Here is a 144,179-nt window from a genome sequence, read left to right as displayed (position 1 = left end):
CTTCAAGATCTGATTAATGTGTATCGATCTCTGTACTAAACACTCAGGGTTGGACTGGCCTTGAAATCTGAAACGTACTATATGGTCTTTTATATTCTTGTTTCGTTTATGAGCGAACAAGGGCTTCTCCAATTTGAGATTTCCAGTACTGTTACTGTTCAAAATGTGCCAAGAAGAGTTGATCACTTGTTTGACTTTAGCATCCAAAGTTGAATGCCTTGTTATACAAACCAGTTGTTTCAGATCTTTCTCAGGTTTGGATCTTAGCAAGTGATCTCTATCATAATAACGGGCTCTTTTATAGGATTCCCTGACAAGCCTGTGAGGGTAACCCCTTTCGAGGAATTTCCGTTTCATTTCTATTGCTTGTCTATCGAAATCTTTTAGGTTAGTGCAATTTCTTCTGACCCGTAAGAACTGGGAGAAAGGGATACTTTGTCTTTGACTGCGGGGTGGAAGCTTTGGAAATGTAATAATGTGTTCCTAGCTGTAGGCTTAACATATAGGTCCACTTTCAGCTTACCATCATCAGCGAATATCATAATGTCCAAAAATTCAATCTTACTGGCACTGATATGAGAGGTGAACTTCAGGTTCAAATCACCAGCGTTCAACCAGGCCAGAAACTCCATTAGAGTCTCCCTCCCATCGGTCCAGACAAAAAATATATCATCAATATATCTGGACCAATGGGAGACAGACTCATAAAAGGGAGCAATATCGTTATAGATAAACTTGGCCTCAAATGCGGCCATGTAGATATTCGCGACCGAGGGAGCCACAGAGGCTCCCATACTTACCTCCTTGATCTGGCGGTTAAGGCGTGATCCGAACTCGAAGATATTTTCTGTCAAAACAATTTTTAAACAGGCCAACAGAAAAGTCTTAGGACACGATATCTTATAGCGATCAATGAACCAGTCTACAGTTTGCATAGCTTCTATCAGGGGGATGTTGCTATAAAGGGATTCAACATCGAGGGTCACAAGAAGATCTCGTGCTGGATTGAATAAAATATTTTCAACCTTCCCAATCATAGCTCCCGTATCTTTTACATATGAAGGTATGTTTCAAATATGCGGGCATAAATATGAATCAACATATTTAGATAGGGGTTCAGTCGGCGTGCCTATGGTTGAAACAATCGGCCTGTATGGAGGATTAAGTGGGTCCTTATTCATTTTCGGGAGACCGTATATGCAGGCAGTTTTCCCTGTATTAAAATTTAGATAATCAAATTCCTTTCTAGAGATGTGCCCCTCATTAAATGCTTGGGTGGTCAAATGATTAATTTCTTTATTTATTCTATTTAGAGGATTGGAAGTTATGCCAACATAGAACATAGGATCGTCCAGCATTCTCAACATGTTTCGTTCATAGGCATCAGAGTCAATGACAACGATTCCACCCCCTTTGTCGCTGCTCTTAACTATTATAGATTTATTAGATGCTAAAGATTTCAAGGCATCATGTTCATGTTTGTTGATGTTGTATATAGGTTTGGGGATGTACTGAATCGACTGTTCTAATTTCTTCAAAACCACCAATTCGAAAGTTGCCACTTCTGGGCCAAGTTGATCAAGATTGGGGCTGAATGTCCATGGTAAGCGCAGACAAGTAGATTCATGAATAATACTATCCGAGCCTTCAGTTTGAAAAAACTTTTTAAGATGGATCTTACGGAAGAAAGAGATTACATCACTATATAATTCAAAAGTGTTGGCACCACAGTGAGGAACGAAGGACAGACCTTTAGAAAGGAGACTAATACTGGGTTCATTTAATTCGGTTTTTGATAAGTAAAACATGGGAATCACAGTCCTGCCTTCCAATATTGGCATTTCCTGGTTTCCCTCACAAATTGAGGGTCTTCCTGCTGTTAGTGATGTTGAAGCTCCTGTTGGTAATGGTGTTGGGGCTTGTAGCCTCCTCTGTTCTGTGGTTGGAATCTTACTCTGGGGCGACCACGATTCGCCCCACGGTTGCCTAAAAAAGGCTGAGGTTGATTACGCTTTGTCTGAGCTGAATTGTAATTACCTTCAGACTCATAGAAGGCATCATCACTATCACCTCCTGATTCTGAGGTCTCAGAAAAGGTGTTTACTCTCTGTTGGTGATTTTTATTAGTATCCGTATAGTGGTTCTGCTTATAGAAGTCTGCTCTAAGATAAGGGTAGGCTACTTCTATAGAGTAGAACCGCTTGTCCTTATTAAGTTTGTCATTTTTACGTTTTTCTAAATAGTTGGCAAATGATTCAAGTTCTTTATTGGCCTCTTCTAATTTTTTCATAGCCTCATCTATATTGCCTGCTTGTTTAATTAGTTCTTCTAAAGCCTCAATCTCAGTTTTAATATCTACTGTCAATTCTTTGGCGGTTTCAACTATCAGGATCATAAGATCTCGTGAGCAGCGGCTCGCGATCATGCTCCACTTCTCTAGGAACGCATGATGATGGACGAAGAGACCTGGGATATTGCGGACACGGAGTCCCATGGGGATAATGCCTGATCTAAGGTAGGCCAACATAAACTCCCCATAGGCTTCCATTCTCTGCAATTTCTTCTTGAGTTCAATTAGTTTTTTAAGGTCATTTTGTCCCCTAGTGGTGTCATTGGAGGCATTACCAAATGAACTTGAAGTACCTACCAAAAGTTCGAACTCTTCGTCTGTGAAACCGAAGGTTTTGAGTTGGGCCATATTCTGCTAGGCAAGACAGAGAAGGGAAGAGGGAGAAACAATAAATACACAAGGGGAAAAGAATGAAAAGGAAGGACCAAGGATTAGTAACTCACAGATAATAATAATTCAATGAGCACAGAAATCACTTTAGTTGAAAGAAGCCCATATAATATTCGAAGAGAACAACCCTACACAGACAGGCTGTGGGTAAAATACTTGTAATAAACAAGGGTTCCCTGTAAGCAATACGATAGTAACCCCTAGGTCAGGGAAAAAGGACTGTGTAGGTATCAACCCAGGCGGTAATAGACAAAACTTGCCCGCGTAAATCGTGATAGGACACAACAAACCAACCCACTTCCGTAGCAAAAGACAGTTTCTTTTATTAAGACAAAATTCGTTAAAAAACCACAATGACAGAAATATTTTTTTAAAAAGAAAGCATGTGAAAACATGCAATACATGTGAGCAATAAAATAAAATACAAAACAAGAAATAATCTACAACAATCACAATTTCATAAAAACATAATGTTAATTTCTGATTCAAACATAGATAAGTATGTAGTCGACGCGCGTTTCGGCGACCAGCGCCTTCAAGACAAACAAAACTCTCAGGTTCCTAGATAAAAAAACATAATTACTAATCCACACAATACAATCAATTAAAAATTAAACAATTGTCTTCATAGTGTCAATTAATACATTGATCTAAGCAAACATCATAATATGACATCTCATTAACTGTCAAAGCAACCTAAACGGAAGTGGGAAGGAGGTTTAGGGAGGCCCTAGATGATAAGCAAGTAACCACGGATATGGCAGAAGTATGATTCATGTAGACTTCGGTGCTCATTTAAAAGAAGAATATATCACAAAGTATGACTGTCAAAATGAAACATTGATATTAGGATAACAGTTAAAATGAGACAAAAGAGGATGTAAGCAGGTTTGTTGTAGATGGAAAGGAATATAAAGAGAGTACACTAGTCACTCTTCATTTGTCTCTTAATATGTATTCTCTGTGGACTATTTGTGCCAGTGTGTATCTGGAACAAATTCATCTTTATAATCGTAATTGCTCCTCTGCGGACTGAAGTAGCTACTGTGTACAGTATAATGATTTAATGGCTTGTCCATAATTTCCAATAATAACATACAAGTACAGATATACTCACATGCAAACGTGTATGTACACACAATGTATATTGTAGGCACGACTTCTCGTGATAGAGGGAAGGCTCTAAAAAATGAAAATTAAAAAAAAGTCGCTATTAGGTTAAAATGACATAAAATGATAACATAGGGGACGATGATTAATTCCCTGCGGAAAATGAGCCATTGCTAAAGTTTTCTAACTTATTTCTAGAGCTAATCCATTTAGCAGACGTATTTGATAAAAATTGCAATCACGTTGAGTGATAACGCAGGAGACGGTGATTAATTCACTGCGAAAGAAGAACAGATGGTAAAGTTTCCTTACTTATTTCCAAAACTAATTCGTTTGACAGACATTTAATAAGACCTACAAAGTACTGATTTTTTTACAGGAGTATGCGAGATCACATTGCTGCGCAAAAGCATATTTAAACAAACAGCAATAACAAACTTACACGGCGTTTTCAATTAATGCGTGTTAATAGTTCCGCATCAGTAGTTCGGAAATGCGAACAAGATATTCTTTCTGGGCTTTGAAATCTCTAAAGGGCAAGAGTAAACAGATGGCAAGGATAGGGTTGACGACTTCAATTATAGTTACATTTCTAATTGGTAATACTCTCAAAAACGGATTCCGTACCTTAGAGAAAAATGCTCCAAATGAAGCTTTGATGGCGAAGGATGTAAGATAAAAAAAGACACGCTCTCCTTTTCTGGTTTTTTTTTTTAGAAAGAGAGGGATTGCTATAAAAATAGAACAAAAGCCCATATTAAACAGATCTTATCTAAATGCGGTTAGTTGGAAAAGTAATCATCTGATCACTGAGTCAAATAACATACCGTGATTATGAAACTAATGTGCTTAGCCCCCACTGTTCCGAACCGGCGTAGTTAATCGGTTGGCTTTGATTCACGTTAACCGATATTGACTAATAAAGAGCAAAAACAGTAGCGTAAATAGTCATGCTAATGATGCTATAGTTGGTCAATAGTGCTATACAGGTAAACCGAGACGATGTTGGTTAATAAATCATGACGTACCTCAAATTATATACACTTCTTTTTAGGGGATGGTATTCTGCCGGTTCCTTCGTTACTGGCTAGCGAGGATAAACGCGCCAGAACTGGAACGATAAAAGAGGATTGTATCAAAAATACAAGTCACTCAGTATGGGGCACAAAGCAATTGGCGCGAGGGTGCAATTGCACATACCTGATAATGAAGGACGAAACTATTTGTGGAGGCTTGCTGGTTCAGTAGTCGTATCCGGGTCGCGATTGACGACGGAATATCCAGGAAACACTAGCGTGAGTTGGAGCCCGCCTTTAAATAGGTGTGTCTCACTCGGTAATGGTCACATGTTTCCGTTTACAGAATCGCGAAAATAAAGATAGGACTCCCTTTTGCATCTAATGTGCGTTGGTTTTCACTATATATTAGCCAATTGAATTAACGTAGAAAGCACGCCTAGATGGCACAACAATCTATTCAATTCGGATTATATAAAAATAGATAGAAAGTGTTAATTGAAAATATTACTCGAGGAAGTCAATGATTAGGATGTTTTATAATTAGGATACAACAGTTATCACCCTAGAAGGTCACTGAATAAGATGTTTTATAATTATGATACAACAAGATGAACGGCCATAATCAGAGGGTGCGTGCATTTAATGCACATATGGCCTGATACAATAGTGGTGTATCCTGGTGTTATAATAACGACAAACTATCTTGCGTTATGCCTCTGTAGTATGGGATAGTAACCAACTGAATTACGAAATTCAGAAAACAGTACCCTGAGGAAAAACAGCCCAGATTACAACCGATGCCCAGGCTGCTGGCACAAGACGCCTCTTAGTTCCCATTTTGGTCAGTTACCAAATAAAGAGACGGGCGCTGGAAGCGGGAATGCAAGAACAGATTTTTATTTCTCATGAGGAGAGCCTGTCATTTCGGACACGCACACAATGTCTTCAAGAGGTGCTCTACCCGCATCTCTGAGGCCTGGCCTCTTACACACAGTTTTATGGCTTTATTACATTTGTGACATCCGTGGTATTGCTTTGAAGTACGGAAAAGGCATCTTTGGAATCCCCGGTTCAGGCCCGTTCCCACACACATCTACAGTAGAGTTCCCACCCCAATCTCAGCATGTGGTGGTTGTCGCGCAGCTGGACATTCCGCTGGGAACGGGAAAGTGGGTGATCGGTCGGATCTGGAGGTGTGAGGGTATTGATTAACCACCGCTCCTTTGATGTGAGGCGAGGTCCTACTGTAGGGGGCAATAAACTGCATCTGTCGGGCTAGGTGATGGCCTGGGATGAGGCTGGACAATCGGGCAGGGAGGAAGGGGTTGTCAGAAAGGGGGTGTTCCATGAATGGGATGAAAGAGCGAGGGGGTTCAGCACGGGATATGGCTCGGAGACAGGGTCGCGTTAGAGGTGCGTTTATGGCCCAAGCAGGAGAGACCGGGGGCTGTCGAGGCGCGGGGGAATGCTTGCGAGGCTGGGGAGTGAGGGGGAGAGACGCGCAGGCTATTGGCAGTGGACAGAGAGGTCATGACACACAAAATGGCTGCCACCTACGTTCGTGATGGGGCCTAAAAGGGACAAGATGGCGTGGCCACTGCTTCGTGATTTTCGCTTTACTTTCAACAGTGGCTGTGGTGAACACAAACGAACGCCGCTTATGTACATATACATTGTCATTTTCCACAGTCGCCGCTTTTTAACATAAGTTAGTTCATTTCCGTGTTTATCATAACTGACGGGGTGTACATATAGCCATGTGTGGTCAATGAAATAGCGTTTGTCAATACTGGCGGATTGCATATAACCATGTGCAGTCGATGCGATAGACGAGGTGCAATACATATGAATTTACATTTGTTGTGTTATATATACGAGTCTAGAGGTCGGTATACTACTCAGTCGGAGTCAATCAATGAAATGTTCAGACACATTATGGAACCATGTTCTGACTCTCTCTCCGGCGGTATCAATGTACAGTTAAAAGTGACGATGAAACATTTTGAAAGCAATACAAAGTGGTTGATGGAGGAATTCCGTTCAATACAAGCAATTTGTCAGGGGGGGGTAGAAAGTTCAGAAAGGGGAGGGGGGGGTCTTCGCCACAGTGTCTTTTTAGCAGCGAGCCATCACTGGTAGGCTCTAGTAGTTCGTTTTCTTCCGTTGGCGCTGTTGAGCACCGGCGGTGGAGCTATAGGTCCAGCTCGGATCCATCCTTACACGTCGCAGGGTGCGATCTGTCCTCTGCTGTTAGACCACAGTCCTGTTTCCTAACTAATCTTTTTAAGGGTGCCTCATGCTGGGCACCTGCATTTCTTTCTCCTTCCGTGGCAAACCCTATTCTACCTAAATGCTGTTCTTCTTCTCTGAGTCAAAATCCATGTGAAAAAAAGGGGGGGGTTGTCGGATAATCGAGGGAAGAGAGGGCGGAGTGGGATCAGATCTTTGAGACAAACCAAGGGAGCAAAGGATAACGAGCAGGCAGGCCCATTAATCGGGCTCAAAGGGGCGGGGACTTCTGGCACGCGTGGGTCAGCAAGCAGAGGGCTTCAAGGCAGCCCTCCATCCTTTCATTTTCCGTGTTTGAGAGTGGTGCCTCGTCCCGCGTCTCGTTGCTCTGCGGCTCCACCTTTGGTTGAGGTCACATGTGCTTCATGATCTGCAGCCAGGCTGTGCGTCACGTCCGGCCCCTCTCCTCCGGTGATTGTGTATCTTTGAATGGGTACAAAACAAGCTTTAGAGAACTGGCAGGAGAAGACATTTATACATTTCAATTCCGCCCCCAATCTTAAGTAGTTGGGGATACGTTCATCGGTCACGGTTAGAAGTTATCACTATGGAGTATGTATGCGGGCATTTCTACTGAGTTTGTACTAAGTCTATTTGGCGTTCATTCATGACGTATATGGAGAGAAGTCAGACTCCTATCAACTGCGTATTCCATCAAACTCGAAATCGGATCCTTCGGTAGAGACTCGTCTTTCTAACCCGAGCCCTGGCAGTCTTCTATCATCATGAGAGAGGGACAGAGGCTAAACATTCTTTTCTCGGGGAGCAACGGTTAATCAGGGTCATCAGTTATACTTCGGGATATGGAGCTGGGGTCAATCGGGAGAAAACGAGGACGCTTTGGACATCCGTACTTGGGTGCAGAGAGGTGGGGCAATCTGGGCATTGGGGATTGTGTTTCTAACGAACTGAGAACAGAAGGCCACTGACATATAGTCCCCCTATAAAAAAGGCCAGATTAGGGGACATCAGTCATCTTACCTGTCCTTTCCATCTTAGCCAATTCAAGTTCCATCATTTTACAGAAAGGAGAGGTAGTAATATGGCAAATTACAATTGTTTTAGTTTCTGTCAATTTTGCCGAACACCTTTGTGTTCAAAAACCAATTAGGCTTGTGCCGGCGGGGCACAACGTTACCACACAAAGGAAGAGGGAACAGGGGGACCCTCAGAGAGAGAGTCGTCCGCATTTTAAATGAACTATTCGGTACACGTACGACATGGAGAGAGAGAGAAAGAGAGAGAGAAACGTGTACAATAATAGGCCATTTAGTGCGCACACAACACAGAACAGCAGGGGTCAAGTTATATAGAAACACAGGCTGAGGGACGACGTAGATCCATACATTACGTACACATGAATTCAGGCGGGGGGGAATAGTACATGTATTATATACAAAAATCCAAGACAAAACATAGAACAGTACTTGGCCTTCCTGCATGCTGCGCATCCTTAGTATCCTACTTAATTCATCTGGCTGCCTTTGCTGGTGACCTCGGTTGCAAATACTTACACCTTTGTCGATTGTTCAGGAACTAACCTGGTCGGGCTAATACTCACGGTGGGATATTCGAATCATTTTTAGCGAATGGGTATCCAGGCTGAGGCAACGGAGGGTGTCAGTCGGGAGAACAATGGGGCAGCTTTGAGTTTCATGTCTATGAGGGTGCAAGAAGGAGGTGGTAAATCTTAAACATTGACAATATTCCTAGTCTTCCAGGAGGAAGGTACTAGGGTAAACCTCACCCCGGAATATTCCTGAACCTTTCCCTATTTAGTTACCGTATGAATTTACTCATGGGTGCACGTCATTCTTGGTTGCATTATTTGGGGTGCCGGTTGGAGTCATATTTTGTCATACTGCAATAACCCGTCAAGTTTCTGCTTCAGGCCACCCTCCCAGTCGCTGGGTTCAGAGAGAGAGAGACAGCCGTTTCTAAGTAAGGGAGTGCTATATCTTTGTTTGTTCGTCGTGTATAGGCACCATGTTCAGACCCCTTTTCCCCATTCCATCGGCCGTTCGATCATCACTTAAGTCATACAAAAAACATTTCTCTTATCAATCCAAACGTGTGCAACGTGTATTCAGTCGAGCTATACACATCAGGGCATACACGCGTGCATTCATATCACACAAATTCGTCACGTTCTCAGGGGCAGTCCCCATAGATAATATACAATTTATCCGCGCAGAACCATGGCGTGTTGCTTAGGTCTTCTCCATACTTTAGTCGACGTTCCGATGTGACCTGCAGAAAGAAGGGAAAAAGAAGGGGTGGGGGCAGCGTTTTAAAACACATCGGCGCGCATAAACCCAAAAATGCTTTTACTTACCACATACTCGACCTATCTCCGCGGGATGCAGTCCCTTTCATCTCGGCGTTTAAGCCCAGAGGGACCGGTAGTGCGGGAGAGATAATCATTGATGGACTGTGTATTGCATAGATCGCCCAAGTGTGGTATTACAGATCGTGTGTAGGGAAGGGTCAAAACAAAGGGCAGTCAGTGTAAAGTGGGGGGTGAACTCGTGCTCTCCTTCGAGGAGGAGGTATGGTCTACAGTGGTACAGGGTCGTTTTTGTTCATCAGGCACGGAAACTAGAGGGGCTAGGTGGCATTCCTTCGGAGTGGCTTAGGGGCATCTGAAACAACTTCCCTGATACATGTGGCATATAAAGTAAAGGCTAAATACCGGGACCTTTATCGATTGCTTAATGTTGCACAAAAATAAAAAACTCACACAACAAACCTGGACCATTCACATTTGCAATATTTCTGTGTACTTTGCTTTTTAACCTTTAAGTAATCGAGTTGCTTCATTTCACCTGTGTTTTACTTATATCGGAAACAGTGGTCATATATTCGAAACTTACCAATCTAAGCGTTACAACTATGTTTGCTTTTCAAAAAAACCCTTTATTTAAAAATGTTGGCGCACAAATACGGGCCTACAACCACGTGGGCCGGCCACGGAGCAGACTGGAACTGTACATGAGGGGATATTTATTTGAGGGAAACGTAACGGAGTCGGTGGTCGTTGATTTCATAAAGGTGCGACAAGTGCAATAAAATCATATCGAAAATTCATTGTGGGCAAGTACCATAAGTGTCGAAAATTCGAACTTTCAATAATACGGTAATCAATGACGCGTCAGAACTTAATATCAATTCATTGTCCGAATGTTCAATCAGTACCCATCCCCTCCAGCCATGCGCTTCAAAAACTGCATACATATCTCATGATATCAAGGCTGAGCAACCGGAACACAACAGGGAGTTGCGAGTTTCATTTGTACCGGCGCCATTTTGGGTGAGGTCAGGCAGGTCCAAGTATAGTCAAAATGTCTCCACCAACTCGTGGTTGGACCAGAGCCTCTTTCGGCAGTCCAAAAGTTTCGTAAAAGGGCAACAGAAGGGACCGGCGATATGAACCATCAGTCAAAGGGGGGAGGGAGGCAACAATCTTTTCTACCGGGTCATACTGGTGTTCCACTGGAACTGATCAAATTGGTAGTCTGCAGGATTTTGGTCATTCAAACTGAGGCTGGCGCCAGCATGAGAGCGCCGACGTCTCGTGGCTAAGTCTTGGTCGTTCCGCGGGCAATCATGGCAGTCATTCCCCATCGGGGGGCCCGCGGGGGTCGGGGGCCCCTGCAGTTCTCGTAGAATCTTCAAAGCTGAGGAGAACGCTTCTGGACGGGGGACTCATTTTCTAGCTGACAAGCGACCAGGCCATCTTTGCACGCCAGGCCCAATCCTGCAGAGTCGACCGCCATTTTATGAGTTCCGCGGCAACCGGCAGTCGCTGGATCGCAAGAGCAGACGGACTCCAGCCTGTCGGGCGTGGCGTTGCACCGCAAGAGGGGTGGGCGCAACTCAGCTGGGTGACTGTACCGCAGGAGCGGACGCAACTTCATCTTGGTGAGTTAGGCGCAGGGGTGCAGCGCTGTGTCCCAGGAGTGGGAGGAACTCAGCTGGTTCGGGCGAAACGCCGTTGTATTGCAACAGTGGACGAGACCCCGCTGGGTGAGTGGAGCGTTGCTGCACCGTAAGAGTGGACGAACCCTTGTCAGGTGAGTGGAGCGTTGGTGCACCGCAAGAGTGGACGAACCCTTGTCGGGTGAGTGGAGCGTTGGGGGTGCAGCTGAGGGGCCTCCACCTGGGGAGGTGGGAGAGGCTCGTCCGCGCCGCCTCTCCCTCCCAGTGCACCCCACGCCGTCTCCTGGCGCTGACATTCGTGATGGCCGGACCAGGCGATGAGAGAGGGGGGGGGTCGGAGGCATAAGCAAGACATCCCCCCCCGTGGCCTGCAAGGCGCCAGAAGAAGAGGATGGGAGGACCAGTACATTCCGGGCCATCCACCCCACGACCGATGGCGGCCAGCCGGGCCCCGCCCTGCACATGTCGAGGCCTCGTCTTCCGGATGGGCTTAACCGTGGACCTGTTGCACTTCGGGAGCTTCCGGAATGGGGGTAGGTATCTGCTGACTTGTATCTATCTTATGTTACCGTTATTGGGCGTGGCGGGCGGTGGGACAGACATGTTTGGAGCAGTGAGGGGCGGCGGAGCCTAGCTACCTCGTGGCTGCCGTGATGTCAAGCTTGGCTTCTCTCACCACTTTCATGTTTCTTATTGCGGGCTATTTCTAACGTTTCTTATTTCTAGCGAAGTCAAAAAAACTCATCAGTGGCCTACTGATTTTGCTCGATTTCTTATTCCTTCCTTTTCTAGTGTGTTTTTGTGCTAAAGTTTCTGTTAACAGGATACGGTGATTACTTCGTATTTTACATATGTCCTTTTTATTAGGGGCGCCCTCCGGTTGAGCCAGATGATCTACCTCTAATAAATGGTCCGGGTGGAACTAGTTTACCAATCAGTGGGGAGTAGATAGGCATGACAGATTACAACGGGGGACAAAGGTCCGCATTACCTACCCTTCACTACTTGCAAAGACTAGACAGAATATTTCTATTCCACGTTATTTGCAAACAGAGAATACCTCAAAAGAACTATTCCTTGAACAATAAATGTCCAGACAATCAATCAATCATTGGGGAGAAAAACAGGCATGACGGATTACAACGGGGGACAAAAGTCCGCATTACCTATCCTTCGCTATCTGCAAAGGGAGACAGAATATTCCTATTCTTCTCTGTTTGTAGACAGGGAATATCTCAAAAGAGCGATAATCGATAAAAAATCGATAACAAACAATCAGTGGGGAGAAAGATAGGCATGACGGATTACAATGGGGGACAAAAGTCTGCATTTCCCTTCACTATCTGCAAAGGGAGACAGAATATTCCTATTCTTCCCCGTTTGTAGACAGCGAATGTCTCAAAGAGCAACAGAGCAACCAATCAATCAGTGGGGAGAAAAATAGGCATGACGGATTACAACGGGGGACAAAAGTCCGCATTACCTATCCTTCACTATTTGCAAAGAGAGAGGAACGTTCCTATTCGTCGCTGTTTGCAAACAGAGAATGTCTCAAAAAGAACCAATACTTCAAGTAGCAACCAAGGCTAAATGAACCAATCAATGAACAATACCAGTATTTAAATACCGATTCCAATACAAACAATCAATCAATCAATCAGATGGATAAAGCCATCCTATCAATCAGACGTAAAGACGTCCTACTTAACCTTACCCGGACCGGACCGTGTGGACAGTTCTTCGCCTTCCCTTTCCAGCGCCCGATCGTTCTCTTACTCCATGTTTTTACCGCAGCATTCCTGTGGGATCCCAGTCAGGACAGTAGGTCGCTTTAGAGAAGTCCGTTCGGAATCGGTGAAGTTCATTCAATCGGCAGCCGGACGAGGGCCCTCTCAAGGCAGGTATACTCCAATCATTCAGATGTTCACCCCATCGTCTGGGCCTCTCTTACCGGACCTTATGTTGCTGATGGGCCACGCGTTGGGACGCCAATTGAGGAAAAACAGCCCAGATTACAACCGATGCCCAGGCTGCTGGCACAAGACGCCTCTTAGTTCCCATTTTGGTCAGTTACCAAATAAAGAGACGGGCGCTGGAAGCGGGAATGCAAGAACAGATTTTTATTTCTCATGAGGAGAGCCTGTCATTTCGTACACGCACACAATGTCTTCAAGAGGTGCTCTACCCGCATCTCTGAGGCCTGGCCTCTTATACACAGTTTTATGGCTTTATTACATTTGTGACATCCGTGGTATTGCTTTGAAGTACGGAAAAGGCATCTTTGGAATCCCCGGTTTAGGCCCGTTCCCACACACATCTACAGTAGAGTTCCCACCCCAATCTCAGCATGTGGTGGTTGTCGCGCAGCTGGACATTCCGCTGGGAACGGGAAAGTGGGTGATCGGTCGGATCTGGAGGTGTGAGGGTATTGATTAACCACCGCTCCTTTGATGTGAGGCGAGGTCCTACTGTAGGGGGCAATAAACTGCATCTGTCGGGCTAGGTGATGGCCTGGGATGAGGCTGGACAATCGGGCAGGGAGGAAGGGGTTGTCAGAAAGGGGGTGTTCCATGAATGGGATGAAAGAGCGAGGGGGTTCAGCACGGGATATGGCTCGGAGACAGGGTCGCGTTAGAAGTGCGTTTATGGCCCAAGCAGGAGAGACCGGGGGCTGTCGAGGCGTGGGGGAATGCTTGCGAGGCTGGGGAGTGAGGGGGAGAGACGCGCAGGCTATTGGCAGTGGGCAGAGAGGTCATGACACACAAAATGGCTGCCACCTACGTTCGTGATGGGGCCTAAAACGGACAAGATGGCGAGGCCACTGCTTCGTGATTTTCGCTTTACTTTCAACAGTGGCTGTGGTGAACACAAATGAACGCCGCTTATGTACATATACATTGTCATTTTCCACATACCCGTTGGTTACTAAGTCACAGATAGGAGCTCATGATCTTATAACAATTACAGTTAGGCTCCTACTAAGACATAAATACAAGGGGGGGCATTTAGATGTAGTAAAACAGGTGAATGTCACAAGGGAAATCCAATTAAATAATTGCATTTTCCCATGGGATCTCACTGTTTAGGCCTGAACGGAAAGTGTCCAAGGAAAATATCCAAAACACTTCCCGTTTTTTACGGATCTTTTCTCCGCCTTTATTATCTGGTACGTTGACCTTTTCCAAAATGCGCCATTTAAAACCATCAGGGCCATGTCCAAGTTCCAAGAAATGTTTCACCATTGGTGCTGAGATTTTTCCAGTTCTGATTGCAGAGCGGTGCTCAGTTAAACGTACTTGAATGGGTCGTGCAGACTCCCCCACATAGCCCAAGGAACAGGGGCATAGAAGGAAGTATACTACATTGGCAGTTTTACAGTTCCACATATTTTTAGCCATGGCCATATAGCCATTGTGGGTGAATGATTCTCCTTCTAAAATATGAGAACATGATTTACAATTGGAGCATTTGAAAGTGCCCTTCAAGATCTGATTGCCGTGTAAGTTTGTTATTGCTGTTTGTTTAAATATGCTTTTGCGCAGCAATGTGATCTCTCATACTCCTGTAAAAAATCAGTACTTTGTAGGTCTTATTAAATATGTCTGCCAAACGAATTAGTTTTGGAAATAAGTAAGGAAACTTTACCATCTGTTCTTCTTTCGCAGTGAATTAATCACCGTCTCCTGCGTTATCACTCAACGTGATTGCAATTTTTATCAAATACGTCTGCTAAATGGATTAGCTCTAGAAATAAGTTAGAAAACTTTAGCAATGGCTCATTTTCCGCAGGGAATTAATCATCGTCCCCTATGTTATCATTTTATGTCATTTTAACCTAATAGCGACTCTTTTTTAATTTTCATTTTTTAGAGCCTTCCCTCTATCACGAGAAGTCGTGCCTACAATATACATTGTGTGTACATACAAGTTTGCATGTGAGTATATCTGTACTTGTATGCTATTATTGGAAACTATGGACAAGCCATTAAATCATTATACTGTACACAGTAGCTACTTCAGTCCGCAGAGGAGCAATTACGATTATAAAGATGAATTTGTTCCAGATACACACTGGCACAAATAGTCCACAGAGAATATATATTAAGAGACAAATGAAGAGTGACTAGTGTACTCTCTTTATATTCCTTTCAATCTTTAACAAACCTGCTTACATCCTCTTTTGTCTCATTTTTTTTTTTTTTCACAACCAATTTTATTGAGCAAATGAGCACCAAGAATGTGGCGTCTCCACACCCGAAGATCACCACAACAATATCAATATAGCAGTTTCATAGGCAGCAAAAAACGGTAAAAACAGGCTCAGAATATGCTCAGTATAGAAACTGCCCAGCAACCTACCCTAACCCACAACTCTACCCCCCCCTCAAAACGCCCCCCCCAACCCCCCCTACCACACGTGTACAGAAGCAATGGAAAAGAAAGTAGGTGTAATGCCACCAGGGCTTTACCGCTTCGGGCCAGAAATGTCCCTGTGATCAAACGTCCTCCTCCTGCTCCGCCGGGGGGTCCAAGGACAGACCACGGTAGTCAGCCCAACGCTTCCAGATCTTGTAGTGTTTGCGCGGGCAGCCCCGAGCTTCAAAGATCGGCCTCTCCAGACCCATAAAATAATCCAGCCCAGCCCTCCAAGCAGACAGGGGGGGAGCCCTCACTGACTTCCACGCCCGGGCCAGGTCTCGCTTAGCCACAACCAGCCCCAAGAGCAATAAGTGGCGCTTATAAACGTTACCCCCAATCCCTTCCATGACATGTAGTAGGCCCAGCCGGTGGGTACGAGGGAGGTCCCAGCCCAGAACCTCAGCCAGGCAACTCCACACACCCCTCCAGAATCCAGTCAGCCGACCACACGACCACACCGTGTGCAACAAGGAGCCAGGCACCGCTCCACAGCGCAGGCATTCCGGAGATGCAATCAATCCAGCCTTCCACAACCGTTCACGCGTATAATAGGCGCGGTGCAAGTATTTAAATTGAATTAGCCGCAGCCGGACTGCAATGGCGGTTCCGCGTGGGGATTCCAGTGCCTCCCTCCAATCGTCCTCATCAAGAAGGCCCACGTCTACTTCCCACGCCTCCCGAAGGGAGTGTAGGGTGGAGGAGCAATGGATCACAAGTGTCTGGTAAATCTTAGAGACCTTCTTTTCCCCCAGGTCCTACATAAACACCTTAGCCTCGATAGGGCTGAACTCCGGCAAGGAGTCGAGGCCCGCGATGCTCGGGGCGAGGGCATGTCGCAGCTGGAGGTAGCGGAAGAACTGGGACTGAGGCATTTGGAACTCCGCGCGGAGCTCCTCGAAGGACTTGAGGGTGGCGCCGGACATGACCTGGCCCAGTTGTGTAACCCCAATGGCCTCCCAACCCTCAAATCCGGTCAGGGCCGCCAATTCCGGGAGTAGACCATTATGCCAAAGCGGCGTCTCAGCCGTCAATCTGCCCCACCATCCCATACGGCGTAGCGACTGTCTCCACACCGCAAAGACCACCCTGGTGACAGATGGCAACCCACGGCGTAGACGGGCCGAATAAAGGATGGTGTGGAGCGTGCGATCACCCATCAGCAATCGTTCCAAGGCATAGGCCGGATCACCTCTATCACAATACCACCATTCATTAAGGACCAGTAGTTGCGAAGCTTGGTAGTAGGAGAGGAGGTCCGAGGTGGCCAAGCCACCACAGTATGTGGATAGAAAGCACGTCTTCAACGCCACTCTGGCCGCACCGCCAGCCCACAGGAAGCGGCCCAACACCGAATTAACCTGGCGGAACCACTCCAGGCCAATGGGATGAGGGAAATTCTGGAGTTGGTATAGGAGCCGCGGCAGCGCCACCATCTTAAAGATGGCCGATCTTCCAAAAATAGTGAGCAGCATTCTAGACCAGGTCTTAACATCAGCCTGGACCCGCTCCCACACCGGCAAGACTCCACGCGCCCAGGCCACGGCCCGCGACTCTGAGAGAAAGACGCCCAGATATTTTAGGCCATCCGTTGCCACTCTCAACTCTGCCGCCCAGGGGTCGGCAACCACTCCGCCACCTAGCACCCACAGGGTTGATTTATTCAAGTTAAGATGGAGACCCGAGACCTCGCCAAACACCCGCATAATCTCCAGAACCCGGGGACCCGACTGCCGCAGATCAGTAAGGAAGAGGAGGACGTCATCAGCATACAGTGCAATCCTATCCACCAGGTCCCCATTCCAGACAAAGCCACGCAACTGGGCATCTGTTCGCATCCGCGACGCCAGGGGTTCCATGGCGAGGGCGAACAGGTACGGGGACAGGGGGCAACCCTGCCGAGTACCACGACCTATATGGAAGCGCCCAGAGGTAGCTCCGGCCACGCGGACCGAGGCCGTTACGTTGGTGTAGAGAAGACGAACGTACGACAAGAAGACCGGCCCTAGGTTGAGACGAGCCAACAGCGTGAACAGATACACCCAACTCACCGAATCAAAGGCACGGTCCATGTCCGCCAGGAAGAGTGCCGCCTGCTCATCTCTAGCACCCATGGCATCCACCGCCGCCTGTGCTCGTCGGATATTATGCCGGGTGGCCCTGTGAGGCATGAATCCGGCCTGGTCGGGGTGGACCAGGTCAGCAATGTGGGGCAAGAGGCGGTTTGCCAAGGCCTTTGCCAGAATCTTGGCCTCGATGTTAAGGAGGGAAATCGGCCTGTACGAGTCGTGTCTGTCCGGCGTCCTGCCCGGCTTCAAGAAGACCACGATTTCCGCATGACGCCAGTCTGGTGGCAGCTCTCCCCGAACCCGTGCCGCCTCCAGGGCGCGGCGATAGTGGGGTCCCAGCTGAACGTGAAATTTTTTATAGAATTCGCTTGGGTAGCCGCTCGGGCCGGGCGCCTTACCAGTATTCAACTGACCAAGGGCGTCCCCCAGTTCCTCAGCCGTAAGCGGGGCATCCAGGGCGGTCCTGGTCTCATCGGGGACGGCCTGCGGTAGTAGGTCGTCAAGATAAGCAGATATCTCGTCCGTCTCCAAATGATCGCTCGGAGCGTATTGCGCCTCGTAATAGCGGGCAAAGCTAGCCGCCAGCAAATCCGGATCGGTCATGATCGACCCGTCACCCGCCGCGAGACCCGGCAACGCCAGGGGCTGGAAGGTCGCCTGGCACAATCTATGCAGCATGGTACAGGACTTGTCGCCCCACTGATACACCCTGCTGCGCGTGGCGAGCCACGCCTGCCGGGCTTCCTCATAAAGGACGGCCTGCAGGAGCTGCCTCACAACGCCTTTATCGCTCCCAAGCCGACCACGCTGCTCTAGCTCCTCCACGCGGGCCGCTGCCGCCACAATAGCCTCCCGACGTCGTCGCCGAGAAGCCACGCACCAAGCTATATCAATGCCCCTAATCGTGGGTTTCAGCGCCCCCCACACCACCACTGCGTCCACACCCCCCACTAGGTTCTCGCGCCAGAAATGATCAATTGCCTCACGCAGGTGACGCACATACTCAGGCTGCTGCAGCTGCCAAGATGACATTCGCCAACGAAACGGCTGTCTTTTGGAGGGGAGGGTCATGGTAACCAGGACCGGGGAGTGATCGGACAGGCCCCTAGGGAGTATCGCTGCATCGCTGACTCGACTCAAACAGGCACCCGGCACAAACAGATAGTCTAGTCTCGAAAAGGACCCATGCACCGCCGACACATACGTAAATTCACGCACCGTGGGATGAAGGTGTCGCCACACATCAACCCAGCCCAGGCCACTCACAGTCGCACAGAGTTTGGTTAGAGCAACAGCAGGGGGGGATCCGATGCAACAGGCCCCCTCCTCAAGCGATCCAAGCCCACGTCCATAACCTCGTTCCAATCGCCCCCCACCACAGTCAGCACCTCCGGAATCTCATCCCACAGCGCGAACAGCCGCTCAGACAAGGCCCACTGCAGAGGGGGGGGGGGCATACACACTGCCAAACACCACTTGTTCAGCACCTAACAGACCCTTGATGAAGATATAACGGCCCTGGGGGTCAACCCATTGCCTCTCATGGACATATGCCACTCTGCGGTGCACCAGAATAGCCACACCCCGCGAGCCCCTCGTAAAGCCTGCATGGTACACTTGCTGAAATCCGAACCTCTGGAGGCTGAGGGCCTTGGTACCCAGCATGTGGGTCTCCTGGAGCATCAGTACATCCACCAACTCTCTTTTCCCCCAGCGCAGTACAGCCCCACGCTTGATTTTATCCAGAATTCCTCTCACATTCCATGTCACAACGCGCAGGGTCTTTTGAGGAGACACAGTCGTATTATTAGCCATTACCAACACAGTGTCCAGCATCCAGCCCTTCGTCCCACCCTGGCGCAACCCACAAGGCAACAGAATCAAAAGCTATACACACGTGTGGTCCCACCCTCCCAACCCAAACACTCAGCAACCCTCCCCAGACCCAAACCCCCAGAACATCAGCAATAAACAAACCTCCCCCTTTGCCCCGCTCCCCCCACCCCAATACCTCAGAGAACATTGAAGTATCTGTCGCGGCATGGAGAGACCCGGGTCCAGAACCGAGAACCCAGGGCCCGCCATACCAATGGATCCCAACATCCCAATCAAGACACACTCACCACCCCCCCCCCAACTCACTCAACCGCGGGGGTCTGAGGCCCAGAAAAGGCGCCCCCCGAGCCCCACCGCGTACCCAGAGAGAGTAACAGGAGTCCTCAAGGAGAACTGACTGGCATTAGGAAGTCATAATAGAACAGTCTCACCAGCCAATGTAGGGCGACCCAGCACTCGGCAAGTAAGGTCCAGTCCCAGCATTGTTCAGCTGCCGGCATCGGAGTGCTCCGAGTCCCCCGCACCACCCGTCTGCGATGCACTGGCAGAGGCCGACCTCTTCCTAGAGCGGGACCTCCGATGGCGACCCTTCCTGTTCGGGCGATTCATCCGCTCCGGCGACGATCCCTGAGACCCGCCCGGGTTCAGCCCCGGCTGGGCATGTGGTCTGAGTCGTACCGTCTCGTCGGTCCAGCGGAACACCTCCTCGGGGGAGTCGAAGAAGTGCGTCCGGGATTGGTGCACCACTCGCAAGCGGGCCGGATACAGGAGAGAGTATTGAAGCTTCAGGCCCCTCAGCTTGGCCTTAGCGGCCACGAAGGATTGTCTCTGCTGCTGCACCATCTTCGTGTAATCAGGAAAGATCATGATGGTATGATTCTCAAAGGTGAGCGAGCCTTTGTTCCTCGCCTCCCGCAGAATGACATCGCGATCATGATAGTTGAGCAGCCGGGCGATGACTGGTCGAGGACGCTCACCCTCCGGTGGCCGCTGAATCAGGGCCCTGTGTGCCCTCTCGATAACAAAGCACGCGGACAGTGTCCCTTCGGGGAGCCAGCCCTCCAACCACTGGGTCAAGAACTGCGCCATGTCGTCCTTCTCGCACCGCTCCGGAAAGCCAATGAAGCGGAGGTTGTTCCGCCTCGCGCGCCCTTCGGCGTCCTCCACTCGGGCCGCCAGCGTCTTTTGGATACCCTCCACCTCCGCCAGCCTCTTCTTCAGGGCGCCCACGTCCGTTTCAGTCACTGTGATGCGGGATTCGGCCCCGGCGATCCTCTCCACTGCATTGCGGAGGTCCTGGCGCAGCAGCGTAACGTCCGCTCCGATCGCCCCAATTTTGGCATCGAGCATGTCCCGGGATTGGGTGATGGCCGCCAGGATCGCTGCATTGTCCGGCCCAGGGCCGCCGCTGCCACCAGCCGCCCCAGAGCCACTGCTAGGCCCCGTGAACTTATCTATAGGGCCATGTTTGGGCGGCCCGCCTCCTCTGGTCATGGCCGATAGCGGGCTCACCGGGACCGCACACTAGGCAGGAAGGGCACCACTCCCGACCAGGTTCAGGAACTCCTGGGCACCGCCACTAGTACTGGAGGATCCGGGCCCCGGGACGGATCACCGACTTCAGAGTCCCCAAGAAGGAAGTGGGCAGGCCAGCACAGGCCCGGGGTCGCGAAAATCGAGGCCCCGGCTTCACCAAGGCGGAACAGGCCTCCACCACCCCTCGTTACCACTACTAGCCGTCTGAGCCACTGGGAAGGGTTGCGCCGCTATGGCCTGTGGGTAACTGTAGCCGTGAAGCTGAGCCAAGCGCGGCGTCGTAGGCACCACCACCGCCTGTGAGCCCGCAGCTGCCGCCGGGCGTCGCGAAAATCGAGGACCCCGGTCTCCAGTCGGGCACCAGGCCTCACGTCGCCTTCGCCTCTTCCCGACCTCCAAAGAGAGAGGAAAGTGTTCGCCCCAGGTGCAAGGATAATCTGCGTCTCAGCCGTCCGTAGGCTATCGCTGCAGTAGATTTGGGCCAAGAGCGGCGCAGCGGACGCCACCGCCACCCGCCAGTCCGCGACCGCCGCCGGGCATCCCGAAACTCAAGGACCCCGGCTTCCAGCCGGTCTCTGGGCCGCCCGCCGCCGTCTCCTCTCCGCGGTAACAGGATCGAGCAAGGCACCGGATCGAGACACCGGAGCAGGCAGGGGACTTCACCAGGTTAGCGCCAGACACTGGGTATCAACAGCGGGCTCGGGGGCCAGGATAAATGGAAGGATTAAGTCCGGGCCGACGGGAGCTCTACAAGGCTGCGACCGCCATCTTCGCCCACCAAGCCACGCCCCCCTCTTTTGTCTCATTTTAACTGTTATCCTAATATCAATGTTTCATTTTGACAGTCATACTTTGTGATATATTCTTCTTTTAAATGAGCACCGAAGTCTACATGAATCATACTTCTGCCATATCCGTGGTTACTTGCTTATCATCTAGGGCCTCCCTAAACCTCCTTCCCACTTCCGTTTAGGTTGCTTTGACAGTTAATGAGATGTCATATTATGATGTTTGCTTAGATCAATGTATTAATTGACACTATAAAGACAATTGTCTAATTTTTAATTGATTGTATTGTGTGGATTAGTAATTATGTTTTTTTTTTATCTAGGAACCTGAGAGTTTTGTTTGTCTTGAAGAAGGCGCTAGTCGCCGAAACGCGCGTCGACTACATACTTATCTATGTTTGACTCAGGAATTAACATTATGTTTTTATGAAATTGTGATTGTTGTAGATTATTTCTTGTTTTGTATTTTATTTTATTGCTCACATGTATTGCATGTTTTCACATGCTTTCTTTTAAAAAAAAAATATTTCTGTCATTGTGGTTTTTTTAACGAATGTTGTCTTAATAAAAGAAACTGTCTTTTGCTACAGAAGTGGGTTGGTTTGTTGTGTCCTATCACGATTTACGTGGGCAAGTTTTGTCTATTACCGCCTGGGTTGATACCTACACAGTGCTTTTTCCCTGACCTAGGGGTTACTATCGTATTGCTTACAGGGAACCCTTGTTTATTACAAGTATTTTACCCACAGCCTGTCTGTGTAGGGTTGTTCTCTTCGAATATTATATGGGCTTCTTTCAACTAAAGTGATTTCTGTGCTCATTGAATTATTATTATCTGTGAGTTACTAATCCTTGATCCTTTCTTTTCATTCTTTTCCCCTTGTGTATTTATTTTTTCTCCCTCTTCCCTTCTCTGTCTTGCCTAGCAGAATATGGCCCAACTCAAAACCTTCGGTTTCACAGACGAAGAGTTCGAACTTTTGGTAGGTACTTCAAGTTCATTTGGTAATGCCTCCAATGACACCACTAGGGGACAAAATGACCTTAAAAAACTAATTGAACTCAAGAAGAAATTGCGGAGAATGGAAGCCCATGGGGAGTTTATGTTGGCCTACCTTAGATCAGGCATTATCCCCATGGGACTCCGTGTCCGCAATATCCCAGGTCTATTCGTCCTTCATCATGCGTTCCTAGAGAAGTGGAGCATGATCACGAGCCGCTGCTTGCGAGATCTTATGATCCTGATAGTTGAAACCGCCAAAGAATTGGCAGTAGATATTAAAACTGAGATTGAAGCTTTAGAAGAACTAATTAAACTAGCAGGCAATATAGATGAGGCTATGAAAAAATTATAAGACGCCAATAAAGAACTTGAATCATTTGCCAACTATTTAGAAAAACGTAAAAATGACAAACTTAATAAGGACAAGCGGTTCTACTCTATAGAAGTAGCCTACCCTTATCTTAGAGCAGACTTCTATAAGCAGAACCACTATACGGATACTAATAAAAATCAACAACAGAGAGTAAACACCTTTTCTGAGACCTCAGAATCAGGAGGTGATAGTGATGATGCCTTCTATGAGTCTGAAGGTAATTACAATTCAGCTCAGACAAAGCGTAATCAACCTCAGCCTTTTTTAGGCAACCGTGAGGCGAATCGTGGTCGCCCCAAAGTAAGATTCCAACCACAGAACAGAGGAGGCTACAAGCCCCAACACCATTACCAACAGGAGCTTCAACATCACTAACAGCAGGAAGACCCTCAATTTGTGAGGGAAACCAGGAAATGCCAATATTGGAAGGCAGGAATGTGATTCCCATTTTTAACTTATCAAAAACCGAATTAAATAAACCCAGTATTAGTCTCCTTTCTAAAGGTCTGTCCTTCGTTCCTCACTGTGGTGCCAACACTTTTGAATTATATAGTGATGTAATCTCTTTCTTCCGTAAGATCCGTCTTAAAAAGTTTTTTCAAACAGAAGGCTCGGATAGTATTATTCATGAATCTACTTGTCTGCGCTTACCATCGACATTCAGCCCCAATCTTGATCAACTTGGCCCAGAAGTGGCAACTTTCGAATTGGTGGTTTTGAAGAAATTAGAACAGTCGATTCAGTTCATCCCCAAACCTATATACAACATCAACAAACATGAACATGATGCCTTGAAATCTTTAGCATCTAATAAATCTATAATAGTTAAGAGCAGCGACAAAGGGGGTGGAATCGTTGTCATTGACTCTGATGCCTATGAACGAAACATGTTGAGAATGCTGGACGATCCTATGTTCTATGTTGGCATAACTTCCAATCCTCTAAATAGAATAAATAAAGAAATTAATCATTTGACCACCCAAGCATTTAATGAGGGGCACATCTCTAGAAAGGAATTCGATTATCTAAATTTTAATGCAGGGAAAACTGCCTGAATATACGGTCTCCCGAAAATGCATAAGGACCCACTTAATCCTCCATACAGGCGGATTGTTTCAACCATAGGCACGCCGACTGAACCCCTATCTAAATATGTTGATTCATATTTATGCCCGCATATTTCAAACATACCTTCATATGTAAAAGATACGGGAGCTATGATTGGGAAGGTTGAAAATATTTTATTCAATCCAGCACGAGATCTCCTTGTGACCCTCGATGTTGAATCCCTTTATAGCAACATCCCCCTGATAGAAGCTATGCAAACTGTAGACTGGTTCATTGATCGCTATAAGATATCGTGTCCTAAGACTTTTCTGTTGGCCTGTTTAAAAATTGTTTTCACAGAAAATATCTTCGAGTTCGGATCACGCCTTTACCGCCAGATCAAGGGGGTAAGTATGGGAGCCTCTGTGGCTCCCTCGGTCGCGAATATCTACATGGCCGCATTTGAGGCCAAGTTTATCTATAACGATATTGCTCCCTTTTATGAGTCTGTCTCCCATTGGTCCAGATATATTGATGATATATTTTTTGTCTGGACCGATGGGAGGGAGACTCTAATGGAGTTACTGGCCTGGTTGAACGCTGGTGATTTGAAACGGAAGTTCACCTCTCATATCAGTGCCAGTAAGATTGAATTTTTGGACATTATGATATTCGCTGATGATGGTAAGCTGAAAGTGGACCTATATGTTAAGCCTACAGCTAGGAACACATTATTACATTTCCACAGCTTCCACCCCCGCAGTCAAAGACAAAGTATCCCTTTCTCCCAGTTCTTATGGGTCAGAAGAAATTGCACTAACCTAAAAGATTTCGATAGACAAGCAATAGAAATGAAACGGAAATTCCTCGAAAGGGGTTACCCTCACAGGCTTGTCAGGGAATCCTACAAAAGGGCCCGTTATTATGATAGAGATCACTTGCTAAGATCCAAACCTGAGAAAGATCTGAAAGAACTGGTTTGTATAACAAGGCATTCAACTTTGGATGCTAAAGTCAAACAAGTGATCAACTCTTCTTGGCACATTTTGAACAGTAACAGTACTGGAAATCTCAAATTGGAGAAGCCCTTGTTCACTCATAAACGAAACAAGAATATAAAAGACCATATAGTACGTTCCAGATTTCAAGGCCAGTCCAACCCTGAGTGTTTAGTACAGAGATCGATACACATTAATCAGATCTTGAAGGGCACTTTCAAATGGTCCAATTGTAAATCATGTTCTCATATTTTTGAGGGAGAATCATTCACCCACAATGGCTATATGGCCATGGCTAAAAATATGTGGAACTGTAAAACTGCCAATGTAGTATACTTCCTTCTATGCCCCTGTTCCTTGGGCTATGTGGGGGAGACTGCACGACCCATTCAAGTACGTTTAACTGAGCACCGCTTTGCAATCAGAACTGGAAAAATCTCAGCACCAATGGTGAAACATTTCTTGGAACTTGGACATGGCCCTGATGATTTTAAATGGCGCATTTTGGAAAAGGTCAACGTACCAGATAATAAAGGCGGAGAAAATATCCGTAAAAAACGGGAAGTGTTTTGGATATTTTCCTTGGACACTTTCCGTTCAGGCCTAAACAGTGTGATCCCATGGGAAAATGCAATTATTTAATTGGATTTCCCTTGTGACATTCACCTGTTTTACTACATCTATATGGCCCCCCTTGTATTTATGTCTTAGTAGGAGCCTAACTGTAATTGTTATAAGATTATGAGCTCCTATCTGTGACTTAGTAACCAACGGGTACTGTTTTCTGAATTTCGTAATTCAGTAGGTTACTATCCCATACTACAGAGGCATAACACAAGATAGTTTGTCGTTATTATAACACCAGGATACACCACTATTGTATCAGGCCATATGTGCATTAAATGCACGCACCCTCTGATTATGGCCGTTCATCTTGTTGTATCATAATTATAAAACATCTTATTCAGTGACCTTCTAGAGTGATAACTGTTGTATCCTAATTATAAAACATCTTAATCATCGACTTCCTCGAGTAATATTTTCAATTAACACTTTCTATCTATTTTTATATTATCCGAATTGAACAGATTGTTGTGCCATCTAGGCGTGCTTTCTACGTTAATTCAATTGGCTAATATATAGTGAAAACCAACGCACATTAGATGCAAAAGGGAGTCCTATCTTTATTTTCGCGATTCTGTAAACGGAAACATGTGACCATTACAGAGTGAGACACACCTATTTAAAGGCGGGCTCCAACTCACGCTAGTGTTTTCTGGATATTCCGTCGTCAATCGCGACCCGGATACGACTACTGAACCAGCAAGCCTCCACAAATAGTTTCGTCCTTCATTATCAGGTATGTGCAATTGCACCCTCGCGCCAATTGCTTTGTGCCCCATACTGAGTGACTTGTATTTTTGATACAATCCTCTTTTATCGTTCCAGTTCTGGCGCGTTTATCCTCGCTAGCCAGTAAAGTAGGAACCGGCAGAATACCATCCCCTAAAAAGAAGTGTATATAATTTGAGGTACGTCATGATTTATTAACCAACATCGTCTCGGTTTACCTGTATAGCACTATTGACCAACTATAGCATCATTAGCATGACTATTTACGCTACTGTTTTTGCTCTTTATTAGTCAATATCGGTTAACGTGAATCAAAGCCAACCGATTAACTACGCCGGTTCGGAACAGTGGAGGCTAAGCACATTAGTTTCATAATCACGGTATGTTATTTGACTCAGTGACCAGCTGATTACTTTTCCAACTAACCGCATTTAGATAAGATCTGTTTATTATGGGCTTTTGTTCTATTTTTATAGCAATCCCTCTCTTTATAAAAAAAAAAAAACAGAAAAGGAGAGCGTGTCTTTTTTTATCTTACATCCTTCGCCATCAAAGCTTCATTCGGAGCATTTTTCTCTAAGGTACGGAATCCGTTTTTGAGAGTATTACCAATTAGAAATGTAACTATAATTGAAGTCGTCAACCCTATCCTTGCCATCTGTTTAGTCTTGCCCTTTAGAGATTTCAAAGCCCAGAAAGAATATCTTGTTCGCATTTCCGAACTACTGATGCGGAACTATTAACACGCATTAATTGAAAACGCCGTGTAAGTTTGTTATTGCTGTTTGTTTAAATATGCTTTTGCGCAGCAATGTGATCTCTCATACTCCTGTAAGAAATCAGTACTTTGTAGGTCTTATTAAATATGTCTGTCAAACGAATTAGTTTTGGAAATAAGTAAGGAAACTTTACCATCTGTTCTTCTTTCGCAGTGAATTAATCACCGTCTCCTGCGTTATCACTCAACGTGATTGCAATTTTTATCAAATACGTCTGCTAAATGGATTAGCTCTAGAAATAAGTTAGAAAACTTTAGCAATGGCTCATTTTCCGCAGGGAATTAATCATCGTCCCCTATGTTATCATTTTATGTCATTTTAACCTAATAGGGACTCTTTTTTAATTTTCATTTTTTAGAGCCTTCCCTCTATCACGAGAAGTCGTGCCTACAATATACATTGTGTGTACATACAAGTTTGCATGTGAGTATATCTGTACTTGTATGCTATTATTGGAAACTATGGACAAGCCATTAAATCATTATACTGTACACAGTAGCTACTTCAGTCCGCAGAGGAGCAATTACGATTATAAAGATGAATTTGTTCCAGATACACACTGGCACAAATAGTCCACAGAGAATATATATTAAGAGACAAATGAAGAGTGACTAGTGTACTCTCTTTATATTCCTTTCCATCTTTAACAAACCTGCTTACATCCTCTTTTGTCTCATTTTAACTGTTATCCTAATATCAATGTTTCATTTTGACAGTCATACTTTGTGATATATTCTTCTTTTAAATTAGCACCGAAGTCTACATGAATCATACTTCTGCCATATCCGTGGTTACTTGCTTATCATCTAGGGCCTCCCTAAACCTCCTTCCCACTTCCGTTTAGATTGCTTTGACAGTTAATGAGATGTCATATTATGATATTTGCTTAGATCAATGTATTAATTGACACTATAAAGACAATTGTCTAATTTTTTATTGATTGTATTGTGTGGATTAGTAATTATGTTTTTTTATCTAGGAACCTGAGAGTTTTCTTTGTCTTGAAGAAACGCGCGTCGACTACATACTTATCTATGTTTGACTCAGGAATTAACATTATGTTTTTATGAAATTGTGATTGTTGTAGATTATTTCTTGTTTTGTATTTTATTTTATTGCTCACATGTATTGAATGTTTTCACATGCTTTCTTTTAAAAAAATATTTCTGTCATTGTGGTTTTTTAACGAATTTTGTCTTAATAAAAGAAACTGTCTTTTGCTACGGAAGTGGGTTGGTTTGTTGTGTCCTATCACGATTTACGTGGGCAAGTTTTGTCTATTACCGCCTGGGTTGATACCTACACAGTGCTTTTTCCCTGACCTAGGGGTTACTATCGTATTGCTTACAGGGAACCCTTGTTTATTACAAGTATCTTATTATTATCTGTCATGGGAGTTTCTATTGAACGATCCGATCACATGATCGGACGAAGAGCAATCAGCGAACGACTCTTAACCGAAGCCTCCACTCCGTCCAGGTACCTCCCCAACCGGCTCGGAAGGCGGCGAAGAGGTACCGACGGAGAGGTAAGATGTACTGAAGCTTTGCTCTGTAGTTTCGCTACCGCCATGATACTCTTTCAATAAGAGTGTTAACTCATGACCTGATTAATTTCTGTCTCATTGTCATCTTAAAGACCAAACTCACTTTGGCGTTAAAATCCTGTTCAGGTGAAGCAGACATGATCTGTTTAGTGCAATGGTAAACGATCTTTGCGATTTTCACTATGGCTTATATATTCTGCTTGGGGTCCTCTAACTCGAGCGATAGGAGTACCAAGGAGTATTGAATATTTCCGCCTCGTAAACATAGAGGCAATTACTTATCAGCTGCAGAGTCCTTGCGACACTCGGCATGTAACCTGATATAATCAGCCAAGACCCCTTCTCTAAAACCAGACATCATAACAAAACTTTGGGTCTAACTCATGATGTATTTCTCCCATTCTCTTAGGGTACTAGTAGTGTGTACTATTTTCAATTGACTAGGAGGCGACGACATATTTTTGTTTTTGCTTCCTTTTTAATAGCGCGGTGCTTCCCTCGTTTCCTGAGCTGTTGCCAGGCGGGGTGGAGCCAACTACTTCGACTACAAGGGTAAGACGAAGTACACTATGCCACATGCAAGCATTACATTTTAGTGTCTTCATGTTGATAAATGATAGAACCAATCTGTTGTTATACCAAAATACCTGGGTCACAGCTAAATGTGGATTAAGTACACGTTACTATGTCTGTGTTCATGTGGTCATTTTACTGGTTTTTGTCTGTGTCTTTTCTCTCCCTGCCAGTGACATACAAAACAACTGCGAGTAAAGACTACACCTAGGAATTCAGGTGATCTTTTTTCATGTTGCAGCGTGTTCAATATGTAGTCACTTTTTAACATTTCACCATACTTTTGCAGTAGCATTATTCAATATCCAGGTCCTGATGAAAGCAATGGACTCTTTAGTCCCTTTAATTTGCTGAAAGATGTTGACCATTTTTACATCTAGGTAAATATTTGTTAAATTTACCTTTGCTGCTCTTTTAATATTGGTGGAGCGAGCATAAAACAGAATACATTTTTTTTTTCATTTCTGCTCCCTCACCCAATTTTATTCTCACTAAGCACACTTTTCTTCACTAGCACTGCAAATCAGTCACCCTCATGTTTGATCGATGGGTAGTTCGTGACACTCTAAACCATATTGGTCACTACTAGGTTTACAAGAGGTTATAATATCTGACCTTACATCTTAAACCAGTAGTGGACCTAGTATATGGTTAACAGGAATCCCAAATGATGCAGGGCGGTTCCGAGTGGTGACTGATGGGTATCCTGTTAGGGATCACAGGATGCTTATCTATGTTTCTTCATATTTTTTGAATGGGTTGACACTGACTTCTTTAGTTTAATGTACCACACATAGACTTTGTATATAGACCCTTTGACACTTTTGTGTTTCATACGTTCATTTAGGGAATGTGTCTCTGTATGGTCTTTAAACTCCCCTAGGCCCTCCCTCACCTTTTTGTTCTTTCTGTTCTAGAGCAGCTGCAGAGCTGCGGGCCTTCTTTATATCAGAGCAAATTAAATTTGTTTAGTCCTACGCAAGGTAGGATTCTAACGCTCTCCACTGTGTCTGTTAATATAGAGCACATTTAGGTACTACTGAGAAATTGATACCATGGCAGAGAATCATGGGTTAGCATTTGATGAAGACGACGTACAGCGGGTTCTTAATGATCATCCAAATCTTTTGTATTCTATACCTACAGTCACCAGTAACAGCACAGATGACTGGGGGAAAGTTTTAGGTTTAAAAAAATCACAAACTCGTACCATCTTGCATGGAGCAATAATGGCCCAATATTTAAGGAAAAATTGTGCTCCCTCTGGTTTAATTGTGACCAATGCCCGAAGACTATTCCTAAAGGATAAGGAATTCTTAAAAAACTGGTCCCTCATAGCTTGGAGGTGTACCAGAGACTGGTTAGTTTTAATTATACAGACATCACAACGAATAGCGGACACAATTCTCATTGAAATACAGGTCCTCGAATCTCAAATTAAGACAACTCTAACAAGTAAACTCTTTAAACAGGGTCAAGATGAAACGAATAAGAATAATCAAGACTTCAAAGACTTTACCCTGTTTACAAAGATGGAGAAATTTAAGAAGGATCTTGAGAAATTTAGCTTTGAAAAGGTGTACCCCTATACAAGTGATTCGAATGTACCCCCAGATTTCAACAGCAAGGGCCATAGAATTGGGTCATCTTATGGGTCATCAACTTCCGAAGATAACTCTAGTGACTCAGACTCTTCAAATCAAGGAAATTTCCAACAAAGAGCCCGAGGCAAACGATATCAAAGAAACTGGAGAGGAAACCAGAATCAAAACCAGTCATGGTGGCAACCCGCCCCTTGGCAATTTGGAAGCCCTATGTTTCCACAACAGATGGGGCCTTTTCCGCAACAGGTGGGCCCTTTTCCACCACCTCAATTTGCAGGTAATTTTGGAGGTCAGCCGCCTTTTTTAGGGTTTGGCCGTGGCAGATCCCGAGGACGGAGAAGAGGTCCACAACCTCAAGTCCATTTCAGCCCTCCGTCCACCTCAGCGAGGAATCTGAGGAGTTCAACGATGAAGAACAAAACAACGGGACCAGCACAAGTGAACACGGAGGTGGGCTCGTCATCAATTTCAGCTCATACACCGTCACTCCTATGGAAGACCAAGTCCTCAATAGAGGGTTAGGTTTTGTGCCCACTGTCAGAAATGATCATTTTGAAACTAACATAGAAATGGCCAAGTTTTTTCGGAAAGTTCGCTTACAGTTTTTCTTTTCGAAATCCAACCAAAAAGAACCAGACCTGGAAGATGTGAATACTGGTCTAAAGAAAAAATCAACCTTCAATCCTGGATCCCACATGGTTCCTGTGCAAGTACTTGCGTTCAAACAGGCCATAGAGAAGGATATCGAAACTCTATTCTCAACAGAAAAAGAAACCTTCTGTAATTTTTCTAAAGCTGAACAAGATGCTCTGAAATCCTTGGCTTCGAACACCGAACTTACCATCAAACCGGAGGACAAAGGGGGTGCGATTGTCCTGATGGACACGAGTGATTATCGCACTGAATGCTTACGACAACTTAACAACAGACAAGCATACTGCCCCCTAGTCCAGGACCCGACAGCTGACATGCGAAAGGTAATCCACGAGATGGTAGAGGAAGCCCTGTCAGAGGGTTGGGTTACTCGGCAAGAAGCTATCTTCCTATGTACAGAACATCCAGTTATGCCCTACTTTTACTGTCTCCCGAAGGTGCATAAAGAACAAAGGCCACCACCAGGCCGCCCGATAATTTCGGGTATCGGGTCCATTTTGGAACCACTTTCCACCTTCGTGGATCATTTCTTGCGCCCTATGGTGCAAGAAATGCCCAGATATCTCAAAGATACAACAGATGTGCTACGTCTCCTTCCTGACATTGAATTTGATGCAGAGAATGACCACCTTGTCTCATTTGACGTAGAGTCACTTTATACATCGATACCTCAAGACGAAACTTTAGAAGTCATTTCTTCCCTCTTGATGGCTCGTGACTTAGACAGCATCACACCTGTCAGCTTTATCATGGCTTGTGCTACCCTAGCCATGAAGAGAAACTTTTTTAAGTTTGAGGACACAGTTTATCTGCAAACGTCAGGGACCAGCATGGGGAGCGTTTTTGCCCCCAGCTTGGCAAACCTGTACGTACACCACTTTGAGCAAGAGCATGTCCTTACAAATACCAACCCCTATATCACCTCGATAAAAATGTGGAAAAGGTATATCGATGATATACTAGTGATATGGCGAGGGACACATGAAGATCTTGTGGCATTTCAGAACTGGTTAAACAGTAGGAATAACTTTCTTCGCTTTACTGTAGAGGCCAGCAAAACAGATATTTCCTTCCTGGATTTGAAGATTTTTACCACTCCAGAAGGCCTCCAATCAGAGCTTTATAAAAAACCAATGGCAAAAAATTCCCTACTCTGTTTTGATAGCCATCACCCAAAATCCCTCAGAGAAAATCTACCCTATGGGCAGTTCTTGAGGGTACAGAGAAACTGTTCAACTAAAGAAGGCTATAAAACACATTCAAAAGCCTTACAACATTAGCTTCATTGTAGGAAATATCAGCCTAAATTGGTACGAAAATCAATGAAGCGGGCCAAAAACAACAACAGACTGGCCCTTTTGGAACCTTCAGTGCCCAAAGCCGCATCGAACAGATTGACTTGTGTTAGTACTTTTGGGACCTTGTCTAATAAGATTCAGAAAATAATAAAAAAACATTGGTCTATTCTGAATTCAGGACAAGAAATCATAGAAGCACCACTCTTTTCTTTCAAGAGGGGTCCCAATCTAAAGGACCGCATCGTCCATACTAGACCCCACATCAAAATGCCAAGGGCTCTTGGCACAATCTGGAATCTTCCACCTGTAGTAGGACACCATCCCTGTGGATCGTGCCAAGCTTGCCCTCATACCAACAAGTCAACTGAAATTGACATAGGTACAAATAGACCATGGAAACAAGTAAAATTTACCAACTGTAACAGCGAGAAGGTAATCTATCTCATAACCTGCCCATGCGGTTTAAAATATGTTGGGATGACTACTCGGAATTTTTATTTTTTTATTTTTTTTATTGCAAGATAAGACATATACCATAATAGTTCAAATGTACAAATTCAATAGTACTGTATTGACATAGGGTTAACTTTGATTTACATTTTAAAATAAAAAACAAGGGTAAGAAGTAAGAAAGAAGGGAGGGGTATGAAAACAATTTAGTGCTTGTTAAGCAGTTAAGAAAGAAAGAATTTTAAATAATAAAAGAAAAACACATGATATAATTTAGCAAACAATCCCCATTTCTTATACTTCAAAAAATTGTTTCCATATCCTTTCTTTTCTAACAAGGGCTTTTAAGCCTCTATGTTTAGCTAGTGTGAGTTCCATAGTTCTAACTTCGCTAACCAAAGCAAGCCACTCAACTACGTTTGGAGGTTCTTTAGAGATCCATGTCCTGGCTATAGCTAATCTTGCGCATGCAAACAGAATAGTAATAAGATCCTTATTGAGACAATTAGTTTCTTGAATATCAAGTAAGACCAAATGTGCCGAAAATTCCGGTATTATTATCTGATTGATTTTTAAGAGATCTATTATTCCATTCCAATATATAGAGAGTGCAGGACAGGAAAATAGCATATGTTCAATTCCAGCAGCATATAGGTTACATTTTGTACATTTAGATTTGTCTGATATAGAATTCCCCTGCGTCCATGTGGATATTCTTTGTGGTGTATAATAGAGCTCTGTAATTGTCCTATATAATTGCAATCTAAGATTGGAGGAGTGTACTATATCATTTAGGTGTGTTAAGGCATTTCCAATCTGTGTTGAGTTTATATCCAGATTTAGTCTTAAAGACCATTTTGCTGCAATTTTGGTTGTATTTTCGCATTTGTCCTTAATTAAATGTTGGTATCCCAATTTTATTAATGATTTGGTTTTATCAGAGTAGATACATTCCAAGATATCCGACTGTGTAACTTCCGTTATTTTCATTTTATTATGAAAAAAGTCTCTCAGTTGTCTATATTTAAAGTGCATATCATTCGTTAAACCGTTTGTTATTTTCAGATTTTCAAAGTCTAACAAACCATTAGTTCCATACAGATCTCCTAGTGTGTTTATTTCGTGTCTAACCCAGCGATTTACTGTCCCATCCGAAAAGATACCCGGGAGACCAGGGTTATTCCATAATCTAAGTTCGGCATTGTAAAATGAACTTTTGCTAATATGCAGAATTTTGTCCCAAATTTTTATGATATGTTTTGCAGTCTTAAATTTGACCCGCTTAAAATAGTTTGGGTCGTGTGCGCGAAGTAGAAATTGATTACAATCAGAGCCTAACATATATTGGTGGTAAAATAGAGATGGCTCATTTTTTAATAAACTCCTTGTTCGAGAAAAGAAAGTGGCTAAAAAATAAAGATTAAAGTCCGGAAAAGCAAGTCCCCCTTTAGATATTGGCAATGTCAGAAATTTTATAGCCCTTCGTGCTTTTTTGTACCCCCAAATAAAGCTGCTACATATACCGTCCAACTTTTTAAAGAAGAGTTTATTCGGTTGCAGCGGTATAGCTCTAAACAAATAAAGTAGTTTAGGTAGTATTTTCATCTTTATCAAATTGAGTCGTCCTAATAGACTAAGAGGGATTTTGTGCCATTTTTTAAGACTTATGATGGTTTCCTTTAAAAATGCTTCATAATTCATTTCCAAAATTTTTCCCAATTTGGCGGCTAGTTTAATACCTAAATAAACAGCCTCTCGGCAGGTGTCATAGATATGTGCATCAGGGGTATAATTGACTATAATTTGAGTTTTGCTCACATTCAGTTTGTACCCGGAAATTTTACCATAATTTTGTGCTTCGTTGATGATCTCTGGCATAGCTTTGTTGATATCTGTTGTGTATATTGCAATATCGTCAGCGAAAGCAGTTAGTTTGAGAGCTTTGCCCCCATGGTTGACTGGGATAATATTGACTTGATCATTTAGTGCATTTAAAAAAGGTTCTAAAAAGGTTCTAAAGAAAGAGCAAAAAGTAATGGCGAAAGGGGACACCCTTGCCTTGTACCTCTTCCTATCATAAAGTTGGCTGAATTTTTACCTCCGTAACTTATCATAGCCAGTGGTTCATCATATAGTGATTTTACCCAATCTAAGTATGACCCAGATATTCCCATTTTCTACTCGGAAAATTAAAATCCGTATTTCCGAGCATAAAAGCACGATCCATTGCAAGAGACAGGCAACCAAACTTACCAATCATTTTTTGGAAAAACAACATGCCCCAACTGCATTTGTTTGGACTGTTCTCAAGCAACCCTATATCCCTCCCCACGTTACAGATTATACCAACTTTCTTGTACGTAGGGAACAAAAATGGGTTTTCAAGCTGGGAACCAACAAAGGCGGATTGAATGATGACATACCTTGGTCTGTTTTATAACTATGTCAGCTGTAACATGCCTCTAAAGAAATTAGGCTGAGAGTGATCATGCTTGTTATGTGGCCATTTGACATACCTTGGTCCGTCTTATAACCATGTCAGCTACCACATGCCTCCTAAGAAACTAGGCTGAGAGTGACCATGCTTGATGTGTGGCCACTTTTTCTTGATATATGGGTTATAGAAGTGACATGTGAAAAATGAGGGGGATTACACTAGTTATATGTCCCTATTTTTCTGTTTTTCTGCCTATGTTTAAATAAGCAAACCTTCACCTTTCTATGATTAACTAAATGAATTGCGACCAATTTAGATTAGTGAAGATTGTACACTTTAAACGCTTAAGATTTGACAAGCGCTACACTCTCTTTTCAGCTTGTCAGATGATTGAAGAGCGCATTTCTATATTGCCGTGACAGGCATTGTTTCTAGGCAACCGCTAACACTGCAAGACTATCTGCGTGGCCAATAAACATCCAAGTTACACCGTTCGGTCCGCTCACATGACCGACTAAGGACCAATTATTAAACTGCTTAGTATTACAAAGGGTCCATCTGTCATGGGAGTTTCTATTGAACGATCCGATCACATAATCAGACGAAGACCAATCAGCGAACGGCTCTTAACCGAAGCCTCCACTCCGTCCAGGTACCTCCCCAACCGGCTCGGAAGGCGGCGAAGAGGTACCGACGGAGAGGTAAGATGTACTGAAGCTTTGCTCTGTAGTTTCGCTACCGTCATGATACTCTTTCAATAAGAGTGTTAACTCATGACCTGATTAATTTCTGTCTCACTGTCATCTTAAAGACCGAACTCACTTTGGCGTTAAAATCCTGTTCAGGTGAAGCAGACATCATCTGTTTAGTGCAATGGTAAACGATCTTTGCGATTTTCACTATGGCTTATATATTCTGCTTGGGGTCCTCTAACTCGAGCGATAGGAGTACCAAGGAGTATTGAATATTTCCGCCTCATAAACATAGAGGCAATTACTTATCAGCTGCCGAGTCCATGCGACACTCGGCATGTAACCTGATATAATCAGCCAAGACCCCTGCTCTAAAAACAGTCATCATAACAAAACTTTGGGTCTAACTCATGATGTATTTCTCCCATTCTCCTAGGGTACTAGTAGTGTGTACTATTTTCAATTGACTAGGAGGCGACGACATATTTTTGCTTTTGCTTCCTTTTTAATAGAGCGGTGCTTCCCTTGTTTCCTGAGCCGTTGACAGGCGGGGTGGAGCCAACTACTTCGACTACAAGGCTATCGAAGTACACTATGCCACATGCAAGCATTACATTTTAGTGTCTTCATGTTGATAAATGATAGAACCAATGTGTTGTTATACCAAAATAACTGGGTCACAGCTAAATGTGGATTAAGTACACGTTACTATGTCTGTGTTCATGTGGTCATTTTACTGGGTTTTGTCTGTGTCTTTTCTCTCCCTGCCAGTGACATACAAAACAACTGCGAGTAAAGACTACACCTAGGAATTCAGGTGATCTTTTTTCATGTTGCAGCTTGTTCAATATGTAGTCACTTTTTAACATTTCACCATACTTTTGCAGTAGCATTATTCAATATCCAGGTCCTGATGAAAGCAATGGACTCTTTAGTCCCTTTAATTTGCTGAAACATGTTGACCATTTTTACATCTAGGTAAATATTTGTTAAATTTACCTTTGCTGCTCTTTTAATATTGGTGGAGCGAGCATAAAACAGAATACATTTTTTTTTTCATTTCTGCTCCCTCACCCAATTTTATTCTCACTAAGCACACTTTTCTTCACTAGCACTGCAAATCAGTCACCCTCATGTTTGATCGATGGGTAGTTCGTGACACTCTAAACCATATTGGTCACTACTAGGTTTACAAGAGGTTATAATATCTGACCTTCCATCTTAAACCAGTAGTGGACCTAGTATATGGTTAACAGGAATCCCAAATGATGAAGGGCGGTTCCGAGTGGTGACTGATGGGTATCCTGTTAGGGATCACAGGATGCTTATCTATGTTTCTTCATAGTTTTTGAATGGGTTGACACTGACTTCTTTAGTTTAATGTACCACACATAGACTTTGTATATAGACCCTTTGACACTTTTGTGTTTCATACTTTGGTATGCCCATCAGCAATCTAGCTGCCGCATTTTGCAACACCTGCATTTTATTAAGAAGCCCCTGTTGGGCATTCAAAAGCAGGCTGTTGCAGTAGTCTAGGCGTGACAACACTAATGCCATAATAACTGTTTTTTTACTGCTCTCAGGCAGGAAAGGGAGAATCTTCCGTACCATTTTAAGTGTAAAAAATACTGATGATGCTATGGCATTGACCTGGGGCCTAAAGGTGAGCTGCTCATCGACAAGGACACCCAAGTTCTTCACTTTCGCGACTGGTATAGGCGGGGAGCCCATCTCCTCCGGCCACCAACGAGGACTCTAAAAGTCCTCCTTTGCGCCAAACACGATGACCTCAGTTTTAGCTGTATTTAATTTGAGGCAGTTGTCAGCCATCCACCCGCTCACTGCCAGCATACAATCCTGGAATTGCATAGCAATTCCTTCTTCCTTCCCTGGTAACAGTGACACCACAATTTGTGTGTCATCTGCATAAGATGTTAGATCAAAGCCAAAGGACCTGACAATCGGAGCCAGCAAAGTGACATAAACATTAAACAGTGTGGGGCTTAGGGAAGAGCCCTGGGGAACACCACAGGGCAGCGCAAAAGGTTTTGATACGTAATCACCCATTGTCACACACTGCTCTCTGTTGGTTAGGAAAGCTTTCAAGATGTCTTAGGCTTTCCCTTGCACCCCACAGGCCCTCAAACGGTCCATCAAGATCCCATGATGTACCGGATCGAAGGTCGCGGATAGGTCCAATAGGACCAATGCCGCTCTGCCTCCAAGATCCAGCGCTTCTCGGATTTCCTACGTTGCTTTAATCAGGGCGGACTCGGTACTGTGCTCAGCTCTGAATCCGTGCTGGGAGGGATCTAGGGCTAGGGTGGCCCCTAAGAAGGCACTAAGTTGAAAGTTCATCATCATTTTTTCAACTAGTTTGGCAGGTAGCGGCAGCCTAGAAATGGGACGATAATTATTAAGGTCCATTATATCCAAGTTGGATTTTTTCAATAGGGGAAGGACGGAGGCATGTTTCCAACAAGAGGGAAATAGTCCGGTCGCAAACATGTTGTTGAAAATCGCCGTTAGGACCACGGCAATTGGTACATGTGCCATTTTGGCCACCGTTGCCGGGCACGGGTCATAAGGTGATCCCGATCTCACCATAAGAAGCAGTTTAGTTGTCTCCTCCACAGTCACCGGAGCCAACTCCTCTAGCCTGGAACCCTGGAACTCTCCCCCTTTGATAAACCGACTAGGGCTAAGTGGATCGCTCTTTTCAGCATCCAGAAAGACCCTAAAAATGGTATCGACTTTGGCTTGGAAAAACTTGGCCAAACCCTCGCATACTTCTTGGCTAGGTTGAGGACCTGGCACTTTCGGGGAGGTGAGGGAGGACACTGTTCTAAATAGTTCCTTTGATGAGTTGCTGGCCAACTTAATCCGGTTGGTGAAGTAGTCTTGTTTCGCACACACTCATCATTTTCAAGAAGGCTCCGGTTTAAGTTCGCCTTGTCAGTTTCCTTGTAACCTTTGCGTCATTCCCTCTCCAAGTTTTTACAACCTAATTTCTGCCTTCTAAGGACATCCGTATACCAAGGGGCCGAGGGACTGACCCTATAGGAACGACCCCTACTTAGCGGCACTAATGTAGCACACGCTCGCTCTAACCATCCCGTGTAGACCACTGCGGCCTCTTCCACCTCTAGTGGAAGCTCTTTCATGGAGGCCAACAATAGCTCCTCCAGACTTTCCCCTACCACCTTGTTCCAGGCTCTATGGCCCTTTACTCCAGTGCGACCTTGCTCTACTTTAGGGTTTTTTTTCAAAGTTATCTCAAACATCACAGCCACATGATTAGACCAAACGACTGGCCATGTCCCTGTGAACACTAGTGCTGGATGGTTAGAAAATATACCATCCAGTAGATGACCTCCACTATGAGTGGGTCCTACCACGAGTTGCTTTAGCTCAACTCCCGCCATCAGATCCAGAAGGGCAGTGGTATCGGGATCTTTTAAGTTTTCCAGATGAAAATTGAAATCCCTCACCAGGGTATAAGCCTCCTCACATAGACCTGCCTCTAGCATGGTTCCTACCGAGGTAAGAAAAGTGTGTTTTGTCCCTGGGGGTCTGTACAATAGGCATCCTTTAAACGAGTGGTAGTTAGCGAGAGTAAAATTGAAAGAGAGGGCTTCACATGTATCAATCTGAACATGCTGAAACCTCCCCTTTAGGTAGTTGTGGTATATGACCCCCAAGTGTTTGTCTAGTGTCCGTTATCTGTTTGTGGCAGCAACAAAGCAGGCACCCTTACCCCATGGTGCAAGGGTGCATGCTTTGCAGAGATGATTGTTTTGCACAAAAACAATCATTGATGGCGTTTTCCTTCTTCTATGTGTGCTAAATAATGCAGTACACATAGAAAGAGGCAAAAACGAGGAAAATAAAGGTATTTCTCCTCGTTACACCACTTTTACGCCTCTGCTGGGGAGGTGTGAGAATCTGATGCATTTCCAGGTATACGAAACCTTGTAAATCTGGGAATGGGTCAGAATCCATGGATGTTTTAACCCCTTGCATGCTGGTGACGAACCCCAGCCGTCACGCTCCGCGGTGCTCGTGTGCGGATGACGGCTGGGGTTCGTCGCGGCCCCGCCCTGTTCGTTTGTTTACCGCACAGCGGCGGAAACGGGCCAGCATCGAAGGGGTTAAAGGGGAACACCCATAGCAACACCTATGGAACGCCACTTTAATGCGGAGTAATGCGTGAAAGGGGGCCATATTTACAAGGCCATGGAAAGCCATGCAGGGTGACTCTGCATGGCCTCATAAATATGTGCCTGCACACTGCGCTACCGAAGCGTCAAAAAAAGTGACACTCCGGTGGTGTAAGGGGGCATGTAAATATGCCCCTTGTTTTGTTTGAAAACGAATGTTATAATTATCCCCTAACAATCCACACTCTTCTCTTTCCACTGCCTCTTAAGCCCCTATCTGTCCTGCTACGCATAATGTATTTTTAGGGCTCGGCCTACGCCCCCTGTGTCAGCAGGGGAGGCGGAGCTCCGAACTCCTTATGTTAGGGGTTCTGGATAGTGCAGGAAAAATTCCTCAGTGCGCGAGCATGTTTCGTGGTGTTCTGTGCCATCTGCATGGCAATTCGTCCTCTCACAGCTGTGTTTTTGTAAGGCTTCACGCAATAGGCCCTAGGAATGTTGCTCTCTCTATTTCCTGCATATCCCGTGCCAGAACGCGCCTCAGATGCCATAAATTCCCAATTACCAGATGTCAGAGTCCGTTCGCGCATTCACGAGTCTGTAGTTTTGTTGAGCTGTAAGTGCGCGCATGCTGTCTCCCCGGCCAGGAGAATGCCATGAATTCTCAATTACGGGCTGTCAGAGGTGCCAGTAATTGAAGGCAGATGGCAGGCTTTTCGCGTGTTTCCAAAAGGCATTTAGTAATAGGAAAATGCTGTGAAATCTGCTGGTCCACTTCTCTGTAATCCAAATATTCGAAGTAGCAGATTTTGGCCTGGACCACTACAGAAGTGCCCTGCGCAGAACCATAACGTACTTTTAGCATCTGTGCCTCAAAATAGTATGAATTGTCTTTTTGGTTTTTTCAGTGTTCCAATTTTACAGGCTCACAAGTATATGTTACTTGGCACCGTAGAGCTAGAAATAATTGACTTGTAAATAGACGCTGAAGTACCTTTTAAAATGGCTCCCATTATGCAACACATGGATATTCTCCATGATGAAGGGCAGGTACTTCGTGGAGCTGCCATGGACCAGTTCTTTCCTATTAGTACACATAGCCACCTTGAAATAATGTTTTTTTAAGTATTTTTTGTTAAAAGGGTGAGATAATTTGGGTGAAAAGGACATTTCCATGTTGATACACCCACCTGTCTACTACGTTTACTTTATTTTTATTTTATAGGAGCACATTATTATAACTTAAAGACAACTGTCTCTGTCAGCTTCAACAGATGTTTTTGGACACCTTGTGAGTTTCAAAGAATCAGGCCTTTTCTCTCCTAAATCCGCAGTATCCCTGGCCAGCTCTGCATTGACCCATGAAGGACACAGCTTGTTAATGTGTTATGAGGCAGAGGCTAATATGATTTTCCCTTTCTGCCCTGCACCTTAGCTTTTGGACTGCTGGCGGACTTTCTGCTGTGGCAATCCTTGGCTAAAAACAGGAAACATGCTATCCACTTCCAATAACTATTGTGAAAATGATTAATTAAGAAGGGTAACTTGAATTGCCTCATGATTTAAGTAAACAGGAAATCGAAGCCCAGGGAAACGTGATGCACTCGTTGCCAGCTAGCCAGCACAGCTGCAATACCCTGCCTGAGTAAAAAATAAATTCATTCTTTTCAGAGCTCCATATTCCATTATATATCTATTGCCTCCCTTTCACAACACCATGAACGATAATAACGTGAATGTGTGACTTATAATGGCTGAAAAAGATTTCAACTTACAATCAGCGGGGTGCATGTTGTGAATGTATTCAACAAAACCGAACAGCAAATTCTTGGAGGAGAATATAAAACGCTTCTGTCACCCATAAAGGTGCACCAGTACTGGGGAGGGTAGGGGAGGGGAGGGACAAAGCAACAGGTATGCTTTTTGGTGGCACAAATTGTTGAAAAGGCCCTCTGTGAACGTTTTTATAATTTGATACTGTTGACTTCTAAAATTACCCGAATGAGAGATATCTCTCAACTAGGAGGCTTCAGCAAAATAAACATCAGGGTGTGCTCAAAATTACATGAGATTAGCCTAACATTAAGCGTCGGATTAGTCGAGGCAAAATATTATAATTGATTTGTGCAAAAAAATAAATAGCACTTTCAGATTCTTGTCAATTATGCATGACAATACCCTGAATACTCAACAGATTGTACCATGATCAGCATTAGAAAATCCACAAATAAGCACCAAGCTATGTAAGAAAAAGCATTAGCTTCTCATTCAAAAATTAGAATTTGCTCAAACATATTCAATTAGACTCCAGCACATGGCACCACTGGATCACCCGCGTCACAAATATATCGGCCTTCAAACGTGTGCATTCTTTTCCCATTTAGTGCTGTGTGCAGCTGTGTGCTGTAGAGTGCTGTGTGCTGTAGAGTGCTGTGTGCTGTAGAGTGCTGTGTGCTGTAGAGTGCAGAGTGCTGTGTGCTGTTGATTCCAGAGTGCTGTGTGCAGTTGAGTGCAGAGTGCTGTGTGCTGTAGAGTGCTGTGTGCTGTAGAGTGCTGTGTGCTGTAGAGTGCTGTGTGCTGAAGAGTGCTGTGTGTTGTAGAGTGCTGTGTGCTGTAGAGTGCTGTGTGCTGAAGAGTGCTGTGTGCTGTGTGCTGTAGAGTGCTGTGTCCTGAGAAGTGCTGTGTGCTGTAGAGTGCTTTGTGCTGTAGAGTGCTGTGTGCTCTAGAGTGCTGTGTGCTGTAGAGTGCTGTGTGCTGAAGAGTGCTGTGTGCTGAAGAGTGCTGTGTGCTGAGAAGTGCTGTGTGCTGTAGAGTGCTGTGTGCTGTAGAGTGCTGTGTGCTGTAGAGTGTTGTGTGCTGTAGAGTGCTGTGTGCTGTAGAGTGCTGTGTGCTGAAGAGTGCTGTGTGCTGTAGAGTGCTGTGGGCTGAAGAGTGCTGTGTGATGTAGAGTGCTGTTTGCTGTAGAGTGCTGTGTGCTGTACAGTGCAGAGTGCTGTGTGCTGTTGATTCCAGAGTGCTGTGTGCAGTTGAGTGCAGAGTGATGTGTGCTGTAGAGTGCTGTGTGCTGTAGAGTGCTGTGTGCTGAAGAGTGCTGTGTGCTGTAGAGTGCTGTGTGCTGTAGAGTGCTGTGTGCTGTAGAGTGCTGTGTGCTGAAGAGTGCTGTGTGCTGTGTGCAGTAGAGTGCTGTGTCCTGTAGAGTGCTGTGTGCTGTAGAGTGCTGTGTGCTGTAGAGTGGTGTGTGCTGTAGAGTGATGTGTGCTGAGAGTGCAGAGTGCAGATTCGGAGTGCAGAGTGCAGATTCAGAGTGCAGAGTGCAGATTCAGAGTGCAGATTCAGAGTGCAGATTCAGAGTGCCCACATGACATTAAACTCCAAGGATACGTACTCTGATCGATCTGCTCCTTCCCAATTGGAAGAACCTAGTCAGTCCTCCAGGCACCGTACACCTGGGACACCCGCAACCTCATCTGCAGAGTTCTGCAAAGACCCACTTCAACACATACATGATAAAGCAGAATGGAGTAAATTAATCATAGCCAAAGAAGACAACAAGATCCCTCCACAATCAGACTCTCCACCAGACAACATTGTCCTACTAGAAATGTGCAGAGACAGAGAAGTTTGACCTTCAGATGTCCTATTGGAGGAGCAGTGCTTCTTGTGTGATTTCAAAGAACAACCCAAAAGATCACTAATTCCATTCCTATTAAAATTATATTTGGGAACAGGCACTCAGACTCAGGCCACGAAACAAGCAGTGGTACCATACCTTAAGAAGAAATACTGAGCACCTAGTCTGCACCAGCATGTTTAACTGGTCATTGTAAGCCAGAATCCTTTTCTGCAGCAGCAACTCAGAGGCAGTGAAAGAATCTTATAACTCTGGCTTCCACTCCTCCATATAGAGATTTGAGACATATTGCTAACTTAGGCCGCAAAGTCAGTTCCATGGCAGGGACATCCATCAAAGCAGCAAATACATTGATCATCCTAGGCAACTATGACCTCCAAACTTGGTATGATATTTCACTTCGCATAGACCTAATCGTTGAGGATAGGTGAGAAGAGGCTAATGCCACTGTGAACAAATGCATCAGAGGCAGCATAGAATGTTTGGAATGCTGGTTTTCGTCAGATTGTAGGAGCAGTGATACGGAGAAAACAAGGCTAGCTCAGGTCCATGGCATTCCATCCTGAAGTGTAGGCTAAGATCCTCCACATCCATTTTGGTAGCCAAATCCTATTGACCAAGCATGTGGACCCCACCTTACAAAATATTATAACAGATATTGATACAGCATGCTTACTAGCAGTCCAAAGGCTGACTCCAGAGAACCACCGTTTTGTGCATGCCAATATAATGTCCTTTATGGACACTATTCATTTCACACTTTGCCTTCAGATTCCTCATAAACACACACCAGTATAAAAGTTACAAACTTTTAATCCTACTTCGTCATCCTGGTTATTTTCTCTGACTTTATTGTAAAACGTTTTTATTGACATTTTCAAGAATAACAAGTACAACGCCATGGCCACGGTCCAGCCAGTACAATGCAATCAACATGGACAGCCCCAGCAGGTTCAAATAGTCAGGATGTAAGATGAGTCCAGCACATGCCATAACAGAGAGGGCCACATGGTTAACGCCCCCACCCTCCCTCCACCCATCCCTTTTGCCTTCCCCCGCTAGAGAGGAGTACCCATTCCACCAGGCTCCGTCCCTCAAGGCAACGTAAGCCTAAAGTAGGCTTTGTCGTCTCACTGCTGTGGAGGAAACAGTCACCAACTTGCTGCGCCAAGGTGGGCACCACCAGACCCCTTCAGTTAGTCAATGGAAGAGGTCCAGCTCCTTTCATCGTGGTGGGAGCGCCAGACTGGATTCCCCTCCATACAAACACATGGTCGAGGGTTTCCTTTGATGATCGAATACCATATAATAGCCCTGCATGTTGCTAATTAAGCTCTCCATGGCTAGCATGGTAGTCATTGATACCACTGAATAAAGGGGGGGGAGGGGCACAATCAGGTATTTTCCAATCGTGTGCTATTGTGAGTTTTGCTGGCCCTAAACACTGTAAATACATAGTCTACTCTGCCCTCGTCCGGCTTGCCAGGTGGGGGGGGGCTTCAGTCCTAGAAGCATTGTTTCTGGGTTGACAGGGACAAGAAAGGCCAGAACTCGGTGGGGCAGCATGGCCACCTTCCCTCAAAAGGACTATTTTTGGGCAGCTCCAGCATATGTGTAATACATCACCTATTACGCCACATCCCCGGATGCATTATGATACATGCTATGTAAACTCTGAAAGCTGGGGAATATAATGCCAGCCAAGCCATACCTTATAATGAATCTCCCAACTATAAGTAGACACAGAAGAGGATTGTATGCCCCTGCACAGTCTATCCCACCCCTTAGAGCCTATAGGGGCACCAACCACCCTTTCCCACTCTGCGTTGGGTCACCATGCTTGTGGGACCTCGTGTGTCAGCAGGAGCTTATATAGTGACGATATTGTGCCTCACATGCCTATTAGTTTGGGGAACTGCAGCTAGAAGGCGATTTTGAGTCTAATGGCTCCAGTGCGTATCCGGGATTGGGTAATCCAGTGGCGGAGTTGCATATAGTGAAGCCGCTCCGCGTCTGGTAAGTCATAAGTGTGCTGGCATTGGGGGAAGGTTTTAGGGACAGTTGCCTTGTAGAAGGCAGCTATCATTTTACACCTTCCCTCCAGTGAAGGAAGGCCTGCTCATCTAGCCCCAGAGGAACAGCAGGGTTAAAGTGAATTGGTGTATATGGGATGGGGAAGGATACTTCCCCCGTACGGCCACGTACCTATCCCGCGTCCTCAGCGTGGTAGCTACCGGGGTGTTATGGTAAAAATTAGGAGGTCTATGTCGCCGGACCAAGTCCCATAGCGGACTGCGGACAATGGCATGGTCTTTTTTGCCACTAGGGTTTCTCAGAGAACATAGTGGTTCATTTTACAACTAGCCGCAGTTAGGCAGAAGCATATTAGTGAGGGATACTTGGGGCCATCAGCCCATGTGCCTGTCTAGGTTGTGTCATAAGTGTGGGAGATAGCCACGGGGGGCTCTCCCCCTATATAAATGACATACATTGTCATAGGTATGCTGAAGGTACAGGGGATCTACCCAGATCAGGAGTGCCTTAAATAAGCAGAGAAGGTGCAGAAGTATATTCCTTTTGAGAGCACTGTTTTTGCCGAACTATGAACCGGTCCCATAGCATGAGGTCTTTCTTGATAGCTGTAAGGTGAGAGGGGTAGTTAGACTGATATAGTCCGGCAACCCGAGGAGTGAGTTGACTCCGAGGTATCGGAGTGATGTACTGGCCCACCGGAAGGGGAAGTGGGGAGACAGGTCAGCAATCTAGCCATCATCCAGTGTCAAGTTGAGAATCTCTGACTTGTCGAGGTAAATCTTATAACCCAAGATTTTTCGGAAGGTCTCAAGTAATATCAGTACAGTAGGGAGCGATGTACATGGGGCACCCAGTGTTAAGAGCATATCATCCCTGGGGAGGGAGATCTTAATTCTCTAGGTCAAATCAGATTCCCGTCAATCAACAATTTGCCAGAAAGCGCATACCAGCAGCACTATAAAGAGTTCAAAGAGAATGAGTGACAGGCAGCAGCCTTGTCTGGTGCCTCTGAAGGGAAGAAAGGAACTGGAGAGATATCCACTGAGAGTGACGTATGTAGTGGCAGTTAAAAGGTAAAGCATGCCCATGCCCATTTTTTGAAGCGTAATATGCAGGAAGGTACAGTCCATCCGATCGAAAGCCTTCTCAACATCGAGGGATAACAGTATCGCTGTGATCTGTTTAATGGTGGCCTTCTCAACCAGATGGCTGTACATATGTTATCATGAGTCTACCCGCCCGGAATGTAACTGCTGTGGTCCAGGTTTATTAGCATAGGAAGGACCTAATTTAATCCAGTCACCCATATCTTTGTGTAGATATTGGCATTCACATTCAGAAAGGCTATGGGCTCCTGCTGTCGCTATGAGGTTTGGGGATCACCGCTATCACAGCCTCTTTCATTGTCAGCATGACTGCACCTCTGGGGGCACAGTTATTAAAAATTGCAGTAAGTTTGGGGATCAATTGAGGAGCGAAGGTTTTATAGAATTGGGCAGTAAGTCCGTCTGGCCCCGGAGTTTTGTTTGGTGACAGGGTTTTGATCGCCTCCTTGACTTCTTTGGGAAGGATCGGGCCCCCCAGAGAGTCATGCTGATCATCTGTGTGTTTAGGGGGGTGGATGCTAGCCAAGCAAGTCTCACCGTCAATTCTACAATTCATCTCCTGCGTGTAGAGGCATTCATAGAAGAAGTAGAAATTTCAACTTTAGCCGTATCTTTTTGGTCTAGGGCACCGGCAGAGATAAGAATTTCTTTAACATGTTCCCGTTCTCACTTTACCCATAAGAAGAACCAACCAGAGGGGTTGCTACTTTGTCACTCCAGATATAAGAGCGATTTTGAAGATAGAGTAAAGAGAGGTATCTTTGTTGGTGTAGTGCAAGCAAAGTTTACCCCTTGCCTTCATGAGTGCCCAGGTGAGGCGGTGCGATGAATGCCGATGATATTCTGCCTCTGAATCCCAGATCTCACTCCCCATTTTCTGGACCGCCAAGGTCCTGATACTCCTGTGCTCTGTTGCTGCCTCTACGAAGTGACCCCTAATAACTGCTTTAAATGCGTCCTAAACCTCGGGAGTCAAGACCTCACCCCGCCTCATTATGTTCAAAGTATTCACCAATGTTTTCTCCAATTTCAGTTTTAATGGCTGGGTTTCTCAGAAGGGAGGGGTTGCATTCTCCAGTGGCCCCTTGACTTTCGCAGAGCGCTTTACTTAGCACCAGTTACGTTACACGAGGACACACATTTATTTTAGGCACGGAGAGATTAAGTGATTTGCCCAGAATCACAGGAGGTTTTGGCGTCGTTACCGAGACTCAAACCCAGATCCCCAGGTCCGAGGTCGAGCGCCCTTCTTTCTTGCATGAATGGCCTTCTATCCATCTTGTTTCCCCTTGTACTTTTGCCATTCAGTTTTCCACAGACATCAGTTTCTTCTGTTTTGGATACTTCCCAAAGTTATCTTTCGAACAGTAAGTTACACCTATTTTTCCTTTCTCTCTTCAACCATACAGGTACATCCTTGCAGCTCCTCCTATAACTAATTTTAAACATGTTTTACCTCTAGGTTTGAGAGTTTCTTTAATTGGTCTCCTTTTTAGGCCTTAAGTCATCTGACAATCTGCTTTCCGTTCTGTTTTTGTAAATGGATATTTCTGTTCCCCTTCTTCTAAGACTCTATGTTTATTTTTTAAGGTTATCGTTTACTCAGGCTCTCCAGATTTCCTTTTTCTGTTGTTTGTTGATTTGCCTAGTGACATTTTTTGGCACTCAATAGTAAATACCCCCTCCCCCCAATTAGTGTACGTTCTGTGTCACCATCCATGGGCGGCTCTTCCTAATGGAGCCTCTTTGATCTCATCTTTACAGATTTGTTTTCTCTCAGTTTCATGACAGCTGCTTAGTATGAACATCCTTTAAATCACACTGATAGTAAGCTCCAGGGTCCCGGTGTAGTGATTGCTTAACTTTGGGCCCGATTCACAGAACTAATTTACGACAAAATCCTAAACTTACTACTTTTAGTATTCACAGAAGGCATTTAGTAGTCTTAAATTAGGATTTTGTCTTAAATTGGGATTTTGTCGTAAATTAGGGTTTTGTCTTAAATTAAACTTAAGACAAACTTAAGTTAAACTTAAGTTTAACTTAAGACAAAATCCTAACTTAAAACAAAATCCTAACTTAAGACAAAATCCTAATTTAGGACACAATCCTAATTTAAAACAGAATCCTAATTTAAGGCAAAATCCTAATTTAAAACAAAATCCTAATCTAAGACAAAATCCTAATTTAAGACTACTAAATGTCTTCTGTGAATACCAAAAGTAGTAAGTTTAGGATTTTGTCGTAAGTTAGTTCTGTGAATCGGGCCCACTGTCCCTAATAAATCTAATATCACCTGTCCTTGTGACTGGTCATTGTCTCAAACTTTGATGCACTTTGTGTTTTTCTGCAAATTTTATAGAGCTTTTGTTGTTTTTTATTTGAAGCCAATTTGAAAGTGTTTGGAATTAAGAAAGTGTTGAGATGCCTTATTTTATTTACAGCTTTTAGGTAGCCCAGATGTATGTTCTAGCGTATGTTCCTTCCTCAAAGAGGCAGGTTTTTTTTTTTTTTGGTTTTTTTTTTAGCAGAGTTTTATATAGCGCGAACTAGACCCGAACCGAATCAGGTATCAGAGCGCTTTACATATTTTTCCTGTTACGTTACATTTTTACGTGTTCCAGTTACTTTCATTTTTAGGCACGGGGAGATTAAGTGATTTGCCCAGAATCACAGGAGGTTTTGGCGTCGTTACCGAGACTCGAACCCAGTTCCTCCAGGTCCGAGGTAGAGCGCCCTAGCCGTTAGGCTAACTCCTCTCCCCTAGTTAGATGTAGGAAATCTATCGAAGGCTGACCCAAGGGTTTTCTTCTATCTGATTTTATTATTTGTGTAGTCAGCCTATATAATGATGTTTTAATTGTGTTTTTATCTGATTATGATTGCATCATATTGTATGGCGTAAAACTGAATAAAGATGATTTGAACTTGAACTATTAACCCTATTTTGCCTGGGTGATAGCACTGTTTCTGAAATGATCAGCAGGATACAACTTTGCATACAACCCCATTTGCATTCTTGTTCTTGTAGAGCCTTATTTATTAAGGGGATGATAGAATTAACGATTAGAATTCAAGGAGATGCAAGTTAAAAAATCTGATCTGGGTAAACATCTAAGCTTGAGGTGCAAAAACTTGACATCTTTGCCCTGAATAATAGGCTGCTTGCGTCATTTACTTGTTGAGTGCATGTGCGTTCAGAAAGACTTCTATTATATATGTAGTACAGCTCGGTCCCTACACAGAAAATCCTGCAGATCCTGAATACCACAGTTGTCTAAAATAGTATGTTTAATAATAAATAATCTGTTGGCGTGGCATTAAGCAAGTGAAACAAGAGTTTATTCGTGTGACATGGCAATGTTACATATCAACATGAGCCAGTGGCAACATTTCTGAAAAACGTTAGTGCTAAGAAAGTCAGGCACACAACATGAGATACAATGAAATGTGACTTTAATGTTTACGTCAAAGTAGTGCACAAAGAAAAGAAAAAATTTCTACATAATTTGCAGCATACATGGCAATGCTGGCAGGAAGCAATCCAGTTGTCAGCTCCGTTATCTTTCATTATTACATTGTGAAGACACAGGTAGCAGGTAACATTGATGTGGTGGGATACAAACCTAGATAAATACAAAAGATAAGGTTAGAGTGATGGCAGTTGTGGACCTGATTAAATATAACTAGGCATCTGCCATCCATTGAGATTTTTTTCCATAAAGATGCTGTAATAGTCCCATGAAGTCTCTTGTCTAATAGTAAAAATAGATTTTTGTTTGTATACATGTTAAACCCCAAACTAAATGGTGATTACTGCAAGCCCTTGTACCATCAATATTTCTCCAGAAATGGTGATTAAAATTGTTTAATTTAAATATGTAGGAAATGTATGACAAAGTCAATATAACTCATCGTAAGATTTGTAACATAGCTTGTCACATAGCTGCCACCTGATGTAATTTAGATATCAATAGTTACTTCGTTTTAGGGTAGTTCACACATCAGAAGTGCCAGAACATTGCTATGTCTCGTTTTAAGCAATATTGGAGTAATTAGTAATTTAATTTAATGTGTTTGAAAGATTTGTAACAAACAAAGTTGATTTTTAGCTTACTTCCAGTGCTTCTGGTTAAGCAGTACTTGAGTCATCTGTCCTTATTCAATTATGTTGTGAGTAGTTGTGACTTGAAGTTATACCACAAAAATTCTTACTAATATCTTCCAGGTTTGAGCCAGGAGTACTTCCAGAACTAGGGTACTCCTGTATAATTTTTCGAAATCATTAGTAAGTCAGAAATACTATGAGTAAGTTAGAGAAACATTTATGAGTTGAACCCTCATTTTAGCATATCTGGTGTTTATGTGATAGCATTACTCACCAGGATGGCGTTACCTTTAATGAGATAATGGTATCATTTTTCTGTAGCTATCCCAAACTTCTCCAGCATTGTATCTTTCATGGAATCACATTGTTGAATCACTCCTTGTTGTCGAGGTGGGAGACTCTGGTTGCATAGAATGTCAGTCCTCAGTAGATAGATGTACAAACACCCATCAATTTAGTAGTACATTCACATCACTGAAAATTAGCCTGACCTTAAAGAGTGAGGTGGAAGCACAGTGAACTTCCCTCCTTCTAGAAGCCACTATAATTCAGATTTCTTCTGCATGTTGTGTGTTGGGGGTCTCCATTAAGGTTTGCTCTTTTCCCTTCATTGAGATTGCACTTATTTCATCTCAATTGGAAGCTTTTCCTTTCGAATAGTTGTCTCAGGACATTGTGCCATGTTAAATCCCACCATGTTGAATATCTGAAAAAAGCTGTCATCAGGACCTTGGAGTTTGTGGCATAAAGTGGCTGTATGTTGAGGATCCGCTTGACATGTGTATATATAAACTATACCTTATCACAAGCCGCAGGGGTGCAAATTCTATAGGAAATTCTCAAAAAACACCTTCATGACTCAGAAAGCAGGATCCTCTATAACTTGAAAAATAAAGAAGCGCTTTTTTTAGTTGAGGAAATTAGCAAAAGTGCCACGCTGTCGACCTTTAGAATGGCACAAAAATAAAACTCTGGAAAAGTATGCTGCCTTTTAAGTCATCTTCGATGGAAGATATAGGTCTGAAAGAGCCTTTTGTAGAACATTTCCAGAAAGTCAGAAACTAAGACACATAAGCAGCCTGAGATAAGATTTCAATTAGAAGCATTTGGAGGGCACAATACTATGATCGCGATGCCCTTTTGACAGGTACCAACCGACCTGAAAAAGAAAACCTAGTATGTGTCATCAATTACTCGACCTTGAACTATAAGGTTAAGAGAATTTTGGACAAAAATTGGCATCTCCTGAATGTGCATGAAGATCAAAACATTCTGCAAAAACCTATCGTGGCATATCGTAGGACTGCTAATTTAACAGACAAATTGGTTCATACGAGAAGCAGATCAAATAATACTCAGAAAACCATCACGGGACTTCCTGCTGTAAATGGGAACCACAGATGTGGTACCTGGGTGGCCTGAAATTTTGCATTGTTAACCAATTAATGGCAATACAAAGGCAAAAGTGGAACTCTGAAGGATTTCACTAATTGTAGGAGTAAGAACATAGTATATCTTATTCTCTGCCCTTGCCTTTCATGATATGTAGGTGAGACAGGCCGTGAGTTTAGTATACGGTACTCTGAACACAAATCGGCCTTCAGAACAAAAAAGATTACATCGCCTATGATCCAACATTTTATTGATTTGAATCGTGAGGAAGGTGATTTGAGATGGCTCATACTTGAAAAAGTGAGAACTCACCCTGGACAAGACAGCACGCAGATAAGGAAGCGCAGAGAAACTTCTTGGATTTTTAAACTGGATACTGTAAAAGAAGGACTCAACGAGGAAATTATTTGGCAGGTCACATGACCTGGAGATATTAACTCAGCCATTCAATTCCAAAACCTGAGCTATATAAGCCATTTTCCTCTGCTTGTTAGAAATAACCTATTGAGTCATGTTCCCAAGGGATTAATCACGTCAAATTATTTCGTCAGGTTTGAATCTGAGAGAATTTAATTGAATATCAAGTGACCCATTCTTAGATTATGGCATAACATAATTAGAAGTATTTTCCCCTTCTAGGATGTAAGTACAATACAAATATTATAATTGGGAGAGATTGCAGTCTGATTTGAAACGAAAAATATGAAGAATACTAATGTTCAACTTAGCATCCCAAATATTCAGACCACTTAGCATCAAGCGTGAGAAGATCGACACTATTTATAAAAGAATAAGAACCATTATATATAGAGATCACTAAGATGGCACCCGGATAAGCAAAAGAAAAAGCAAGAGGTGCACACACACGCGCGCAAAACGGTTGCAACACTAGACCTGTTTTCGTCTTCTTTTTTTGGGGCCTTTGAAAACTAGGCAGCCAGTTGTAGTTTAACTTCCCATGTAGGAATCAATGTAAACACGAGTTCATTTTTCCTGTTTTAAGGTCTCGGCCTAGCGTTACACTGCGCAGCCGAGATTTTATGTCAACAGTATTGGGGGCTTAAACCCGCCCCTCTTCTCCATTGGCTGGCCTTGTAAATGCTGGCCAGCCATTGGAGGAGAGGGGCGTCACTCCTTTTAAGCCCCGTCTTTTTGGGATTCGGGGGTGTGTTTTTTACTTTCTTTCTGTTTTCTTTCTCTCCTCTTCCCTTTGGCTGGAATATTACCTTCCAGCCAATGGGAAGAGGAGAGGTTGTGTCTCTGCTCACCCTGTTTGAGGGGGTGCTGCCTTCTCCGTAGTAGAGGGTCGTCTACTCTGGCCTGTTTCAAGCCTCACTACCTGGTCGTGTTGTGGATATGTCAGTCCAACGTAAATCTGGTAAGTTAGAAAAAAAAACATACTGTGACTTTGATTGAGACCTTTACTCCAAAGCTATTCTAGAGTAAAATTGTACCATCATGGTGATAATGCCGGACATTTTAGCATTGGCTCTGGAGCAACGACTGTACTCGAACACTGAAAACGTCATTTTTGAAAAACTTCAGTGATCAGAGATCGCGGTGCCCTCCACTCGGCTGCACTCTCTGCTGTGGCTCTCTGGATGCCGCCAGAGGCAGCGGAGAAGCATCTCGGGTTGTGGGGTGAAACAGATGCGAAGGACGGAGCTCCGGCTGGGACTGAATCCGGGGAATTCAGTGCCTCCAAGACACTGCCTCCCGGAGTAGTGATCGCAGTGCCCTCCCTCAATGACTTGGATGTCTGTGCACAGACCCCCTCCTCCTGTCTTCTGTAGTGCACAGCGCCACTGCCAACCCTTCCTGCAGGGAGCGCACAGTTCTTTTCCTCTCGAGCCCCAGGCTTGGCATGCCTTGGACTTGGGTGACGCACTTACGTCTACTTCCAAGGATGTGGTCACCTGAGAACTGGCACAGTATACACGGTCTGTTTTCTGTGCCTATAAATACATTTTCGCTATTTCGTGAAAACCGGATGCAGCAATAGTCTCATCCCGTGAAAGACTGGCGGCCATGTCAGAATGGTGTGTGCGTTCAACGAGCTGCAGCAATCAGAACCCACACTTTGGTGAATAACGAGAAGAAAGGCTGCCTATGTGTTGCACAAGATAAGCAATACAAATCTTATCTATTTATTGCATTGGAAATTCTAACACAGGATGGATGGTGCCACGACGCTAATACTGAAATTGTCGGGAATGTGAATTTTGCCCGTGTGCCAGGTAGCTGAGGTCAATAGCTAGAAGGGAAGACTGACTTTTCTAGATGTGTTTAGTGTAATCAGTGAACCCCACAAGCGACTTGGTAGCCGGGTTTCTCGCACATGCACAGAGAGCGTTAGCCCCCATTGGGTGTTGAAGCTACAGCTGAGAGACACCGCCTGTCTGTCATGGCCGGCCAAGGGGGCTCCGGCCCCAGTATCCTCGAATACTTCAGGGGAGAGGATGGCTACCGTTGTGGATACTGCCGAAGTGAGACTGGGAACATGTCCCACGGTAATAGGAGGGAAGAGGTAGAGTGGGTATTGGGATGCTCTCTTATACCAACTAGGAACTGGCACATGAAAAAGTAAAGCGAAATCGACCCTTCTTGGAGCAGAGGTGCACCTACTATAGAGAATGATCCACCTCCACATACAAGTCACTTTCGGTGAGTTGCGCTGCGAGAATTGTTGCTAAGTTCAAGTTCAATAATTTGTATAGCGCACTACTCACCCAGAGGGTCTCAAGGCGCTTGAGTGAGGGTGGGTGTATTATTTATCGAATAGCCAGGTTTTTAGTTGCTTTCTGAAGGAGAGGTGGTTCTGTGTGAGGCGGAGGTGAGTGGGGAGAGAATTCCAGGTTTTGGCCGCTAAGTAGGAGAAAGATCTTCCTCCCATGGTGGACCTATTGATTCGCGGGATTGTGGCGAGGGCTTGATTGGATGAACGTAGTTGGCGGGTGGGTGAGTAGAAGGATAGTCGTTTGTTGAGGCATTCGGGTCCAAGGTCGTAGAGGGCCTTGTGTGCGTGGGTGAGGAGACGGAACGTTATTCTTTTGTTGACGGGAAGCCAGTGGAGATCTTTCAGATGACCGGAAATGTGAGCTTGACGGGGGATGTCCAGTATGAGTCTGGCTGAGGCGTTTTGGATGCGTTGGAGTTTTTTCTGTAGTTTGGCTGTGGTTCCGGCGTAGAGGGTGTTTCCATAATCTAGTCGGCTAGTGACTAGTGCGTGGGTGACTGTCTTTCTTGTTTCGGTGGATTTTTTGAGCATGCGAAGGATGTTGAAGCATGATGATGAGACGGCGTTGACTTGTCTGGTCATCGATAGGGAGGAGTCTAGGATGAAGCCCAGGTTACGTGCGTGATCTGTAGGTATGGGTGCTGTGCCCAGGGCCGGTGGCCACCATGAGTCGTCCCAAGCCGAGGGGGGTGATCCTAAGATGAGGACTTCCGTTTTGTCCGAGTTTAGTTTTAGACGACTGTTCTTCATCCATTCGGCTAATTCTTTCATTCCTTCGTGTAGATTGGTTTTGGCTGTGTTAGGATCTTTGGTGAGGGAGAGGATCAGCTGGGTGTCGTCAGCGTAGGAGATGATGTTGAGGTTGTGTTGTCGCGCGATGGATGCGAGGGGACTCATGTACACGTTGAAGAGGGTGGGACTGAGTGATGACCCTTGTGGTACGCCGCAGATGACTTCGGTTGCCTCTGATTTGAATGGGGGAGGCGGACTCTCTGGGTTCTTCCGGCGAGGAACGAGATGATCCAATCCAACGCTTTTCCTTGTATTCCGATGTTGCTGAGGCGTTGTATGAGGGTGTTATGACAGACTGTGTCGAAGGCGGCGGAGAGGTCAAGTAGGATGAGGGCAACTGTTTCTCCGTTGTCCAGTAGCTTTCGGATGTCGTCTGTAGCAGCGATGAGGGCGGTTTCAGTGCTGTGTTTGGCTCGGAAGCCGGACTGTGAGGGGTCAAGTGAGTTGTTGGATTCAAGGAAGGCGGCGAGCTGACTATTGATGGCTTTCTCGATTACTTTGGCCGGGAAGGGGAGGAGTGAGATGGGGCGGTGGTTCTTAAGTTCAGAGGGGTCCGCTGTGGGTTTCTTCAGAAGGGCGCTGAGTTCGGCATGTTTCCAGCTTTCTGGGAAGGTGGCGGAGTTGAAGGAACAGTTGATGACATCGCGGAGATGGGGTGCGATGATGGAGTCTGCTTTGTTGAAAATGTGGTGGGGGCATGGGTCGGTTGGCGATCCTGAGTGGATGGAGTTCATCAGGCGGATGGTGTCTTCAGTCGTGATTGGGTTCCAGGCGCAAAGGTTGTGAGAGTGCTGTTTTGGTTCGGAGGTGGGTGGAGTGGGTTGCTCTTCGGACAGGTTTCCAAAGCTTTTATGAATGTCGGCGATTTTGTTGTGGAAGAAGGAGGATAGGGAGTCGCAGAAGTCTTGGGAGGGAGTGATGTCGTTGGTGCCGGCGGTGGGGTTGGTAAATTCTCTGACGATGTTGAATAATTCTTTGCTGTTGTGGGTGTTCGTGTCGAGTCGATCCTTGAATGCTGATTTCTTGGTGGATCGGATCAGTTGGTGGTGTTTGCGGGTGGCGTCCTTGAAGGTGGTCAGGTTGTTCGTGGTTGGGTTTTTTCTCCAGGTTTTCTCGAGGGTACGACAGAGTTTCTTGGATTTCTTAAGGTCATCGTTGAACCAAGGGGCCTTTTTGCTACCTTGTTTGATCTGGTGGTTTTTCTAGGGTGCTAATTTGTCAGCGCTGTGGGTGATCCATTGTGTGAGTTTGGTGGCAGCTTGGTTTGGGTCCGGTGATATGGCGGGGGGGTTTTGGTTAAGCGATGTGAGGAGTTGGTCGGTGGTGATTTTGTTCCAGTTTCTTCGAGGAATAGGTTGTGGTGGGATGTGGGTCGTGGTCTTTTTGTAGCTGAAGTGATCGCAGCTGTGGTCCGTCCAATGGAGAGCCGTGGTGTGGTCGAAGGAGATGTGTTTGCTGGAGGTGAAGATAGGGTCGAGCGTGTGTCCGGCAAGGTGGGGGGGGGGGGTGTCAACAAGTTGTTTGAGTCCGAGATTGGCCAGGTTGTCCAGAAGGGTGATGGTGTTGTTGTCATTATTCTTTTCCAGGTGGAAGTTGAGGTCTCCCAGTAAAATGTAGTTCTCGGAGGTAAGGGCATGTGCGCTGATGAAGTCAGTGATGTCTTCATTGAATTGTGTGCGGGTTCCTGGTGGTCTGTAGATGAGGGTGCCTCTTAGTGTGGTCCTGGGGTCGGTGTGGATCTGGAAGTGAAGGTGTTCGGCGGTCGCGAGGTTATCGTCGGAGCTGGTTGTGATTCGGATGGTGTTCTTATGGGCGATGGCGATGCCTCCTCCTGTTTGGTTGGTGCGGTCTTTTCGGATGATTTTGTAAGCGTCCGGGATGGCTATGGCGATGTCGGGTGCTGATGATGCGTTCATCCAGGTTTCTGTAAGGAAGGCGACGTCTGGTGATGTGGTGTCGAGTAGGTCCCAGAGTTCAGTGGCGTGTTTGTGGATCGAGCGGGTGTTCAGCAGGATGCACCTTAGGTGGGTGGGGTCGGAGCTGTATTTGGAGGAGGACGATTTGGTGTGGGTCCTGATGCAGGCGAACTTGCATGAGTGGCATGCGAATGGTCCGTGGGTGTGTCCTGGGGTAGCTACGCAGCATTTTGGGGTGCGTCCGGGGTTAAGGGCGAGGAGAGTAGCGGCGTCATACGTTAAGCGAGTGGGGTGGGTGTTGCGACGACCAGGGGGTCTGGCGCTGGGCGCGGTCCAGGCGCGGACGGGCGTAGACGGGCTTACCTTTGGCGCACCTTCGGCGCGCATCCGCTGCGCGTGAACGCTGCGCGCAAATGCATCTGTCATAAGTAGATAGTGGTGAAGGGAGGGGCGAGGGAGGGTCAGCTGGGAGCAGGCGGAGATCAGGGCAGGGAGGCTCAAACAACAACAAACAAGATGGCTGCAAGCCAATAATGAAACCGGACTGGGGCACGATAGACAAATGCACGAGGCAAATGGCAGTGGCGTCGGCAATATCTGGCAAATTAAATCAGCAGGCAGCACAATTACAAGTTGGACTAGCGCACCTTGGCAATACGCGCTGCTATCTGGAATACCCTAGCGATAAGCAAATAATTATGCAGGCTATCAATTGCGATCCGATAATTATGCAGGCAGTCGATTTACACTAAATATATTGTGCAGGCTCAAGCAGTGCAGTGCGAGATCGCTACTGTACCCTGTACCAGGTGAAGGCGTGGAGCAGCTTGTGGAGCGACCGCTTCTGCTGGGAGCAGGACGGTCACAGCGCAGCTACGGCGGAGCGTGGTGATCAGTATCAGTGGGAGGGAGGGTCAGCTGGGAGCGGGGCGGAGATCAGGGCAGGGAGGCTCAAACAACAGCAAACAAGATGGCTGCAAGCCAATAATGAAACCGGACTGGGGCACGATAGACAAATGCACGAGGCAAATGGCAGTGGCGTCGGCAAAATCTGGCAAATTAAATCAGCAGGCAGCACAATTACAAGTTGGACTAGCGCACCTTGGCAATACGCGCTGCTATCTGGAATACCTTAGCGATAAGCAAATAATTATGCAGGCTATCAATTGCGATCCAATAATTATGCAGGCAGTCGATTTGAACTAAATATATTGTGCAGGCTCAAGCAGTGCAGTGCGAGATCGCTACTGTACCCTGTACCAGGTGAAGGCGTGGAGCAGCTTGTGGAGCGACCGCTTCTGCTGGGAGCAGGACGGTCAGCGACGTGCAGCGGAGGCACTCGGTGTGACTGCCTGAGAGAGACCGGGATCCACTGCTGTGTTGGGCGATGGGGTTGGTGCTGCCACCGAAGCTACTCTGCCTGCCCATCCTGAAGCCTGCGTTAATATCGGCCTAGCCGGGGGGCAGCTGTGACCCACACTCGGCCTACTTGCTCAAGAGCTGCGTCAAACTGAACTGAGCCCCGCGAACCTCCAGCAGGTAGGCCCAACATAGATACCAGTGTTTTTTTTCTTGCCTCTGTTCCCTGCAGGATGTGGTCACCTGAGAACTGGCACAGTTCATTCGGTCTGGCAGGCTCTTCGGGAAAGCGGTGAAGTGACTCATCTGACGGCAGTCCCTAGGAACAAATAGGCAGCGCAACAAACAATAAGTCACCGCTTGTATAATATCGTTGAGCAGCCCCTTGAGCAAGGCTCGGTCCAGAAAAATGATTGAGCAAGCTCCGGCAGGCTGATCCTGATTCCTGTTACAGTTCCAAATGTTCCGGCAAGGATCCTTCGTGGTTTTTCTCTCTAATGGACGGTGGAGTTTCACTGTTCTGAAGTTACAAAGGGACATGGTTGTGGACTGTTCACCATTACTGGCAAAGAAAGAGGAATGAAGGTGGTGCTCCAATGTCTTATTGGCATACCTGCTGCCTGATTAGTGTACTACTGAAGACTTCGAGCCCTTAATAGAACTGAGAATTGTAGACATGTTTGCTGGAACATTTGTCAGCCATCTACAGGTTCAAAGTGGGTGCTGCATTGGAGAATGATTATTATAGAGCTGGTTGCTTTATGAATTTTAAAATTTCAGGTACCAGTCTTTCTTTTGTTTCTGAAATTTCTGTTTTCCTCCAGGATGTAGGTTTCGCATTTTCACATTTTTATGTTGAAGTATTGTAGTGTACAGCCTTAAATGATATACATGCTGTTTTAAGTGTTCATCATTTGTCAACCGGAGCCTTTTCAGAGGACACAGGAGTGACAAGAAATGTTCAGTATGTTTTTTCTTGCCTCTGTTCCCTGCTTCTGATCGTTCCCTGCTTGTCATCGTTTTTGTCTTGCCTCTGTTCCCTGGGGCGTTACTGGGCAGAGATGGGTGTGTGGCTGACCGAGAGTGAGGGATGTCTGTGTGTGTGTGGGGGGGGGCTCTGTGTGTCTGTGTGTGGGGCTCTGTGTGTGTGTGGGGGGGCTCTGTGTGTCTGTGTGTGGGGCACTGTGTGTGGGGCTCTGTGTGTCTGTGTGTGTTGCCCTCTGATGTCTGTGTGTGTGGCTCTGTGTGTCTGTGTGTGTTGGGCTCTGTGTGTCTGTGTGTGTGTGGCTCTGTGTGTCTGTGTGTGTGTGTGTCTGTGTTTGTTGGGCTCTGTGTGTCTGTGTGTGTTGGGCTCTGTGTGTCTGTGTGTGTTGGGCTCTGTGTGTCTGTGTGTATTGGGCTCTGTGTGTGTGTGTATTGGGCTCTGTGTGTGTTGGGCTCTGTGTGTCTGTGTGTGTTGGGCTCTGTGTGTGTGTGTTGGGCTGTGTGTGTCTGTGTGTGTTAGGCTCTGTGTGTGTGTGTGTGTGTGTTGGGCTCTGTGTGTGTGTGTGTGTGTGTGTTGGGCTCTGTGTGTGTGTTGGGCTCTGTGTGTGTGTTGGGCTCTGTGTGTGTGTGTTGGGCTCTGTGTGTGTGTGTGTGTTGGGCTCTGTGTGTGTGTTGGGCTCTGTGTGTGTGTTGGGCTCTGTGTGTGTGTGTTGGGCTCTGTGTGTGTGTGTGTGTTGGGCTCTGTGTGTGTGTTGGGCTCTGTGTGTGGGGCGGCTATGTGTGTGTGTGGCTCTATGTGTGTGTGGGGGGCTCTGTGTGTGTGTGGGGGAGCTCTGTGTGTGTGGCTCTGTGTGTGTGTGTGTGGCTCGCTGTGTGTGTGGCTCTGTGTGTGTGTGGCTCTGTGTGTGTGTGTGGCTCTGTGTCTGTGGGGGGCTATCGGTGTGTGTGTGGCTCTCTGGGTGTGTGTGTGGCTCTGTGTGTGTGTGTGGCTCTGTGTGTGTGTGTGTGTGTCTCTGTGTGTGTGTGTGTGGCTCTCTGTGTGTGTGTGTGGCTCTCTGTGTGTGTGGCTCTGTGTCCGCTAATACTCTCTACTACGCTCTAATGCTCACCTATTGCCATTTTAAATGACAATACCATTTATTTATGTTTTTTTTTTTAAATGAAAAAAATGCCATTTGCAATGCCAATAGCTCTAACTTTAACAAAGCCGACGCCATTGCATTGTAAATGCTTGTTAGCTTTGTGATGAAATAACTGGACGCGCCAGAGTGACCTGGAGTCCAGGACACCTAGAGGTATAGACTAAAGAGTAAGTCAGCACAAATTTGGTATACACAGACTGTGTCTGTGACAATCTTTATTTAAGACACAGAGAAGAACATCTCTTTATTTATGTTTTACACAGTTACAAAAGCGAAATACAATAAGATAGCGGATACTGCTTGCCCCGACGTAGGAATGATTGAAAATCATGGCACCACAGGGAGAAGTTAAAATTTCACACTCATAATAAGAATGAGGCGCCCGTAGTGTAAAATTGGGTAAATATGAACACAGATAGTTATGAGAGTATAGTAAGCATTAATAGTCACACAGTTTAGTAATTATTGCGTCTTTCTTTGTCTTTTTCCCCCCAAAAAACTAAATATTTGCAGGTAATATTAGCTTATGACTGCAGACACCCACCCCTGAGTAACCTCTAAAGGCACAGTGGTTGCTATTTCTCCGGCTGGAGTATAACCAAAAAGACAACAATATCTGCATGTAAAGAATTGCTTACAGACAGGGAGGAAAAAGGGCACTATTACTATTGGTTCTTTCTTTGTCCCTCTTTCTTTTTTTTAGAGAACTGCCTGGGTTCTCCTTTCACCTTTTTCAGGCAATAATTGGCTTCTTGATTTTTCCTGTTTGGTAAGTAGCAGATGTGATGAGAAGCTAATAGTTTCATCCTACCACATGTTTATTTTCTTTTTCTCGTCACTTGAGCACCACTGGTGAAGGTTTTTCCGATGTTTAAGGGTGAAAAGTATTCTTTTTTATTTTTTTTTGCAAAAAATATTTTTGTGGGGGCAAAATAGGAAAGCTACCGGGTGAAACTCATTATGAAATTTTATTTCGCTTCCATAAAGTTAATCTTAGAATGCCCACGGTCCACCAGCAAAAGAAAAAAATTATTATAAAAAAAAATAATAGGTCCTGATAAAGATGGAGACCAAGTGTCATGTCCATTGAAACGTACGTCGACCTGAGAGTATGATGCCCGAGCTATCAGCATAGCATCTGAGGGTTGAGGTTTTCGCCCGTAGTTGTGTTCATCTGCATATGCAACGCTGTACTGGGGGGTATGAATGTATGAAGTATGTGTCAGTGATATGAGTGTTGAAAGGTGAATGAGGTGTCTGTGTGGGGTAGATAATTTTGTTCTAGTAAATCTATGCTAGTCTATTGATAAGAAAGATTTGAAAACTGTGTATAGATCATGTGTTCTTCTTGATTAGATTGTGATTTTTATGGAACTATGGGGCATATTACCAACATCTAGCGATAATTATCGCTATGTTGGCTTAGCGGCAATATTTTTATCGCCGTGCTGCGACGATTTTTATCGCTTAGGAACCTTGCTATTATCAAGGTTTATCTCCTAAGCGATAAAAATCGGCTGAAATGCATGAATATCGCTGAAAAGTCAGCGATATTCATGCATTACCGAGCTAATGCTCTTAGCCATGTTATCCACCTATCATTGGATAACATGGCTAAGAACTGCTCAGGGGCAGGTGTTAGCTTTTGGAGATATTCGCGCTTAGCGCGAATATCTCCAAAAGTTGGTAATGGGGGATAGCGATGTTAGCGACTGTTTCCAGTCGCTAACATCTTGGCACGCCCACTTTGCCTGTCATTAGTGATACATTTCACTGACATGCAAAGCGGGGCCCAAGATGGTCGCTATCTCCTACTAGCTGTCGCTAACTGGTGTTAGCGACAGCTAGGTAATAGGGAGATAATTTTATCTCCGCTTTCTTGGCTTTTAAAGCCAAAAAAGCGGAGATAAACCCCCTTGATAATATGCCCCTATGTATTATTGCAATGTAATGTTACATTGTAAAGAAATAACTGTGTTTGAAAATAATGTGACAATATAAGCTAACATTTTGATGTTGTTTTTTTTTAAATAAGTGAACAATGAAATTAAATAATAACAATAATAATAATAATAAAATATTATTTTACGGAAATCATATCGTGGTGTTGAGAAATGATGAGTTTATGACCCATTTCTATGCTATATAGTAGGAAGCACTAAAGATTTAGGGTCACGTGGGAGGTTGCTCATTATATATTGGTTTATTTCCCCCTTACTCCCAGACCATATAAGTTTAGTTTCTTAGGGGGGCGCTTTCTTTAGATAGACTACCTCAGAAATGAGAATAGATGACATCTCTGGATTTGCAGGATACATACTTCAAACAGTTGCTGGGGTGAACGAGTTATGCATGATGCTTGATGAAGGAGGCACGGTTCCTCTGATTCTTTAGGCCCTCTCTGCAGCATTTGATACCATCTTCCATGATATCTTGCTAATTAAGCTGCATGAGATTGACATCAGAGATTCTGCTTTGGGCTGATCACCTTCTATTTGCAAGGCGCTGCGCAGAGAAAATGTCATCCTATTATTCTAAATGTAAGCCCATTCTGCAGGCACTTCTTCAAGTCTCATTGCTTAGCCTCACCCAGTTGTTTAGTATATATGTGGCCTCTCTAGTTAGCTTGATCTGGTCATATGACTGCTCTTTTATGATGTATGCTGATGATTGATCATCTGCGTGGATGATCTGGTGGAGCCAGGGATAACTTTAAGGACTACTTTACAGAAGTGACCTTGTGGATGAGCAATAATGTTCTAAAGTTAAATCCAGCAAAGTCTGAGGTCCTTATCCTAGGCAAGGTAAAGAACATCTGTTTCCATCTTTGGTAACTCTCTGACATAGGTGCAGCTCCAGTTCCTGTATCCACATTGAGGAACTTGGGGGGTAACTCTTGATGTTTCTTTGAGCTCTGGACTATCTAACAACTTACTTTTTCTTTAGAATGTGTGTCCTCTCTTGCCTCAGATCAGTAGGACAATGATTATCCAGGTGACAGTATTATGTAGACTTGATAATTGCAATGATCTTTTATTATGATGTTCAAAAAATTACTCTTCAAATTCCAGTTGATACAGAACCTGGCAGCATAAAACATTCGTGAACTCCAGAGACTTGAACATTTTAGCCAAGTTACAGTGGCTAACAAAGGCTGAAAAAAATGTTACTCAAAAGCCCTTTTTTCATACATTAGGCATTCTATCAAGGCAGACCACTCTATTTACAAGCCAAGTTCCAACATGATAGATTAAAATGACTGCTACTGCAAGGAAAGTTTGGCCTCTGTTGCTATTCAGCAAGAGGCCAAACTTGTGTCCCTTGATATAATAGGAAACCTTCTGGCGAATGTACTTTTTCTGTCCAGGCTGCCATGAAATGGATTCTCTCAGACAGACATTCAATCAATTGGTGTTTAAAAAAGCTCTTATGGCCCTGCTTTATCAGACGCAATTTCTTTTCATACAGAGTTCATGCCTTATTATTGATAATTAGTCATAGCACCAAGACACCCTTTGGGTATCAGTAGCACTCTACAAATAAACGACATAAAATATCTCTGTACCTTACAAGCCTCGAAAGTACATCTCCTTCCAAGTTGTGAAATGCTTCCAACCAATATTGCATTCTGTGCTTTGGACTCAAACTCACCCACTGCATCTGTACAGGGTGGGTGACCCCAGTTGCGGCACCCCTGTGATATCATGGATTTCAAATATTTCTTTTGGCTCATAAAAGGAAGGCCATGGCTCAAGGCATCAGCATCCACCAAAGCTTGCATGCAGTTGTTTTATAGCCTCTGGTTGACGATGACCTCGGCAATAATTTCCCCAAATCAGAATTCAGATTTTTGGGCCCTATCCTGGACATCAAAATGGGAAGTACTTTCACTCAGAGGAAAGCTTTGTAGTATTTTCAAAATACCACCTGTCATTTCCAGCACATAAAGAAAATAACAGCCGCACCTTCAAGTCAATACTAGGTATGATATGCACGTGTATCCTTTTGATTCAAAACTGATGCCTAGAAATGAAGCCTTTATAAGCAGCTTTAGATGTACAGTGGGTGCATTTTTAATGCTCCTTCATAGACAATCTCAATGTGTCTCGGGTGATGGACCAACAGGAAACAGATCTCTATAGGTCTTCTTTTCGCACCTCAAATCGGTACTTTTGTAATAACAATACTGGAGAGTGTAACTTCAAAGATGTCCAACGAGGGGACTTTTGCTTTAAGGACCCAAACAGACACAACGATTAACATAAATAAGATAGAAATAAGGAGCTATATTCAAAGGTCTGACTTCCTTCCTTCCCAGGATTCATCAATCATTGATACACATTCTTGTAGAGCCAAATTCAGTTGTCCCACCACATAGGACAAATACTTAACAGAGATCTATCTTCTTTCACTTTGATGGCAGGCTCCAGTGTGTAACAAATTTGCAGATCTAGACATTCCAGAGGATGTAGGTGGCTAGTTGCTCAGCAAGGGCACAGTTCACCAATAAACCTAGAGACCCAAATGGAAATGCTTGTGCGTTTACCGTGCATCGAAGAACCTGCATGCCACCCATTTTCAACCACATCAATTGCTTCCCTACATGTAGTAACTAGCAGAATCCGAACTTAAATGTACTTCTGTAAAAGTACACCTTGCAGTGATCTTCAGGCATTGTTGCTCACACTCTGCAACCTCATTATTGTCTACAGGTTTGACAAGGAGTATGTTAAGGGCCTCATCTGATCCTTTACACATTTATGAAGACCTCCGATAGAGTGGGAACTGACACAATCCTATCACACCTGATAATAAGTCTGTTTGAGCCAATGCATAGATCAGACTTAATATTTTTTTCATGGAAGACCTCACATTGGCTAGAAGAATAAGTGAAACGTGTGCTCATGATAAAGGAGCCTTACATGAAGTTCGCTACTGATCATTCTATGTACGAGCCCCACGTACATTCCCAAATCCAGTCTGACTTTCGCATAAATGAGCCTGTGATTCTTCTCTTTCGAAATCCCCCAAGCAGAGCAAAGAAGGGTCTCTTTTCCTTGTACGTTGATGTCTTAAGTTCTACTTATCTAATAACTCTAAGGAGATAGGGGATACTGCCAGGACATATCCTTTTTAAATAACCTACCTTGCAAGGGTTGAATTATTCCCCTGATTATTTAAACTCAACCCCCTGGGGACACCAATAACCAGTACACCAGGGGGTAGTCTTAACTGTCTCCCTCTCTACCTCACTTATAAACTACACCCGCAACAGAATATTGAGTCTCCATGGTCCACAGCTGTAGATGTCTTGACCTCCATCCTAAAGAGCTGTCCTGCTTGTTCAGGATAGAAGCCTACATTGGTGATCACTTCCACCAATGGGAGGAGGGGCCAAATGATGAAGTGCGCGACCTCTGCATGGGTGAGCTCTCTCGTACTCAAAGCACAGGACTTCTCTTAAATAATTCTACATGAGGTCCAGCTATTTTTCTCCAACCGGGCATCATATGTCTTTGGTTTTTTGGATTCTACTTAGCCAGGACACACTCCTTTTGGCAAAAGGATCAACTCTTTGTTTCTTTGGGGCACCCAAGTAAAGGTAGACCCCATTCCAAACAAGGCATTGGTAGATGGATTGAAGTGGTGATTACGGTTTTTCATAGAAATGCTAACCGTCTTCTCTAAGAAAGAGACAGGGTGAGCTCCATAACAAGTGCTGTGGCAACAGATACCCTGTATGCTGGAGACCCACTGGCTGATATCTCCATGCCAGCAACTGGGCACATGTTCAACAGGCCGTACTGCCTATTTACAGTGAGGATATCTGTGATTGGACATGCTGTTCTTCATAACCTCCTTTGGTAAGGTGGGCCTTTTTCTCCCTCCTTCCTTATTTCTTATGTTGTATACTGCTTGCTACTCTGTTTCAAGCATGTGACTCCGTGAATGATATAATGCTGCAGAGGTAAAAAGTTACTTAGCTATAACTACAGTTCTCAAGTATTGGCATACTTCATTGATTCTTTATACACAAAGGAGCTACAGGCATAGCGAACAGGTCATTCCCACTCTTATAATCATATACAACACGGGACCTGTTCACAAGGGGAATCTCATCCTCAGATCCCTACCAATCCATTATGATTTCTGTTGGCACAGCGGTTAATCATATATCGTCTGTACTATTCGGATCTGGGTCACCATTTTTTCAAAACAAAAGATTTAAAATGTAACTGTTGCGTTGATTCTAACTAGTGTCTCCCTCGGTCAATCCCCTCCCCTCATGTGATATAATCACGCTTCAGATGAGCGAGAAAAGATTTTTAGAGTGAAAAAATGTGAGAGGAGGTTGGTGGTGCCTCACGGAAGTAACACCATGGAAGTGAGCAGGAAGGTACTCGCCTGCTTCCTCAGGTTCTCATCATCAACGACCACCAACTCCTAACAAAACTGTGTTTAAAGTTGAATGTAATAAAAGGAAAAGTGAACATTGGTGCTAGGATGTGATGTCAAAAACTGCCTGTGCACCAGACAGTTTATCTCAATGTGCGGCAGAGTCAAACCAGCGATTGGGACTGCGGGGTCCCGTTCCATAGCTCCGCCCGTCCCAGTTAAAACCGAGCTAGATCACATTGGCTGTTAAATTTTATTCAGTGCTGTGTGTCTGCTCTTTTAAAAGCCAACATGTTTCATTGCCAGGGGAAAACTCACAGCAATTTCTTCAGGGCGTGGGTCAATCACTCCACCCTGCACTATTATTTGTCTATTGTTAGTGTTCCGGGATACTGCCCCACATAGGCATACCTGTACCCTTGTGCACATGTGAGTGTGTACGTATTCACTGTCTCACACTGCTCAAACATGAACCCAAAATATGAACCGTGGTTTCCTCCAGGAGTGGAGTTCAGTGCACTTCCATGTTAGTTGAAGTATGGGCCTTTTCAAATGATACTGATGCACTACTAAATTGATTGCTTTTTGTATATCTATTTATGGCTGATTGCTGTTTTATGATGCTTTTTATGTAACTGTAGGGTTCAATCATGAAAATCCATAAAACATACCAACACTGGAGGAATGCAGTTATGGAAAGTTTACATTTCTTTTAAAAGGAACAAAGCCGCACTGTCAGAGGGGTTCCTATATTTATAATAAGATAGTAACTGCTTTTCGTATAATAATGACAGTTTTGCATCAGCGATGTTATGTTATTTGATGGGTGAGTAACAGCACTTCTCTGCACTGCAACTATACTGTCAATTGTAAAGTGCAATTACATAAAAAAAGAGAACTACAACTTCTATTTTTATTTTCAAACACCAATATTTGCATGGGAGTAATGGTCTAGGTGTGGAAAATTGTACAAGAATAGTAATGCTTTAGACTGTCAGATTTTTATTTTTTTATACACATATGCATTATAACTACAGACATGTGGTGGCTAAACGTTTATATTCATGCTTAGAATAGGAAAAACTGCACACCTTTTTCACATCACAAATTAATGTTCACAGATTTCCTTAAAGGTCTTAACATTTAAGGGTTTTTTTCTGATGCCGATCTTCTCAGAAAATTGGTATACTTTTTTCCATAAATCTTTTATAAGGTTTTTAGAGGATATGGTTTTCTTGAGACATGATCCTGTTTTTTTTACCCAAGGTTTCATCTTCGACTCAGCCACATTCCCAGACACTTTGAAACATGCCATCATCATGCCCTTGCCCATCCGCTAACCCAGCCATGCTTTTCAACAGACCCTTATTTCTCCTACCATACTTGGCAAAGATCCTTTAGAAACTGATCAAACAGCACCTCACTGACCACCTCAGCTGAAGGGGTGCCAAAGGCAAGCCTATCTGTGCCTGGACCGCGCCCAGCTCCAGTAACCCTGGCCCAACGCACTCCCACAGGTACACCGCAGCAGAACTTAGTGCCCTGGACCCTGCACACAACAACTACTGCCTCGCATCACCACAGCCACAGTGGGACCCTTCAACTGCATCCACTGGTGCTTCACCACCACACCTCCTCTAACCACCACCTCATTGAACAGAGCAATGGCAACCCCAAATGCTGACACTCCACCAGATCAACTCAACGGCCTCCCAATCAATGCCAAATCACTCTGCAAACACACCACCAAAGTGTGGGACACTATTTCCACCATCAAGCCCCTATGTGACTTTCATCACAGAGACCTGGCTCACCCCCACATTTGCCCCAGACATTGCCACAGCAACCCCCAGTTGCAACATGAAGAGAACCCCGAGAACACACCAACAAACACGGTGGAGGCATCGCCATCATACACAAAGAATTGATCACCTGCAACATCACCAACGGCAACACCATGCAGAATATGGACCACATGAATTTCCAGATCCATGCCAGTGGCAAAATCAGCATCAAAGGCACCCTCGCATACAAACCGCCAGGACCACAAACCGGCCTCAGTGACGCCATCCCCAAATTAATCACCCCTCTCTCCGTCAAATCTGAACACTACATCTTCCTGTGAGACCTCAACTTTCACTTCAAAGACTCCACCAACACCACCGACCTCCTGGAAAGACTAGACATCTGCCTCAAGCAGACTGTCACCGACACCACACAAAGCAGGACACACGCTAGACCCTGTCTTCACGTCCAGCAAAAAAATCAGATACAGCCACACATTGGAACTCACCTGGACAGATAACTCCATCGTACACATCACCCTCACCACCCCAACACGCACCACCCTCAACCGACACAGCGCTCCCTACCACAGCTGGACCAAGCTAACTCAAGAGCAATGGACCGATGCCCTCAGCACAGCTCAGCCCGACATCACCACAAACCTGAACCAGACAGTAGAGAATTTCAACGCCTGGATCACCAGTGCTGCCAACCAAGTCACCCACACCAAACCAGCCAAAATGCAAAGGCCCACCAAAAAGCCAGCTGGTACATGCCAGAACTCAGGGCATCTAAACACAGGTGTAAACAATTGGAAAGAAGATGGCGAACCAGCAGGAACAATGCCGACCGGGCTGCCTTCAAATTAACCCTCAATCAACAACTACCACCGCCAGGTCAAAGCCGCAATAAAGTTGGCCCTGACACACCGGATTGAAACAAGCATCAACCAAACAAAGGAACTCTTCACCATCGTCAGAGAGTTCACCTGCCCATCAGCCACTAAAAACTCGATTCCCCCTCACAGGAACTGTGCGACTCCCTTGCTGAACACTTCCACAACAAGATAGCAACCATATACAGAAACTTCAATCAACAATCCTCCAACTTCCTCAGCAATCCATCAAACACAGCCACCAACTACTTGATCACCACATGGAATAAACTTAACACACCAACAACTGATGAAATCCATCCACTCAGGAGAACCCACCGGCCCATGCCCCTATCGACTTTGGAAACCTCGGAAGCAATTAGACAAGCCACCAGCACACCACCATCCTCAATGTCTGCATAACTACAGCCACCTTGCCCGAAGCATCAAAACATGCAGAGGTCAGGCCCCTCCTCCAGAAACCTTCGGCAGACCCCAGAGAGTTTCAGAAGTACCATTCCATCTCCCTTCTCCAATTCCCTGCCAAACTCCTGGAGAAGGCAATCAACTTCCAACTAACTGATAAACAAAATGCTGGACCCATCCCAATCGGGGTTCAGAGCCAACCACAGCACAAAGAGCCCTGATTGCAGCAACAGACAAAATCCAAACCCTACTTGACAGCGGAGAATCATCCACTCACATCCTCGAGGATCTCTCCGCAGCTTTCGACACTGTCTCCCTCCACACACTCATTGGTCGGCTAGGCAAAACTGAAATCACAGATGATACACTCAGATGGATGGCATCCTTCCTCACGGGACGCACCTAGAGAGACAGCCTCCTGCCCTTCACCTCTCAACCCAATCACAACATCTGCGCAGTACCCAATGGCTCGTCAACATCTACATGACACCACTCACAGACATCGTCCGATCGCATGACATCAACATAATTTCCTACGCCGACAACACTCAGCGTGTTCTTTCACTCTCAGCGAACCTCACCTTCACTAGGTCCAACTTCCACAACTGTTTGAAGAACGTCAAAACATGGATGAAAGACAACTGGTTGAAAATTAAGACCGACAAAACAGAAGTTCTGATCTTTGGTAGACACACCACTCTTTGGAACAACTCCTGGTGGCCAGCAGAGCTCGGACCTACCCCCATGCTGAAAGACCATGTCCGCATCCCCGGCATCATGTTGGACAGCAAACTCTTCATGAAATGTCAGGTCAACGCCGTTGCCACAGCCTGCTTCCACACGACCCACTTGCTGCGTAAAATCTACAAATGGCTCCCCATCAGCACAAGGTAGACTGTGACGCAGGCCCGCCTCACCAGCCAGCTCGACTCCAGCAACACACTCAATGCCAGCACCTCCACCGAACTTATGCAAAGACTCCATACTATCCAGAACGCAGTAGCCAGACTCATCCTCAACCTGCCCAAGAGGACACACATCACCCAGCACCTGAAAGACCTCCACTGGCTCCCCATCCAGAAGAGATGCCAGTTCAAGCTCCTGGCCCACGCCTATAAAACCCTCCACAACCAAGGACCAGACTACATGAACCTCCGCCTGACCTTCCACCAACCCACAAGAAACCTCCGCTCCGCACACCTCACCCTTGCTCTCACACCACGTATCCTCCACAGTCCCTCCAGAGGACAATCCTTCTCTCACCTCGCTGCCAAAGCTTGGATCTCCCTCTCCCGCACCTCACCCTCATTTAACCTCTCTGTAGTGGTGGACTTCAGCAAGGCCTACCAGTGCTAGGGGTTCACCCTTCTCTGCACAAGTCCTCAGACCAATAGGATAGAATTTGGCACAGAAACTGGAATAGAAAACAAAGTATGTATTAACCTCATGAGGTGGAACTACATTCACACAACACCCTTCGGTAGTGTATGAAGTAGCACACTGAATGGAAGGAGCTAGGGGCCAGATGTAGGTAGGGTTTTACCGGTCGGTAACGGCCGAATTCGGCCGTTACCGACCGGTATTTGGCATTTGATATGTAGGGGCAGGTAAACAGGGAAATCGGTAATTTTACCGATTCGGTAAATATACCGGTCGGTAAATTTACCGACCGGTATATTTACCGAATCGGTAAAATTGATATGTAGGTGGGACTCTTCTGAGTCCCACAAGGCCTACAAAATCGGTATTTTACCATCAAATTGTATTTGATGTTCAAATACCGATTCAGGTGTGCATGCACATGTGTGCATGCACACCTGTGCCATATGACAGGCAGACCTGCCCTTAGGGCAGGTATGCCTGCCATATGGCCCCCGAACCTTTTGTGGGGGTGCTAGAGGGTGTCAAAGTGACACCCCCTGCACCCTTGTCAAAATTGGTATTTACCGAATCGGTAAATACCGACCGGTAATGCCCCATTCATTCCTATGGGCTTCAAAGCCCATAGGAATGAATGGAGCATTACCGGTCGGTATTTACCGAATCGGTAAATACCGATTCTTAACGATTCGGTAAATGGAACATCTGGATGTTCCTACATACCCCCACTTCTTATTTACCGATTCTTAATTACCGAATCGGTAAAATTCGGTAATTAAGAATCGGTAAATAAGTTTTACCTACATCTGGCCCTTGGTCCTTTTATACCCACACAGGGGCTCAAAGGAAGGTGGTACAAGTACAACAAGAAGGTTTTAGGTACATATAAAATCATACAGAAAATGCACAGTCAACAAGTGGGAGGAGCTAACAGTTGCTAATTCTGATGAACACATCCTGACATTTACAGACTAACAGCAGCTGCAAGGACAGCTGCAAGCTCCAAGAGCAGACAACAGCAAGGTAGGACAGAGCACATGGCACGCACGTGGTAGCACATGGCAGACAAGATGGCTGCCAGAAATACAAAATGGATTCCACAAAACGGATACGATAACTTCTAAATACAGGATGGCTTCTGCTAATGCTAACCCAATCGCTACCAATTTACAACATCTCCAGAAAGGGACTCAAGGCCTGGCTCTACAACTGATACCTACAGCAAAGCACCTGGATACCCCTCAGGGGTGATTATCTGCGCTATACAAATACTACTTGATTGATTGATTGAGCAATCACCAGCTCCTTCCACTATCCAGGTCAGATTTAGGCCCAACTATAATACAGAAATAGCACGCCTCCACAGCCTACATCCGCATGATCCAGCCTAGACCTTACTCCTGTAGGTAGATAGCTGGCCAAGAGGCCAGACATTCTTGTATTTCATGATCAGATCAGATTGGCTTAATATGAGGCTATAGCACTGAGGGTGCATTAGGGGTAATCCTTGACTCCCTAATTTCCACCTGGGATTAGGATGCTGTAGTAGGCCTTCTATGGCTTGACCTCTCTAACCATGGTGAGTCACTCTCTTCTCCTTTGTCTCAGACCAGACTCATTCTGTTTTACTTCTTTCCTTTCAGCCTTAAAGAGTGGCATGTTAACTGCAAGGTGCCCCACTCTCTCTTCCTTTTTAATAGCTATGTCCAATCCCTTCACTTTATTTATTTATTTATTATAATGTTTTGTATAGCGCGAACAAGACCCTTGGGTATCAGAGCGCTTAACATAGAGAGTGAATTGGAAAATATTAATATATATACAAGCAATTCTACAAAAACAAGCAGAGATGGGGTAGCTGATATACGTTACTCACGCATGTGCAATTTGCATTAGGAGGTAGGGTTAGACTTAACTTATATCATAAGCCCTATAAACACACCTAAGTGATTGGAGAATAATATAAATACAAAACAGTTCTACAAAAACAAGCATGGATGAGGTAGATGATATACGTTACTCATGCATGAGCACTTGGCATTAGGAGGTAAGGAAAGACTTAACTTATATCAAAAGCCCAATAAAACACACATAAATGAGGTAGAGGATTAAGTAGTTTGGATGTGAGATACAGTTAAATGTTCATAATGACATGGGGTAAGGCTACAGCATAGTCTTAAATGAGGTGTCCATCTGGTGTCCTCAAATTAGCCTTCCTACTACTTATGTCGAGTCTTCTCCTTCTGATGACATGAGTGTTCAGTGTAGGACAGCAATGGACCATAATAGGGATCAATAGGCTTCCCTGTGTAAGGAATCTACTCATCAAAAGGCTCTTCACTTCCCGCTTAAATGTTACGATATTATCAATCTTCCTGATGTTAGGGGGGAGTGAGTTCCAGAATCTGGGGGCCGCTCCTGTGAACGCTCTGTCGTAAGTCCTTTTCTTTCGGAAGTGGGCTGGCCGCAACAGCAACTCTTTGGCACTCCTAGCTGGTCTGTTACCTCCAGATAGCTCAATTTTCTTGGCTAGGTATCTTGGAGTATTGCAATGGATCGCTTTATGGGTGATACATAATATCTTCATTTGGATTCTGGCTTCATAAGGTAGCCAGTTTAATGCTTTCAAGTGTGGGAATATATGATCAAGTTTCCTTGATCCAGTGATGAGTCTTGCCGCTGCATTGAGGCATGCTTTTAGTGGGGCTGTGTGCATTTTTGGTAGGCCAGCTAAAGTGGTGCAGCCATATTCAATCCTAGAAATGACTAGAGATTGTATTGCTAGTTTAAGATCCGCTTCCGAGATGAAAGGTTTCAATTTTCTTAAGTAGCTCAGGTGGAAGCTGGCACTTTTCGCCATTGAATTAATGTGGGCTTTCATGTCCAGGTTCTCATCTAAGGTGATTCCTAGCGATTTAGCTGAGTTGACTAGGTTTAGGGTGCAGTTTAGTGCAGTCACCAGTTTTGTCCATTCCTTTATATCCGTATTGCTCCTTGGCGGTGAAATTAGTGGGAACTCTGTTTTGTGTGCATTTAGCTTCAGATGATTGGTGGTTAACCATTGCAATGCCTTTTTTAATGTCTCATTCATTATTTCAATGTCATCAAGGGAGGCGATCTTTATGTAAATTTGCGTGTCGTCTGCATACATGTGGTAAGATATCTGTGATTTTCGGAGAATTTCTGTGAGAGGTTCAACATACGAGTTAAACAGATCTGGGGATAACGTTGATCCTTGGGGGACTCCTATTGAGATAGGGCATGGAGGTGAAATCGATTGGTTGACTTCACAAGGAAGAGGTGACCCCACTGAGTTCCAGGGAACAGGGTACTAACGACAATTTTAGTCAAAGGGAAATCCCTGGACTGTGTATCTTTTCTTTGCGTGCATTCGCCTCAGTCAAACCTGACCATTTTCATACAATATCAGACCAACACAAAAATATGACGTTTACAATCTTTCTGATTTTATTAAAAAAACTTTTGTACTACAAGTTAAAAGCAGACAAATGTCTGTGAAACATTAAAACAATTGGTAATGCAGTGATATCAACTCAAATACATGTCAATCCATACATGTGCAAATTACAGCGGTTAAAAAAGTACATTCCTGTATATCAAAGAGAAAAAGAACATAACATTTTTTTTACAGACAATACTTGTCAAAATTATACCCAATGTATGCTTCTAAATTTCATAAAATCAACCTCTGCCCCACCTTGGGTTGGACTATTTCCTTATTCTTATTTGAACCTGACCCAGAATCCTCTTATAGATGTCACACATAAATATGCCTTAGATGACAACGATCACAGTAACCATAATCCAGGTGTATCTGCTCTCTGATAGGGATCTAGCTGGGTTCTATATTTAAGTGCGTCGACGCGTTTCGGTGTTCACAACCGGTATGTCTACACCTTCATCAGGACTGCTGATGTGTGGGGTTCATCATTTTTCTATACCTTTGACTGCATGCAAAACAGAAATGTACAGTTAGAAGACCTTTAATTATCATTTGATTCTTGTTAGCATCATTCCTTGGTATCGGGCATATAGCCCGTTCCACTAATTACCTGTCTCTAGTACTGTTACACCCAAACTTTATTGTTCAATGACTTCTATACTCCCACTTTACACTCGCATTTTTAACACCTAGTTACCTCTTTTTGTTCAGCTATAGTGACATTGTATTCGCATTGGACCTACACTTGCCAAAGGTCCCTCCGTTATATTTGAGTGTTGGGTTCTCATTCATTCCTCCCATCTTTAACATCATTCTCATTCCTTCATTCATGTCTTGCATTCTTACTTCACCGGGAAAGGTAAAGAGATTTTTACCTTGCTGTCAGGAGAAGATATCCTTGATTTTTATTCTTTGACCCCTGCCGTGATGTGACGGGTGGATCTACCTGTAGGATCAAGATATAATGTCTTACAGGGGGAATTTCTAGATCTTTTACTTGATACGATCCACTCAGCTACGGTTTTTACCTTAGTCTGACTCTGCAAGTTTTCACTTATTTCCTTCTCATCCCACAGATGAGCGTCTTATTATATAGTTCTTTTTTTGCAGTATGGGATTTTTCTGCTTTTAGCGTTCTAATCGTTGAAAGACAGGGATAAAAGGCCAGTTAAATAATTTATCTGCTAAGTCATTTCCCTTTTTTTTGTCTACACATCTAATTTAGGCATGCATTTACCTTTATTCGTGTTGCATCAGTATTTTCTGATTGGCTTTCTTTTCTGCGTTCTTTTTAACTTGATAAAATTATTTCTGTAAGTAATGGACAACGTCTATTTTATTACCATTCCTGATGTTTCTTATATACATTACTTTACTGTAGGGTGATTCATACCTTAAACGTGTAAGAATTCATCCCAGCGAGGTGTAATGTTTTTCTTGTTGTGTAACCAAGAACTGGATATGTTCTGCGGGGAAAATAACAGGGAGGTTCCTTCATTATTCAAGTTTGCTTTTATAATATTCTCTGCCTTAAAACCATTTATAATACTTTAGCACCAGGGTGGTAGAAAGATGTTTTACCATTGCTATGTATATTTAAATAAATAGTGTGCCCCCACCACCCCTCATCTCTAAGGAGAGGGTGTCCAAATTGGTTATTATCATTTAGAAGCCTGTTTCTACAAGTCTTCGAGGGTGCCAGGAAATATTCACTGGCATCGTTTTGGATATCTTACATAGGGGACACCCGCTGCCTACCAAACTAGGGGTGGACCAAGGTTATATTATTGAGGTCTTTAGTCCGCCCTGGAGTCAGAGCCCTACCGTAGGTCCCCCTTACCTGGATGTTGGTAAAAGCTGGCGTTCACCTCGTCTGCCTCGTCTTTTTCGCTGTTTGAGACTCGCCGATTGGCCTCGTCTATTTATACCGCATATGGAATTGCCTAAATGCTCACCGGTGTGCGTGTTGTTTAGGCGCATGCGCATATCTCCCTTGCCTGTTCCGTTTTTTGCTCCGCCATCTTGGAGTGTATATCGGCGGTATTATTGCTATAGGACTCTCTCTCTATTCTGAGTCTTAGTTCTCTGCCCGTTTCTCCTACATACCCGCATCCGCAGGGGCATAAAATAAGATATACCACGTTTTTGCTCCTGCAGTTATTGAGAGTGGTAATTTTGTGTTGAGAAGAATTAAGAGTGATTTCTTTGGTTTCTAGGCAGAGCTCGCATACACTGCACGAGCCACATTTGAAGTTGCCTAATGCTTTATCACCTAACAGGTTTCTTTGTGTTTCCAGCCTGTCCTCCCTGTAGGTGTGGACCAGGCTTGAGCGTAGATTTTTGTTTTTTCTATAGGCATATATTGGCCGTGGTATGCTGTTTTCGTTGCCATCGTTTAGTATTTTCCAATTTCGGTTAATGATATTTTTCACCTGATTTGAAATGCTGGAGAACTGACTGACCATCACTATTTTCTCTAGGTTTTTATCTTTGGCTTTTTCTTTTGTTAACAGGCAGTCTCTGTCGTAGTATCTTGCCCTTTTCAAGGAGTGACTGACTAGTTTCTTTGGATAGCCCCTATCCAGGAATTTCTGTTTCATGTCACCTGCATGTTTGTAATAGTCCTGTATGGTCGTGCAGTTTCGTCTTAATCTGAGAAATTCCCCGAAGGGGATGTTGTCCTTTTGACTTTTTGGGTGGTAGCTGTTATAGTGTAGGACCGTATTACGGTCCGACTCCTTTTTATACAGTTCCACCTCAAGTTGATTCTCTGCCTCCTTAATGCAGATATCCAAAAAATTAACTCTGCAGTTGCTATATGACGCAGTGAATTTCAGGTTGGTGTCTCCTAAGTTAATCCACGTGAGAAACTCTTTAAGGTCATTCTCTGAGCCCGTCCATATAAAGAAAATATCGTCTATAAAACGTGTCCCGTTTCTAATGTTTTCAAAAAAAGGACTCATTTCATTGTAGACGTGTTTCTCTTCAAACATGCTTACATATATGCACGCCAGGCTCGGCGCACAGGTTGCGCCCATGCTGGTCCCCTTACGTTGGAGGTAAAGGTCCTTTTTGAACAGGAATATATTGTTTAATAGTACTAGGGATACACATTGTAGTATAAAATCTTTGTTTGCCCCTCTTAGGTCAGTCGTCTCCAACACTGATCTGATAACTTCAATGGTATCATGTTGGGGGATATTAGTGTAGAGGGATTCTATGTCTAAAGTTACCATGAATTCCCTCTCCGTACAGAAACTCAGACCCTCTGTTTTCCCTATCATGTCTGTCGTATCTTTAATGTACGATTTCTGTGCCTGTACTATTGGTTTCAGATAAGTATCAGCATATTTGCTGAGCGGTTCTAGCAGGGAATCGATAGAGGATGGGAGACAGCAGAAGGAGACGCAAATTGCAAGAACAATGGTACATTGTCAAGTTCAACACCATTAAACAAGGTCTTAATTCAAAAGAGGACTGGGAAACTCTCATCTAGCTATAAAGTGCAAAGGTAGGAGTAAACAATCCTTTACTTAAGCAATACACAGTAGTAATAAATAAGATATTCCCCTGACTTCATATGCCTATAATGTATACACACTACACTGTAAATGGTACAGGTACAAATAAACCTAATATCGGCAAGCTCTATTATCCCCCTAAAACATTTCCAAGTAGGATGCAACACATAGAAGGGAAGAAAGCAATAACAGATATATGCAGATGCATACACATAACATGTTAACACCGAACACTTTGATCTCACAAAGGAAGATATGTAAACAGCTTCGTGTAAGATGTTTCGCAGTTAAATGCGCAATTATCAAATGGCAGATTGTAGCTCCGTTTTTTGTAATCTACAAACGCGCTAAAATATAGAGAAAACGATGTCAACAATAAATGTCTAAAAACAACGATGTGTACTTTTATAAATAACATGTGCGCGAAAATATAGTACACATCGATCCCTTACTCGCTTCTTTAAAAACTATCAGCATCTATAGAGAGAGAGTCCTATAGCAATAATACCGCCGATATACACTCCAAGATGGCGGAGCAAAAAACGGAACAGGCAAGGGAGATATGCGCATGCGCCTAAACAACACGCACACCGGTGAGCATTTAGGCAATTCCATATGCGGTATAAATAGACGAGGCCAATCGGCGAGTCTCAAACAGCGGAAAAGACGAGGCAGACGAGGTGAACGCCAGCTTTTACCAACATCCAGGTAAGGGGGACCTACGGTAGGGCTCTGACTCCAGGGCGGACTAAAGACCTCAATAATATAACATTGGTCCACCCCTAGTTTGGTAGGCAGCGGGTGTCCCCTATGTAAGATATCCAAAACGATGCCAGTGAATATTTCCTGGCACCCTCGAAGACTTGTAGAAACAGGCTTCTAAATGATAATAACCAATTTGGACACCCTCTCCTTAGAGATGAGGGGTGGTGGGGGCACACTATTTATTTAAATATACATAGCAATGGTAAAACATCTTTCTACCACCCTGGTGCTAAAGTATTATAAATGGTTTAAAGGCAGAGAATATTATAAAAGCAAACTTGAATAATGAAGGAACCTCCCTGTTATTTTCCCCGCAGAACATATCCAGTTCTTGGTTACACAACAAGAAAAACATTACACCTCGCTGGGATGAATTCTTACACGTTTAAGGTATGAATCACCCTACAGTAAAGTAATGTATATAAGAAACATCAGGAATGGTAATAAAATAGACGTTGTCCATTACTTACAGAAATAATTTTATCAAGTTAAAAAGAACGCAGAAAAGAAAGCCAATCAGAAAATACCGATGCAACACGAATAAAGGTAAATGCATGCCTAAATTAGATGTGTAGACAAAAAAAAGGGAAATGACTTAGCAGATAAATTATTTAACTGGCCTTTTATCCCTGTCTTTCAACGATTAGAACGCTAAAAGCAGAAAAATCCCATACTGCAAAAAAAGAACTATATAATAAGACGCTCATCTGTGGGATGAGAAGGAAATAAGTGAAAACTTGCAGAGTCAGACTAAGGTAAAAACCGTAGCCGAGTGGATCGTATCAAGTAAAAGATCTAGAAATTCCCCCTGTAAGACATTATATCTTGATCCTACAGGTAGATCCACCCGTCACATCACGGCAGGGGTCAAAGAATAAAAATCAAGGATATCTTCTCCTGACAGCAAGGTAAAAATCTCTTTACCTTTCCCGGTGAAGTAAGAATGCAAGACATGAATGAAGGAATGAGAATGATGTTAAAGATGGGAGGAATGAATGAGAACCCAACACTCAAATATAACGGAGGGACCTTTGGCAAGTCTAGGTCCAATGCGAATACAATGTCACTATAGCTGAACAAAAAGAGGTAACTAGGTGTTAAAAATGCGAGTGTAAAGTGGGAGTATAGAAGTCATTGAACAATAAAGTTTGGGTGTAACAGTACTAGAGACAGGTAATTAGTGGAACGGGCTATATGCCCGATACCAAGGAATGATGCTAACAAGAATCAAATGATAATTAAAGGTCTTCTAACTGTACATTTCTGTTTTGCATGCAGTCAAAGGTATAGAAAAATGATGAACCCCACACATCAGCAGTCCTGATGAAGGTGTAGACATACCGGTTGTGAACACCGAAACGCGTCGACGCACTTAAATATAGAACCCAGCTAGATCCCTATCAGAGAGCAGATACACCTGGATTATGGTTACTGTGATCGTTGTCATCTAAGGCATATTTATGTGTGACATCTATAAGAGGATTCTGGGTCAGGTTCAAATAAGAATAAGGAAATAGTCCAACCCAAGGTGGGGCAGAGGTTGATTTTATGAAATTTAGAAGCATACATTGGGTATAATTTTGACAAGTATTGTCTGTAAAAAAAAATGTATGTTCTTTTTCTCTTTGATATACAGGAATGTACTTTTTTAACCGCTGTAATTTGCACATGTATAGATTGACATGTATTTGAGTTGATATCACTGCATTACCAATTGTTTTAATGTTTCACAGACATTTGTCTGCTTTTAACTTGTAGTACAAAAGTTTTTTTAATAAAATCAGAAAGATTGTAAACGTCATATTTTTGTGTTGGTCTGATATTGTATGAAAATGGTCAGGTTTGACTGAGGCGAATGCACGCAAAGAAAAGATACACAGTCCAGGGATTTCCCTTTGACTAAAAGAAATCGATTGGTTGACCAGGAATCGTTGTGTTCTGTTCTGTAGGAAGGACTCAAACCATTTCAGCACATTTCCAGACAATCCCATCCTGTCCTGCAGCCTGGTCAATAATGCTTCGTGATTTACCGTGTCAAACGCCGATGACAGGTCTAATAGAATCAGTAGGCATGCTTGATTTTGATCGAGGGCTTGTAACGCATCATCAACAATATGGAGGGTCGCTGTTTCCGTGCTGTGCCCTGCTCTGAATCCTGATTGGCATTCATCTAGTAAGGAGGACTTGGTGATGTGTTGACTCAGTTGGCCCTGCACGCATTTCTCAATTAGTTTGGCCAATAAAGGGATGTTGGTCACTGGGCGATAGTTATTCGGATCTGTAACATCTGCAGTAGGTTTTTTGATTATGGGAACAACTTGACCTGTTTTTGGATGTATGACGTTAGAACGCATACATTGACAACGCGTACCTTTACAACGCGTTCGTAACAACGAAAGTTGTTACCACGCATTGCGCTGGGGGGCGCAAAATTGATTAATTTAATTTACTATTCCAACACCAGTCCCCGTGGATAGTAGGGAAGGTGTTGGGATAGTAAATTAAATCATTTACTATCCTTGAGCGCCCCCCAGCGCAATGCGTGGTAACAACTTTCGTTGTTACGCCCGCGTTGTAAAGGTATTCCGTGGTAATGCTTGCGTTCTAAACGCTGCATACCCCTGTTTTTAGACAGTCAGGGAGGATCCCTTGTGATAATGATGCATTTATTATTTTGGTCCAGATTGGAACCACGATGTGCCTGATTTCTTTAAGGCATTTTGCAGGAAGTGGGTCGTGATAATGGTTATTAGGTTTGATTTCCGAAAGCATTTTGTTGATCTTGTCCTGGTCATATAATTCGAATGTATCCCATTTTGCCTTGTTTTTTGTCTTAACACACTCTGTTGTCAGGTTGGCCTCGCTCATAGGCAGCGAAGGTTGGATCGGTAGGTTAGCCGAGGCGCTCCTGAGCTCTACATCAAGCGATTTGGCCTTTTCCGTGAAAAATGTGGAAAAATCCTCCGAGCTTAAGGGTGTTTTTGAGTTCTCTTGAGCGGATTTGGCTAGTTTATTTGATTGTTGCTTTAGTATTTCGAAGAGTTTTCGTGGTCTGTTCTTTGAATTGTCCAGTTCTGATCTTATAAATTCCTTTTTGCACTTTATGATCTTTTTGTTGTATTGATTTCTAATCTTTCTGAGTACTTTCAGCTCGGGGGATGAGGGGTGTTGTCTCCATTTTCTTTCGGCCATTCTTAATTTACGCCTGTCTTCATTTAGTGTCCCATTAAACCAAGGATTTTTCGTCTTCTCCGTGACTCTTTTCAGTTTTAATGGCATGGTGTTGTTGACGATATTTCCGACTGATGTTATGTAGTGATCGGTCAGCTCATTTACATCTTGCAGGTTGCTGGATGGCTTTAGGTCTCTCTCACAGCTTTCGACCAGTAGCTCAACATTGGCCTCCTTTGTGTCTCGAATCCATTTTTTAGACCTGGAGGGTTGCACACTCATGCCCTTTTTCATTATGGGTATTCCGAAAGTTATAGTATGATGATCAGACCAATCACATGGAGTTATGGAAAGGTTTGATGTGATTTTGTTTCTCGAGATAATCCAGTCTAAGGTCGCTCCTCTCGAGTGAGTAGGTTGTGTGCAGGCTTGGGTGAGGTTTAGTTCGTCAAGGAAGTCTTTAAGCGAGTTAACCAGTTTGTCGTTGGAATCATTACAATGTAAGTTGAAGTCGCCTAGAAATATGCTACTGGAATCAGAGTTCGAGTTGGCCGTTATGATCTCCATTAATTGCTCAGTGAACTTTTCATGATCTCCTGGTGGGTGATAGATCGCATGCAGAGTGCATCTTTGTTTGCTAGCTGATCTTATATTAAGACCTAGGTATTCGCAGGATTCTAGAGGGTCAGCATGAATCTGGTTGACCTCTATATTTGAACGGTGAATGCAGGCTATGCCTCCTCCCGATTTTCTTAGTCTATCTAGTCTCACAATGTTGTATTGAGGTGGTACTAAAAGATCCATGGTTGGAGATGACGATTCCGATAGCCAGGTTTCTGTAAGGATTGCCAGATCAATTTCCTTGCTGATGATGAGGGCTGCTATGTCTGATGCATGTTTGTTCGCCGATCGACAGTTGAGTAGAAGGCACGACAGCGGTTTATCTGCATTACTAAGGTTCTCATTTTTGGATTCGATTGTTGTTGGCTGGATGTGTTGTAGGTTGTGCAGGTTGGGTTTTCTATCATTCTTTCTGGATATTCTATTAGAGTCGATTGGTATGATATGGAGTTTTAGTTTTCAACTGATGTCATACGTTGATTACATCCACTACTTAAATTTCACAAATCTGTCTCAGATCCTATGTTACCCCATTAGGGCTGACTTCTTACATTCTAGGACTGGGTGGCAGCTAGCTTTCATACGTTGAACAGACCTAACATGGAAATTCTTCAGTTCAAAGTCACCCTGTCAGTCTGGAACCAACCTATCTGGCCTGTCTCACTTGGCACTCTTCCTGGCCCAGCCAAAGTAGTAAGAACAAAATTGGCCTTATGGTTTAAACATGAACTATCTCTGAACACCAAATACAGACAACTTGCACTTCTTGCTTTGTCCTGTTGAGGACAATACAGAAAATGCTCTCTTTCCTCCCTCAGAACGTCTGGACTCCCTTAATCAATACTACATACTATCTCCCCTTGAATATGGCAGTGCACTATACCATGGCCGTGCAGACTACAATACTCTACAGAGAATACCGGGTTCAGGAAGTTTCACCTTGTGTCAGAATCGCAATGCACTCTCCATTGTCTGCCAGTTTATTTATTTATTATTTTATTTTGAAAGTTTTATAGAGCACGAACTAGACCCTTGCGGATATCAGAGAGCTTTACAAGCAATGAAATTTATACAAACACAGTACACAATAACAGTATATATCAAGCAGTAGGAGATATAAAACATAATACAGCAATACACAGTACAGGAATACAGACATGTGTGGGTATAGTGTGCATAAATAAAACAGATAAGAGAGGTAGATCAAAAACTGAATCCTAAGTTGAGCTAAATGGGATACAGAGAAAGGTGCGGGCCGAGAGAGCCAAAGTGCCATGTAGATTGTCTCTTTGCATCTATATAGGTCGTGAATTTCAGTGAGGCTTATGTGAATTTTTCCATGAGAATCGCCTTTACTTCCTTTTTGAACAGTGCAGTAGATGTGGTAAGTCTGGTTTCAGGGGGTAGTGCGTTCCAAACCCTAGGAGCCATCCCTGAGAAGGAGCGTTTGTAAGTTTTCGCCTTAATAAATCTGTGTGGTTTCAGTAATAGGCTTTCTGCACTTCTTGTGGTTCTCTTTCCTCCCGAGATAGACAGTTTCCGAGAGAGATAGCTGGGTGCTTTATGGTGAATGGCTTTGTGGGTCAAGCATGCTATTTTTAGGTGAATTCTGGCTTCCCATGGTAGCCAGTTCAATGCTTTTAGGTCGGGGGAGATGTGGGACCTTTTTTTGAGCCCGTGATGAGCCTGGCTGCAGCGTTGATGGTGGCTCTTAGAGGTGCTGTTGTAGCTTTGGGGAGACCGCAAAGAGACACACTTCCGTATTCGATCCTGGGGATAACTAGAGCTTGAACTGCCGTCTTGAAGTCGTTTTTTGGTAGGAAGGGTTTAAGTTTCCTTAGAATATTAATCTGGAAATTTGCTCCTTTTGTTGCGTTGGCAATGTGTTTATGCATTTTGAGGTTGCCATCAAGGGTTATACCCAGAGATTTAGGGCCATATGTATCAAGCCAAATTGACTTCTCAAACGCCGAAATTCGCAGAATTTCGGCTTTTGCGGATGCAATTTGGACTAATGGTATGTATCAAGGAAATCTGCTTGAAAAATAAGGAATCGCAAAATTTGCGATTCCTTATCTTGCGATTGCATTTAAGGAATCGCAAATTTTGCGATTCCTTACATGCAATGTAAGAAGCCAATAAAAATCGCAAATTGGCCTTAAGGAATCGCAAATTACCACCACTTCTAGTTGGTGGTAAGTTGCCGCTCGTGATTCAGAACCTGTTTGCCCTGAAGTCCTGTGTCGCTGTGCTCTGCCTGAGCCGTTATTGGAGGCAGAGGAGCTGTTTTTAACCTGACTCGTCGTGGGAGGATCTTTTTAACAACTTGTGGCCGCAGTGGAGAGAGAGGCGCCGGCCCCGGGACTGTGAGGACCAGCAATCACCACCTCGCAGCTGGTCCTCTTCCCGCGTGAGCCGCGCTCCCTCCCAGAGCCACACCCCCAGCAAATCAGATAACTTCTCGCGGCCCCCGCTTCGCGGGAGCCGCTCGTGATTCAGAACCTGTTTGCCCTGAAGTCCTGTGTCGCTGTGCTCTGCCTGAGCCGTTATTGGAGGCAGAGGAGCTGTTTTTAACCTGACTCGTCGTGGGAGGATCTTTTTAACAACTTGTGGCCGCAGTGGAGAGAGAGGCGCCGGCCCCGGGACTGCGAGGACCAGCAATCACCACCTCGCAGCTGGTCCTCTTCCCGCGTGAGCCGCGCCCCCTCCCAGAGCCACACCCCCAGCAAATCAGATAACTTCTCGCGGCCCCCGCTTCGCGGGTGCCGCTCGTGATTCAGAACCTGTTTGCCCTGAAGTCCTGTGTCGCTGTGCTCTGCCTGAGCCGTTATTGGAGGCAGAGGAGCTGTTTTTAACCTGACTCGTCGTGGGAGGATCTTTTTAACAACTTGTGGCCGCAGTGGAGAGAGAGGCGCCGGCCCCGGGACTGCGAGGACCAGCAATCACCACCTCGCAGCTGGCCCTCTTCCCGCGTGAGCCGCGCCCCCTCCCAGAGCCACACCCACACCCTAACCAATAGGGTGTAACAATATTACTACAAAAGCAAGCCCAGTTACGCGCCAAGCGGGACGCGCGCGGGGCAAAGCTCGGGGCGAAGCCCGGGCAAAGGGCGGGCCGTCTAAGGCCGTCCAAGGTCGTTTAAGGACGGGACGGGCCACCTTATTTTCATGTTAATTTTATTTTATTTTAAAAACTTGCACTTTGCACCTGCTCTTAAAACGCTCTTGTTACAGACTTTTTATTCCCAGGACAAACTTATTAATAAAATACCTCTTACTTGATTGAGACAATTTATATGGCATATAAAAAATTAAGATCTCGTACCATTTTTATGAAGAGAATGGGTACTGAAGAAGCTGCAAGAAAATGTTCTGCGAAAGCAGTAAAACAAGGTCAGTTGATCGGAACTCCAGCTATCAGCAAATATTTCTTAGCTTTATCTCCCAAAAAAGACTCCTGTTCACCTGCTCTAGATCTGCCCGTAAAATTGGAAAAAACTCCAAGTAAAGAGACTCTGGATTTGTCTTCTATGGATGCGCAGACCACCTCAACTGCAAGTGATCTTGGTTCTCATATAAAACCTCAGACTTTATGCTCCATACAGGAATTTCAAACATCTATTCTCGATTCTTCTAATCTTAATAATATCATGTCAACAAAGCAAATAACTCACTTTCCGGACATTGAGGACCTCTATCCGGATGGTATAAAACCAATGGAAAATATTTCTGAGATACTATTAAATCCCGACAATTTACAAATCGATTCTCAAGAACAACGCTTCGATTCTAAAATTGATCTGGATACATCATTGGATACATTTCTCCCAAATAATATGAACTCTACTAGTATGGCGACACCCATCTCAAAGGCTCTATATACTTTACAGGAAATACTTGAATCAGTCCTTTCTTTTTTAGGTAACATCTTAGAAAACTCGGATCAGACCTTGGATGTTCAAATCGGCATTTTGACATTTTTGGTGGAAGAAAAGAGGAAAAAAGAACATGTAGAATCAACAATTAGTACACAGACTCAGGAGGAAAGAAAAGAGGCTTCCAAACCCTGCTTTCCAACTAAAACTCTAACTCCTGATTCTCAAACTACATGTGACAATAGTACTCAAACATTTGACCAGGATCTAGTACACCAATTTAACACTAAAACCAAGAAAGACACCAAGGAGGTCCGAATATATTCCTTAAAGAAACTCTTTAAAGAGGAGCCTCTATTGAAAATAAAAGAGTATCCGATCTTTTCAGTGACAAAGAACACCAATACGCTAAAAGATACTGACGAAGCAGATGAAACAACAACTCTTCGACCTGTATTAGATGAAGATGGAGAACTAATGTCCTCCCATAAGAAATGTAACAAAGGATCAAAAAGAAAACGCAGAAATAGGAAACCACTAAGAAGAATAAATAAAAAGAATTCGAGAAAGATCAGATTTAAAAATACAACTAATGATTACAATAATGAGGAAGGTGTCTCTGACAAAGTAGCAACCAAACAATCTTTCACAGAGGAATCAAATGAAATTAAAATTAAAATACCCATAAAACAATTGAATCTTAAAGCTCCTGAATATATACCTTGCAGAACAAAAAGTAGTACCGAACAAACAAATAAAGAAAGCGGGTCTGATAAGATATTATCCATTGGTGGCTATCAATCTATGACTAAATATCTACAGTTTGAAGAACTTTTCCCAACTGATGATTTACCGCTTAATAGAGGAAGGATAATCAATTTGCTGCAGCAAATCTATATGCTGAAATCCATCACTAGTAAAGAAATAGATTTAGTAACATTCCCTATTAAAGAAAATAGGAAAATCGCGAAAGTAGCTTTTTGGTCATCTGTTGTACCTGGAATCATCATAGGAGAAAGAGAAATATTACATAAACATGGCTATGATGTCATAGAAATATTTCCATCCAGGAATTGCACAACTAAACTAACCGGCCTCCAAAACACTACCTTAAATACCCCAACAAATAACTGGGATACAAACACCTGTGATCATGTTGACTCGGAGCGAATTAGCTCTCGGAAGGATACTTTGAAAATTCAGGTACAAGACGGTCAAAGGAATGTGTGGACCCAATATCATGAAGAAATAGAGGTCAGAAAAACAACTGAATCTTGGGCTTGGATATCTGAGACCTTAAACAGTAACAAACAACCACTTCGATCTCATTGTACTGTTTAACAGCAGCTTAAAGATTAGCTCATGGAACTTAGCCGGGAAAACTATCAATAAAATGAACATAGCTCTAAAAAATAACCCTGATATTTTAGCCATGCAGGAAACGTGGGCTATAAAACCATTCAAACAGAAGGGTTACTACGTCTATGACATTCCGGCTATATCAACAACCAGAGGCCATGCCAAGGGTGGTTTGGCTATTCTTTTAAGCGAGGAACATCAATGGTCTCAAGAAATAATCAACTCTAAGTCTGATAATTTCCAATGCATCAAGGTTATATTAAAAACAAATAACTCTGACCAAAAAAAGGCTCTTCTACTTTTTATTATGTATATTCCTCCAGGAACCTCTCAGGACGCCATCTTTGTAGACACTATTGATTCAATTTCTAAGATAATCGAAGAGTGTGCAAACACTGCGTTCTTGATTGTGGGTGATGTGAATGGGAAAATCTCGAATTCAGAAATTGGCAAATGGGCAAAAACATATGAAGATGAAGCAATTGATTTACCTACTCCGATATTCCCTAAAGGAAAAAGCGCTGACAAAAGAGGGAAAATGTTATTAGCTTCACTCCCAAGCATCAATGGGTCAATCTTGAACGGATACGTAGAGGGTGACAGACCGGCATCCTTTACAAGACGTGGAAACGGATCCCTTTCAATCATTGATTATTTGATATGTAACATGGAGATAGCAGATACATTCCATCACTTGAAAATCAACTTCACAGAAGATAGTGACCATGCGCTTCTCTGTTTATACACTGGATGGTCGCTAAAATCTTCCTCGCTGAATCCAATTATGCACCTTAATGGGAGTATTGAAATTAATATAAAACAGAGGCGAATCTTTTGGAACTCTGGGACCTTTGACTATATAAATGAAAAGATCTCACAAAATAATTTTCTAACCAAAATACATTCGGAAGATCAAATAATAAATTTCAAATGTATCATGACAAATCTTAAAAGAACTCTGCTTAACAGGGAAAAACCACGTAAAAATAAAACTTATAAGAGCGTTGACGAAAATGCCAATAGGAGGAAACTCAACAAACTTATACGAGGTCAATTTTTAAATTATTCACCCACAACACAGCAAGAGATAAATAAATTAAAAAACCAACAAAGAAGAGAAAAGAATAGCAAAAAAATAAGGTTACAGGACAAAAACTGGGTGGACATCCACGAGGCGGCAAAACAATATAATCAAAGAAAATATTGGTCTATGATAGCTAAAATAACTGGGACTAAAAAGAAATTATATGCCATACCAGTACCACCTCAGGAATGGGAAGACTATCTAACAGACCTATATAAAGCAAACTCAACTGAAGCTGAGAGTAATGCTGCTGAAATTCATATGGAAAATAAACTATTATCAATTGAAAAAACTACAGCCTTTTCTATCGAAACACACATTAGAAAAGCGAGAAATACTTCTGCGTCAGGCCCTGATCTGATACCGATCAAAGTTTTGCAATCCAATCCTAAAGAATGGAGTCAGATGTTAACATCATTGTTTAATTTCATCTTTTGCACCAGGAGAATACCAAAATCATGGCAGGGAAGTACTATAATCCCCATATACAAAAAAGGGAACCAAAACATTGCTAGTAACTACCGTCAAATTGCATTAATGGACGCTACAGGCAAAATCTTCGCTGCGGAGGTACTGGATAGATTAAAAGACTGGTGCTTTTCGCAGGGAATAATACCGATGTATCAAGCCGGTTTTCGTCCTAATCACTCAGTAACAGACAATATCTCAATCCTCCAGACTATACTTGACAAATACATTGAGAGGAAATCACAATCAGTGTATGCTGCATTTATAGACTATTCCACCGCGTTTGATCGCGTTGATAGGTTAACCTTATGGAAAAAATTGAGAAAACTGGGGATTTGTGAAAACTTGTTGCAACTCATAATTATGTTACATACTAACACCTGGTCCCAGGTAAAGATGGGAAGTGAAAAAGGATTGACGAAACCAATTAATACTTTGAATGGTCTTAAGCAAGGATGCCTTCTTGCACCAATTTTATTCTCGCTATACTTAAGCGATTTACCATCACACCTACAACAATGCACTAGCCTGCCCCCAAAGGTTGCTTCTCAGAGTATACATGCGCTGTTGTACGCAGATGACATAGTTATGTTAGACCTTACACCTTTTGGCCTTCAAAATTTACTGGATTCCTTAAATGTTTATTCGAAGGACCATTTTTTAATTCCGAATTTAACGAAAACTAAAGTGGTAGCGTTCTCTGGCCGGAAAAAAAGTGCCAAGTATAGCTGGAACCTTGATGGGATAAGAGTAGAGGAAGTAGATGAATATACCTACCTTGGGAGGATTTTTACAAAGAATTTACAAAACTCTAAACAAATAAGCAATCTGAAGAAAAAATCTGAGATCCATGCTGGGGCACTTTCTAGATTGTATACTGCCACAGGAAATAGGCATTTTTCCTCTCTGCTCAAAGTGTATAAAGTAAAAATACCCTCGGTCCTGTCTTATGCAACAGAACACTTACCAATAAGCCAGTGGTCTTTCATGAATATAACAGAAGGAAAGATTTTGAAAAGAATACTAAAGGTTTCTACATCAACATCTGTGCAGGCTATCAGACTGGAATTTGCATTAACGAGCTCGTATGCCACAGCTGTGGCAAATGTCATCCGATGGGCCTATAACATCTTGCATGCAAAGGAAGGAACACTGAGATTCTTGTTAAAGATTGAGATATTTAAACCAGACTCTCGTCATCTTAACTTTTTCAAGAATATGTCCGAAGCATTTAAAATAGCAAACCTTACTAAAGACATTCTGTTATCCTGGACAAAATCCCAGTTAAAACTTTTTTTGAAATGCTTTACTCCAAGGTTAAGCTATGATCTGGACTTTATGCATTGTAGTAAACTATCTACATATAAAATTTTCATAGAGTCACTGGAATATAAGCAGTCGCGGCCATATTTGGGGCTTAGTCTAACACACGGAGCAAGAAGGTCCATAACTATGTTGCGCTTAGGCATCCTACCTGTTTCCGCTTTCACATCTAAATGGTCAAAAGGAGACTCCCCCATTTGCAAGCTTTGTTTAGGCGGTGATCAAGATATTGTGCACATTTTATTTGTTTGTCCTCATGCAAGTGTAGTTAAAGCGCGGCTAAGATATCTTCAGCCGATATATCTGAAATGCAATGTTACTACAGTACATAGTTTATTATTATTATGTAAACAACCGACAGATGAATGGGTTTGTTATAATTTTTATAAATTTTTAAAATCTTTTTTAATACTATATTGATGTGTATGTATGCTTAATTTTTTTTTTCTCTCTCTGTAAATGTCTTCAAATTTGTGGTCCTCAGTTGAGTACCAAAGCAAATAAAAACTTTTGACTTGACTTGGTAAGTTGCGATTTCCTTTCAAAATGCATATTTTTTCATTTTTCAAAGTGCCATGTGACACACATACATGCCCTTAGGGCATGTATGTGCGCCACATGTACACCCATGCAGATTTCAGGGGTGCAACAGGGTGTCCTTTGGACACCCCTGCACCCTTGAAAATATTCTCAATTTGCGATTAGCAAATTGCGAATCGCAAATTTCCCCTTCATTCCTATAGGCCTTCTGGCCCATAGAAATGAATGGGAAATTATTCCTTAATTCCGATTAGCAATTTGCTAATCGCAATCAAGGAATTTTGAGAAATCGCTAACAAAAAGCGAATTTCTACATACATACCATTTTGCGATTTCTAAATAGCGATTCCTTAAAAATCGCTATTTAGAAATCGCAAAAGGGAATGTTGATACATATGGCCCTTAGCTGAGTCAATGATTGTTGGTTGCACGTTGAATGCCGTGAGGTGTTTGAACCAATCCTGGAGGAGGGGAATTTTGGAGGGTGGAGCTATAAGTAGGAATTCAGTTTTGAGTGCGTTAAGCTTGAGATGGTTCTCAGTTAGCCATGTTTGGGTGTACACCAGTGTTTGATTGAGTAGTGTGACATCTTCAGGAGTATGAATCTTCAGATAGAGTTGTGTATCATCTGCGTACATGTGAAATTGGACGTTGGATGCTTGCAACAAGACAGTAAGAGGTTCCATGAATAGATTAAAAAGTGTGGGAGATAGAGCGGACCCTTGTGGGACTCCAAGAGTTACTGGTACTGGTTTGGATAAGGAGGTATTGACCTTGAATTTTTGGGTCCTGTTTTGAAGAAAGGAGGTAAACCTATTGAGCACTGACCCTGATAGACCCATGCTGAGGTTCAGTAGTTCAGTCAGGTTCTCATGTTTGACCGTATCGAAGGCAGAGGAGAGATCTAGCAAGATGAGTAGGCATGATCCATTCTGGTCGAGTATTTGTAGCGCATCATCGATAATGTGAGTCAAGGCTGTTTCGGTGCTATGCCCTGCTCTAAAGCCAGATTGGTGATTGTCAAGGAGGTTGAAGAGGTCAATATGTTTTGTCAATTGTTGGAGGACGCATTTTTCCAAGAGTTTGGCTAGGGTAGGGCTGTTCCAAATAGGTCGATAGTTGTTAAGATCCATCGGGTCAGCTGTGTTTTTTTTAGGATGGGTGTGACTTGCCCTATTTTGAGGACGTCAGGGATGCACCCTTGATGTAGAGAGCTGTTGATGATCCTGGTCCAGAGCGGCAGGATCAGAGGGGTTAGATCTTTAACTGCGTTAGCAGGGAGAGGATCGGTGGTATGATTGGCTGGCTTGAGGGTGCTCAGAATCTTGCCTACAGCTTCTTCAGTGTATGAGTCGAAGGAAGACCAGGCTGCATCATTTTTTTGTTGAAGTTTTGAGGTTGTTTGTTGTGGCGGAGTTGGAGAAGAGGGAGGTATTGTTATAGGAGGGTAAGACTGTAGGACTGTGAGGTCATTGAGAAGATCCCTCTTGATGTTTTCTGTTTTGGTGTTAAAGAAATCAGAGAATTCTTCACAAGTGGGTTGGGTGCCTGAGGTATCTTGTAATTGTTTAGATTCGTCTCTAGATTGTGATTTGATTAATTCAAACTATTTTTAGGTCTATTTCTTGCCTGATCTAGTTGGTGAGAGAAAAATGCGGCTTTAGTGCGTTTGATCTTTCTGTAATAGTCTTTTCTCTTCCTTCTTAGAGTTTTCAGGTGTTTGGCAGAAGGGACTGATCTCCAGAGACGTCATGAGGTTCTAAGAGAGCGCCTGTCATCGTTCAGCAGGTCATTGAACCAGGGTTTAGAGTTTTTAGAAGGAACTCTCTTTAGTTGTAGAGGAGCGGCTTCATTGATAACCGTAGTCATAATGTTAAGATAATGATTGGTGAGGTCATTTACGGAGGAGAGGTCCTCCGGAGGCAGGAGTAGTTTATGTGAGTGAATGGGCAAGGTGTTGGGCTTGAGTTTTTTCAAGTCTCTTTTCCAAATTTTTGGTTTAGCAGATTGGGCTGCGTTAAGTTTCACTGTTTCCCTGATGAAGAAAGTAATGATGTAGTGGTCTGACCAATCACAGGGGAGGATTGAGTCAAGCTAGATGGAATTGTTTTGGGAAATTATTAAGTCCAGGATTGCACCTTTTTTGTGTGTGGGACTGTTGCAGATTTGGGAGAGGTCAAGCGTGTCGATGAAGTTTTTGATACTGTTGACCGTTGAATCATCGTTGTCATTCCAATGGAGATTGAAGTCACCTAGGAATATTTGGGTGTTTTGACGTCCGATGGTTGTTGTGATCATTTCCATGAAGTGTTCAATGAAAGTCAGGTTATCACACGGAGGATGATATATGATGTGAAGAGAGCAAACTGGCGTACCATCACGGGTGATGTCGATGCACATGTATTCACAAGAGGAGAATGTGGGGGATATGGCTCTATTTACTGATAAGTTGCTCCTGTGTATGCATGCTATTCCTCCCCCAACATTTTCACTTCTGTCAAGTCTGATGATGTCATAGTTAGGTGGTAGCAAAATGTACAGAAGGGGTGAGGAGGATTCAGTAAACCATGTCTCTGTTAGCACAATCAAGTCCAGCTCATGAGAGATGATGAGGTCGGCGACATCTACTGCGTGTCTAGCGGCCGATCTACAGTTCAGGAGGGTGCATTTGAGAAGGGGTGTCGTGAGAGAAGGGGTGGGATCGGGTGTGAGTGTGATTCTTCTAAGGTTATTATCACTGATTTCTCTATTGTTGTGAGTGGCAGGTCTGTGTGGATTAGAGGTGATAGCCCTAATCGTGTGTGTCGTGGCGCTAGGGGAGATGTGAAGGGGATTATAGGAGAGTAAGAGGGAGCAAATATCTTTCTCCGAGAATGGGTTAGTACATCGGATAGGGCGGGAAGGGAGGTTGGGGGATGGGATGGAGTTCCATGAGAGGCGATTGTGCTTGGGAATGTGTGAGATGTGAATAGAGGGGTAACTTGATCTAGCCTTGTACATCGATCTGACGTGCGTTGGTTGTCTAGCAATCATCTTTTTGACAGTGTGGAGTTCTTCTTTGATTTGTAGGAGTTCAGACATAATCCTATTGAGACTGATACTTTCCATTGTGTATGTGGTAGGCCCAAGAAGAGTAGTGGGTGATGTTGCATGGATGGGTGGAGGGGCAATTAGTGTGGGTACAATAGTTGATATGGATGGTTGTTGTTGGTAAATAGCAGTAGTGGGTGTAGCTGGGAGCGGAAAGAGGACAGGAGGGGGGGTGCGTTCGGGATCGATGTGGAGGAGAGCCGATGTGTGTGCCAGTATTCGGTCTGTGTGGTGCAGCCGGGGTCTGATTGAGTGTGTTGGTGGATGAGGCGTAGGGGGTTGGGTGGGAAGTGAGGGTTGATCTGAGGGTCGGTAGATAACGATGTGTTGGGGTGTGTCGGGGGAGAGGGTACTCTGGGAGGTAGGGGCGGGTGGGTGCGATGCCTGAGGAGGGTAGGGATGAGGTGGGCGGAGGGTGGATGATGGGGATGTGTGTGCCAGTATTCGATCTGTGTGTTGGGGTCGGGGTGTGTATGAGTGTATTGGTGGGTGGGGAATAAGGGGTTGGGTGGGAGGTGAGGGATGAGCTGTGGGTTGGTATGTCATGGTGGGGTGGGGTGTGTAAGGGGAGAGGGTAGTCTGGGAGGTAGAGGAGGGTGGGTGCGATGTATGAGGGGGTGGGGATGAGGTGGGCGGGGGGTGGATGATGGGGATGTGAAGGAGGCGACATATGTGTTGACCGGAGGGGTGGATTGGGTAGGGGGGAGTGTAGGGTTGAGGCAGGGGGATTGCATACATGATCTTTAATGATGGGGAAGATGTTCTCAAGTAAATTTAGACTGTGATTCGTGGATTGCATGAGGATAGTGCCATTATTATAGATAGAAATTGTTGCTGTAGCTTGGAAGAACTGTGAAGGTGCGATAGAGATAGCTAGCCCATGTGGGGATTTTCTGGTGGAGGAGATCGAAAGTAGTGTAAGGAGTGCTTTGCGCCATAGTTAATAGCAGAATTCAACTTAAGGTTCTTTGTAGTGTCCACTTTGCCTTCTACAATACTGCTCCAAAATCTTTATTTTCCAGGGCTTGACAATACATTCCACCAGATTGCTTAGATGAACAAGTTACTTACCATTGGTAATTCTGTTTCGGGTGGATACTCTAACCACTGTTTCCTCAGCTTCGAATACTCCCCAGTTAAGAGATGCTGGGTGCAGCTATGCATCGTCTCGAAGTATATACATATGACAAACTTCAAGACCAAGTTTAAATACCTCTTTGGCATAACAAAAGGTTTGGGAGGAAACGTATCAAACTTTTAATAAATCTCATCACAACTCATGATTTAAGGAAGGACAATTGGTCTAGCAAACGCAGATAGGTGAAAGGGTGCAAAAATAATCTGTAATAGTGCCTACTGCAAGACTTTGCTTGGCCAAAGATAAAACAAACAAAAGGCAGTCCAACAGCTTTGCTTGTAAGGGTCAGACTCCTGACTGCATAAAAATTGTACAAAGATTCCCACTAGACCTGTATATTTTCAAAACTGACTCTTAGTGCCCAACGTCACAACCACCAACTTTTCTTGTTTTTCCACCCTTTGCCAGACCTATAAAGAATCTTTAGGGGGTACCTTTTTCAGTCTTGTGAATGCAAAACCACGTCATAAATTTGACCCAGCGCCAGTTACTGTTGTTCCATCTCCACTCGTGTAGGTGTAGATTGTGCAGATTTAGATGGAGGGCCTTGCCATGATACTGAGACAGGAGATCCTCATGATGTGGTAGCCTGATCGGAGGGCAGATGCTCAAGCCCAGATGGTCCAGGTGCTACACTCTCCTAGCTCAATCTGAAGGAACTCAGATGACCAGTGCTCGGGCATTCCTGATCTTTTTCAGAACTCTCGGAAGGAGAGGCAGAGGCTGAAAGACACACAGGAGTCCTGTGTTTCATTTCAGTCTTAATCTATCTCCTAATGATATTTTTGAGGAAACTCAAATAACTAAAAAGTTAAACACTGAACATAATCGACCTTTTTGCAAAAAATGTTGTCTGGGTTTTCCTCACTGGTGGAAAACGCCCTGCTCAACCTATGGCTATAGGTGCTACTTGTAATCCACCAGACACCCTCTGCTCAGCTCATCCACTCTGAAATTCACCTTCAGAAACAGAGAGCCTCCTGGCACAGGACTCAGGACCCCTGTCTGCACTGCTTGTTGCAGTGCCACATGGCAGTGATGTTGTCTTTGAGAACATGTATCAGCCTCCCCTTGATGGATGGCAAGCAGGCCTTCAAAGCCAGATAAATAATAGTCTACAGCTCTAGCAAATTGACATGGAGCCGACTCGCCACTGGAAACCAGAGTCCCCTGATCTCCACTTCTCCCCAGTCCTGCCGGGGCACGTCGGTCACAAATATAAATGTGGGGGAGGAAGGGAGTGGGACCTGCAACTGGACCAATTGCGATTGAGCAGCTACACTACAGGTTTTAAGTCATCTCCGACGAAACCTGGATGGTATTGGTCAGACTGCCTTGATGCTAACCCCATTGCAACTTGAAATTCCATTCAGAGCTGCCCTCTCTTTGATCAAAGATCTACCGCGCATGGCCTACACTTGTTGCGCTGGAGGGAAAGCCCTGACTACACTGTACACAAGACTGCTCCAATAAATGGAAGCCGCTGCAAAGGAGCCAGGTGGGACTTCGGCTCATTGATAGCGAACCCCATTAATGTCCAGAGGTTCGCCATAGTCCGGAGATGGCCCACAATTAGTGGCCCACAATTAGCTGTGGTGAGCCTGCTTTTAACAGCCATTCAATGAGGTACTGGAATTCTGGTATCCCTGACCTCCAAAGTTGGGCTGCGACTATCGCCATCACTTTAGTGAAAACCTGAGGGATGCTGCAGTAGCCAAAACTCAGCCGAGCAAACTGAAAACTCTCCTGGTTTACCTTGAAACACAGATAGTGTCTGTGAAACCACAGCAAGGTTTCTAAAAATATGTAGACAGGCAGGATCTGAGCCAGCATGCGCATTTGAAATTTGTCTTACCCCAGGTAGACATTCAAAGGCCAGTTGTCTAAAATACGCTTAGGGCTGCCAAACTTCTTCAAAATTAGGAAACAGAGAGAGTAACAACTCCCTCCTCTTTCCAAGTCAGGAACCCTCTCAGTAGCATCTTTGGGGTGTAAATGCCGCTTCTTTTATAACAGAATGGACAAGTGCTTGTCAGAAATCAGCTCTGGTGTTGGAGACATATTGGATAGGGCAGAAAGAAAACGTAGCACGTAGTCATTTGAAACTATTTGTAATACCGATCAGTCTGATGCGATGGATTCTGGGAAACAAATCTAATTCTGTCCCCCACCGATTGGGCTTTCCCCACCAAGGCAACCTAAAGTGTTTTAGTGACCATTGTAGCAAGGGAACAGGAATTGCTGGACTGATGCCGTTGCTGGCCCACTGCTGCATGGAGTGGAGTGCCTGCTACTCTGTTTGTGAAGGATGTTTTTGTCTATTTGCCTATCCTCGGAATAGCCTATAAACTTTCTGAACTGATGTGGTACCTTTTTAGCATGGGTCAAAAGCACCAAAGAGCATGCCACAGCTCTACTGTCCTTAAAGCGCTTTTCACAGAAAAGGCGAGACCCATCAAAGGGTATATCCATGAGGGAAGCCTGTATGTCACTGGAGAATCCTGTGGAATGTATCCATGCATGTTGATGAAGTACAACACTAGTGCCTACTGCCCTTTCTAGGCAATCAATGGGATCCAGACCCAAGCGGATAAAGTATTTGGCCATTCCATATCTATCATGAATCATCTGAGCCATAGAGACCCTAAAATCCTCCAGGACATGTATCCAATGACTCAGCAAACAAACAGCATTCACAGATCGTAATGATAGGCTGGCAGATGAAAACATGCGATTCCAAAAGCCTCAATTCTCTGTTTGGAGAAGTGGTTGGAAATGAGTTGAGATTCACATCACTGTTTGAGGTGCATAATAAGGGCTCTTGGGAGTGGGATACTTGGTGAGGAAATCCGTGTCACTGGGTACCGGTCTGTCATGTCTGGCCACCTGAGTATTCACATATGGGCAAGAATAAGGCTTCAACTAAGTAGCCATCAAAGTATCAGTGAAAGCATAGTTGAAGGAAAGCAAAGACACAGACATGGCTGGCCCCGGTTATAAGATCTCTGTAAGCAAATTGGTTTTGGTGTCAATGGAGAGTAGCAGTAAATCTAGTGCCTCAGCTGCTCACTGGACCACCACCTGAAATGAAGCACTCTCTTCCACTGGTGGGTCAAGTGGTGAGTTAAGCTCTGTCTCAAGTGAGGTATCATGCCCACTGGCGTCAACACCAGCACTGGTGTAACAGGGCCAGAGTAGAAGTCCGTACAGAAGTCAGTACGGGTGCACTAATGGGTCCAGGGTTACTGACGGCAATAGGGATAAACCCGCTCATAGTAACCTGACTGTGGACCCCTGTGGTGACATTGGGCCCTAAGGTGCACCAGAGAGAGATGGAAGTGCCCCGAAACTTTGCAGCATGTCTTTGTTGAATGCCTCTATCTGCAGCAGGGTCCATGGTGACCTGGGAAACTCATGGCACATCGAGACCAGCTGAGGAGATGGTTCTGTGGCCAGAGACCATGGCTCCTCCTAATGTTCAGCGACATAAAGCTTCAAACCCTGGTCACGGACTGCCTTTGAGTGCATGAGGATGGACTTAACGCATAACTTAAGAGTCATGGCCCAAGTCCACTTACCAAAGACACACCTTTTACGTCTGTGACCAACATCTGCTTCCTTTAGTTGTGGCATGGCATGAAATCTGTTGTTTTGGGTGGGGACATTGTTCATTAGCACAAGCGTGAACCGTTTATTAGTTATTGGAAAAAACTGACAAAGTTAGGAGCAGAGCTCTGGATCCACGTTGGAAGGAGAGTAAAGAATGTAACTGACATCAGTGGTGGCCCTTATATGCGGCTCTGCTGCGCAGTGTGGATTCAGTGTGCTATAGCATGGTGCCACGTAGCGGTGTGTGGGAGCATTGCTATGGACAAATGTTTCCTGGGTCCTGTCTTGCAACTGGGAAGTATTCTTAGGTGAGGAATCTGCGATTATAAGTATCCATCAGAAAAGGTGCTATGCTATTTTTTCAGGTCCCTAGGTCCCTGGGTTTTGTTGTACTCATAGTGGCGTTCGACTGTAGGAAACCTGCCTTTTCTGTGTGCTCACCCAACATTTGTCACCTTTTTTGGACCCTATTTTTGCTGGACTTAAAAGTCTGTGCAGTTAGCACTGCTAAACAGAAACAAAGTGCCTGTTCTCCCCCTTTAAAATGGTTAACTTGGCGTATTCCTAATTGACACATGTATCTTGCCTATATTTCCCTAGTGTATGCTGCAGAAAATGTATCCAGGGCCTGGAAATTAAATATCACAAGTAGACTGCAGCACCTATTATGTTATCCATAGAGTGGGTCTACAAAACATACCTTCAGACCTACCATTGTAGCCTGACTATTGCAGTGTAAAACCTGCAGTGCAAGCTGTCAAAAGAACCTTTTCTGACATACAGAAATATTACTAAATCACCCCCTCTGTAGGTCTTATTGACATAGCCCACACGGTAGAACAATAATTGCACCATGTCCTTACAGTGATAATTTTACTGTGATAGGCCTGGCTGTCCTACAATGGAAAAAGTGCCGAGTAAAATATCAATGTTCCTATCCCAAGTTTAAGACCAGCTAGAAAAATAATGAAACTTATATGTTTAATAGTTATTGAAAGTCAAATTCAATGGTGAAACCTCATTTTAACAAATATTAAGGAAAGTAACTTAAAGAAAGTTACCATTATTCTGCCTCGGTGAGCATAGTTTGTATTAGCTTTCCAGTAGCTACCTAGTCTGTGGTTAGGTTTTAAGGAGGTGTAAAATTCCTTCCTGGGGTCACACCATAGACCACTTTGATTGACAGGTCAACCTAAATGCACTGGGATGTTTCTCTGAACCCATCTAGACATTCAGGGTGGGAGCTGCTGCCTCTCCTTTTGGTACAACAATATAAACTCCTGCCTAAAAGGTCTGTCTGAGGCACATGTGAAACGTTTGTGCTCTTGAAAGGATCAAACAGGACCAGATCACAATTCTTGTGTCCCCCCATATCTGGCTGCTGAATGGCCCTGCTTTCTCTTACCAGATTTCTGTCTCATGTTTTGTTGTGGTGTTAGGGCCTATTTCAAACTAGATTTTAGAGTTAAATGTGTGAGGACACTGGTAATTTCCAAACTACAATCTGCTACATTCCCACAGTTCAGAGACCAGGTTTAGTGTGGGTGAACACTTAAGCCATCTTGGAACTGATTTGACCCACTGCGTTTTGGAACAGTTTGCAGTAAGGCAACAGGAACTACTGAAAAAGTAGGTAGGCTAGAGCCTGAGAACTTTTATCCCATTGGTTAGAGAGTGCCCAAGAGTCACCCCACCTACTAACTAGTGCCAACCATAAATCTGATACTCCTAGACACTTGTGTCAGAACACTTTCTGGATCAACGGAAGATTAGAAGAGGCCTGGATCTACTGTCTGTGACTTTGGAAGAGCCCTGGAGGCCTGAATGTGGTCTCTCTTGTAACCAGGACACACAAATGGACTCAAAGGGTCAGTTGGCTGACCTCATGTCATGTCCACAGGAACACTTAAGCAACAAGAAGGGCTTTTCTCTGAAGTGTCCAGCTAACCAGCTGACCTGGACTGGACTTTGCTACTGGCCTCTGGTTGACACCCTGAGAGCTTCTAAGTGCGGTTCTTTGAAGTTCTGGGGGCCTTAAAAATGTATTCCCATTGTTCTTTGGGCACAAAAGGAAAGTTTTGCCTCTAGAGCTTAAGAGGGGACCCACCAGCAGAAGTATCTGACCGGCAGTTCCACAGCATCAGACTGAACTCCAGCTTTGTCCCACATGGAGACTTTTGTATCTTTGAATAAGTGACAAAGTCCCATTCTGCTTTGAGGCCTAGAAGATATTCATCTGGTAATCTCTAAAGCTTCAGCGGGTCTAACCTTCTTCTGTTCTCTAGCCTTGGCTTCCACGGTGGCGACTACAATTTCAACAGCATCTCTCAAAGGAAGGATTCGTCTTCTCAAAAAGTGACAATGTCCCTTCTGCCCTGGGGCTTAGACAAAAAGTCAATGTTTTTCATTAAGAAAGTGACAGTCCCTTTCTGAAGCGGAACTTCTAAACTTTTTTATTCCCAAATTTTCAATTACAATCGACTTGGTGTATCTGACCCAGGCTTCATCATGGCCAGCCTAAAATCCTGCCTAGGTACCAGTATATCCAACCATTGAGCTTTGTGCTTTTTGGTGCTATCTTCACCTAAAACTTAAAAACTCATATCTCCGGTTTAGATAGCTGTTGTTTTGGTGTTCTTTTGTTCATTACATTTTACTCTATAATACAATTCGGTTTGAGAGCTTTATTTTTCGGCGTTTTGACTTTATTGCTGTTTTGGCACTGCATAAATAGTTTATAGAGTGCACTAAATTAAGTCTGGCTGTTCTGTGACATAGCTAACCAGGGGATTAACCTCAGGTTAATTTGGTTTAAACAAACAAAAAGTGTTATTATTCCCTGAGGTGTTTAGTTGTGCCCCACAAATAATAATCCAATTTCTTACATTGGTCCTTCAGTGTAATGGTCCCTAGTGTGGATCAACCTTTGAACTTAGGCAAATCTCTTCTCATATATCGTTTCAGAAATAAGGAAAAACGTTCCTCTTCTGTTAGCTGTACTTGCTTTACACCTTTCTCGTTCCCTTTCCCCCTGCCTGTTCTGGTGCTTAGAAGTCCGCAGGTGCAACTTGCACTGTACAAATAAATAATGAGATCACAAAGGTAGATTAATTTGTAAGAACACTACCCATAAGCTCATGCTAAACACAATAGTTAAGCTCTAGACCTTGTACATGTATATCCTATAAAAGAAATAATAGGATGCCTTTGTCACTGATCAGTATCCTTATTGTGAACTCAAGTTTATGTACGGGTTAGAGGACTGAAGTAAGATGAGCCATGTTTGTAGAGAGCCAATGAAATACTGGGAGTGTAGAATCAAGGGCTGCTTTAGCAAAGACACCAGAGATCTAAGCTCTAGGGGGAACACATCTACGGTTTCACTACTGAACATGTTCACGAGTAGATACAAACGTTGTGGTGCTCATAGCTTGACTCACAACATACTGGATAGTAAGGGACTACTGAACCCCTGTACCTTACATTGTTTGGGTAAGTGCTGGACGGGAAGCAAATAGGCACAGTGTCTTTTGAGCCCTTGCTGCTGTAGAAGCCATATTTTGCTTGGCACAATCGTGGATGGTGTGGGAAAGTCGAGCACTGTGTGGCTGCTCCTTCCCATAGCTTGTGCAGGACGCTGATTTGACAGGACATCATGGACTTTTTGGGGTGCCATTTATGGTATCCTCAACAAAATAGTTTGCACAGTACCATAATGTGAGCACATTGTGGGTCTAGGTCATGAACTCCTAAACCTATGCATTTACTAATCAGTTCACAAAATTGCCAACTGAAAGATAGGGTGGTAACTCCCTGGGATACAACAAACTTTGGAATTGTTTAGATCTTTCCAGTCACTTGGCACAAGTTAGGTAGGATGCAGGCCTACACCATAAATGGTCTGAACCCATAAAAGAACTTCCGCAAAATGTGTTCGAACATTAGTTGAAAGAGGGATACCACCTGTCAGCCTCTCTCTTTGTGATGTCACTTTACCGAAGGAATCATCTCCCTGCTATTCATCACCGCTTCTGTCTTCTGTTTATCTGTGAGTTGTTTTGCCTTCATTACTGTAAAATACACTAAGGGGAATATTTATGAGCCGGTTTGCGTCGCTCTTGCACTACACAACGTCGTAAAAGAGTGACACAAACAGTACATGTGATTTATGAAGCCATGTAAGCCCACTTTGCGTGGCCCTGAGTGGCTCCAGAAATCTAGAGTAAGCCAACGCAGCACAAATCGCTGCGTTACTTTACTCTGCCCTGGGAAGGCATTCCATGGGTGTTGCGTGGGTGTTCCTACACAACTCCCATGGTTTTTGATGCATTCCCAGATTTACCAGACCTGAGAATGCAACAAAAAGATACACCTTCTCAGGTGTGGTGTAAAAAGGAGAAATATCTCCTAATTACTTCCTCTTTCTATGTGTGCTGCATTTTTCATAAAAAATAGAAAGAGGAATATGCCTCTCCGGATTGTTTTTGTGCATGAAGGTATCCCTTCCTTCACAAATACAATCCTGTATGAAATGCAGGCAACCTTGCACCATGGTGCTAGGCTGCCAGCACAGGGGGAAAGGCAGGAATGTGCCATATTCCCTTTATTACAGTGCATTCCTGCCCTTTCCCTGTCACGCAGTGCAACGCAAGGTGACTTGCTGCGTTGCACTGTGTGAGATTCCAGTAAATAGGCCCCTTAGTTTTAAACACCATTTTCATTTTACTGTACTATTAACACCTTGATCGCGGTGCGAATTCCGCCCCGGTGCTGGAATTCTAATCAGTGGGCGGGGTTCGGACGGCCCCCGGCCGTCTTCCGCACACGCCCACTGTCACGTGGGATGGCTGGGGGCCGTCTGCAGCATCGAAGGGGTTAAGAAAGCTTTCCAAAGTATCTGCCATCTTGCTTAGCAGTACTCCCTCAGGTATATCCTACTAGATATGGAGGCATATGTGACTGTACACACAGTAGGCAGTAAAATTGATGCACCTCCAACACAACACAGAACAAGTTGTTTTGTGACTAGAACAACTAACTTCTGTTTTATCCTTTTGTGACAACAGAATTGTAGGAGGTAGAAGACAGTATTGTGCATTGATCAGCTTAGGAAATCATTTTAAACTCGGAGAGGTATGTTGGGCACTGGACTCTCCTTACCTCAGTTATCCAGCAGTTCAAACGCCTTCCAGGCAGTTACTTCACAAGAATGGAATGCCTTCGTCAGACTTCTATCCTGTTACTTCCAGGGTATTAACACTTTACAATTGATTTGGCTCTCCCTGCTGCTCGTTCCATTGTCTTAAAGGGTGTTGCACTCTGCTGCAAGGCTCGGTACCAGGGTATGATCTGTAGCAGTCACTTGGGTCCAGCAATGACTCATCCTTCACTTACTGCCCTCCTCCAAACAACGATAGTGCCTAAGGACAGAACTGTACAAAAACACATGAAAAAAACGATGGACTTTCCTCCGATGAGATCTTTTTGCTTTAGACGAAATAAAATGATGGCCAAAACGACCTGCCCAGGGAGGCTCACCTAGATTGTTCTTTGTTAGAATTAGCAAATACATTGTCTCACAGAAATATTGTGTCCTAAATACCATTTACAAAAATATTGTTACCTTGGATGTAGATTTTCTATTGGAACATTGGAATGTTCAGAGCTCCATGGAAAACAATTGAGTGCAAAAGTGTGATAATGACTGGTATAGATATTCTGCTCCAACATTCCAATGTTGGTCCTATTGTTTCTCCCTTTTTAGGTCTCAGCTACTGACACCTTTAGCTGTTTGTCGACAAACCTATTGTTTCCAATTCATTACATTACATAGAGGGAGGTTTTGGTCAGGTCCTTGTTCAGAATTGGATCTTTAAGTTGTCTATCTTATTCCCTTAGTCCTAATTTGATGGGTTTCTTCCCTATTCTTGAGTTTGTCCCACCTAGGGGGCATAACAGTCTCGCACAATGTTCTGATTGGGTGATTTGTATCCTTCCCCTGCACACATGAGGACTTTTTTTGCTCTCTGATGCTACCTGCTGCACTGCCTAGGTTATGTATTTTTCCTTGCACTCTCCCTGTTTTTTCTTCTGCCACACACTTTATTTTGCTTAGCCTCTCCCCTGTTTCCTGATGCTTCCCACTCCTGCTTGTTTTTTTATTGCTTTTGTTTTATTTATTTTTTTCTTTACAAGTGCCTGGCAGCTTCAAAGTTCTGTTGGGTCACTCACATCCTTTTTGGCCACTTCACACTCAGGACTAGCCCGGGCTCTAACTGGACTGTTCAGGTAAATTAAAAACGACTACCATTCTATAGAAACCCCATTACTATAAAGCCAGTCATACGTGCACATGTGTCTTCTTGCATGTGTTTGCACGCGCTCAAGGAAAAAAGCACTGGCAAATCCAAGAGCCTGGTATGTTGGAGTCAAAATGCTAGAGTCAAGACTTGCCAATGCTTGTTCATTTAGATCTTTTTGCCCACAGTGGGAGAAATGTTATAATAGCTTGATATCCCTTTTGTATTGGGCTCTACCTGTTGATAAAGGCCCTCTATTTGGTTATAAGCCCTCTTCTATGGTCGGACTGTAGTGGGTTGAGCTAAGGTCTGATACATCCCTCAACAAATAGGTATAATGTTATTTCACGAATTCCAATGAGGCAATATTTTTTTTAAATTATATTTAGGACTCAAAACTTCTGTCAGACAATATTTTACATAAAGTATGCTGTACCATATCACCTGGGGTTTGAAAGTCCAATAAACCATATGTCCCCAAATGCAGATATCCAACATATCCTAGATAAACTTCACCCTGAATATAGCCATTCACATCCCGTCCAGAAATGGTCTGCATCGCTTGCAAATACAGCTATTTTCATCTAGACCTAGGGCGCATCCCCCCACAAAAGAACTATGTACTTCCCTCCTAGTCTTGTATCGGACCCAAAGTCAGCCATTCACAACCCTGCCATGCATGCTTCACTCCAAGCGCCTGTAATGTACATGTTTGAAGGCCTGAATTACCCACAAATACAGCCATTCGCTTCCCTCATAGGCTGTCACCATTCACATCCCTGTTCCGGCCTTCATCGCCAGCTGCAGCCCATTCACACCCACTTCCAGGCATGCATTACAGCGTATTACTAATAGTCATGCCATCCCAAAACGTGCACTGCTCCCCCGTAGAAGCCAGTTTCAAAATAAGCCTTTAAGTGCTGCAGGACTGAGCGCTGGCAGGACCCGGCTCCCTTAATGTCCTGCGGTATATCAAACACAAATACAAACAGGCACATCTAGTACCACCTTGTGTGACCCCAACAAGACTCATTAGCACACCCAGGGCCTTTATCACCGGAACAAATAAAACGAGGTACGTCCAGCATGCACACCCACCATATACAGCCATTCATTGCTAGGCCTGACCCACTCACAAGCAGGCATTCATGCCACCGACACCTGAAAAACACTCACATACACTAGTCCACCGCGCCCACATCCATTTCAGCCCAAAGTACCCACATCCGCCACCAGGATATCATCACCCACAAATGTAGCCGTTGGGACCTGCTGCACCCACAAGATGCAGCCATCCACTTGAAATCCCGCGCGAGTCATGCCTGCTGCAATTCCACAAAACACAATATGTGCCTGCATTCGCCACGCACACGTAAGAGACCCATCACCCAGCGCCTCTCACACCCCAAACATATATATCCTTTCACATCCCGTACCGATCTGCGTCAACCCCAAATATATGGCGCCCATCCGAGCTAGTGACGTCACACAAAACATACAGTAGTAAACATACAGCCTAACCGACGTCACTCCAAATCCGGAGAAAAAACACAAGGTTACTGCACGGCTGCCTCCTCCTGACCTGACCAGCCCGCGAGTCAGCCCGAGTGCCCGCACTCACCTAGGTGCCGCTAGAAAGAAGCCCTCCGTGGCCCTGTGTGCCCGGGACCCCCGGGCCACTCATCGCCGCCGCCGGTCACAGCATGTAGATGATGTAAGACAGCAGCACCAGCCCGATGATGGCAAAAAACATCAAGATGAAAATGTCCAGCATCTTGGAGGCGAGAGACAAGGCACAGAGACTAGACGCGGTGACGGACGAGCGCTGAGCACTCAGGAGGGGGCGGGGAGGAGGAAGCCGAAGATGCAGTACGTAAAGGGGAGGGGACCACACGCATCAAGCAGAGATGGGGGCTGGGGGACGGTGGGGGCAGCATAAGAGATAGAGAGCCACGGGTAGGAGTGATGGGGCAGGTGACAGCGAGGAAGTGGACTGTACTTCCGCCCCCTCCCCTGCCATCGGGCGCGAGGCGTCATCTCATCTCTCACCGGCCGCGAAGCAGTGATAGGTCCGACTGAGAGGCACATACCTGGAAACAATGACACCGACATGGTCCGCACACCCCGAGCATTATAAATAATTAAACAGGCAGAGAGGCTGGACATGCAATGCACAGCGGAGCCTCGAACAATGACTGCCCGTTGCAGACGCTTGAGAGGCACTGACCAAAATGTGCTACTCATTCCCAAAGCTCAACTCCGGCCATCGCGAGGACGAAGAGGACAACATTCATGTTTGTTCCAGCTCCACTCACTTGGATTTTTTAGGAAGGACGGGTACCTTAAGCTGCAGACAAAACATTACCCACTGATGAGTCGAGAAAATCCCGAGAGGGGGGACACTACTTACCTGTTCTTCCGCTTGTTAATAGTCAAGGGGTGTAACATGCCCCTCCTACAGTGCAAACAGGGCCAGTGCTTAATTTGTAAAAAAATAAATAGATAATAAGTGCCAAGGCTCTAGTCAGAGGCCACTTTTGGATTATCTAACTTTTACATATCTTCACATGGACCAAACCAAACCCCTCTTTGAGACTGTGCCAATTTTGCAATATCCCGGACTGACCATCGTTTCACTTTGCCAATTGTTACGTCTACCTTTTTCACTTTTACCTTCAATGTTATCCCTTTCACCCATAATCCACACGTGTTTCATATTACAACCTGCTGCTCTGCCTCGCATCTTCCCAAAAGGAGATTTGTCACCCACATCTCTTGGAGTATTGCAACAGTTCCAAAGTCACCCATTTCCATGGCTCCACCTCCCACGGGGCTTGTGATAGCAGACCCCTTCATTCTGAAAGGGCAGGATGTCGCCTTGTAAACCAAGTGCTCCTTGACCCCACCAAACTGGTTCTGACTGGACTGAGCGATTTGCGACTTTGGGGAACAAAGACTTTTTAGGTATAAAACGCTCAGCTGGAACTTTGTTCGCTGTGTTCCTTATGGGTGTCAAGACGAAACTCTGTCCGAGTGAACACAGGAAAGGACTTTGATACTTTCACCAAGTTTGCTGAAGAAACTACCCAAGGGCCTGAATTGAGAGCGCCTCCTGCTGAAGTCTCAGGGACATTAGACTTCACCCCGTCAGCCGTTGGAATCCCTGTGTGAGGAATTCTGCTTGCCAGTGAGGCCTCAGTCGAGTGATCCGCAGCCTCTAGTTCTACTGTGAGGAGTGCGGACTGAAAACCCTTGCTGAATCTGTGTGGGCCGCTGCAGCTAAGAGAGAGCTGCCGCCGCTGAGAGTCCGCCTGAATTTGAACCTTAAACCCTCGCTGAATCTGTGTGGGCCGCTGCAGCTAAGAGAGAGCTGCCGCCGCTGATAGCCAGCCGGAATTTGAACCTTCGAAACCCTAGCTGAATCTGTGTGGGCCACTGCAGCGAAGAGAGAGCTGCCGCCGCTGAGAGCCCGCCTGAATCTGAACCTTCGAAACCCTCGCTGAATCTGTGTGGGCCCATGCAGCTAAGAGCGAGCTGCTGCTGCTGAGTGCCTGCAACTTTGCCAATTTTGCATCATCGTGATTCAGCCTGTGGGCCACCGCGCCTAAGAGAGAGATACTGCCGCTGAGTGCCCGCACCTTTGCCAATTTTGCATCATCGTGATTCAGCCTGTTGGCCACCGCAGCTAAGAGAGAGCTGCTACCGCTGAATGGCCTCACCTTTGCCAATTTTGCATCATCGTGATTCAGCCTGTGGGCCGCCACAGCTAAGAGCGAGCTGCTGCTGCTGAGCACCCGCACCTTTGCCAATTTTGAATCATCGTGATTCATCCTGTGGGCCACCGCAGCTAAGAGAGAGCTGCTGCCGCTGAGTGCCCTCACCTTTGCCAATTTTGCATCATCGTGAGTCGTCCTGTGGGCCGCCGCAGCTAAGAGGGCTCCTGCCGCTGAGTACCCCCACTTTTACCAACTTCGCATCATTGTGGTTTGTCCTGTGGGCCGCCGCAGCTAAGAGAGAGCTGCTGCCTCTGAGTGCCCGCATCTTGTTCACCAGTGTCGAGGATTGTTGCTATCGTCGCATGGGCTGCCGCAGCTAAGAGAGAGCTGCTGCCGCTGGGAGCCCATCATGGAGCTGCAAGACGAGAGTCATTGCCACCACCAGCCCAGGCCGTCGCAGCTGCGTGCTGCTGAGAGCCCGCCTGTCCCCGAGTGCCCGTATCATTGTGGGTGCACGCTGTGGGCCCCTGCAACCAAGACTTGTGGTTGCTGGGAGTTCGCCTGTCACCGTCTCTGCTTCTTCGGGAAGCTGCGTGCTGTGTCCCCTTGCAACAGCAGATATCTGGTGCGCACCGGGTCGCGTAGGCCCCGGCCTTGAACTCAGTCAGTGTCATGTTCTGGTGAATACGTTATTGCCTTGTTGAGTCCCTATTGGTTTACGTGTATTGTAATTGCTAAAACATTTGAGAGCCTGGAGTTAAACCTTAGATAAAGATTATTTTTCTATACCTACATGAGAAGTGTCATTTTGTGGTGTCGTTACTGCCTTATTGTGCATGGTCATAAATGCTTCACACACTGCCTCTGAGATAGGCCTAACTGCTCGTTCTACGTTACCACAGGGTTGAGAAGGGGTTGTCAAAGAAGGTAGCCCACTTGCCCTGACTTAGGAAGAAGGGTCCTTATTTGGACATTGGCGCCAGCCATTGCCAACTAGAGACCCCCATTTCTAACAGTATGTAACGCAAAAATCAAAGTAGTAGTGATAGTGCTGAGGGCTATAAAGAAAATTCAGATCAGACTAAAGAAGTTATGCACACTGAAGACGTAATGCAGGAAGAGCATGTACTAGGTGTGTATGGAGTAATGGAAAATAAAAAAGATGCACCATAAAGTTAGAAATGTGCCCATCTCAACTAGAAAGGCATTAAAGGAGAAATTGACAACATTATGCAAATGAGACATAATTGAAGAAGCTGAATCTTCAGAATGGTTATCACGTGTAGTGGTAGTGCATGAAACCAATGGACAGAGCAGGTTATGTGTAGATTTCAGAAATCTAAACAGCTATGTATGGATGGATCATCACCCTGTACCTAATATAGTAGAATATTTGCTAAATTGAAGGGGGCCACAGCCTTTGCCATTTAGATCTTTCTAATGCATATCATAAGATTGCACTACTTGCAGAGAGTAAACCTAATAGATGTATGACATTACAACGCAGGCTTTTACCACGCATGCTTTTACAACGCGGTTTTTACAACGCATACTATTACAACGCATATCGCTTTGGGGTGCTGATTAGTGAATAGTTTAATTTACTATTCGAACTCCAGTCACCGTGGACACTAGGGAAGGTGTTGAATAGTAAATTAAATCTATTTCCTATCCTAGAGCGCCCCCCAGCGCAATGCGTTGTAATGGTTTTCGTTGTAAAACCTGCGTTGTAATAGCACTGCGTGGTAAAAGTTGCGTTGTAAAGGATGTTTCCCAAACCTAATACATCTTTCATCCCACCTGAGGGAGTGGTCGGCTACAAAAAAATTTCTTTTGGTCTAATTTCGGCGTCTGCAGTTTTTAAAAAACTGATGCATAAATTGTTTAAGGATGTAAGAAATGTAATGTATTTACCGAACAATATCTTTATTGATGTTTGGAAAGTCAAAGAAAGAACATACTGAAACATTGATAAAAGTGTTGACTATTTTGGAAAATAGTGGGTTAACCTCAACAAAGGAAAAATGTAAATTTGAACTGAAATCCGTTGACTGTTTAGGTCATATTATTGACAAACATGGGATTTCTCCCAGGAGAAGCTTATTCAAAGCCATTGAAGAGGCACCCAAACCAAAAGACAAGGGCCAATTTTGATAATTTTTAGGTTTGGCGGAATTCTATGACAAGTTTATTCCTAATTTTTGTGATAAAGCAATGCATATGAGGGAACTCATGAAGAAAAAAACAGAAATTTGAGTGGAATAACAGTTGTAGATCTGAATTCAGTAATTTGATAAACAAAATTCCAATTGCACCTGCATTGGGTTCATTTGATGTAAACTGTTATGTTATTATAAATTATTGCGTACACAAATCAGCTACGAAAAGCTATCTGGGCACGAGACAAGGGCAGAGGACAGGCTAGAATTGAACTAAAATAGGTGGGTCTTAAGTGCCTTCCCAAAAAGAAAATAGTTTTCACAGAGACAAAGTTGTGTTGGCAGATTATTGTAGATTGATAATAACGATTGATGCCAGTAATGTTGGGTTAGGTGCTGTGTTAATGCAAGAACAAGATGGAAGTGTGGTAAGCATTGCTTTTGTATATGCCTTTGAGAGGTGCAGAAATAAAATATTCTCATCTAGAAAAAGAAACATTGGCGTGTTGGTGGGGAATTTAATATTTCAGGAAATAGGTGTATGGCCCGGAATTTGAAGTAAGAACAGATCATTGTCCTTTGGTGGTCCGTTAAAGGGTGTAGAAGAACAACGCCCAGAGCGGCAAGATGGCACTATAAATTGCAGGATTTTCATTTACATGTGAAATATATTCCTGGTGCTAGAAACATACTAGCAGAGTGTTTGTTGAGACTTCTTTTACCAGACAGTGTAGATTCTCTGACAAAAGACATATATGTTGATAAAGTAGTATCGATATGTGAAATTTCTGAAGGGTGCATTGCTGAAAATCAATGGAAAGATGCGAGTTAAGAGGTTATAGAAATACAGGAAGTTTTAAAATCCATTTAATCTAGTTGACCAAGGAAGAATACATTAGAAGATAATTTATTGTCATATTACCATGTCAAACATGAGCTATCTGAACAAAATCGTATATTGTTACGATTTGAAAGTGGTACCAAATAATTCAATACAAATCATTCTGAATATGGCTCCTGGGGGGCATCCTGGGATGAGCAGCATGAAGAGAAGGATTAATTTTTGCAGTTGTTACAATCACCATATATTACATTTTTATAGTGCGGGAATCACTGAATGTTGATTCGCTACAATCAGTTGAAAGATGGTGTGCCAAATGTTGACTTTCAGAATTGTTCCCCCAATATGGCTGCCAACTACAGGCACAATTAACAGGGCTCTCTGTCAGTACCTTTCTAGGCTTGTTGAATCACACATGAGCTTATGGGCTCTAGGAATTTTTTTTCAAGACGTGCACAATCATTCTGTGTGCTCATAATGCGCATGCAGAATCGTTGCCGGCCTGCTCGCACCCGATCATCTGTGTGCTGATGAGCACACAGGGTACTGCTTGTGCAGAATACTGTGCCGGCCATGCTGGTACATAATTTCTTACCTGCCTCTCACTGTCTTTAATTGCAGGACCTGGATCGGCAGCCAGAATTCTTTTAGTTTTATTAAATAAAACACTCCTGGTCCATCCACCTAACCACTCTGTAGCACTCCTGTGCTCTCATCACTGTTGATGAGTAGAAGGCTCCACACCATCACTGTTGTTGAGTAGAAGGCTCACCAACTTCAAATTCCAGGCTTCTATCCCGTGACCTGCTTGTCACCAGTGCCGTATCCTGTTATTAAAAAGGGCCCACACGTCTCTGGACTCAGGTGAGGGTATTTATTTGTAGATACAAAGAATAGCTCTTTCTCAGGAGAGAAAGGCTGGGCTAACTGACACTCCCTAAAATCTTGCCATGGTCTTCACGTCTTTTTCCACTAGGGCATACCATATCAAGGCTCCACGAGGATGCCACACATTTCTCAACCCACTGTTTTTACAAATAAAGATACGTTTTGAAAGATGCCATGCTTATTATTGTGTAGTGATACCCCATATGTCTTTAATATAAAAGAAACCCTCAACATACTTTTCAGGAGGATGAAAACATGTGTCTTATGCCACTGATAAAGGCTGGGTCAGTGTGCAGGTTTTGTGTTCAGCATCAGCACCACATAAGGCTAAGTCAGCCATTTGTCTTAAAGGCCCTCTCCTCGTTAGAGGCTAACGCAATTTGCACGTGCTCAGTTCGTACAAATACATTTAGTGCACTACACACAGTTTAGATCAAATTGCATCTAAGTACTCAAACATAAGATAGGCACAGGATGAAGTAATTTGCCCTCGATCACACATCTTTATCAGATGAGGAGGTCAGGATCCAGCTCTGTGCATCCACTGAAAGAATAGGTTTGGAGAGGAGGATTACCCGGTCCTCCTGCACATTAACTGCAAGCTCACTCTACATGAGTCACTCTAAGCTATAAGAGAGTAGTGGTATTTATATGCTTAGAGCAGTAGAGGTCTTCAATTATATTATATTATATTTTAGACAGACATTTTAATCTTTTTACCAATCATTGTTCTTTGCCTTCGCCTTCTAGGTGTCAGTGTACCAGACCCAATATACTTGTACATAAAACAGTCTCAAGTTATTGGTGCTCCAGTTTCAAAGTGTTCAGGACAACAAGGCACATCATAGTTCTTTGCCAACTAATGTATGTGACAGAAAAATTATACTAAAGTGTAAACAAAGAGAAATGGGGAAACTCCACTATTGGGTAATTTCCACCAATCAGTAGGAACTGCACGTTTACGGAGGACATAAACTTAGGATGCTGCCATACTGATTCCATGCACACCCATAAGATATGTTGTCCCTTGGAACGGCTAGGTTGCACTGCCACCGTTAGCCCCCCTAAACCTGAATAAGCAGCAAACAGTTCTGGAAACCACGGAACATGACAACTCTGTTCCCTCAGGCACCGTGGTGACAGACTTCAAACTTTCACTCGGTCACTCATGCTTGTCTTTCGCTCAGAGAAATATACAAAGAATACACAAAGGCGAGTTTTCAATATTTAGTGAACCATAGTAATTCTGTATAGGATATATGGGCTTGTTGGACTTGGCCCTTTCTGCAGGGTCATCCCTGAACTTTTTGCCTTCCTCCTATATTCTCTCTGACCTGTTTTTGTTGGTTTAATGACTCTAGGCACTTTACCACTGCTGATCAGTGCTAAAGTGCATATGCTCTCCCTACTATAAATTAATGCTATATTGATTGGATTCCATGATTGGCTTATTTGGTTTACTGTCAGACCCCAGTACAGTGCACCAGGAGTGCTCAGGGCTTGTAAATCCAAATGCTGCTAGTGGGCTTGCAGCACTGGGTGTGCCACCCACAGGACCGGCCTGGTAAAATGTGTCTAAGGTCTGCCATTGCAGAGCCCGCGTGCAGTCTGATACTGTCATGCTGACTGGGCAAGTGCACCTACTTGCCAGTCCCTAAACCTTCCCTTAGCTTCATATTAGTCACCCCTAAGGTAGGCCCAAGGGCAGGGTGCATTGTAAGCACAAGGTAGGACAAACCCTGATGTGTGTGGCATGTCCTAATAGTGAATTACAGCAATTTTCGTTTTTCACTATTGTAAGGCTACCTGTTCTCATAGGCCAGAATGGGCTGTTGGAATTGTTACACTCTATGATCCCAACAGACTCCGGGAACATGGTAGAAATTCAAGTTTGGTATGCCTGAACTCAGAATAATAAAATTTATATTTTAGTAAAGTTTATTTTAATATCCTGTGTTTGCAAATACCACTTTTAGAAAGTTGGTATTTGCTTAACTAACCATTTCAGCCCGCCTCTGCTAGGATGTGTATCTGCTGTCTGGTTTCTGTGTGCGACAGGGCTGGGGAATTCCATGAGACAGGCTGGGCAGCCAGGTGGTGAATAAAAAGATTACACCAGGATGGGTGGGAGGAGTGCCCCTTGACTCTGAATAGGGCTGTGCTCTGCCACCACAATGCTGGCTCCACCTCCTGTGGAGTGTCTGATGTCTCTGCCCTACACCCTGAAAGCAGAAGCCTGCATCATGTCAACAAAGTGCTCAGGAACTGGACTGAACAAGGCAAAGGTCCCCTGGCCTGAAAGAACAAAAGAAATGCAGTATAAATATAGGAGCCCTGCTCCTAAGAAATCAGATCCTGCTTGAACCACAAAGAACCTCTGCCAGACAAGAAGGACCTGGAAAAGCTGTAGGAGGAGAACTGTCCCTGACCTTGGGGATTGGCCTGCAGTGGGTGCCTTGCTAAGGAGAGGAAAAGACTGAGAGATTCTTTGCAGAACTTGTGCTTTAACCAAATCTCCAAGGGCTTGTGGGTGAGCTTGTCCCCTGAACGGAGTCCCAGGAATATTGGACTCCTCCTGCCTCAAGAGCCGCTGGACATTGCCCAAAACTTGCCCTGCCGCCGGAGCCGAAGTGCGACTCAAAACCCTGTTTACTCTGCAGCCAAGTCCGTGGCTGCCCGCACCATGTGGCTCCACTCTGTATGAGCCGTAACCCGCACTGTCCACTGCCGGGCCGCCTACACCCCGCTGCACCATCCCCCCGTTAGCCGCCCTGCTCGTCCTGACGCCCCTGCCGCTGGCAGTTAAAGACCGGGGCGCCCCGCAAGGAGAATCCGCCCCGTACACCAAAGCATACCGGCTCCCCTGGCGCCGCACTTCAGAAACCGAACCCGTAGCCGTGCACTAAAGAGTACGGCTCGTACGCTCGAGGCGTACCGGCCGCCCCGTACTGCGCTGCTGGGTTCGGAGTGGCATCCCCGCTCCAAGGCACGACGCGCATCCCGCGCCGCATTATGAAGCCGCTACGACCCGGACCGTCCGCTTCGCCCTGCAGCCCCACTCAGACGCCCCGAACCGAGGCATCTAACCAAGCCAGGCCCGCACCGGAGAAGAGCCCACGCACACTCCTGGGACACCTTCATCTGTCGCATCATCCGCGTCGACCCCTACGAACTTCAAAGTACTGTGAGAGTCGCCCCTGACTGTGTGCACATCGGACCAGCGAGTCCGCAATGTTTTTTTACTCTTTTAAGACACGAGAGAACCGCCCAGACAGCGCGACACGCAGAGACCATTAAGACACTCATTTGTGAAGTAAAACTTTGCCTTTCTAATAGTATTGTGGCCTAGTTTTAAAACGTAATTGGTTCTTGTGCTAAGCCTTATATAAAGTAATTAGTTTTGATACAAAACCTCGTGTGGTATCCCTTTTGTGGTGTTATCATTGAATTACTGTATGCACTTACAAATGCTTAACCCATAACGCTCTGAAGTTTAGCCTTGTCTGCTCGCGCCACGCAACCTAGAGGGTGAGCAGGGGTTATTTTAAAGAGTAAGCCCCTTGCCCTGACTAGAGGAGAGGGTCCCTGCTTGTCACAAGTCCTTACCTGTGCCAACCAGAGACCCCCAATTCTAACAGGACTATGATAATTAATAGACAGAAGCACAAAAAAAGTTATAATGAGTGTCAGGACAGAGAATTAAACAAACAGTTCCACCATCTTGTAGAAGCAGGTTATATATGTGTTGGACCTGGCCTCGTGGCGTGGTTCTCCCCCCGTTCCTCAGCACCCCGTTAGTTAGTCCTGCACACAGAAACCCCTGGTCGTCCCGTTCCCTGTCCGCCCCGCTCCCCCACATGACCCTACCGACGGACGACCATCCCCGCATCCCGCCATCCATCCTCCCGGTACCGGGCGCCCAGAACCTGCACCCCACACAGGGCCCCCGGCAGCCATTACCCTTCCCGAAGTCCCTGACTCCCTAGCCCCCGGCGTGACCCCGGCCCCAGCGAAACTTAGGCTCCAGACGCGCCATCTATGGGGGGTAGAGGGTTTCCTCTGAGTGAGATAAGGCCCAGAAGTTTCGATGGCACCTCTGGCCTTCCCCTGGGGGCTGGTTTCGGTCACACCTCTGGCCTCCCCGAGAGCTGGCTCCAGACCCTGCTGGGTGTCTGGAAATCTCCGGGCGCATCTTCAAAAGAATTAAAGGGCCAGCCGACGGGAAACTCCGACGATCAGCCCCGAGGCATGAGATCTCCACCTGCGAGGGTCCGGACATCAAAGGGCCACTGCACTATATCAAGGCCCACCCGAGAACTAGCGAGCAGTGGAATCGTGGACAAGAGAGCCCTGCGGACCTGGTCGCGGCTCAGCCACTCTATGAGAAGATCGATACTTGAACTTTGGAACCTGTGCGAGCCCTGCTGACGTTGTCACGGCTCATCCTCGTGGAGAAGGAACTGTAGAACCTCGGCGCCCTGCTGACCTCGTCGCCGCTCACCCTTGCAACTAGAAGGACATTCGTGGAACATCTTGAGCCCTGCTGACATGATCGTGCCTCCCAAGAACCAACAGACACTCTGTTCACTCCAGATCGAGCCCTGCTGACCTTGTCGCGGCTCACCCTTGCAACTAGAAGGACATTCGTGGAACATCTTGAGCCCTGCTGACGTGGTCGCGGCTCCCAAGAACCAACAGACACTCTGTTCATTCCGGATCGAGCCCTGCTGACCTCGTCGCGGCTCGAGGAGTACTCTGGTCCGGCTGGACCATCGGCGCTACCTGGACGACCGGGCTCGAGAAGAAGTGAGTGGAGCAGCCAGTACGACCCCCATCTTCCGTACCCCCCGGCTCGAGGATTGAGAGCTGTGCGCAGGGTACGCTTCGTACTGGCCCCATGCTGTGACTGTCCCGCTCCCCTACTCCTTACAAACCGAGACTTTATGATCCCTCGATCGCTCTTGTAAATACGTATTCATTTTGCATAATTTCTCCTGTTTGATAAAGAACTTTGATACTGAAATCCACGGTGTGGTGTCCGTCCATAAGTGTGGTGTAAGCTCAGTGTGTACGATCTTAGACAGGAAGTCCTCCCCGGCGAGGACCTCACGTTAGGTCTCGGCAGTATTCCTGGGAGAGGTGGGTCACGGAGTGGTCGGGAGAGCATATCCTGCCCCTCTTTGGTCGCCCCTTCCAACAATATGCATACATTCAGAAGATTAAAACAATCAAGCATAACCCTATGATGCTAACCCTATGTGTCTAGGGTGTAAATGTATGGTCTGCCAAGATAACCCCCTTCTGGATGATCTAACCCCTTTACCTGGTGGGTAAAAGTGTATGAACCCGTCTTGGTCACAAACTGGACACCCCTTATGGAGATCTCAGTTAGCTGCTAGGCAAAATCTTCAGCACGCAGGGACCCCTCAAGATCAGCAAAAGTGTCTCCTTTGACTATGTTAGGAAACAAAAGACTATCAGCCACATGCATCAACAGAAGCAATTGCGATTCCTAAATAGCGATTTTTAAGGAATTGCTATTTAGGAATCGCAAACGCTTATGCATGTAGGAATCGATTTAAATTAAAAATAGCGATTCCTACACATTCCTTAATTGCTACTCGCAAATTGCGAGTCGCAATTAAGGAATACTGTCCCATTCATTCATATGGCCCTCCAGGCCCATAGGAATGAATTGGAGATTGCATGAGCAATGTGCGAGTACCAGTAGGTACTCACAAATTGCTCATGCAATTTCAAGGGTACAAGGGTGTCAATATGACACCCTGTTGCACCCCTGAAATTGTTCTGTGCACATATGTTGCACACACACATGCCCTAAGGGCATGTGTGTGCGCAACATGAAACTTTGAAAAATGCACAAAAGTGCATTTTTCAACGTTTTTGCAAATTATCATGAAGTTCAACTTCATGGTAATTTGCTACTCCTATTAGCGAAATCGCTATTTTTTTTACTTTGATGCATTGCATTTAAGCAATCTTAATTTGAGATTCCTTAAATGCAATCGCAATTTAAGGAATCTCAATTTAGAGATTCCTTAAATTGCGATTTTTGCATTTGGAATGATGCATCCCAAATGCATAAATACCGGTCGCAAAGGGGCAGATTCTGAGAATCTGCCCGTTTGCGACCGGTTTTTAGCTTGATGCATGTGGCTGTATATGTAGAAAATGGCATCCTTGCTTCGGGCTGAGATTGTGATTGGTCAACCATTGTTTGTATTCTACAGATAGCTATGTCGCCATATGGATGTAATAATAAACACATTTGTATTATTCACATGAGAGGCCTTGCACTAATGCCAAGGCAGTGTGATAATATTCTCACAGAGTGTTCTGTGTCAGCAAAGTCGATGTTTCCGCGAAACCAGTCCAAGCATCACAAATGAAAAATGTGTGTCAACGTTAATGTAGCAAAGAGAAGGCAACTTTAGAAAAAGGATTAGTGTACATGCAAGAATGATACAAATTCCTACCGCGCCTAACTTGGGCTCATGACACCACAAACTATGTGCATTGTGTGCACTCATGTTCGCTGCTCTGCTAGCCAAACTGTGAGGATCTGGTATCCTTGTTTTGGATTATTAACCTCAGTTGTATGTGAATCTAGTCTGTCCATGAAGCCTAGGCCTGCATTGAACAACAGTCTGGTCCTGAATGATTTACAAAAGAGTCTTGGATATAAAACCGCACTTATTTGAACCTCGCGAGATTGTTAACATATGGTGCAATGATCAAAAGAAACAAGACCTCATAGTTTCTTAATATGTGAAAAATCAAGAAATCAGTTCCACCAAGTGAAATTGTTCACATGTTTCTTTATTCTTTCTGCTTTATTCTTTTTTCTTCACAGGTAGCAAACGGGTTTCGTTCCTATTTAAGGACTTTTTCAGGGCTGTGCCTCTATTATATTAGAGTCCTCGATAGAACTGGTGCTAGTCGGTTTGTTTACTTAAGTGGTGTATTGAAAAAAGTTGACCTCCGTAGCTGTGCGTCTTTTATATTAGAATCCTGGGTAGGACTGGTACTATTTGGTATGTTCCCTTAGACAGAGTATGGTCAATGTTGACCCCCATAGCTTTCAAAATGTATTCTGGGTATGCAGCCCTCCTTCCGCATCTTTACACCGCCACTTAGGAATCTAACCAGTTTGGGTTACTCATAATACACCATACTCATCTGGGCCCATAAACATACACACAGTAAGCCGGTAATCTATTTGCTGCAGATCAGGAATTATTTTACCTTATAATGACTTATACCTGTACACCATATCTTACCAATTTCTTGTCACCTCAATTCTTAATTTACTCAGGTCGATAGATCAGGTTGTTAGCATAATAGGCATGAACAACACTTACTTTAAAATTCTTTGAATGACCACAGACTAGGGAGAGTTTTAAAACCTTTATCTATGCAATTTTTTTGTGAGTCAAATACCAATACATGTCAATCACCAGCTTCTCAAGAATGAAAATAATGATCAAAGAAAAAAATCTTTAAAGACTTAGTAACATTTCTAGACATTGGTACCTGGGAAGGGTGGAAAAGGAAAACGCTACAAGGACATACCACACAGATTTATATTTACCTAGCATGGTGCGAGGACCAACCCCTGGCCAAGGGCTGGAAAGAAAGGGCTCCCGACTAATCAGGAGCCAACAGATCAGGACAGGTGCAGAACAGGACAGGTAACCTCTTCTAAGTGCAACACCAGCGATACACCCCTCTCTGGTGCTACTCTCGTTCCCTTCTAGATAGTTTGATTCTTCTTCTTTCAGAGTGCTCGACCAGCCCTATGAGCTCCGTGGCATCTACAATCTTCTTCCGCAACGTTGGGACAGTGACAGGTCTGTGACAAGTTGACCAATCTAACTGGCTGAGCCTAGCTTAGTTATGCTATTCTCAGTGTATGTACCTCCGTCCAATATTTCAATATTCGTGTATTCCCTTCATCCGATTGGTCAGTGTGATGGGGAGAGGTCATCACACCATACTAATATGAAGTCATCTTCTTTGGTTTAATTGTTCTATGTTCCCACCCTTATTTATTTTCCCATGCTTTATTCCTTCCAGCAACATTCACGTTACTTTATGTACAATGTATATAATTTGTTCAGTAGTTTCTTCCCCTCTCTGGGTCAAGAGGTGAGGTTCTCAAGCTTTTTGCTGGTTAGAAAGTCCTTGGCTGTGGTTTAATGTCGTGGCACAGAGTTCAGAATGAGTCCAATACGCATGTGCAAAGTTCAGACAAGATGGAAAATTCAGTCACCCTCAGGTCCAAATACGAGCTAATAATAAAGTCAAAGAAAGACATGTTAGAATACAAAAATAAATGAATGCACTGTATACCCCTTATTACTACTCTAATCCCATTATTTTATTTTAACTATTGCATTAGCAAGACATGCGATGTTTAGTTTAAGCATAGCTATATGCATTAGCATGTGAGGTTCAAAGCGGCCATTTTAAGTATTACTGCGCAGCTGTAAAGAATTGCCACCAAAAGCGAAAGACGTCATACTACGTAGATGCAGTAGACGCATGTGCAGAAGGGTTCCCGCGTTTTTGGCAGCCATATTAAGACACTCGGGTTACTGGTTAGTAAAGCACATAGGAGAGCTTTCTCTAGATGAAGAAAATGTTGTGTAGTGCAATTATTAGTAATCACAAACATGTCGGTTACGTTATTACATGTTATTTCGAGAGGGTTGGGTCCGAGCAAGTTTCATTACATACGAAACCTTGCTCCATCATCTATGTTGGGACCTCGGCCACATTGACCGCTCACCAGTGCGGTGGAACGCTGCCCGGTCTCCTAACTGAGAGCCGGGCGCAAGACACAATGGAGACACCCACCTTCTGGGGCCCTGATGGAGGTGACTACAAGAGAATGAAACAGAGCAGTGGCGAATGAGGCAACCTTGTCTAAGATGACGGTTGGCTCTGTGCTCGGAGCGGCTGAAAGGTTGACTGCCCAACCCCCCCAATGCTGCCGCGAGGTGCCGTTTGACCCCCCCAACCAAGAATCAGGTGAACTGCTACCCAAATCCACCCACCAGCAGCGGTCTCTGGTGACACAGAGGAGGCTTGGGGTTGAAGTAGCTGACACGAGAGGACCCCAGGGCACCAAGCGGAGAGCGCTGATGGATGCCATCCCTCTGGGACGGGCTGAGGTACTGGACCTCCTGGCGACCAACATCGGTGGGGTCCCGCTGCTGCCCGTTACTGCAGACTAGTGCAACCTCTCAGATCCATCCAGGGCAGGACGGTGAGATCCGGAGCCCATCCCAGCACACAGCATTGGAGACCTGAACCCTGGGGACCGTTGAAGGAACGTGGAACCCCGTGGGCAGCAGGCAGCCTGGGACAGATCGGGTGGCCCGGTGGGGCAGACAGCCGAAGGGTAGGCGAGGTTCTGCCGTGGGTCGGCACCCCTCCCTCTCCAATCTAGGACATCTCTGAGTGGGGCAGATGCTCCAAGCGCCCAGTGGCCAGCCTGGGCTCCCCCCCACTCGGGCCCGACGGAGGATCTAGCTGCTTCCCCCATCTGTGGACCTGTGGGCTGTGTACGGAGGGCCCAGGACAGCAAGCAGAAGCGGTCTGAGACTCACAGGACTGAGGCCTCGCCCTCCTGTGAGGTGGCGGTGATCAGGGGTGGTACCCCACGTGGCGAGAACATACGCTGGGGCCAACATGAAACTTTGCCGGTTTGCTGCTTCCCTACAGAGGTTGGGGCTGCCACGGCCCAGGGATCAGCACCCCCCTAACCACGGAGCGCGAAGGGCAGGAACTGCTGAGGCAACCCCACATTAAGGTACGCCGAATAAAACCAGAGCCCGAGGGGTGGTTCCAAGACATCATGGAATGGTGGTAGCGAGCATCCCGGAGCCAACAAGGTGGTCAGACGAAGTGTGGAACCAAGATCACGGGGTGAGACAGCAGTGGATCAGGACCCTACCACTCTTGAACCAGGAATACTACCAGCTGGGACATTGCAATACATCAGACCTGGGCCCTCATCCAGAGGCTAGCAGAGGTCTCCACCAACACATTGTCTGGTGCAGCCCTGACACATCGACCGTTTGGTGGTGGGGGGGGGGCGACGGATGCAATATCCATCTCAGGCTCTCTTGGACTGCAGTTGAAGATCATGGGGTCCCAGCGACGGGAGAGTGAGAGTGGCAAGGTTCTTGATATCCCACTGGTTCCCAGCCACCCACCAGAGTGGGGTGACAGTGTTTGTGGTGAGCGGCCCATGCTTCCACAGCTGCCGTGCAGGCTTCCAGACTCGCCTGTCCTCCCGAGATGAGTAAGAGCTCCTTGTCACTTGAAGGCCCTTGAAACTCGTCCCCACACCTGTCAAGACACACACCAGTGGACGATTGTCAACCCCGAATCAAACAGCCTGTCGCGTGATCTGGAACCATCTCGAAGACGGGGCTCATCACTTTTCTCCTACTTAGACATGGGGAAAGATCGAGGTCCAAAACCTGCAGCTACACAAACCAAAAGTGACCAATTCACATCTAGCAGAACCAGGCCCACAGAGGGATCAATGGAGAAGCCGGCTTTTCCTGTAGGGGACCTCACCACAATCCTCCAGGCTATTCGCTCATCACAGCCTCAGTTGAAAATAAAATTGGTGAAGTCCGAGTTGATATCCCCCTCGTGCGACAGGACCTCCGTAAATCCACGGCCCGCATCACAGAAGTTGAATGCTGTCTCTCCAGGGTCGAAGACGACTTTCAACAATTAAAAGACCAAGTATCCAAACTGCAGACCCACACAAAAGAACTACATAGAAGGGCCAAAGATGCCAAAAATCATTCAAGACAAAATAACCTCTGAATGGTGGGTTTCCCCAAAGGGTTCGAGCAAGGTCAACCAGCAGCTCTCGTGGAGAGATGGGCCCAGTCTTGGTTGCCGAAAGACACACTATCAGCCTGGTTCGCGATGGAACGGGCACACCAAACCCTGGCGGCCATACTACTACCGGGCGCCCCGCACTGACCCATCATCGCCAGAATCCTTAACTTTAAGGACAAAGATGCGATTTTAAAGGAAGCCCGTTCCCAAAACACCCTGACCTACCAAGGACACATTATATTGGTATTCCCAGACTGTACGTGGGAGGTCCAAGCTCATCGGCGCTCCTACACAGATGTCAAGCAAAAGCTGCAGGCCCTCAACCTTCAATATAGACTGCTCTTCCCGGCCCGCCTCCGGGTCGTCTATCAGGACAAAACTCACTTCTTTGAGTCCCCGGAGTTGGCCTGTACCTTGCTGACTGAGGAGCGCCCCCATCGGCCTAGGGTCACGGGCTCCCCCCAGGACCCCGGGCTGGAACAGCCCCATTGGCTTCCCATGGAGCCCGGAGAAGACGGACACACTTTCGCAGAGGTCGTAAACCCGAGGGGGTAATTCGCAGCGACAGCGCCGATCTTTGGAAAGACCGACCGCCGGTGGAAGCCCCAGCATAACTTTGAATACTGCCTCCACAGTCACAGACCGCTCCAGAAGCCCGGTGATCTGAAAAGGGCGGTCTGACTGTAACCACATACGGGGTCGGGGCCTGTCCAAGAGGTAAGTCGGGATGTCACAATGACTCAGGGTTACTAGTTGCTTACTGCTAATGCAACAGACATATCCGATTTTAAGGATGGGTCCACCATTCAACTGCCACGCTAAGCACTACAGTTTAGCTAGTTAACTTTGACTCTCTTAGGGTGACAGATGCTTCAGTTCCAGAATTATAGGGTGGGAGGTGAGGAGGATTGGGACCGTTGTCCTAAGTTTTGGTTCCCCTCTGTTAGATTCTCACAGCACGCACCTCGTTCACCAGAACAAATCCACGCCAGACCCATGAAGCACATGCCTAGAGTCCGTTACACACTTGCTCGCAACCCAGCCTCCTATTCCTCCGGGCCCCAGGCACTAATCATGACACACACCACATATAGCAAGTATCCCCTTCGGGTCCTTTTATGGAATATCAACAGACTCTTAGACCGAGTCAAGCGCACAGTGGTCCTGAGACATGCCCACAGACTCACACCTGATGTGCTATTGCTTCAAAAGACTCACCTGATGGGGAACCACTGCCCCTTCGTATCGAAGTATGGCTTTGATAAATCTTGGCACTTAGGCTTTGAATGAGGCACACGTGGGGTGGCAATCCTCCTTAGGCGGAACCTCCCCTTCGTACTCACTCAGGCCATGAGAGACACTTCGGGCCACTTTGTGGCTTTGTTTGGAACAATAGGTGGGAACGTCATCAATCTAGTGTCAGTATACATATCACCAGCCACCCTCACAACCACCTTGACCAATGTTAGCGACATTGTTACTTATCTGCCCCTGGGCGAGACAGTGATTGGGGGCGACTTTAACACGGTAATGTGCCCAGACCTCGACACTACTGGCTCGCCCATGACCAACAGGAAACTGTCTGCAAAGAAAATGGTTGAGTGGACCTCGACCCTGGGCATATGTGATGTCTGGAGAACTTGGAACCCCAGATGCACTTATTATACCCATACATCTGCGGCACACCACACACATGGGCGCATTGACATGATATTCATGCTGGCACCCCGATTGCCAGAGAATGACCAATATTACCATCCTCCCCCCAGGGATCTTGGACCACTCACCTAGCAGGCCATACGCTCGATGGCATTTTCTCCAATGACACCAGATTAAAGAAAGAAATCCCTATCCCTTTGGCCTGGTCTGACCATTTGGCAGTGCCTTTCGAGCTGAATATCCCTTATATCATTTCGTCTCTCCCTGATTTCAAGAAATGGGAATCTAGAAGAAACTTTAGGGAGATCAATAACGAAACCCTTGCCCCATTTATGATTGAACTCAGACCATGCGCACAGATGGACATTAACGCTGCAGCAACGGACCTGTCCAGTACCATCTCCAGAGCCGTAGATACCTTGGCTCTTGCTAAGCAACACTACTCTGCTCGAAAGAGTCCCTCTATGCCCTGGTTCTCTGATCGTCTCAGACTATTGAGGCAGGGCTGCAGAAAACAAGAAAGGCACTGGCGGAGGAGCCAAGCTCGCGTCCGAGATGGCCGCGTTTTAGCTCGGCTCCGTTCACTCTCCTGTCTACAACAACTATCCTGTACTTTATCCTGCCCCGGGAAGTATTCTACGATGTGCAGTGGAACGACGATACCTCACAGGCACTTACCGTCTGCTCCGGTGGCTCCTGGGTGTCACGAATCCTGAGTTATGCCCCTGTCTGCTTCGGGGCCTCCGGAGCGGCCGGGCCTGGCACTCCTTGGCGGCGCCCGGGCTGGACGGGGCGCGGTGGCCGGCCCTTGGTGGTGGTGTGGAGTCGGTTGGAGAGGCTGATGTGCTAATAGACCGATTGCGGCCCCCCGGGCCTGGTCCGGCGGTCCTGCGGCCTGGTGTTGGGGCGCTGCCTTCCATGGACGGGGTTCACCGTACATCTGGCTCGTCTCCCCTTTGTTCTCCGGCCCGGCCATTTTGAGTTCCTCCGCCCGGGCTCGGAGTACAGGTGCCGGCGGCGTGTGGGGTGCCGGCGCATCGCCTTCTTCTGGTGGCCCCCCTTCCTGCCCTGGTGACACCTCCGCTGGTGGCTGCCGGTATCCTGTTTTGCCCCGCTGGTATTTGGGCGGGGGTCAGTGTTCGCAGCGGCCCCGCCGGGCTTCTAAGATGGCGGCCGGCCCCATGACTCTCGGCCTTGCTGGGACTGGCGATGCGGATCCGCCGCACGGCACGTTTTCTGAATACTGCAAAGGTGAACCTACACTTGGCGACATCCTCGCCGCCCTGCGCTCCTGGGGGGCGCCCATGGCAGCACCTGTCGCTATCCTGGAGAGAGGTCCCTTGGCTGGGCCTGCCGGACCCCCCTCGGTTTGTGCGGCTTCATCTCTGTTGTGTGCTGCTGGAACTTTCCTTGGGGTCGTGGACCTGGAGGCTGCTGTTGGTGTGGATATACGTAAGTCCGCTGCCCTTCTTCATCCTGTGCCTCCTTCTGCTCCGGAGGTTCGCCAGCCGGATCCCGTCTGGACCGACCTCGATGGGTCTCCTTTTCCTCTTTTGCCTCACATGGCCGAACGAAGATCCTGTGTCTGTGCCGCTGGACTGGCATTCTCCGTGTTCTCATCGGAACTGTGCCTGCTTTGCCTGAGGTGGTTACTGTTCTTTCTGGATCATCCGGATCGCGATCGCTATGACTTAAGTATATTTTTGATTCGACTCCCTGTTATTCACCTCCGGCTCCATTTGATCTGGTTCCTGGTTCGTTGGACTACTACAGTTTGCGAAAAACGAGGACAGGGTTGAGCTGATCTTGCATCTGTGGACTGTTATTTTGTGGTATGGTCGGGCGATCCGTTTATAATTGTATGATTCTGTTTGATGCTTCTTTGCGTTCCTGGAGCTTATCCGTGTGTTTATTATCTTCCCGTGGGCTCTGAGTGTTTTTGGGCGGGGGGGTGGGAGCTGAAGGGGTTTTGATTATGTGGATCCTCTCCCGCTGTTTTTCCCTGTTTTCCCTTCCCCCCCCTTTTTTATCTAAGTGATTCCTTCTTTCCATATTTCTTCTATATTTCGGGTTCTAATAAGGGCGACAGGCACGCTGCTGGGGGGTAGGCCATAGCCTTCTGCAGGGGTGCAGGGTGGGCTGTGCGGGGTGGTGGGGGGGTCTGTTTTATTGTATCTTCCCTTGTTCCCTTTTTGGTTCTATGGCTCTTATGTATCCCCTTATTTCGTGGCGCGGTGTCGACACGTCCCCCCCGGGGTGTTTGTGCTGGCATGGCCCTTTTGGTATGCCCGCTGTCACGGTTTACTACGCATTCATTTCTCCAGTTGCCACTAGTTCCTTGTGCCGAATTAGTATTATGTGCTTTGTTAGCCGTGGGGGGCGTGCACTGACGCTGCGCCCTCACTTCCTCCTCCCCTTTTTCCGTTGTCCTTTTTCTCCCTTATTTTCCCCCCCCCCCCCCCCCCCCATTTTTCCTTTTTTCTCCCGGGTTGTTGTAACGGAGGGCTTTTAGTTTTGTAAGAGTACTTTTCGCTGTTTTACTATTATGTGCCATGGTAGTGGTGGGAGGGCGTTGAGCAGCGAATGTGATTGTTATTGATGTGGGACTCACGTTCTGCCTTTGCCAAAATGTGACTGTTCTTTTGGTCTTTTCCTGTATTCGAAACTTCGGCTTGCTCACGGCCCACCGCGGCCTTCTGGACTTTACAGATTGTCGTTATCCTGCGAAACCCTTTTTTCCATTATAAAATTAACCTACTCTTATCCTGTCCGTGATGGCGGCTCGAAGACTTGTTGCCTTTGCCTTCATATGCGCTATTTAGAAATCCTGTTGTCACTCCTGTATTGCCTCGTATGTCTCTTTATTGTGGTGGCCGGCCCGGTGGGTTGTAGGCCCGTATCTGTGAGCGCCTTCTGTACAATAAAGGTTTAAAAAAAAAAAAAAAAAGGCACTGGCAAACCCACCCCGATCCCTCGGGAAAGTTACAACATAAACATCTCCTAAAAGAATATAAGTTAGCGATTATGGAGGAGAAAAAGTCTTATTACACTAATCTGACTGCCTCCCTAAAATCTTCCAGAGATCTTTTTAAGATCATTGACTCCCTCTCCGGACCCTATAGTGGAAACCCAGGAGCTCTGTAATAACATCTCTAACTTTTTTCATCGTAAAATTGCTGATATCTATGAATCCCTTGAACTCCTCAATGCCGAACTGGCTGCCGGACCCTCTTCATCTCCTCCTCACACTATTGATCTTCGGGCTGCGAAGTCTGGGCCTAGCTTTCTTGAGTTTCCCCTGCTCACCTTAGATGGGATTAACCGCCTACTTGATACTATCAAATCAGGCTCTCCTCTGGACCCGTGCCCGCTAAAAATCTTGAAGGCCTGTAGGGAGGTGGTTGTCCCCCCCCTTCTTGAGGTCATGAACCTAGCAATCTCAGAGGTAACCTTCCCCCTTTCTTGGAAAATGGCGGTTGTCAAACCGCTCTTGAAGAAGGCCTCTCTGGACCCTGGGGTCTTGAAGAACTTTCGTCCAATCTCTCTGTTGCCGGTGCTCGCCAAGATTCTGGAAACTCATCTTAATCGTCATCTTACAGCCTTTCTGGAAGATTCCAATCTCTTGGATGTCTCGCAACATGGCTTTCGAAGTGCTCATAGCACTGAGACTGCCCTCACTGTGGTTGTCAACAACATCCGTGCCACGGTCGACAGGGGCCACACTACTCTTTTGGTCCTTCTCGACCTTACGGCGGCCTTCGACACCTTGTCCCCCTCGGTCTTGGTTTCCAGGCTGGGGGAGATGGGGGTTGGAGGTTTGGCACTCAGCCTCCTGGCTTCTTTCCTCCACCAAAGGGAACAAAGAATTAAGCTGGGCGAGTTTCTGTCTCCCCCCCAAGCCTGTGCAATGTGGGGTCCCCCAGGGTTCTTCTTTAAGTCCCCTACTGTTTAATATCTATGTGACCCCACTTGCCAAGGTTGTGAGCTCCTTTGGGTTTGAGGTGTTGTCTTACGCCGATGACACCCAAATTATGGTCTCTCTCACCCAGTCGGTGAATGACTCCGCCTTAAAGTTCTAATCCTGCATGGAAGCTGTTTCCAAATGGATGGTTCGGAACTTTTTGAAACTCAACGGGGAAAAGACAGAGGTCCTGATCTTTGGGGGCAATCAGGACATCTGGTCTAACGAGTGGTGGCCGGCCTCCCTAGGGGACTGTCCTGTTACCTCCTACTCGGCCAGAAATCTGGGGGTCCTGATAGACACATCGCTCTCCTTTGACCACCAGGTCAGCAGGACGGTGTCCACCTGCTGTGGTGTTAGCAGGATCCTCAGAAATATTGCATCCTACCTCTCCGCTGCTGCCCGGAAGCAAGCCACAGTTGCTCTTGTCTCTTCGAGACTGGACTATTGTAGCGCCTTGTATGGGGGCATTACTAAGAGGGCGAACCACCATCTCCGGATGGTGCAGAACGCGGCGGACAGGATTGTTCTGGATCTTCCTAGGCTTTCATCAGTATCTCTGGCCAGGAAAAAGCTCCACTGGCTCCCCGTCCAGTTTAGGATATCCTTCAAACTTCTCTGCCTCGCCCATGGGGCCTTCTATGGCTCAGGTTCTGAAGGTATCAGGTCCCTTCTTCATCCTTATAGCCCTAGTAGAGTCCTTCGCTCCTCTTCTAAAAATCTTTTTTTTGGTTCCCAGGGTTGCCAAAGTTAGATGGGGAGGCCGTGCCTTTTCCACTCTGGAACCCAAGCTCTGGAACTCCCTCCCTCCAGAATTGGTAGGCCAACCGTCTCTGGTGCTTTTTCGTAAACAATTAAAAACCTGTCTCTTTTTGGAGGCATACCCGTAGATCTTGAATCCGGTGCTGTGAGACTATTTGTGAGACTTTCTGTCCGTTTTGTCTGTCCATCTTGTTATGGCTGGCGCCTTGATGCCCTTGGGCTAAGTCGCGCGTTATAAGTTCCGCTTCATTCATTCATTCAACTGGGCGGCTATGCAGGGATAGCGAGACCCATTCGGAGGTTGAACGCTTGGTTCATCCAAGAGACTAAGCTTTGGAAGGCAATCGGGGAGGAACGTAGGCAATTCTTCCTCATTAATCAGGGCTCGGTTCCCTCCTTGAGCACTCTCTGGGAAGCAGGCAAGGCCACAATCCACAGTTTCGCCAAGGGACAGCTCAAAGCTAAGAGACTAGCCCAAGACAGCAGACTATCCCTCCATGAAGCCCAAGCAAGTCAATTAATGAGTACTGTGGCCGGTACAGCAGGCTAAAGTAGTGAAAGGCAGCTCTCACTGCTGAGAGACGAGATAAAACAGATCTTGCTGCACTCAGCCAAACTGCTGTGGAGGTCCTCCATCAGCTAGATCTACGGTTGGGGTGACAAAAAGGGGAAAATTACATACACTGCTATTGTATCCTCAGGTGAACCGTATAGTTCCCGAGGTCCTAGACCCCGCCAGCGTCACTCATCGTACGCCAACCGCAATAGCACAAGCCTTTGCTGACTATTACTCTCGACTATACTCAGCCCAAAGACCTGAGGCCACACTCTCAGACCTAACCAGCCTGGGAGGGATTCAGCTTCCCCAACTCGGCGCAATCAATGCGGTTAGCCTAGAGGGTCCCATTACACAGGCGGAAATAAGTGACGTCATTTCACTAGTTTCGGCCGGGAAAACGCGGGGCCCAGAAGGGTTCCCGCAGGAATACTATGCTACTTACCGTGAAATGGGGGGGCATATGGGGGCAGTAGCCCCCAATCTGCCCCCCCCCAGGGAGCAGGAAGCCTACTAGCGCCTAAGATTTGTTTTCCAAAAATTTACTTAGGGTGGGGGATGCCCAAAACGGGCATGCCAATGCCCCACCCCCCACCAAAATTACAGCCTTTCTGCCTCCCCTGTGGGGCATATGGGGCAGTAGCCCAAATCTGCTCCCCGGGGGCATAGAAAGCCCACTAGACGGCAGGGATTTTTTGGGCAATTTTACTTAGGGTGGGTGCTGCCCAAAACGAGCATGCCAATGCTCCCACCCCTGCCAAAATTACAGCCTTTCTGCCCCCTCTGGGGGGGCAGATGGGGGCAGTAACCCCAAATCTGCCCCACCCGGGGGCAAAAAGCCCACTAGACACCAGGGATTTATTTTGGGCAATTGAAATTAGGATAGGGGCTGCCCAAAACGGGCATGTCAATGCCCCCACCCCCCAAAAAAATTACAGTCTTTCTGCCCTCCCAGGAGGGCAGATGGAGGCAGTAGCCCCAATCCCCCCCCCACGCCCCCAGGGTAGGAAGCCCACTAGAAACCAGGGCATAACAATCCCACCCTAAAGAGAAATTCCAGTCTCTCTGCCCCCCCGGGAGGGCATATGGGAGCAGTGGCCCCTGATCTGCCCCCCCGCCCCCCGGGAAAGCCCACTAGGCGTCAGCGTCTATTTATTAAACACAAACAAATTATAATACACTTACAATAAATACACTGGACTGCCACTCTGCACAATAAATCTGTACACATCCTCCTATTCGATAAAGATCAACAATGATTTCTATATTCGGGTTCAGGTATCCTCCAGCACTTCCGGGTCCTCCAATGCCACCGGGGGAGTGCAGATATCACCCCAATAAGCCTTCCAGGGCCCCCATATCTTGCCCCATTTCTTGGGCCTCCCCCATGCCACATACACAGCCCGCTCTCTGAACATGCACCAATCCAAATCATCCATCCATTTCCCGACTGTCGGTGGCTGAACCGCCCCCCCCCACAGCTGAGCTATATTACGCTTCGCAATACTACATGCCAATGTGGCCCACATCTTTCCATGGGATGGGAGATCTGTCGGGTCCCAGACATTCAGGAGTCAACGCCTCGTCTCCAACTCAAAACCCACTCCCCACACCTCCCTCACCTTGGCATGAATAGCAGACCAGTACCCCCGAATGAGGGCACAGTCCCACAACACATGAAAGAACGTTCCTGACTCACCACACCCTCTCCTGCATTCGCCACTCACAGCTAAACCCATTCGCACCAACCATGGGCCAGTCACGTAGCAGCGGTGGAGAATCTTTAATTGAACCAGCCGGAGCCTCATCTGGATGGCAACGACCCTCGTAGAGTCCACCGCCTCCCTCCAGTCCTCATCATCTAGGATCAATCCATCCGCTGTCCACTGGTCCCTTAGAGCCACCAAAGGATCCTCCGCGTGATTAACTAGTTTTTTATAGATCAGGGAGATCGTTTTCGTCGGAGGTGACCATCCAACACTCGATCCTCCAGCGGGGAGTCCTCCGGGGGCGTCATGCCAAGGGGAATGTTAGTAAGCAGCGAATGCCTAATCTGAAGGTAACGAAACCTCTCGCTCCCCTGCATTTGATACCGTTCCTGCAGAGTCTCAAATGGAAGGATACCATCCTTACCCCATAGATCCCCAACTCGGGAAATCCCAAGGAGGTCCCACTTGTCAAAACCCTTGGATTTCCATAAACTGCCCAAACATTCCGAATTCCAGAGGGGTGTCGCCAGCGTGATCTTACCTTCCCACCCGAGGGAGCGGCTAGCCTCGTGCCAGACCCCAACTGCCACCGCCGTTGGTCCCACCACGGGAAAACCTCCCCGTCTCGCATAAAGTGCCCTAGTGATTTTCCCCCCGGGAACCTGGCCACGGTCCATAATATAGGTGGGATCCAGTGGTGAACCGTAGACAGCCTGATTAACCGCCACCAACTGTGACGCCCAATAATACTTTCGAATATTAGGCAGACCAATCCCGCTGTCGTACCACGGCAATGTCAATTTCGCAAACGCAATTCGGGGCCTACCCTCCCAAAGAAGTTGTCTCTGGAGAGACTGAACCTCCCTGAAATACGACAGCGGGACCTGGTCCATAGAGTTCTGAAGAGCATAGAGGAAACGAGGAAGAGCCATCATCTTAAACAGAACAGCTAGACCAAGAAGAGAAAGCGGAAGCGACTTCCAGCGATCCACGTCGCGCCTAAGCCGAACCAAAGGAGGCAACAGGTTTTTGGAATATCTGCTCTGAGGGTCCAAGGATATAAAAATTCCAAGATATTTGAATCCCTCCACTTCCAATTTAACCGGACAACTTGGAGGAACCTCCGGGGGATCACCACTCAAAACAAACAGGACAGACTTCGTCCCATTAATGGCAAAGCCTGAATATCTACTAAACACCGCCAGGACGTCTAGGAATACCATAAGCGAAGCTCAAGGAGAGGACAGATACAACAAAATATCATCCGCGTAAAGCAATATCTTTTCTTCCCAGTCGGGCGTCCATCGGAGCTCCCTAATCGATCTATCCCAACGAACCCATGCCGCAAGCGGCTCGAGCGCCAGTGCAAAGAGCAGCGGGGAGAGAGGACAGCCCTGTCTGGTGCCTCTCCCCAGCACGAAGTCTGCCGACCTGCGATTAATAACAACTACTCGGGCCAGCGACCCGAATATAGGAGACGGACCCAAGAGACGAACTCCGAGCCTATGCCCATCTTGCCGAGGACGGCAAAAAGATAGGGCCACTCCACTCTGTCAAAGGCCAAATTATCCAAAGATAACAAAATCGTCGGCTCGTGTATCTGTGAAGCCCCAACGAGTACCCCATGCAACCTACGCAGATTAAGAGCTGTATTCCGGCGGGGCATAAAGCCTGACTGGTCTGGATATAACAGCGTAGCAATAACCTTGACCAGGCGGTTCGCCAACAGTTTCGCCAAGATTTTGGGTTCAGCATTCAACAGGGATATCGGCCTATATGAGGAACACTCGGTCTTCGGCTTACCTTCCTTATGGAGGACTATGATATTTGCAACACGCTGATCATATGGAAGCCCACCCCTCTCCCTACTCTCCACAAACATACCCTTGATAAAAGGAGCGAACTTATTCGCATTAACTTTGTAAAGCTCAACAGGGAGCCCATTAGGGCCTGACGCTTTGCCTGAACGAACCCCTCTAATCGCCTGCGACACCTCATCATTAGTGAGAGGAGAGTCAAGGAACTCCCTGTCTTCGTCAGTAAGAATGGGCATCAGGATGTCCCTGATCATATCCGCCTTCTCGGCCTCCGAGTATTGACACTCAGCTGCGTAGACTTTCTCATAGTAGCTGGCAAAGACGTCCACAATCTCCTGCGGGTCAGTAACTTTATCGGCCCCAGAGGGCTGCAGCACCGGAACCAGCCGCGACGCCCAGTCCCCCTTCTCCAACCAAGCAATCAGCTTCCCGGCCTTATCCCCATGCTCATATACTCTACTCTGGGTATCTGCCAATTGTGATTTTGCGTTGTCACGGGCCAGGCACCTGTATTCGTCCTTAAGGAGACTCAAATGATGCAGCCCCTCCGGCGTGGAAGCTAGCGACACCTCTCGCTCCAGCGCAAGCAACTCTGATTCCACCCTGTCAACCTCGGCGCGCCCCTTCTTATTCTTTCCCGAAATATACGAAAGCAGCTCCCCTCTTAGGACGGTTTTATATGCTTCCCATAGGGAGCACTCGGATTCCACTGAGTCTACGTTCTCCTGAAAATACCTATCGGCCACAAGCACGATCTCCTTCTTAGCCACTGGGTCCCGGAACCCCCAAGCACTTATTGGTGCAGCCCGGGCCACATCGTGCCTGCCAAGGTCTAAACTGAACCAAACGGGTGAGTGATCCGATACCCCCCTGGCCAAGTGCCGCACCTCCCGGAGCCACTCCGCCTGGGCCGCCGGCATCAGGACGTAATCTATTCTGGAAAGGGATTTGTGCGCTGCCGAAACGTGCGTATAGTGCGACTCACCGGGGTTCTTAAGCCTCCAACCATCCACCAGACCTGTAGTGCCCACAAAATCAACCAACCACCTCTGGGAGGACAGCAACTCACGAGCCGGGCATCTATCAACATTCCCATCCATGACAGCATTGAAATCCCCACCAACTACCAACAATCCGACAGGCAAGGACAAAAAGATCTTGCACAAATCATGGAATGTGTCCTTCTGAAGGGCCGGAGGAATATAAACAGACAAAAAAGTCACAGTTCTCCCCTCCCACAATCCAGAGACACCAGCATACCTCCCCCTATTGTAGATCCATGTGGCCTGTATGGCCAGTGGGAAGGCATTCTTGACCAAAATCCCGACCCCCCGTGACCCAGTCGTAAAACCAGCGTGAACTACCAACTTATAGCCCCCTCTGTGGAGAGCCAAACACTGCTTTCCTGCTGGAACCTTCTTCACTTCCACAAACTTGTTGCCGCAATTTTGTCCAGACGCCTACCTGCCTTGCCAGCATTCCATAGCCCTCGGTTGAGAGCCCTCCCGCCTCACGCTGCCCGACTCCCCTGCCATCCAGGAGTCCCGGTAGCCGAGTGGAGCGTGGGACGTGGGGAAACAGAAACCACACTCCCCAGCATCCCGAGCGGCGCACGCCGCGTCACCAGCGCGCCGCGTCACCAGCGCGCCAGGAGGCGCTGAAATAGCGCGTCACCCCGGTCGAGGGGGGGAACCTTCTTCACTTCCACAAACTTGTTGCCGCAATTTTGTCCAGACGCCTACCTGCCTTGCCAGCATTCCATAGCCCTCGGTTGAGTGCCCTCCCGCCTCCCGCTGCCCGACTCCCCTGCCATCCAGGAGTCCCGGTAGCCGAGTGGAGCGTGGGACGTGGGGAAACAGAAACCACACTCCCCAGCATCCCGAGCGGCGCACGCCGCGTCACCAGCGCGCCAGGAGGCGCTGAAATAGCGCGTCACCCCCGTCTCGCGGGACGCGAGCGGGACGCCGGGCGAAGCCCGGGCCAAGGGCGGGCCCGTTCTAGCCCGGGTAAGACTGGACTGGGCCACCTTATTAACATTTTATATTGTGTGCCCTTGCCAAAATCATTTCATCACATTTTGTGATGCCCACTTTGGACTTCCTCTCTTATTTTTCGTTGTGTATCTGTTTACATTGTATTTTATAAGCATGTCTCCTAGAATAACCAGAAATAGTAAAGCTGTGCATGCCGCCCAGATCATAGGGCCAATAGACCAATTCATTGCTAAAGCTAATGATGCTATAAATCAGGGTGTGTTTTTGTTAGAGAGAAGGGTTTCCCAAGATCTAGCTGCAGCCAGGCGCTCTTCATTGGGCCTACTGGCCACTGCTTTAACACCGCAACGCCCCCTAGTGCCCGACTCTCAACATGAAACCCCGTCAGTACCAGGGATAGTGGATTTATCAGTATCTATTGACCTTTCTACAACACAAATATCCCAACTTTCTGCACCCCATCCCTCACGATCGATTGAGAGAACTCCCATTCTTTTCTCCAACTCGGAGGAGAACCCTCTATCCCCTATTACTAGGGGCCAGCGGGAAGGTGCCATCCCGAAAAATAGAAAGGGACAAAAAGATAATAAAAACCCTTCCCCAGGGGGAGGAGCCAAGCTCGCGTCCGAGATGGCCGCGTTTTAGCTCGGCTCCGTTCGCCTGCCTTTATCGTTTATCCTGCTGTTATCCTGCCCCGGGAAGTCCTCTTTGCTATGCTGTAGCGTTCAGATACCTTGCAGGCACTCACCTTTGGCTCTGGTCGTCCTTGGGTGCCGTGGATCCTGAACGACGCTCCCGCTCGCTTCGGGGCCTCCGGAGCGGGCTGGCCTGGATCCTCTTGGCGGCGCCCGGACGGGGCGGAGCGCGATGATCGGTCCTTGATGGCGCAGTGGACGCGGTCGTAGAGGCCGTTGTGCGTATAGGCCGGCTGTGACTTGCTGGCCGACTCCGGCGGACCGGTGGCCTTGGGTGGAGGCGCAGCCTTTCGTTGACGGGGCTGACCGTATATCCGGCTTGCTCCCCCTTTGTTCTCCGGTCCGGCCATTTTGATCTCCTCCGCCCGGACTCGGAGAACGGGGCCGGCGGCACTGGGGAGCCGGCGATCCCTCCTCTTCTGGTGGCCCCCCTTCCTGCTCTGGAGGTGCCCTGCTGCCGGTCGGCTGGTCTTCATTTGCCTTGTTGCTGACCGGACGGGGGTTCCAAGATGGCGGCCCTGAAGGTCTCAGCCGGGCCTGGACCAGCGCTGGAGGCCCGCCGCATGGCCCGGGTGCCGGATACTGTAAAGGTTTTCCTACACTTGAGGATATCCTTGCGGCCCTACACTCCTGGCGAGCTTTTGTAGCCGCACCCGCTGTCGTCCTGGAGGTGGATCCTCTCTTCGGGCCACTTGGGCCCCCTAAACTGGGTGCGGCCTCGCCGTTGCTGGGTGCGGCTGGAACTATCCTGGGAAGCATGGGCCCGGCGACTGCCGCTTCAGTGGGTGTGCGGAGTTCCGATGCCCTTCATCGTCCTGTTCTATCTCCTGCGCCACTGGCCCGGGGGCCGGATCCCGTCTGGACTGGACTCGATGATTCTTTCTGCCTCTCTTCGCCTCGAATGACCGACCCTGGCTCCTGTGCCGGCCCCGCTGGGTCGGCTTTCTTCGAACTGTCCCGGATACTGTGCCTGCATTGTTTACGATGTTTTTTGACTTTTCCGGATCATCCGGGCTCTACTCCACGTCTCTTATCTGGACTGCCGTTTTATCTCCCTGTTCTTTGCCTTCTGTTCCTCGCGGTCTGGTTCTTAGTGAATCGGACGACTACAACTTTGGACAAACAAGGACAGGGCTGAGACGAACTTGCCTCTGTGTACGGTAGTCTTGTATTGGTTGGATGATCGGCATGTAACGGTATGACTATGTGTGACTTTGTGGTGCTCCTGGAGTGTATCCTTATATTTCTTTGACTTCCCGTGGGCTCTGCCTTTTTCAGGCAGGTGGGTGGGCGCTGTTGATCCTGTTCTATGGCCCTCTCCCGTGCGTTTTCTTTCCCTTTTTCCCTTTCCCCCCCTCCTGTTTGTCTTATGTTTCAGTCTCACCTTTGTTCTTCTATATTTCGGGTTCTACTTAGGGCGACAGGCACGCTGCTGGGGGGTAGGCCATAGCCTTCTGCAGGGGTGCAGGGTGGGCTTGCGGGGTGGGTGGGGGGGGTCTGTCACTTTGGGGGGTCTTTTTCCCCCCTCTTTTTTCCCCCCTTTTTTTGTTCTATGGCTCTTAAGTATTCTCTTTTTCAGGACTCTGTCTTGTCATGTGTTCCCCTGGGGTGTTTCGGATGCACTGGCCTTCCGGTCCTATTGTGATTACGATTTACTACGTGTTCCTCTTCCTGATTTCTAATGGTTGCTGTGTGCCGGTTGATGTTTTCCTGTTTCGTTCCCCGGGGGGCACGTGTTTGAGGAGGAGTCCCTTCTCTTCTCTTTTTTCTTTCCCTCCCTCATCTTGGGGGATTTCTTTCCTTTTATTGGGGTATGTAATGTATTGCTTTATACGATGGGCTCTTTTTACGTCTTTTGTTAAGTCAGGTTGTAGCTGTGGTGGGTGGGCGCTGGACGGCGAGCGCAATTGCTTCTCCTAGTGGTGCTTCCGTTGGAATTGTTTTTACCAATATGTTTAGTCCTTGTCTGATTTATCCTGTACCTTCTATGATCGCCTGTTCGCGGCTCACCACGGCCCCTCCCTTTTTGCTGGCTCACTGCCCGTCATGATCCTGTACTTCCCGTTCCCATAATATAAAATCAACCTTCACGTATCCTGTCCATGCTGGTTGCTCTGTGGCTTTTGACCTATGTCTCCTGTGTTCGTATTGTCATATCCTGTGGGTACTTTTGTACTGTTACTTTTGCTTTTGATATGTGGTGGCCAGCCCGTGGGGTTGTAGGCCCGTATTTGTGAGCACTTTCTGTACAATAAAGGTTTAAAAAAATAAATAAAAAAAAAACCCTTCCCCAAATATCACTGACTCTCAACAGGTTCTCTTGCCACAATTTAACGATGGTTCTCCCACATTAACTCAGCCCCTACTTCCACCCGAAACTTTACAGCAGCCTAACATCTTAACACTGCCAGAAATAATTGATCTTTCATCTGACAATCTCAGTATCGCCCCGGATGGAAACATAGGTAATGGGCGAGAGTCCCCGTTACAAGATTCACCTACTTTAGCCTCCATAGAGGCCTTAATTAAATTCCATCTTAATCCCATCAAATCGGCGCTATTCAAGATTGAGAAGTCATTAGCTACATTGTCAATTGAATTAAAAATTAAGAACAGCACGACCTCTATGCCTGCTGTTTCTATGACCCGTCAACCTAACCCAAAACCGATCAAGTCTGGGGTCACTCTCCCCCAACAAACCCTACAAGCCCCCAAAGTGGTGTCTACCACAGCGGTGGTCCATCAAACACCTGTTCATACAACTAGCACTAATCCACAGCAAATCCCAACTAATCTAGTTGCAAAAAAACCTGCTATCCCCTCCTTGCATGGCCCTCCTGCCCAAAAGGCCAGTCTTACTAGTCTACCACCAACACGCCCTATAGCTAAAACATCAGCCACCAAAAATGCGGCTTACAACATAAGACGCAATGCACCCCGCTCAGCTCACCTCCCCCCAGAAGCAACGCCGTATGTAGTTATTATGACCGGGGTTCCAGCGTTCCATGTCAATTCAGAGGAACCTGGATGGTCTTTAAAAAATAAGGTACTCCATTGGTTGTCGATGAATCGACCACTTCCCCCGTTTGCTAACAACGGTGTTGTCTCAGTTCGTAGAGTTCCCTGGGTAGGGAAGGAGCAAAAAACCATCCCAGGTGACTGTATTATAATAACTTTTGAAGACCCCCAAACCGTAGAACATATTTGCCCATGGGGTGACCAAACATCCTCCGAAGGAATTGGCACGAAAAGGCTAGCTTTCTTTTACCCCCCTGCCCATTTCCTCCCACCGGTCCCTGAGTGGAACTGGACTCAGGTAGGGAACCGGAACAGAAATCCGGATTGGATAAACTGGCAGGGACAAGGAGGCAGAAACACCATGCCTTCTTCGGACTGGAGGGGTGTCCCTACGTATAACAGGTTTGACTGTTTAGAGATGGTGGACTGACCACCAACAGTCAACGTCCTGGCCGATGGGAACTCCCCCACTTCAGGGCCGCCACCCCCGACGCCAGTAAGCTCTTCCGCCACTCCAATTCTGCCGATTAAAACTATGCCCCTACCACCATTGGCTATGTTAACTGATTCAGTGGGTGTTCACACTTCCCAACACGCTGGCTTTCAGCCTCATCCTCATTTTAACAACCTGCGTGTTAAACACCAAGAAACTTTGTCCTCGTCTCCCAGCACTGTCCCTAGCTCAGTACAACGCAAACTATCCCAAAATGGAAGGCCAGCATTTACCAACGGTCCATTAGCGACCACCTTACTGCCTATATTATTCTGGAACGTAGCTGGACTGCGACCCAGGATGCTATCGGCATCATGGCTGGCTTTTGCCACTTCCCATAAGATAATGTGCTTTCAAGAGACATGGATAACCGACCCACTGCACATACAAGGCTATTTAACGTTCCACTCTCCCGCTAGTCCATCAACACACGGTAGACCAAAGGGGGGTCTTGTGGTATATATATCCAACAAGCTTGAAGTTAAGAAAATTTCCCTTCAGCGTACTTCTTTGTACTACCAAATTCTTTTGATTATTTTTAAAAATGGTATATCATATTGTCTTATTAATTTTTACAATAATCTTTCCCCCGCAGAATGTGTAAAAATTGTGTCCGAAATTTCACTTTGTATAGGCGAACAACGTGCAAAGCACGCATCAACTACGTGTAACGTAATCTGGGGAGGGGATTTCAACGCACAATTGTGTTCTCATTACAAGAAATCTGATTGTGGCCTCCTAGATGAAAATGATTGCCCTATGACACATTTTACCCACTCCTCTGTAGGAGATTCCCTTAATGCTAGCCTAATGTCGTTGGAACTGACCTTTGCCAACGAACTTACTGACCCCCCAGTGGAATTTAATCCCACCTTTCATGGTAGGGGTTGTTTTAGCACCATAGATTTTATAATTTGTTCATACTTTCTAAAGGGTACAGTTTCTCAGTTTAGTACAGGATCAGAAATTTCAGGTGACCATTTCCCCAACACGATAGTGCTAACGCTACCTATGAGCGTTCCCCATTCCATAAAGAAAAGCCTACTGACCCAAGAGGCATTGTCCATGGTTAAAACTAATGGGTACTCTGTGAAATGGTCAAGGATTGAACCAGTAGAAACATCAAGTTCTGTGATCTCCAAAGCACTCCCTTGGATAAATACATGTTTGAACGAGGCATCCTCCCCAGCGCAAATTATCTCCAGCTTTGGGGAAATTCTGAAAGTCATTCAGAAGGTACTTTTTCGAACCCGTAAATCAGGCTGTCACACGGAGCCAGGCTGGTTTAATACGGCATGTCGAAAAGCCTTAAACGCCCTAAAAAAAGAGCTCCATAATCCAATCAGAGACCAAACAAAAATAGCTAAATTAAGATCTGATTACAAGCAGGCTCAACTAAGCTGTAAGAGAGACCATAAGAACGATTTATGGGCCCAACTACATGAGAGTTGTAATAAAAAAGACAGCTCTCTATTCTGGAAAACAGTAAAATCTCCTTTCCTATGTGAGGGTAGTTCACATCAGTACCTGGATGTAGCTGTGTCTGCGGACGAGTGGGTGACCCATTTTTCTAAAATCTTTAGTGACCCCCCCACGGAATGTGCCGCACATCCCAATCCGGTGCCTGTGTCCGACGATAAAGGGGACTATCCAATTGACTTCAACTTCTCCCTTGGAGAAGTCATAAGTGCATTATCTTCTTCAAAATCGGGAAAGGCCCCTGGCCCTGACGGTGCACCGCTAGACATATTTCTTTTAAATATCGAGTTATGGTCTCCAATAATTACTCAGCTAATTGCTGCAGTATTAAAAGATGGACTTCTGGACTCTTGGTCCTCCTCCATACTGCTCCCAATTTTTAAAAAAGGTGAGAGAACTAATCCTGCATGTTACAGGCCCATCTCCCTCCTGGATTCGTTGGG

General features: G+C 45.6%; 1 long non-coding RNA gene across 1 annotated transcript; it reads right to left on the bottom strand.

Moving 5' to 3' along the window:
* Window positions 1–50,922: 50,922 nt before the first annotated feature.
* Window positions 50,923–109,003, bottom strand: LOC144753910 (uncharacterized). Its single transcript, XR_013594596.1, has 3 exons — window positions 108,721–109,003; window positions 105,961–106,232; window positions 50,923–51,109 (listed from the first exon to the last, which is right to left on the bottom strand). It is a non-coding gene; the product is annotated as an uncharacterized LOC144753910 (long non-coding RNA).
* Window positions 109,004–144,179: the final 35,176 nt, after the last annotated feature.

Source organism: Lissotriton helveticus, chromosome 5_1 (genome assembly GCF_964261635.1).
Source record: "Lissotriton helveticus chromosome 5_1, aLisHel1.1, whole genome shotgun sequence".
In the NCBI taxonomy this organism is placed as follows: Eukaryota; Metazoa; Chordata; class Amphibia; order Caudata; family Salamandridae; genus Lissotriton; species Lissotriton helveticus.
The sequence above is the reverse complement of the archived record's forward strand: the minus strand, read 5'-3'. Positions and strand labels throughout refer to the sequence as shown.